This window comes from Cyprinodon tularosa, unplaced genomic scaffold, assembly GCF_016077235.1.
Source record: "Cyprinodon tularosa strain WSP-4 unplaced genomic scaffold, ASM1607723v1 ctg552, whole genome shotgun sequence".
In the NCBI taxonomy this organism is placed as follows: Eukaryota; Metazoa; Chordata; class Actinopteri; order Cyprinodontiformes; family Cyprinodontidae; genus Cyprinodon; species Cyprinodon tularosa.
Window position 1 is genome coordinate 596,330 of NW_024039288.1, and position 144,179 is coordinate 740,508.

The following is a 144,179-nucleotide window of genomic DNA, read 5'->3' on the forward strand; positions in this document are numbered from 1 at the left end:
GGCAGCCATTTTTTCCCCCTAAACTTCCATGACAATAAGTAGCAAAAATGGAAAATAAAACATGCCTACAGCTCATAAATAATCTAAATATCTTTATACTTTTGTAGTTCGGAAATCTTTTTAGTGATACGAGGGAGTATTTGGGCCAGGCTAGAGATTTCTTAAATTTTTTAATTTGGGAATAAAGTTGAAACATTATGAGAATTCATGGCTTTGAACGTAGCTACAACTTTATTCTCGTAAAGTTACGAATTCTCGTAATTTTATGACTATTCTCGTAACTTTATTACATTATTCTCGTAATTTTACGACTTTGCTCTCCTAATTTTATGACTTTATTTTCCTAATTTTATGACTTTATTCTCGTAATTTTATGACTTTATTCTCGTATTTTAACGAATTTATCCTCGTGATTTTATGACTTTATTCTAGTAATTTTACGACTTTATTCTCGTAATTTTATGACTTTATTCCCGTAATTTAACAAATTTATTCTCGTAATTTTATGACTTTATTCTAGTAATTTTACGACTTTATTCTCGTAATTTTATGACTTTATTCTCGTAATTTTATGACTTTATTCTAGTAATTTTACGACTTTATTCTTGTAATTTTATGACTATTCTGTTGCAACTTTACTCTCGTAATTTTCTGATTTTATTCTCGTAATTTTTCGACTTTATTCTCGCAATTTTATGACTTTATTCTCCTAATTTTATGACTTTATTCTCGTATTTAATCGACGTTATTCTCGTAATTTTATGACTTTATTCTCATAATTTTACAACTTCATTTTCGCAATTTTATGACTTTATTCTCGTAATTTTATGACTTTATTCTCATAATTTAATGACTTGATTCTCGTAATTTTATGACTTTATTCTCGTAATTTAACAACGTTATTCTCGTAATTTTATGACTTTATTCTCATAATTTTACAACTTCATTTTCGCAATTTTATGACTTTATTCTCGTAATTTTATTACTGTATTCTCGTAATTTAACGACTTTATTCTCGCAATTTTATGACTTTATTCTCGTAATTTTAAGACTTTATTCTCGTAACTTTATGACTTTATTCTCATAATTTTACAACTTCATTTTCGCAATTTTATGACTTTATTCTCGTAATTTTATTACTGTATTCTCGTAATTTTATGACTTTATTCTTGTAATTTAACGACGTTATTCTTGTAATTTTATGACTTTATTCTCATAATTTTACAACTTCATTTTCGCAATTTTATGACTTTATTCTCGTAATTTTATATCTGTATTCTCGTAATTTAACGACTTTATTCTCGTAATTTTATGACTTTATTATCGTAATTTTAAGACTTTATTCTCGTAATTTTATGACTATTCTCGTTGCGATTTTATTCTCGTAATTTTATGACTTTATTCTCGTAATTTTATGACTTTATTCTCGTAATGTTACGACTTTATTCTCAAAATACATGTAGAAGAAAGAAAATATCTATTCTGGCCGTATTACTCTGTTGTAGGGAAAAATGTGCTTCTTGTAAGTTGTCATTAAATACAACTTGTTTCTCGTAATTTTATGACTTTAGTCTCGTAATTTTAGGACTTTATTCTCCTATTTTTATGACCATTCTCGTTGTGAGTTATTTGCGTAATATTACGACTTTACTCTCGCAATTGTAAGACTTTATGCTCATCGTTTTTACACAAATATTAATAAAGAAAGTGGGTGCTAGCTACATGCTAACATGTAGCTGCATGTTAGTAAGTAGCTTTATGTTAGCATGTAGCTAGAATGAAAGTGATAGATAGCTGACATATTTAGACTGGGTAAGTTGGAAGAATTTAACTGATTTGTTTGTTAATTTAAGATCTCTTTATTGGTTTGGTAACTATTACAGTTGGTGATTGAGCTTTGAGAGTTTTTTCCCACCAGGTTAATGACGGTTTCATTTACAATAATTCAAACAGGAAACGTTTATTTTATTTTTTATTGGGTAAAAATGACCTCTACGTCTTTCTAACCGTAGAAAATGAGTTTCTAAGTATTATTGAAGAGTCTCCCTCCCTCTCTCCCCCCTCCATCCCCAGCTGATCGTCATATCTCCTCATTATCTCCCAGACTCGGAGGCAAACAGCCGCCGCCTCCTCCACCGCCACACCGGCTGCTCCTCCTCCCCTCTGGCCGCTGCAGGGCACCGCAGGGCGGGGAACGATCGGTGGAAGAGGACGGGGCGACAGCTGCTGTGAGCGAAAACAATCCCCTCTGCTGTCCTCGCTGATCCCTGACATCGCTGAGAGGATCTCTGCTCCAGTCTGAGCCGCAGGACAGCAGCATGAACCGCAGCAGAGGAGGACAAGCAGGAGGAGGAGAAGGAGGAGGAGGCTTCCTCACCATGTTTTTCTCCCTCTGTTTAATTTGGACCCAGCTGCTCATCCCAGGTAAGCAGACAGACCACAAACACACACAGATGTTAGGATCCGCCACCTTTAAAGCATTAAACATGCTGCTGTAAGGTGTAAAATAAAAACATTCACATGTTTATCAAGCTTAGCTGGAATCTGCAGGATTCCCTCATCCACATGGTGTGATGGTGCTTTTTTGATTGCCAATACATGGCTGTCATTAAAAATCCCAAATGTGACATTTGTTAATAAAAGCAACGTAATGTTTGTAGAGTCCAAAGCTAAAACATTTAATTAGTCTTAATGCACCGCAGGTCCTATCTTTAAGAGAAAGGGATGAAGTATTTTTAGCTTGGAGAGATATTTGAGTGAGCTGCAGAAGATGCCAGCATTCCCACTGCGTCTTCAGGGGCTGATCAGTGATGCAGTTCCTGTGTGAACGCCTTAAAACTGAATTTAGGTCAATAGACCTTCACTCTGAATCCACCGAAAACCAAGGGAGCAGCTGATTTGAGGAAAACCTCAGAGATGTTGCTGTCTGCATTAATGCAGATCCAGAATAAATGAATCAAAATGCTGTTTCTTTATAAAATTAGAGGAGCTTCCTCAGCTTTAACGGCGTGGTGCTCTTTATGAAAAAGCATTATACATTTTTTTTTGGAAGGAAAGAAATTGTAAACCTTGTTTTAAAGACATAAATGGTTTAAATACAGACTGAATAGAACATAAAAACTGTTTCTCACCTTAGTCCAAAATGGCTAAAATCTGGGTAAAATTTATGCAAACAAATCCAATTAAATTCTATAGCACTAATTATTTCTATAGCACTAATTCACAACACAGGTCATCTCAAGGCACTTTACAGTTCAACCAGATCATACAGTCAGATTGATTCAAAGTTTTCCAAGGAAAACCAGTGATTGCATCGACTCATTGACTCGAAGGCAATCCCTCACACTAAGCATGCTTGTAGCGACAGTGGACAGGAAAAACTCCCTTTTCACAGGAAGAAACCTTCAGTGGAACCACGCTCAGTGTGAGCGGCCATCTGCTGAGGCCAAATGGGGTTCAAGGAGACAGAAAAAGAAATACAGAAAGAAGCAAAGATACAAAAGGCAATTGTCAACAGGCTCCACCAGATATAAAATTTTTAAGACCACCAGAACCAACACCAAATAGGGGATTATATCACAGCAATGACTCCTTGGACAGATTTTAAAACCCTAAAAATGGTCGATTAAAGCACTGAATGCTACAGAGTGCACAGCTTTCATATAAATAATTTGGGAAATCTTGAAACCTGGAGGTATAAAACTGCACATAACCTTTTCAGCAAACCTTTAAATACATCCCAGTTCATAAAAACAAAACAAGGAAAAAAAAAACAGCTAAAGGAAACGCTTTGGTTGCAGGGCCCATTTAAGAATATATATATATATATATATATATATATATATATATATATATATATATACAATTAATGTTTTTCGAAGTATTTGGAGAGCTCTGTTTCAAGGAATGGTTAAGGTATGGAGCAGGGGTGCTCAAGTCCAGTGCTCAAGAGCTACCATGCTGTAACTTGTAGGCTACGTTCACACTGCAGGCCTTGATGCTCAATTCCAATTTCTTTTGTGAAATCCGATTTTTTTTATTTTTTATTATTATATTTTTTTTGCGTTGCCTTTCACATTTCTAAATATATGCGACGTGTATGTGATCTCCAGTGTGAACTGCAGTCATACAACGCAAGTGTCCTGCATGGCGCAGTAGAGGACACAGTGACCTCACAGGCCAGTGTGCTCTGTGTTTACGGAAGTAAACATGGATAGTGGTGCCAGAGCAAATCTAGCGATCTTTCCAAACCATAAAAACACAATCTTTTCAAGATGGTTAAACATAAATACTGCTCTCCGCATCATCGTCTGCCATGGTTGTTGTTTTTCTTGCCGCTTCTTCATAGAAAGACCCAGAATAGTGTCGGGTATTAATGGCGTTCAGGTCGGATGAATGCGACCTGGCCGTTCAGACACAGGTCGCATTTGAAAAGATCAGATTCATATTGGATTCAGGACCGCATAGCCAAGTGGTCTGGGTCGCATTGGAAAAAATCACATCTGTGTTCAGACAGCCATAAAAATATCAGATCCAGGTCGCATATGGGCCAAAAGATCGGATTTAGGTCACTTCAGGCTGCAGTGTGAATGTAGCCTAAGTGTTGGGGCCGGTATGATTTAAGGAGGGCCGGCCCTTGCATGCTGAAATTAGGACCAGACACAGGTCACATGCAACGCGTTATTATCCAAGTCATCTTGAAAACATTCCTCTTCCAAATGTTGGCTACATATTACGTGTTACGCAAATCCTCCCTCTTCAAGTTGGCAATCCGACAATGAACCCGTCCGTGGAGGATTAGGAATCGGAATAACTGATTTTTATTCACTTTTACCCGATGTATTACACATCCAACTGCCATGCACGTGGACATTGTCAGCTTAATTATAGCTCTGGTGAATTTCAATGGTGAAGACCTCTGGTCACAGATTACCAGTCTGAGCCTGCAACGCTTCTATTATCCAAGTCATCTTGAAAACATTCTTTTTCCAAATGTTGGCTACATATTAGAAGATCAGATCCAGATCGCTTGGCTATATAGTCCTGGATCCGATACGAATCGGATCTTTTCAAATGCGAACTCTGTCTGAACGGCCAGGTCGCATTCATCCGACCTGAAACTGACATAAGTCACTATTCTGCGCCTTGCTACACAGAAGTGGCAAGAAAAACAAACACCATGGCGGATCATGATGCGGAGAACAGTTTTTTTTTTTTTTTTTTTTTTACTATCTTGAAAAGATTGAGGTTTTAAGGTTTGGAAAGATCGCTAGATGCACTCCAGCACTACATCCATATTTACTTCCGTAAACATGAGGAACGCTGGTTTGTGGCGTCATTGCGTACTCTACTGCGCATGCGGGACACAAAAGCTGTATGAATGCAGTTTACGCAGGAGATCACATACAAGTCGCATATATTTGGAAATGTGGACAGCAACGCAAAAAAATCTGAATTGAGCATTAAGGCCTGCAGTGTGAACGTAGCCTTAGATGCATCTCTCCTCTAACACACCTGAATCGAAAGGCTGAGCAGAGGTATGGCAATGAGCCACTTATTTGTTTCAGGTGTGTTAAAAATGAGGAGCATCAAAAAGTTGTAGGATAGTTGCTCTTGAGGACCGGACTTGAGCACCTCTGGTATAGAGCTGGGAATCCTGAGGTTCTGTGTTTGACCTCCACTCCCACAGTCTGCCACTCTGGGTCCCTGAGCAAAGAGCCTTGACTCCACGCTGCTCACTGGGTGCCTCACAATGGAAGCCCACTGCTCCCCAAGGGGATGGGTTAAATGCAGAGAGTTAATTTCATTGCTATTTACTTTTGACAGTATAATGACAATAAAAGCTGGGGGAGAAAAAAAAGTTTTATCTGTTTGTTAGTGGAATATTTACAGGTAAGGGGGGAATTCACACCTGCAGATTTCTGCCCCAATCTCCTCCTCCCAAGAGCCCCAGATTACCGGGGCATAATCCTGTTAACAGGGATTTGATTTCAAGTCAAATCATAAACGGGAATGTTTGTAATTAGATCCACGCTTTGAATTTGAACTTTAATCGAAGAAGCTTGATAATGAGTTCACATTTCTTAAGATGAAATAAAGGATAACTCCCCTCCAAATCGCACTTCCACTCCTTTATCTTATTTTTTCCTTTTCCCATATACTATCACCATTTTTTCTACAAAAATGAACAGATTTGTACACCATCTGAGACAAATGTCAGATCTGAACTAAGGATGAACTGGAAACCTTACTTTGGAAAAGAGTTTTAATGGTAGAAAGTTTTTTTCTTTTTAATGGTGAGAACATCATATTCTCCAAGCTGCAAAAATATCACGACTTTTAACTATAGTGCAGCTTTTATATTATATTGTTGCAAATATATTATTATTAAAATTATGGAATGAAAAAGAAATGCTTTACATGAAAATGTGGAACATATATAGGTTTCACAAAGATGCCTTTTTTAACTTTACATTTCTAAACAAACATTCTGAATATATAAAGAAAAATCTTCATTATGCATTTTAACGAATTGCAAAACATAAACCTGTATCTATCTCTATATAAACAGACAGTTTCCATTAACAGTAAGTAGGTTTTCCTTTGGGTTCAGATCCTGACGACCATTAATCTTTGTCGATTCCATTACCAAATTAGTTGACGACTCTTTAAATAATTGATTAATCAGTTAATCGTTTCAGCTTTTCCTTTTCTTTAGATGTACTGAGTTTAGTGTAACACAATTCTTTAAGTAAAACAACAGGTTTACTTTTGCTATATATTTGCACTTTTTATTTTTAATCTGTATCGGCTGATATGTACGGGAAAAGGCTTATATCAGTGGATCTTTATTACTGAGGTTAGTGTTGAAGTATTACTGACATGTTTTAAGCTGTTAGAATAACAGAGTTATCCTGGAGGTCAATGTTTAAGGTGGATCAGTGTTTTATTTCCTAACTCCTGCAGTAAAGCCCTCCTGTCTGCTGTTCTGTCAGATGAGGCATTTCTTGCAAGAAATAAGGTTGAAATGTATTTAACGTCGTCAGATGGAGAGATATGGCTCTGACTGAGGCAACCTCAGCACAGATATTTATACCTTACAAAATCCCAACACACACCCCCCTCAGGAGAACCAACCCACCCCCTGCATAAAGAACTTTCTCACACTTGAACATTGAAGCAAAACAGCTTCAGTTCATTAAAGGTACACTATGCAACCGGTGTTGATTTTCCAGCGAGGCTCCCCCCAGAGGGCGAAAGTAAAATTGCACTGTCGTAAATATGCACAGCTGTTCTCCTGGTTTCTCCGTCAAGCCAGGCGCGGTTGTTTTGAGCTTAGCAGACAGGCGAACGCAATGAATGACTAATGCTGCGTTCACACCGGACGTAGCTGGCGCGACAGAAGCAGCGAGTTTACATGCAAAGTCAATGGTTGACGCGCGTCAAGGCGCAGCAAAAGGTCCCGCAGCGCGTTTTGAGCAGCAGGCGCAGCACGTCTGAGCAGCTGAAGCAGCGCATCAGGCGCGTTTAAGCATCTGACGCAGGGAGAGAGACACAGCGCTGATGATCACTCCTCTTAAACAGTTTATTGACGCCTAAATTAACTTAAAATGCAGAAATCTGCCGGCAGAATATGCAGTTTGGATTATTTAGATGAAAAACACCTACCAGCTGCCGCGGTGAACCGCGAGGAGGCGACCCGGCCAGAGGCTGCTGATGAAGGGATTCCTACTGTCGGCGCACCGTTGGTATATGGGGTCTGGCAGCTCCGACAGAAAAAATATTGGAAGGCAGGATGATAATCTGAATGAACTGACTGCACTGATTACGTTTTCAGGTGTATTTTCTCACTTAAAAACATATTAAAACTACTTTATTCCCACTGATCACAGCAAATATAGCTGCAAGGCAGAGAAAGGATAGTGAAGCTCCGCCCAACGCGCGTCAGACACACTTTTGCACCGCGCAGCCAGAGCAGCAAAGCCGCTTCAGCCGCGCGTCAGAACTAACTGGTACAAGCAGCAAAAAGGAAGCAGCAGACGTGATTTTGCTGCTTTTGCTGCGTCCGCTGTGAACGTAGCATAACTGCACAAAGATCGCCACTGTGCTAGCAACGAGAATGCTTTTAACTGGGGGGTGTAGCAGTTCTCGCCGTAAAGCAAGACCGACTCTCGCAAGACTTCTGAGCCTGTGGGTGCGGGTCGGTGCTCTTGCAATTGCAAGTGCAGTATTTCCCCCACAGACCACCAGGGCGGCAGAGAATACCTTTGTTCAACCTGAAATGACTCATTTAATCATCCAAAACGTTATGGAACACATTAATTAACTGAAAAATGTTGCATAGTGTGCCTTTAAGGCCGTTCCCTGTTAGGTTAATATATTGTTTGGTTATCTAACATAACCCCAGTTCTTAGAATAATATGAGCGAGGTGTCTCGCTATGGGATGCAGCCTCCTGCAGCCCTGATAGAAGCATCTATCTCAATCTGCCAATCCTGATTGGCCGGTGGAAGTGCCCGTCATACGCCACGCCCCGTAGCTCCGACTACTAAAGCGTGTGCGGATCACGGCACTCCAATTCAACAAGCAAACCTCTTCTCGCCGCCCTGCAAGAAGGGTCGTCTGGCGAGACACCTCGCTCATATTATTCTAAGAACTGGGGTTATGTTAGATAACCAAACGTTCTTTTTCATAATATTCACTCGGTGTCTCGCTATGGGATATGGTAGCTCCCGTATTGCCAGACAGCTTATCGAACAAGAACCGGCCGATGGGGAAGGTCCACAAGGTCAGTTATGACTCTAGGACCGCACTGGCCACGCACGGTCCAGACACGTCAAGCATGTAGAACCGGACAAAAGTCAGAGGCGAAGACCAATTCGCAGCTGAACAAATGTCCTGAACGGACACTCCCCGAAATAAAGCCCAGGACGCAGCCATCCCGCGGGTAGAGTGTGCACGCAGACCCGCCGGGGGCTGCAGACCCCTGCTTCCATACGCAAAAGCTATAGCCTCCACCACCCAGTGGGCGAGGCGTTGCTTTGTGATCGGCTGCCCCTTACGGGGCTCCGCCCAGGAGACAAAGAGCTGATCACTCATCCTGAAGCTCTGCGTCCTGTCCATATAAGAGCGCACGGCTCGAACAGGGCACAGCGTGTGCGCTCGCCGTTCACCTGGGGAGGCGGCGAACGCCGCTAGCTCGATCGGTGAACAAGAACCCACCACTTTAGGAACAAAGGCCGGGTTGGGTTTCAGAACCATACGCGTGTATTCCGGGTCGAACCGGGTACATGCGGGGTTCACAGAGAGCGCATGAATGTCGCTGACTCGTTTCGCAGAGGCCAGGGCCAGTAACAGCACTGTCTTGAGAGACAGATGTTTAAGACTGGACCCCAACAATGGTTCAAATGGGGGTCCCTTAAGTCCCTCCAGAACCACCGACAAATCCCACGGAGGCAGCAAAGGTCTGGAGACGGAGAGGAGCCTGCGGGCGCCCTTCATAAACCGACAAACCAAAGGGTGTTGGCTCGCCGTTTTGTCTCCAAATCCTATATGGCATGCTGCTATAGCTGCCAGATAAACCTTAACCGTGGAAAAAGCTTTTCCTTTATCAATCAGTTCCTGTAAAAACGACAGAATCGCTGGTACAGAACACTGAAAAGGAACGTAGTCCCGTTCAAGACACCACCGCTCAAACAGTCCCCACTTGGAGCCATATAGGTTCCTAGTGGAGGGAGCCCTGGCGTTTTGGATAGTATTAATTACACTCTGAGGGAGCCCGGCAGTGGTTAAACTAAGCCACTCACGGGCCAGGCCCACAGCTGCAGTCGCTCCGGGTGTGGGTGGAACACTGTCCTCGCACCCTGCGAGAGCAGGTCCCTGCGCAGCGGCTGCTCCCAAGGCTGGGCGCACAGCAACTGGAATATCTCCGCCAGCCAGTGTTGCGCTGGCCAGTGCGGAGCTATTAGGATCAGTCTGTGATTGAATGCCCTCACTCTGGCGAGAGTGGGGGGTATCAGGGCCAGCGGTGGAAACGCGTATAGCAGCTCGTGCGGCCAGGCGTGCGCTAGTGCCTCTACGCCCAGAGGGGCATTCAGAGTGCTCAGAGAGAAGAACAGCTCGCATCGAGCGTTTTCCCTGGACGCGAACAGATCTATCTGAGCGCGCCCGTAGCGCGCCCATATCTGCTCCACGACCTGTGGGTGCAGCGTCCATTCCCCGTACACTGGCGCGCCTCTGGACAGCAGGTCCGCACCCGTGTTTAAGTCTCCCGGGACGTGCGTCGCTCTCAGGGAGAGAAAGTGGGCACTGCTCCAGAGAATCAGGTCGCGCGCCAGATTGTGCAACATGCGGGAGCGCAGGCCCCCTTGGCGGTTGATATACGCCACTGTTGTCGTGTTGTCCGTCCTCACCAGGACATGGTGACCCGAGAGGAATGGGAGGAAGTGTCTCAGAGAAAGAAACACCGCCGAAAGTTCGAGAAAGTTTATGTGAAGGCGCTGGAGAGCCTGGCTCCAGCGACCCCTCACAGACCTGCCCTCGTGAATGCCGCCCCAGCCTGATAGGCTGGCATCCGTGGTTACCACTTTCCTGGACGAGACGGTGCCCATAGGCACCCCTTGGGTCAGGAAGGACGGGGCTCGCCAACAGCGCAGAGCTGTTATACAGTCCGCTGTGACCGTTATCCGCCGTGCGCCATGACGCACGGGGTCCATTCGGAGCGAAGCGACCCAGCGCTGAAAGTTCCGCATGTGAAGGCGGCCGAGGCGAATCACGAGGATGGCTGAGGCCATCAGACCCAGCAACCGAAGGCACAGTCTGAACTGGACAGACCTGTGCAGACGGAATTGTGCAAGGCACGCTCTGAAAGCCGTCACTCTTTCCACTGACAGGCGGGCTGTGAACGGAACAGAGCGCAGGGATAATCCCAGAAAGCATATCTCCTGCGTTGGAGATAGGTGGCTTTTTTCCATATTTATCACAAAACCCAAATCCATCAGGTGTTTTGTGACAATGTGTGTGTGAACCCTGGCTTCCTGTTCTGACTGCGCTAACAGGAGCCAGTCGTCTAAATACGTGGCCAGACGTATCCCCCGGCGTCTGAGCGGGGCTACCACGGCCTCTGTATGAAAACCCTCGGACTGAGAGACAGACCGAATGGTAGAACACGGTATTCGTAACACACCCCTTGAAAGGCAAATCGGAGATATTGTCTGTGAGGGGGATAAATGGGAATGTGGAAATACGCGTCTTTCAGATCCACGGACGAAAACCAATCGTTCGGTCTTACTAGACGCAGCAGTGCTGCATGTGTCAGCATCCTGAACTTGTATTTCCGCAGGAATTTGTTCAGGGCTCTTAAGTCCAGAATAGGGCGGATTCCTCTCCCCCCCCGTTTGGGGACGAGGAAGTATCTGGAATAAAACCCTGACAGACTCTGTTCGGGAGATACGACAGAAACTGCTCGTTTGTCTATCAGAGAGAGAATTTCCTCCCGTAAAACTCGAGCTGATTCTCCCTGTGCATGTGAGTGTATTACACCGGAGAAGCGGGGAGGGACAGTGGCGAATTGAAGCCTGTATCCCCGGGAAATTGTGCGCAACACCCACGGTGGAGCTGCTGCTGCTCTCCAGCTTTCCCATCTGAGAGAAAGCGGGGGAACATATTGCGGCTCCTGCCCCGCGCCCCCCTGTGGTGGAACCGAGAAATGATTCTCGGGCATCACCGGAGGCACGGTGGGGCGCTCTGCTCTGCTCCGCGGGGACGGCGGTGCCCGTCCCGGGAGCAGAGCTGCAGGGGGCTGAGCGGCCACCCTGCTTATGGAGAGAGCATCGTCTGTTTTGGCTTTTTTTATTATCTGCACCCTCGGCTCGTGGCCTGGCTGTGACAGATTTATTTTTATTTTGACACCATTTTTTCTTTGAACAAGGGTGTGTGACTGTGCTTGTGGACATTCCGCTCGGGGCGCAACCGCGCAGACCTCCGGGGCGATGTCCTTCTCCTCGCGGACCGGCTCTGGGATGGGCAACGGTGGCGTGGGGTGCGCACAAACAAGCCAAAACGGTGGGCCTGCGCAACGGGGAACAGCAGGCTGCACCAACTGAGGAACTGGCGGCGTTCAGGCCGCCCTCTTTTTCTTCCTCGCCTGTGGGACCGAGCTCGCGGCGGCTGTGGGCGGCGGCGGCGTAGCGGTCGTGGAGGCAGGTTTCCCCTGCCAGCCGGCTCCGCGCTCCTTCCTCATTGGAGGGGGCGGACCTGGCGGTGGTGGCCGTCTTGGTATCTTAAAACGCGGCGGCTGGGAGGCTGCATGCGCAAAGGTTTTGCGTTGCACCGGAGGTGAAGGCGCAGGGGCTTTCCGAGGGAGACAAAGTTTGAGGGCCTCGTTGTCCTTTTTCTTTGCCTCACATCTTTGCTGCATTGTGGCCAATGCAGAGCCGAAGATGCCTTCAGGGACGATCGGCATATCCAGGATGTCATCCCGCTCCCTGTCGGTCAGGTTAGCGAGACTGAGCCATCGCGCTCGCTCCTGGACGACGAGGGTTGCCATCACCTTCCCTGTGGCCTGGACCGCGACACGTTGGATACGGAGAGACAGGTCCGCGATGACCGCCATCTCCTCCCATGCATCCGGGTCTTGCTCCTCAGCAGACGCGCCAAACAACTCCGCTTGGTAGGCAGTGAGGATGGAGAGGGCGCTGAGGGCTCTGGCCGAGAGGGCTGCTGCTTTGTATGCCTTTTCGGTAAGCGCAGACTGAAACCGTTCGGGCTTAGCTGGCAGCGTCGGGCGCCTGGGGGAAGCTGCAGACAGCTGGCTCACGCTGCCTGGGCAGAGGTGCGCAGCTACCGGGACTTCCACCGGAGGCATGGAGAGGAGGCCGTGGCCGTCCATCGCCTCGCAGTCGAGGGATGCTGCGCCCGAAATAGGGCTCCTGTTGCTGTATGGGCAGCTAGTCCATGTTTTGGAGAGCTCCGTCAGCAACTCGGGGAAGACAGGGAGAAGCTGCTTCACCGCATTTCGTGCCAGGGGAAGCCGTTTGCCTTCGTAGCGGGACCGGGTGGGCTCCGCTATTGCGACCGGCCAGGGAATCTCCAGCTTCTCTGCCGCGCGTTTGCACACGTCGAGCAGGTCCACATGGAGGGAGGGAGCCAGTCGTAGTCAGTCTCCGGAGCTTCCCCAGCTGTGTCCACGTCCTCCTCCGCGGCTGCACCTGGTGCGGCGGTGGGGAGGAATGGGTCACAGTCCGAGACGCTAACCTGGCGGGCTAGCCTGCGTCTGAGGCTCTTAACCGTGAACACTTTGCAGTGTCCACAGGAGCCGGGAATTTCTAGGGCCAACCTGGCGTGGTCGACTCCCAGACAGGTACTGCACACCAGGTGGGTGTCCTTCCCTGAAATTTTATTCCCGCAGCCACAAAGACGGTAGTCTCCCCTGGCGTGGGGGTTTTGGACGGCCGCCATTTCCCGACGAGCTGGAGTGCTGGTAGGGAAAGGAACCGTAGCTAGCTGGCGTGCTAGCGTGGCGGGGTCGAGGAAGTAGCTGGTGTGCTAAATGCTCGTCCGACTCGAGCGTCCGTGGAGGGGAGCCGAGAGGGATTCCGCCGTGAAGAGAGACAAAAAGGATACCGGTCCGGTCTGGAGTGAGCGGACAGGGCAGAAGCCAGAGCACAGTGCTAGCGTCCGGCGACGGAAACTAGCAAGGTCCGTCTGTGGGCAGTTAAGCTAGCGAAGGCTCCGACGTGAGATAAGCTCTCAGGTGAGAAGAGGTTTTGAATTGGAGTGCCGTGATCCGCACACGCTTTAGTAGTCGGAGCTACAGGGCGTGGCGTATGACGGGCACTTCCACCGGCCAATCAGGATTGGCAGATTGAGATAGATGCTTCTATCAGGGCTGCAGGAGGCTGCATCCCATAGCGAGACACCGAGTGAATATTATGAAAAAGAACTTTCTGTTTTTTGAAGTGTATAGTGATCTCACCTCAGTTTTTTTTGTACATGACTAAAGGGATTTAAAGTCTATTTTTCAAACAAAACTAAAGGAATAAATGCAACTCTGATGTCTTGCGCATGCGTATTGACTATGGGTATGCTGGCCTGAAGAAGTACGCTCCTCTGACAGAACACCGGCTCTCATCGTGTCCGTCCAGAAGGAGAATAAGGCTGCCATGTTTTTACCATGTGGAACCGTCTCAGTGTTTATCTCATGTGGTGTTTTTCCCTGTCGGTGGTGGTGTGGGGGGGGGGGGGGGGGGTTGATTAGATGGAGAACATTTGATTAGTCTGTCGTGGTCAGCAGGTCGCTCTCAGGCAGAAACTGGGAGCCAAATTATGGTTCTTGTGATTGATGATTCAGCTGTGAGGCAGCAGCTGTGAGGCTGATTACGTTAGAGGAGCAGACTGAGCTTCTAGCGTTTTCTACTCTGAACACTCTAAGCTTCACTTCTAAGCATCAAACTACAGGAGCAGTCTGATTTTTCTTGGTATTTCTTTAGATTTGTGTGTTTATTACAGCTGTGTGACGGTAACACAAGCTTAAATCAGATTATCTCCTCATAAGCTTCCCTTCATCCAAAACATTTAGAGAATCTTAAATGAAGGAAGTGTTCCTCGCTCAGTGTTTGTGTTTACGAACGGATCAAATAAGGGAGTTGGTTCCAGCTCTGATTTTTCCTGTAATTTGCTTCCAGCTTTAACAGAGGCATGATGCTCCCGGTCCAATCAGAGCTCAGCTCAGCATCCTGCATAGCAACCAGGACGCTGTCGTTAGGGAGAAAGCTGAGTCAGGTCCACAGCATCTCTGCGGAATCCTGTTGTTGTTAAACAGAGATTTCAGATGAGAATAATGACAGAAGCACTGATAAATCTTTGTTTTCACAGATCTGATCATTTTTGCTGTCTTTAGTCTGTCATCATCTTTAAACAGTGTGGGGAATACTCTGTAAGGTCATTTTTTTTTATTTCCAGCTAGTAAATCATTTGATTTTTGTGACCTTAAACCAGGTTTAAAATGAATGACACACAGTGTAAAATAGAGAAGAGAAGACATCAGATTAGGATTAACAATCCAGTGTCCTGCAGCCAGAATTTCAGCCAAGTCCTCAGTACCCATCCTCATCGACTTATTAGCTGTTTTTGACTCTTCCTGTAACACAATGTAAGGCTTTACAGGGAAAGGTCCTCCAAGGCTTAGTCTTGGGGCCTCTTTCCTTTTCCATATCTGCTCCGTCACCTCACTGGATCAGATCAAAAACCTCTACTTTACTGACGATGTGCAGATTTATCCGTCATTTCCACCTGACCACGTGGCCTTAAGGGCTGGTTATCCTGCTGCAGCAGTGTGTCGCTGTGAGCTTGATGCAGATATTTTTGATTTATGCCCAATATTGAAGCGTGGTCCGTCATGTTTTTGGACTGTGGGAGGAAGCCGGAGTACCTGGAGAGAACCCACGCATGCAAAGGGAGAACCCCTCCCATGTGCGGAGAACATGCAAACTCCATGCAGAAAGACCCCGGGCCGGGAATCTAACCTGGAACCTACTTGTTGCAGAGCTACCCACTGCTCCACTGAGCAGCCTTAATGGAGAATAGTGTTCACCAAAAGAAAAACAGAACCAAGCAGCATCAAGCCAGATGTTCTTATATTTTCTGAATGGATGAATGAAAATGATTCTGGGTTTTGGTTGCTTCTACTCCTGAAAATCCTGAAATCTCAAGTTGTAGTTACAAATGTCATGTGTCATTTGTTCTGGTTTCACTGGTTTGTCAAGATTAGAAGGACATAATCCGCATGGTTCAGATTCTGTTTAAAAGATTTGGAGGATCTTTATTCTGGTGTATCTGAAGCTGACTGGCAGTTTTTCTCACTCGGGTTAAATAAAGACTATGAATGAATTATTCAGAGTCCATGTTTGTCACGGTTGGTTTGATTTAGTTTCAGGGGTTTTCTCCGTGCTGCCCACTGAGCTCTGAGTTGGGACAGATGGGATCTGTCCATTTCTGCTGTCTCAGCATCTCTGGGAGCTCTGCTGAGCGTGATGTGTTCGAGGTCGACGTGTTTAAAACACCAACTGAAAGTGGGTGAACACTGTAGGTAGCCAGCAGTTTTAAAGGCAAATCTTTCTCCTGTCTTTATTGTCTGGGCAAGGATGATAGTTACTGGTAATCCTGTTCTGACGAGGTTTACAGAAAACGTCTCCTGATCTATAATAATCCTATGGATTATTGTTCCGTCTTAAACTTCTTACTTTGATTTTCTGTGTTTCAGATTCCTAGAGATCATGGCTGAGTTTTGAGGGGCGCTGGTGGTCTTTCCAAAACAGTTAAAAAACAACCCACTGGACTTTGTTTCCAAGTTTGAAGACATTTTGCTTCAAATCCAAGAAGCGTTGAATTAAAAAATCTTCCTGGATGGAAAACTTAAAGTCTTTGGAAACAAGCGGGAACTTGCAGTTTCCGCTCTCCATAGCGTTCCTTGACAGTGTCGTTGCTTAGTCACCAATTTAGTGCTACTTGGTCCCAATGGAATTTCCCATTGGGAACCTACTAGCACTAAGTTGCTAACTGGTTAGCAAGATGCTTCCAACAAACGGGCCACAACCAAATAGGCTTGCAAACCTTCCGCCACAACAATCCCGCCCCCTTGATAATCAACCAATCACATTCACTTTATTCTTTTGTGTAAAGTCGGGCACCACTCGGGAGAAAAGATTAGAATGGCCAATTCCCTACAATTTTAGGGGCAAAAAGTCAATAGTTTGGATTTGAACCTGTTTCGGTTATGTGAAGGACTACGCCCCATGTGGCCATAAATGGGAGGCACGCTTTATTGCTGTGCCTTTGCTGCTTCCTGACCCGAACTAACTACTAAATACACTAAATACAGGGAGCTGGAGTGGCCAAAATCACCTCTTAGCTCTACCCTCATCAAAAGAAAATGAACTTCTTGTTCCGAGATTTTTATCACCCAGCTAACGGGAGTCCTGTGGAATCAGTCGGTCTGAGTATTATACCTTCAGTCCAGCAGGTGGCAGTACTAAGAAAACAGAGAAGGTTTCCCTTTACTTCCACTGCCAGCTAAAAGTAAATCCCTAAGCTTTAAAAGTTTAACATTGAGATAATTTTTGTATCAACCTGCATCTTTTTTTTCATTCTTTATTATTTTCTAATCATTCTAAGCAGAAATTAATTTATTAGTTTTATTCCTCTTTTATTTTGTTTGTTTGTTAAACTTATTTCTGTGTTATTCCTAATATTTTGCTAGATTTCAGCGTTCCCTTTGCTGATTAGAAATGCAGTCAGTTCGATTCCTGCTTTGAAGGTTCAGAAATAACTGAACAAATCCTCCTTTTCTTTCAGAGTATTTGGCCGGAGGCTCCTTCCCTACTCCTCAGCCGGGTCGCCTCGCTCCATCTCTGTACCCCCATAGAGAGCAGAACGAGCTGCCAGAGTCCCGCTCCCACCTCCATCGCCACCATCAGCGCCACCAGCACCACCACCGTCACCCCGAGCGGCCCGCGTCTCGACGTCAGCCGGAGCTGGGCGCCCGGCGAAGCCTGGACCTGCTGGAACAGCTGCATCAGGATGTGGAACCGGATCACTTTGGCTGGCAGGTTGTACCCGGTGAAAACGTGATCACCATGGTGAGTCATCTGATGGTTTAACGCTAACATCGTAGGTGGAGTTGAGCTTCGCTTTGAGGACGACATATTTGCTTAAAAGTGACTTTAGTTCTGCAGGATTTCTAGTTTCCACTGGTTTTATCCTCCTTCTCATGGGTTTGCTGGTTTCAGTGCGCCACTTTGCACAGGTCAGAGGTCAGAAAGCAGGCGGGGAATGATTGATCAGATGCTGCAGACTTCTGTGTGGAAAGCTGCAGGATGGATTCTGCACTCTCTGTTGCTATGGCAACGTTAATCATAAGAGTTGGCGTGTGAGAGAGAGAGACAGACCCACTTCCCTCCACAATGGGTGGTTGTGTAACTCTTAGATAAACAGCAGTGACCTTCAGAGACAGACAAAGACACGGGGGACGTGTCGGGGAGACAGAGACGCAGGGAGACAGGTGCTCCGTCCCCAGGCTCCCTTTACATTCATCCAGCTTTAAACAAACTGTCGGCGTCCCAGTTATCCAACGCTGATTCAGTCCGACTGCAGCTCTGATGCTTCCAGAAGGTTTTGGGTTGAAAAAAATCAGTTCTGGCAAAAAGAAGCTGATTAAGTAACTGATATTTTTATTTTTCACTAAAATGTTTGTGTGAAAACATTCCAAAAAATAGGATGCACCATATATATATATTTCAAACATAGCATATTTTGAAAAAAAAATCATCCCACCCTGTTATTGAAAGATCCTTCTGTTATTATTAGTCCATCGATAAGATCAATAAACTTTTGATCCATTCATTAGTCATTAACTTTCATCCTTATCACAAACCAACCCTTTAAACCCTGTCATCTCTTGGTTACTAACAAGCATTAAAGATGTGCTGCATAACCTTTGACCCCAGTATTAGCTTAATTTTAGATGTATTAAAGTCGTAGGGGTACGGCTTGCTCTACAGTTGCATTTCCAAATTCTCCTGATTGGTGCCCGACTTTACACGGGTGATTTAAGTGAATGTGATTGGTCGTTTCTAAAGGGGGCGGGATTGTTGTGGCACTAAATTGGTGACTTATACAGGTGCTGGTCATAAAATTAGAATATCATGAAAAAGTAGATTGATTTCAGTAATTCCATTTAAAAAGTGAAACTTGTATATTATATTCATACATTACATACAAACTCATATATTTCAGATGTTTATTTTGTTTAATTTTGATGATTACAAATGACAACAAATGAAAATCTCAAATTCATCATATCAGAAAATTAGAATATTGTGAAAAGGTTCAAAATTGATGGCCCCTGGTGCCACACTCTAATCAGCTAATTAACTCAAACCACCTGCAAAAGCCTTTAAATGGTCTTTCAGTCTAGTTCTATAGGCTACACAATCATGGGGAAGACTGCTGACTTGACAGTTGTCCAAAAGACGACCATCGACACCTTGCACAAGGAGGGCAAGACACAAAAGGTCATCGCTAAAGAGGCTGGCTGTTCACAGAGCTCAGTGTCCAAGCACATTAATAGAGAGGCGAAGGGAAGGAAAAGATGTGGTCGAAAAAAGTGTACAAGCAAGAGAGATAACCGCACCCTGGAGAGGATTGTGAAACAAAACCCCTTCAAAAATGTGGGGGAGATTCACAAAGAGTGGACTGCAGCTGGAGTGAGTGCTTCAAGAACCACCACACACAGACGTATGAAAGACATGGGTTTCTGCTGTCGCATTCCTTGTGTCAAGCCACTCTTGAACCACAGACAGCGTCAGAAGCGTCTTGCCTGGGCTAAAGAGAAACAGGACTGGACTGCTGGTGAGTGGTCCAAAGTCATGTTCTCTGATGAAAGTAAATTTTGCATTTCCTTTGGAAATCAAGGTCCCAGAGTCTGGAGGAAAAGAAGAGAGGCACTTCATCCACGTTGCTTGAAGTCCAGTGTAAAGTTTCCACAGTCAGTGATGGTTTGGGGTGCCATGTCATCTGCTGGTGTTGGTCCATTGTGTTTTCTGAGGTCCAGGGTCAACGCAGCCACATACCAGGAAGTTTTAGAGCACTTCATGCTTCCTGCAGCTGACCAACTTTTTGGAGATGCAGATTTCATTTTCCAACAGGACTTGGCACCTGCACACAGTGCCAAAGCTACCAGTACCTGGTTGAAGGACCATGGTATCCCTGTTCTTAATTGGCCAGCAAACTCTCCTGACCTTAACCCCATAGAAAATCTATGGGGTATTGTGAAGAAGAAGATGCAATACACCAGACCCAACAATTCAGAAGAGCTAAAAGCCACTATTAGAGCAACCTGGGCTATCATAACACCTGAGCAGTGCCACAGACTGATCGACTCCATGCCACGCCGCATTGCTGCAGTAATACAGGCCAAAGGAGGCCCAACTAAATACTGAGTGCTGTACATGCTCATACTTTTCATGTTCATACTTTTCAGTTGGCCAACATTTCTATAAATCCTTTGTTTTTATTGGTCTTCAGTAATATTCTAATTTTCTGATATGATGAATTTGAGATTTTCATTTGTTGTCATTTGTAATCATCAAAATTAAACAAAATAAACATCTGAAATATATGAGTTTGTATGTAATGTATGAATATAATATACAAGTTTCACTTTTTAAATGGAATTACTGAAATCAATCTACTTTTTCATGATATTCTAATTTTATGACCAGCACCTGTAATCAACACCGTCAAGGAACGCTATGGACAGCGGACACATGCAAGAGGAGGAGAGGTTAGTGTCAGAGTTTGTGGATGAGTATCCCCCTTCATAAATTTTTTTATTTCGTGCTCAACAAGATTTTAGGTTGTTGTTTCTGTTTTGGTATCAGTTTCTGGTCCATATGAGACATCACTTGCATTCTGGATTGGGGTCCGCCTATCGGTGACCCCTCCATCAGACTGTTAGAGAAGCAATGCCTCTAAAGGAGGCGGAACAGAAGCAGGATTGCAGGAGAAACAGGTTTTAGACGGATGGTTTTCTGCTGGCATTTAGAAAATGTTTCCTTCTTCTTTTACATGAGGGCATAAATGCGCTTCGTTGTGCATTAACCGTAAACAGATTTATTCACCTAAGAATAACTGAAAAATATCACAATTTTATATGTGACACTGCACTGCCAACAGTCTCACAATCTGCAGCCCAAACATTTAGAGGCGTCATGGCCACAGATGCATCGTGGGAGTGGCGACAATCTGCAGAAACCTGCTGTGGAATCTCAAAGACAGATGGGAAGCAAGGCGTCTGCAGGATCTACACTCGGTTATCAAAAATAAAAGCTGCTTTTTTTTATTGCAGCTGTGAGGAGAGGGACTTCATGTGTGCGGTCACATGACCTGTCCCCGTAGGCTGGGTCTCCTGTTCTCTAATGCACCGAGACGCTTGTGACTGGAAGGAGCCTGCCAGCATTCACGCTGAGAGAAAGCGTGAAACGCGGTCATCAGGTCATCCCTCATTCATCTCTTGGAGAGAACAAACTAGTTGTTATTAAAGATGTTTGGACTCATTGAGAGACCAGACCCCACATCCCATCTCTAACGTGGAATGATGTGATGTAACCAAGCGTCAGTGGTTGTGTAAGCCCCGGATGGTAACCAGTTGCCTCCCATTGCTGCATTATATCACATGCCTTGAAGACACCATGTGACCTTTACTCCTCTGTCTGCTCCTCACAGCGTGTGTGGTTCTGGTGGATGCTCAGTCGTCGAGGCGACGCAGCAGTAGACTGATGTTGAAGCTTCTTTTTAGAGAATCTGATGCCGTTTCTGGCTTGATGATTTAAGTACTCCCAGTAATCCCTCTCATTTTCCCATCCTTTCATAAATTTAAACTCCATCAAGTTGAAAAGATTCGCTCTGCTGATGTGTTTTTAACCCTCAGTGTGCTCCACATTCTTACACATACAGCAAGCAGGCTTTTGCAGAGTGAAAACTGATTTTTACCTGGTTAAAAAACAACTTTTATTCTTAAAGTGGATAAAATTCTCATACCTGGACATTTGTTTTTCAAATGCTTAGAGGATGAGCTTAAAAATTGGCATCAGGTTGCATAAGCTAGCATATGTAGCTGCTTTTTATGGCATGAACTTTGTTCCATTATTTTTGCAAAGAACACATTTTGTAAAACGAAATATGGAAAAAATGCAATCCAGAAAGAAAATGTTTTTTTTTTAAATCAAAAAAGGGTGGAACTTTGCTGGTTTCTCAGATTTTATTTTACTTTTTAAAAAGTGTTTTTTTTTTAACTTTTGTCTTTAGAAATTAGTTTTACACTTTTTAAATTTTCAGTATTTGTGGGACACCATTAACCCTTTAAGGGGCACTCAATGAAAATCCAAATTTCAAGCCAATACTGTTATTAGGATCCAGGATCCAAGACCTTATTACCTTTGTAACATTCAAAAAATATGGATATTTTGATGGCAAAAATTGAATGTCAATGTAATAACAAGAAACGTCAACTTGCAAGTTCTCCCACTTAGAAATATGGAGTTAATTGATGAAGGCTTCTTTAAATAAAAACATTAATGCAGTTTCCAGATTCCTTCCATTACAATATGCACCAAAATGTGTCAACATTCTGCTAATGTTGACCAAACTGTGGTGTTTCCATTCTTTAAGAAATAAAAGGAAATTGACTCATGGATAAGTTTAACTCACTAACTGGTTGAAATCAAGCCGAACCATCATCCTTCATTTAGTCAGTATTAACATCTTGTTGTTCATGATTTGTCTGATTTGACGATGGAAAAAAAGTGATTTAATTTGGTCAATTACTCCGCCTAAAAAACTCTTCTTAGAACAATGTTAATTTATTTTAAAAACAACATTTTACCATTAAGCTAATTTTATTTACGCAGTTTGGGGATCAATGGAAGCGCCGCTAGTGACTTTGCAATAATCCCTGCTGTATGAGCTTCACTGTTCAAAACAATCTGATCTGCCTCCAGCGACTGAGGGGGGCGAAGGACCAAAATAATAATGTGGAGAAATCTGAATTAGAGCTAAAAATAAAACAGCAATCACAAATGATAACAGAATTACTGTCAAATTCCCTTCGATCTGAATGTAAATATTACTAAATGAAGGAGAACAGAGAGACATAGATGTAGTAAACTTTCTAACGGACGCCAACAGATGCAGAGGATGCAGTCTGACCTGCAGCAGATGACCTGTCGAGCTCCAGCTCGTCTCAGTAGCCTGCAGGTGTCGATTTCAGATGCACGATCCTGCTTCTGTTACCATGGCGATGTAACAAAACCTTAGAAAACATCCAGACCTGTTCATCCTCGCATGAAAACCACATTGGTTTACTCTAAGGAGTTTTTTTGTTTTTTTTTTCTGATGTTTTAAAGGAAAGGTTTGGTCATATTCAGAATTCAAACTCCTGAAAGTACTTTAAATATGAAATTATTTCATACTGTTCAATAAATGATAAATTATTTTAATTAAGAGTAATTTTCATTTGAATGTGTTTTACTGGAGACATCCATGTTTGTCAGAGAACACTACTGTCTGTCATAACAGGTTTTAGAGATCTGACCCACACGCAGAGAACCACTCAGAGACCAAAGGTAAAAGTTTAACAGGTTTATTGAATGTAGAAAAACACTGAAGAGGAAGCTGGAACTCAGCGGACTGGTGAACCGGAACCAGAAAGTCTGAAAGGGAGTTCACAGTGATCAGTTCATGGACTGTAGAAAAAATGACTGAGGCCTGGGGGCTTTTGGGGGGCTCTTTGTTAATCCTTGAATCCAGAGAAGAGGGAACTCGTTGGAGAGCAGACAGGTAGACACACATTGGACCCAGAGGAGTACAGGAGTGGGCTGTCACTTGGTTTTCCAGATGAGAACTTGAACGGATCGTGTGATGATTTTCCCCTGCTCAGTATGAACTCAGTTAATCCTTCCAGGGGGAGAAGGTCCAGGCTATCCAGTTACACTTGAAGGCTTCCTGCTGAAGACAAAAAACAAGTTCAGACTCAGAGAAACAATGCTAAGGTTTAGACTCTGCCAGTTTTGGGTACTCTAGCCAAGAGATTAGCAAACACTCTGGCGTCGAGGTAGTGACAGCCCGCTGCTCAAGTACTCCTCCGTTAATAACCCAACGAGCTGCGTGTGTGCAGGGAGGCCCAACGAGGAACAGGGCACCACCTGGTGGTGGATAGAGGAAAACATAAAAACAACCCACACAAACTGGAATCCTAACACTGCCACCTACCAGTTTGTGACGTCACAGTGTGGTATCAGCTGTTGATCAAGTCCCAGTGCTGTATCTTGTGTTTGTCGCAACGCGCTATTATCCAAGTCATCTTGAAAACATTCTTCTTCCAAATGTTGGCTACATATTACGGGTTTTTTCTCTGGCCAGAAGTTTGATGGCAAATCCTCCCTCTTCAAGTTGGCAATCCAACGACGAACCCGTCCGTGGAGGATCATGATTTAGAAAGGTGAAATAACTCTTTTTTTTTACTTTTACCCAATGTATTCCAACATCCAGCTGCCATGCACGTGGGCATTGTCAGTTTCACTATAGCTCTGGTGAATTTCAATGGTGAAGTCCTCTTGAAATCTTCAATAATTGTTGTTGATTGCAGATGTGTCTAGTAGTTCCCATTGATTTTGCTTATAAAGTGGGTAGAATGGCGCTAGGCTTACCGCACCGTGACGTCACTGCTGGAAGATGGCAGGAGGGAGGTGTTACTATATTTGGGCAAAAATGGCCGCTCCCAGACTCAGTGATCACGAAGAAAATTGTTTTTATTTTTTTACTGATTAACCCTTTTTAGTAAGGTTAGTTTTAAATTAGGTATAGATAATGATCCATTAATAATTATTCCTTGCTGACTTCTCCTTTAAAAAGAACATGGTTTCCCTTTAAAAACCCTCCAATTATTGCTAGTTTTTGCATAAACCATTTCCTGTTTGATCCCAGTTTGCTTCTAATGGCCATGAAAGACTCATCAGTTAAAGAGCTGCTCCGTTCTGCCCTGGAGGCTTTAAATGAATCGGATGCTGCATCGATCAAATGAGGACTAATTGCTGCGCCTCTAATCAGTGGTTGCGTCGGTGTTTTTGAATTGATTCAACCCGATTCAGGAACCCCCCCCTTCCTCTTCTGTGATTGATCCGGCTTGACCCCCCCACCCCCCTGCACTCTCCCCATTGACCCAGGCTGCTGGATAATTAGAGCCTATAACGCCTGCAATGTGTGTGGGTTGGACAGAAATAGTACCTGATCCCGACAGGAAGCACAGAGGGATAATGGCATTACCCCGACGACGGCCAATCAGGTGGAGAGGTGAGCTCTAAGCCAATCAGAGATCAGGGAATGAGTAGATCAGGAACTGGAGCGAAAAGTCCCTGGACTGTGACTGACAGGCAGGCGACTCGCCTTCTTTCATTCAGAGAACAGCCTGAAGAAGTCGACCATGTCCCCCCGCCTGCCTGGTAAGGCTCTTCCCTTTACTTCTCCGCCTCAGATCGTTTTTATCTGAACCACTGTCCTTATTTTACTGCTTGTTAAACAGTTTAAAGTTGGTGTCGATGGGATTGCGCAGGTTAACTTCTCACACATGTTTGTAGATTATGGCTGCTGTTGATCTTAATGAGACCAAAGCAACTAAATCCAGGCCAACTTGAAGGATTTTATTTGGTCAGCCTTAAAACTTCCAGTCATGCAGCTTAGCTGCTGTTGAGTTGTTTTAATTTTCTTTTAGGTTTATATGTAAAAGATCTAAAAACAGATTTTATTTCTTTCCTTCGATTTAAATAACCCTTCATCATTAGCGATCTTGTTGAAGTGTTGGTTTTCTAAGATGGGTGTGATTATATTTCACCACAGAGAGAAACAGGAGTTTTTTAAAGGGAGAAACCAGGCGCTGACCCATAATGACATCAGCTCTGTGAGCCGAGCCGGACCCACTGCAGGTTTAGATCCTCATATTGAATTAAGTGGCAGCAAAACATGTTGTTGTTTTAGCTGTCAGCAAACAGCCGCCCACTCCTCACACACGCAGGGACACACAGGGATGGTGAAGCCGCCGCCGCAGGGCTTCAGGCTGGTGGACAGAAAGCTGCAGAGGTCAGATTTCCTTTTGGTTTTCTTCTAATCTTGTTTTAAGAAACTATTAGATATTCCAGGAGTCTGTCCTGCCGTTCATTCAGTTAGAGGAGGAGATGGACTTCAGCTGAAGTGAAGGAGGAGAGGATCTGCTTATGGAGCTCAAAGCAAAGCATCACTTTTGGATCATTTATCAGAACTGAAGATGCTCTAATAAATGAGCATATCAGTGTTTGGACGACCGGAGAAGCAGTAACTGTAGGATGACCGTTTCCAGCAGTCATGAACTTTTCATGCTAACATCTAGGGATGTAGGGAAAGAAAATCATTTGGTGATATATTGTGATTTTCGGCTGTCTGATATGATACTGGTCTTTCAGTTCCTGATATTGGGAAATAAAGTTTTTTTTTAGCTAAAACAATGAGGGAGAATGGGCAGATAGAGCTGTGGAGCTCTTTGCTGTGCGGCGCAGCACCATATCTGTAGTTGAGGCGGTCACTGTGGAAGATGTGGACTGACTCAAACCCCAAACAACATGGATACCAAAATAACTAAATGATCATCTATTGCACATGTACAGCACTTGTTTTTTATCTATACATTTAATTTGATAGCTGGAAAAATATCGCAAGTGATATTGCAATATTATGAAAATATCGTATTGTGACCCAAGTTTCGTGACCCGTATGGCAACGCCCATGCCAATAGTCCCCCCTAGTAACATCTCATTTAGCCAGTTGGACAAAGTCTGAGGGCAGCAGAGTCTCTGAGAGGCTAAAAGACGTTAGCCAAAATGCTGAAGGTCAAAGCCTGAAGGAGGAACAGAAAAGAGCGAGAAGACAGAAGCAAAGGAGCAGCTATGGAAATAAAACGCTCTCACCTTCCAGCGAAGCGTTTTCGTTTTCGTCGCCTGAAGGAATCGTGTAGATCCAGATGGGTGTTGGATTTATCCCAGAAATAGTTTTAGACTTTTGTTACACACAACCCTGCGCCAGAAGGTAATCTGGATTTTGATGACCGATTTATCTAGTAACAGCCTCCGGATTGAAATATTAGCCCGATAATTGATCTCCCGACAACAGTAACGATTCAGAGTTTTCAATGTTTGGACCTGAGTGGATGTTGAAGGAACCAGAACTTCAACATGAAATTAACACAAGCAGTAGGAGGAGGAAACTTGGAAGGTTAAATTTACTGGTAAGTTTGGTTTCTTTGGGTGATTATTTAGCCTTAAGCAGCCCCAAATACAATAATAACCATGAGGTGGGGTTCAATATCTATAAACCAGGATGGTTTGGGGGAATGAATAGCAGAAGAAAGTAAAGAAAGCCAGTGGGTTTAATCTGAATACACAAAGAGTTTTTTTGGCTATTGGTAAATAGTTTTAATAAATATTTAATTCCCTGATGGGTTTTCTCTAGTATTTCTATCACATACACTTAAAGTCGTAGGTAAATCATATTTAAATCTGTATTTTTTTCGTTATCTTCTGCAGGCCAGTTAGTTATACGTCAGCCTGAACACCTAAATTCAGCCAATCATATATCAGCGTTCATCTGTCAATCAAATTTTTTCAGTCATAGCATCTTGATTCATATGTCGCAGCTAATATACGCAACGGTTAAAATAGGAATCATTTCCTTTCCCATTGAGTTCCGTCCCAGTGTTCACGGGGATGGACGTCTGTGTCTTCAGCAGGCGTAGAGCTAACAGAACTGGCAGCGTTGCGAGGCAAGGGCTCAAACATGTACGGCTGGAAGCCTTCTACACCAAACCAAGCTTCTGCCGCCCTGGCGTCCTCTTCCACAACATCTTCATCCCCGCTTTCCTCCTCTAAATAAAAAATGGATGACAGAGGAAACTCATTCATGACCTCCGATACTAAACTCTCCTCCTCTTGCATGTTTCCTCTGTCCATAGCGTTTCTTGACAGTGTCGTTTCTAAGTCACCAATTTAGTGCTACTTGGTCCCAATGGAATTTCCCATTGGGAACCTACTAGCACTAAGTTGCTAACTGGTTAGCAAGATGCTTAGAAGAAACTGACTGCAATCAAACTTGCTTGTAAACCTTCAACTATTTGTATTCTCATAAAGATTTCTCCCTATGTGTGTATTACCAGGACTTTACTACGTTATTCTAGGAGAAATGAGGAAAAAAAACATTTCTTCCAGTTTCTTCAACTTGACGGGAAGAAACTGGTGTCCAGCGGAGGAAACTCAACCCTGCCTAAAGTTAAAATTATTGCTCAATTTATTTCTTTAAACAACCAGTTGTTAGGAGTTTAGCTAAAAAGACGATAATCCATGGAATATTTCATTGTCTTAATTAGTGTTGCTCCGATACCATTATCGGACGGGGCCCCGATACTGCCCTAAAATGGTAATATCAGTATCGGCGAGTACCAACAAATAGAGCACCGATACCATTTAGTGAGCCAAAAGTTTATTCAACTATTGTCACCCACTCCTGTTAGGCAATAAAAAGTTCTACTGGATTCACTTTGTATTAGATTTTTTCCTGCTTCACAAAGGTAGACAGCGGCTTGACAAAACCATGATGGCAATAATTTTACATTATTATGGTATCGGTATCGGCCGATACTGCACAGCCAGGTATCGGGTATCGGTATCGGCCCCAAAAAATGGCATCGGCGCAACACTAGTCTTAATGTCAATAAAGTTTTTTTCATCTACTTTGAAGAAGTGAATAAATGGTGATGAGGCATTTATTGTTGCATATTTAAATAAATGAAGGAAAGACGAGGAAGAAATAATCATAACATAAAGAAAGTCTGTATCTTTGAAGGGAGCAGGGCAAAAAATATGACTGGCAAGAATTTAATCCCAGATCAATTTAAATACTTTACGTCCTGCTTCCTTTAACTTTGCATTTTAATGGTGCTTTTAGAAAAAATTGATAAATCTTTTTCCACATTTCTTCACCCCAGAACGTTTCAATGTATGCAAATGTTGCAGCTGATCAAGGCTGCTGAATGCATGCATGTATCGATCAACACGATATCAGAACAAAACGCTGAAATCGGGTAAAGATGTCGGCCGGCCGATGTATCGTCCTTCTCTACTGAGAACGTTGTAGACTGAGCTGCTGTCTGAATGTGGCAGCAGTCGGACGTCTCTGACCTCCAGTTCCTCTGCAGACCCTCTTCCTGCTCTGACTCTGTGTTTTTCTCCCTGCTCCAGTACCTGGCTGTCGGTGTGAGGAGGCTGAACATCAGTCACCTTCTGTGGTTTCGGGACGGTGTGGCGGCGGCGCTCGGTGTTTCTCCCCAACACGTTCACATCAACAAGCTGAATGTAAGTCGCCCCCCCCCCCCTCTCTCCTCTTTTTAAGCCACTCGTTTGACTGATTTCCTGATGCAAATTTCCAGGCAAGAAACGGCATCGAGCTCTTCGTGTCCTCTGAGAGGCGGGACATCTTTGAGCTCCGCCCTGCTAAGGAGGTTGTCCAATCACTGAACCGCAGCGTTCTGCACCACCATCTGGCCGACTTCGGCATCATAGAGGTCAAACCAGAGGTAAAAAATAAAAATAAAAAAGTACTTTGAACCGTCTTTTGGGGAATGTTTAATCCGAAAATCAGCTGATTTTATAACACAGCAGAACAGGAAGTCCGGCTGATTTCTGGTTACATTTCCTCTCAGTGCTGCAGAAACATCCCAGACTCCTCGCCTTCATCTCCAAAGAAGAACGTCCTGCAGGACGAGCAGAGGGATCACGTATGGAGCAGAGACGGCCTCTACAACGTTATCCTCCTCTTCACCTTCTTCCTCATCATCATCACCTGCTTGATGGTAAACCACAGCGTTGCTCCCAGTCACTGCTGATAGTCGATGTTTATAAGGGAAAGAATCCGACTTTTACTCAGAAAACTCATCAGAGTCTCTAACTATAGGTCATTAAATATCAGCAAAAGTCCTTTTTGATGATCTCTAAATGGAATAAGGTCTCTGAATAAAGACTGACACTCAGATTTATTATTCTAACTATTTAGTGGTCCTATGTTAGTCTATTTTACATGGAAATGAGTGTTTGATTAATGAAAGTCTTAATCATCCTGGAAGCAAAATGGACCCAGACAAAAGTCATAGGTCAGAAGGATACAGGAAAGTCTATGAGAACCGATCCCACATGTTGTCCGACTACCTAAAGAAGAACTGGATCCGTTTCTTTAAAAGCTGTGACCTGAAGAATCTGCCCAACCTCCCAGCAGCCGGTTCTGTCCGGATGAAATGGAGTTACAGCCTTCTGCATCCCAATGAGATTAGGCCACAAAGCGATTTATAAATATAAACCAGAGTCATAGCTGATAACTATGACAATAATAAGGAATAAAATAAAGAAATCTTGAAATAATGTCTGTTTATCTAACATATAAAAATAGGTTTTTGAAAAAAAGTTGATTAAAAAAATTTACTAATAATAATTCGATTGAAAAAAATCCCAATCAGATTGTCTTTCTCATCAAATAATACACCTCAATAAAATACATTCAGTCTTTGTAGCTTCAGAGATCAATTTATAATAAAATCACAATAAATTCTCCATGCATTTACAGTTTTGCCCACATGAGGGCGCTGCTGCTCTCTGAGAAACCTCAGAAACTTTGAGGTTTGGGCTCCTTCCTCTAAAACCCTCAAGACTTCAGATGAACCAATGAAAAATTTAATGGTATAAGTTAAAAAAGTGTTATGCTTTGATGTATAAGCATTTAAATGAAATATCTGTGAAAAGGAGAAAAGATTATGTTGAATTTATGCTTTTGTGTGTTTGATGAATTTACAATAACCTTTTTTTCCCTGGAGGATTTAAGTTTTTTGAAAAAAAAATCTGAGGCCAAACATTAAACTTAGTTTTACCCAAAGAGTGACAATAAAGGAGGATTATTCATTCTCATGTTCTTAAAGGGAAACTTAGCCTTGATAGACTTTTTTATTTTTTATTTTATATTCAGCTTTACTTTAGTTGAATTTAGAGGAAGTAAGACTTTGATTAAAAGAATAAAAACTTTGTGTTTGTATGTTTTTAATATTCTGTTTTATCTAATAAGCTTTTCTTTGTTTGATTAGGCTGAAAAAATATTAAATGGTAAATGTATAATTAAATAATACATTATTTGATTTATATCAAATATTTATAATTGATTATTAATGTCTCAACATGGAGGAAGTTTTAAGGTTTCAAAAATCTTTTATACTTTTTTTTATCTCTGTACACATTTTTTTAAAAGAGCATTTTGTTTTTATTATTTTAAAGTGGTTTCGTAAAAAGCAGGACTTAAAGTCTTATTTTTCTAACACCTAAAGCTTTTGATGCGCTGATTCCATAGAAGAAAGAACCTTTGATTAGTTGTGTGAAGATCAATCGGCCACCGATCAAAATAGGCCGTTTATCATGAAATTGTTTCTGATTGCTGATCGATTTCTTTTTAATCTTGTGCATCTCTAATGCTACATTCAGACCGCAAGCAGCAAGAGCAGCAAAAACATGCGTGCTGCTTTATTTTTGATTATTGTACAAGTTTAGTTCTGATGCGCGGCTGCAGCATTTTTGCTGCGTGGTGGAAAAACTGGGTCTGATGTGCGTTGGATGGAGCTACCCTATCCTTTCTTTGCCTGTAACGATGGCAGCTATATTTGCTGTGATCAGCGAGTAAAAACTACTTTCAATGTTTTGAAGTAAGAAAGTCCACATGAAAACCTCATCTATGCAGTCAGTTCATCCAGATTACCATCCTGCCTTCAAATATTATTTTTCTGTGGGAGCCGCTCAGACCCCCACATACCGGCGGTGCGCTGTCACTAGGAATCCCATTCAACAGCAGCCGGTCGCCTCTTCCAGGTTTGCCTCGGCGGCTGGAAGGCGTTTTTCATGTACGTAATCCAAACTGCAGGCACCAGGATAATAAAAGTGACATTTTTTTTCCAGCAGATTTGTGCATTTTAAGTTAATTTAGGCGTTAATAAACTGTTTCAGTGGAGTGATCACAGTGATCTGTATCATCAGTAATGTGTCTGTCTCCCTGCCAGAGAAGCTTCTCTGATTGGTTGATGTGGCGAATCGAGCAGCAAAAGTTCAATTTTTCCAACTGCAGCAGGATGCGTTTGCAGCGTGTTCTGTGCGGGATGTTTTACTTCGCCTTAATTTGCATCAACCATTGACTTTGCATGTAAACTAGCTGCTCCTGCTGCCTCTGCTGCTTGCAGTCTGAGCGTAGCATTACTGGGCAGCGTGCAGAGGCGCCGTGTGCAGCTGATCTTAGAGATGCACAGCTCTGATACTCTGATTGGATATCTGCTCCGATATTGACCAGTTAGCTGGACTGGATATTGGATGAATGATTCCAATCCAGCTTTCCCATCCCACTGATATCATAAACGGCTTTACAGTTAGTGATGTAGGGACTTCCTTTTTAAGATGATCATGTCATCGTAGAGCAGCTAGTGATGATTTATATCTGTGCTAATTTATCTTTTTTTTTTTTAAATGTTTGTCAGGTATAGTTCCTTTCCAATCCAATCCACTTTATTTATATAGCACGGTTTAAATAAACACAAGGTTTCCAAAGTGCTGCACAAAAAGATAAAATAACTAAAATAAATAAAAGTAATAAAATAAAATAAAATAAAAGCACTGCCCGCACAGGATAAAAATATACATGTGTATACATAAAATCAACATGTGTATACATAAAATCAACATGTGTACATAAAATCAACACTCTACATGGTGTTAAAAGCCAAAGAAAAGAGGTGGGTTTTAAGAAGAGTTTTAAAATGAGACAGAGAGGTGGCCTGTCTAATGTGCAGCGGCAATCCATTCCAGAGTTCTGGAGCTGCAACAGAAAACGCTCGATCCCCTCTGAGCTTAAGCCTTGCTTTAGGCACTGTCAGGAGCAGCTGATCAGCTGACCTGAGAGATCGGCTGGGAGTGTAGGGATGCAGAAGCTCAGTAAAATGAATCCTAAAATGGATGGGCAGCCAGTGGAGTGAAGCTAAAACAGGTGAAATGTGCTCGTACTTGCGTGTGCCAGTTAAAAGACGTGCAGCAGCATTTTGAACAAGTTGAAGACGAGCAATTGAGGACCCAGCAATCCCCACATAAAGTGCATTACAGTAATCCAGCCGAGTGGTCACAAAGGCGTGGATTACTGTCTCAAAGTGCTGTCTCTGAAGGACTGGTTTGATCTTTGCCAGCTGCCTTAGCTGGAAAAAGCTAGATTTCATTACAGCTTTTATCTGGCTGTCAAATTTAAGGTCTGAGTCCACTTTTACCCCGAGGTTTCTTACAATTGGTTTACTGTATTGCGATAGAGAACCGAGATCAACTAGGGAGGGGGTCACAGATGTGCCACCAAAGACCATGACTTCTGTCTTTTCTTCATTAAAATTCAGAAAATTTAAAGACATCCAAGCTTTAAGGTCATGTAAACACCTTAACAGTGGTTCAACAGAGTAGCAATCAGCCTTTTTGAGGGGGACATAAATCTGGCTGTCATCAGCATAACAGTGAAAGGAAATGCCATGTTTCCTGAGAATGGAGCCAAGTGGGAGTAGATAGAGAGAAAATAAAAGAGGGCCAAGCACGGAGCCCTGTGGGACCCCACATGAGAGAGGAGCAGTGGAGGACACAGAGTCATCAAGGCTGACACAGAAAGTCCGATGTGACAGGTAGGACATGAACCATTCCAGTGCTAAGCCCCTGATGCCCACCCACTGCTCCAAACGAGCAATCAGGATTTCATGGTCCACTGTATCAAATGCTGCAGTCAAATCTAAAAGTACAAGGACAACACAGTGTCCAGAGTCAGTAGCTAAAAAGATGTCATTAAAAACTCTTAAAAGCGCTGATTCTGTGCTGTGCAATGTTTTAAAACCAGATTGGAAAATCTCAAGAACATAGTATAGTTCCTTTACTCACATGGCAAGGAATACGGTTAATTCATTCAACGGTAGAATCTGATCGGTATCGGATATCAGCCGATATATATCGGTAGTGGATTGGATTTGAAAAAAATGGCTCTGAGAGTGATGGGATGTTTGCATCTTTTTAAAGGAAAAATAATTCGGACATTAAACATGGAAAAATAAATCAACACAATTTATAATATATGACATTTAGAAACAAACTATTGATGGAATATGATGACATATAAAGGCTCACTGCAGAGAGAAAAAAGAAAAACAGATCAGGCAGCAGGTAAAGCTAATGGCCGACAGTCACCCAGATTACCATGATGGCCAGAAAAAAGAAATGAAAGAAATAATTGAATTGTTTGGGTAGATGAATAACTGCTCTTTTGGAATTTATATATCAAAACTTTTGAGGTCATTTATTTGTGAAAAAAGCTTGTCCTCTTCTTCCCTGTGTTCTGCAGTATTACTCCACTCTGTCAGAACCAAGCGATCAGAGGCAGGAAGAGCGTCTTAGTAACTTTTTGTTTAATTGGAGCCTGTATTTAACTTAAAGTTTTTTCTTTGACTTTATTTAAAACGGGCAACGTTTTGGTCTTTATTTAACTCTATTAATCATTGTTTCACTCTTCTAAATTTATTAAATGCTAGAAATGTATCGACCCATTTATTTTTCCAATCCGATACCGATCGGCCGTATCGGCCGATATCCGATACCGATCCGGTTCAACTATTGAATAAATAAACCATAAATCCTGGATTTAGCTCTGACATAAAAAAATAATACATCTACACAGATATTAATGTTCTTTATATTATTTACTAACAAATAAACAGCAAAAAGAAATAACTTCCATGTAAAGTGCTTTGGATTGGATATCATGTTTAGACATTGGATCCAGGTATCGGATCGGTACGTCTCTACTAAATGTTGTTTTGCTATCAGAAGGATTTTCATTCGTCCTTTTTACTAAATACTTCTGTGGGTTTTTAGTGTTGTGCCAATACTTTTTTGTTAGGCCCCGATACCCGGCTGTGCAGTATCAGCCGATACCATCTGTTATGGCTTTGTCAAGCTGCTGCCTACCTTTGTGAAGCAGGAGAGAGACTAATAATTTTTATTGCCTACCAGGAATGGGTGACAATAGTTGAATAAACGTTTGGATCTCAAAATGGTATCTATGCCCTATTTGTTGGTACTCGCTGATACCGATGCCACCATTTTTATGCCATATCGGGGTCCCTACCGATACTGGTATCGGTGCAACACTAGTTTTTAAGTAGTCTTGTTTAAATCAGGTGATTTTATTAATTTGATTTTGCCAGCTCACAGATCCAGTCGTTTTCGTTCTCTTTCCTTCAGGTTTTGTATCGAATGAAGCAGAAGGTTCCGGTCACTGAGAAGCATCTTAAAGCTCCGCCCCCAGACCACCACGTGAGCCTGAGGATCCCCCCTGAGCCCGCCAAGAGGTCAAAGGGCACCAAGGTGAGAGACCACTGAGCATTTGGTTCCCTCGCTGCTGGATCGTGTTTCCAGAACTTTGACCTCTGATCTCTTCCTCCAGGCTGCGACGTCAGAAAGCATGGTCCAATCTGAGCTCCCGCCAGCTGTAGCCACGCCCACTCACCAGCAGCAGCCAGTGGTCGCCTGCCGCCGCCTCGCTCCTCCTGTCACCCCTCTGCCGAGGTGAAATGACCGGAAACTTCAAAGTGCAACGTTTTTAATAACATGGGATTTTTCCTTATTTTTTTAAAGAATCAGAGATGATCACCAAGCTCTTTCCTGCTCCTTAAGCCCCAATCATCACTCTTCCTCCACCATGTTTATTAGTTAGTTTCTGCTGCCTTATGCTGGTGAAGATTCTCATTCATTGAGGTCATACTCATTCCATCCAGGAAGCTTTTTCAATTCAAAAGACATTTAGAATTTCAAAAGCTTCCTGGATGAGAAGCAAAACGTCTTCAAACTTGGAAACAAAGTAGATTGTTTTTTAACTTTTTTGGAATTTCTGCTGCCTTGTTTCTCTTTTTTTATTTCTATCTCCCAGAAACAATGGCAATCTTTATTTAATTACCAAACTCAGTATGTCATCATGGGCAAATGCGGCGTGCTCACAGGACGCGGCGTACCACAGGGTGGTTGAGGTCATCCTTGTTGTTAAACGGGGAGCTCTAAGGCCGCCCCTTTTACATAATCCTGAATACGAGCCCAGTGGGATCAGCCAGAGGTTCCCTTCATGTCTAAAACATTCGCCTCTCCTTCCCCAAACAGGCCCAACTTCAGCTCACCTCACATGTAGACCAGTATTATCCAATTTAGATGACGCTGAGCTCCAATGATCAATCAGAGACTTTAACACACACTTATTCCCGAAGCTTCTCTGGTTTTACGTCAAACATGGATGAAACCTGTGAGGCAGAAGAACATGATCCATCCTTTAGGTTGGAGACATTAGTTTCCTGTGCAGCTGAACTCTGCCCCTTTACTCAGACACCCCTGAATAAAACTCAGTCTGTATCAAACTGATTCGACTCTAAAAGCAGCCGTTCTGTTTCTGAGCTTAGAAGTTTTCTTTGGTGAACATTGGAGAAGAAGCAGCATCATGAAGGCCAAGAAGTAGAGTCCATTAAGAGGTTCTAGTTCAAATTAATCAGACCTACTAACACACTGACCTGTGTGACCTGATCTACCTAAACTTCTAGACTAAGTATCGGCTAAGAAGGTAGCTCTGGAGGAGCTGCAGAGATCCATAACTCAGCTGGAAGAATCTGCTGACAATCATCCTGATCTAAAATAATAACTGATGTTTGATCAGACAAGCTTTTTTCTTCTAATAAAGTTTTAATGCAAGTTTTACTGAAGAAAACCTTATAATGAAAATAGATTTCCCATCTCACTGCCTTCCTCAACCTCTTAGCCAAAGTGCTCTGTTTAAAAAAGCATTCCCCTCATGATGTCATAAGGGGGAAGAAGCTGTCCAGAGTGGCCCATTGGTCAAGCTAAAGCCTTCGTCTAATGTATTATTCCACGCTCCCAGGCTGTCTTTACGAACTCTGACTGGTTGTCATGGTTGCGGGTTGTGGGGGTGTGGCCTTTGGGAGGACGGGGCGTGGGAAGCCAAAATGGCTCGTCCAGAGGAGAGCTGAATGAGAAGCTTTTTGGTGAGAGGAATTGTTCTGCCTGAATGGCAAAACATGCTCTGGGGCATCATTAAGATTTTTTTTTTTTTGTAATCTATAATTATATGAGACCTTTAAGTATTTGGTAATTTTCTTTAGTTTGCAGAACAGAAGCTGAATATGCGTTTATATGGAATATGCTGTTTTTTCATATGTCAGTAAACTCATTCACTGACTGACGGACAACATTCTGTGCTTTTCTTGTAGCCCCGCCCCCGTGCCTCTAATTAACGCTGACAGCCACTCCCACCCAAGCAGCGCTCCCCCGGTGACGCCCGCTAACGATCTAAAGCCCTGCCCCTCCCCCTTCAGGATGAAACCTGCTGCAGGCCTGCAAGAAAGGTGAGAACACAGGAAGTGTTTACGGCTAATTAGGGAGTGGAAACCGACACGTTTATTCAGATTTAATCCTCCCCCAGATTTCTATTTATCTTCACATGTGACATAATTATTTAACAAAAAATAAGATTTCTAATCGACAGAAGTGGACAAACAAAGTAAAAATATTTCTAAATCCAATTTTCTTTAACATATTTTTCATCCTGAGGGTGAATGAAAACTTAAGGAGAAAAAAAGTGTTCTAAAGAAAAACCAAAAGGTTGATTCAAAGATCTACTATTCATAAAGAGGACATTCTCTGCAGCTAAATCTGGTTGAATTAGTTTTTTGTTCATGTTTTTCAATTAAATTAAATTCAGTTTGTTTCTATAGCTCCAATTCACAACACGTCATCTCAAGGCACTTTACAGTTCACCAGATCATCCAGTCAAATTGATTCAAAGTTTTCTATCGAAGGAAAACCAGTTGATTGCATCGACTCATTGACTCAAATGCAATTCCTCATTAAGCATGCTTGTAGCAACAGTGGAGAGGAAAAACTCCCTTTTTACAGGAATAAACCTCCAGCTGAACCAGGCTCAGTGTGAGCGGCCATCTCCCGAGGCCGACTGGGGTTCAAGGAGACAGAGCAGAGATACAAAAAGCAACTGTATAAGGCGGCCCCGTCCAGGAAACACAGCCAGGCAGACGAGCTCCGGGCCAACTCCCATGTCAGAGGATGAAGAGAGCACATCCAGTCGGTCACAGTCAGAGACACAGGACTGCACTAAAAAACAGGCTGATCTCCAACATCTATAAACAAAGGTGTTGATGGCAGCAGCACAGCTGATATTTCTCTCCAGGATGGAGTCACAGCCAAACAGGAACAGACCAGATGAAGCTACTAAGAGAAAAAGCAGAGAGAGCAGAATGTTAGAGATTTAACACATTTTGCTATTTCAGAGAATAGAGATAGAATGAATCAGAATAATGAAAAAGGGGTTCCTATGTCCTCCAGCAGTCTAAGCCTATAGCAGCATAACTATAGAGATAGTTCAGGATATGTAAAAAATGTTATTATTCATCCAGTAAAGTCAGCTTCATTTATCATGTTTGAATCTATTTAATAATTGACATTGTTAGAAATGATGCCGTAAATTAGCTGGATTTTTTCCCATAGTTTTTTTAAAGCAAACCCTGAATCATGCTGAGCGTGTTTAGAGTGCAGTGAACTCTGACCTTTGATTGTTAAAGCCGCCAGGTTTGGGCAACAGGGGTCACATAACGATTCTTTGCTAAGCAAAACATTTTTATGGTAATTTTGATCATATTTAGTGCTTATTTTCATAAAAAAATACAGGCTTCCTCTGTTCCAGAGGTGGGTTTTTCCCTGGCTTGGTTCTCTGATAACAAGAGCGCATGAGCAGAACGCGTCATCTCCGTCTGGCTGCACATCGCGATTCACACTCCATTCCAGTAGTTGGTGGTAATGCCCCTGCGGAAGTTGCTTGCCAACCAACACAAAACAGAAGAACAACAACTATAAACAACAATCGAAATCTTCTCCACCCAGAATAGACGATCATTTGTCTGATCCACGTTCCAAAAGCCGACTTTCTCAAGTAAATCCACGAAAGGTTGCCATCTTCGCTTGAACTTCCGCAAACACTGAAGTATAGCAATAATAATCAAGCATAACTTTCTGAATGTGACGGGCGCCGTCATTTTGATTTGCTTGATTCCCTCCTTCTTCGTCTTCCTCTTCTTGTGTTTTATGGCGGTTGGCAAACAACTTTTGGTGCATTACCGCCACCAACTGCTTGATTTCCTCCTTTAATACTGGCAGTAATACCGCAGAGCGTCACTAGGAGGCGAGGAGTCGAGGAACCGAGATAGCGTGATGTGTAAACGGTCGTCAGAACCAAGCTCGGCCTGGTTAACTGATCCGAGCTCGGACCGGTCTCGGCATGGATCGGTTTTTCAAGGGTAGTGTAAATGGGGTAAAAGATTTAGAGCTTGATTGCTGCTTTCTACCTGGATTAGCTGAAGCTGTATGCTAACTTTGAAACACTCTTCCTATCGTCCAAAAAAAAAACTGACTAAAATTTCATTTTTATTACATTGATCTGTTCTCTGCATTTATCCAGAGCTGGAGACATGGGATGTACAGCTGGGTGTCGTCTGCATCTCTATAGTAACTAGAGATGTCCCGATCCAGGTTTTTGCACTTCCGATCCGATACCGATATTGTTTTTGGACTTCCGATCCGATATCGATACTGGCCGATACAAGCCTATCCGAGCATGTATTTAAGTTTAAGTTAAAGTATTTAGCCTTAGTTGTAAGACTCATGATGAAAAGGGTTTTAGTACTCTTGATAACATCTAGCCAGCTAAATTAGGTGAGATAAAACACAATGATTGGTAACAACAAACTTACCTGTTTATTAAGAGATAAACACAAACTGGACAAAATTATGAATAGCAATCTGAAATTGCACAGTGAACAGTAAAACCGTAAACAGTTAAAGGTGCAAGTATTACTGTAAGTTTTAATAAAAATGCAAAACAGGGAAACACTGGCGCCAAATAGTGGAATGGATCGTTTCAATCGGCGAAACTGGAAAATACGGACCGGATTTTTTTTTTAAAAACTGGATCGGCAGTCTGGATCGGCATTTTACATGCTTTGCCGATCCGCATTTTTTTGCCAATATCGGCGTCCCGATCCGATATGTGGATCGGATCGGGACAAGCCTAATAGTAACTGATATTGTTCATTAAGATCTGAGTTAGTAGAAGCATGGAGATACTGAATAGGAGGGGCCCTAAGATGGAGCCTTGAGGAACACCACATGTGGATTTTTTATTTTTATTTTCTTCTGGTTTCTTATATAAACAGGGGCTGATCTGAAATCACTTTACCAGGAATGTTTGGGATGTTATAAAAGAACATGTTTAATATTAAGAACTGTTAGAATATTGATTACTTTGCATCTTAACCAGGAAACGGGCCTAAAATATTAATCCCTGAACCTGTTTCCGTTCGCCCATAGCTCTGAGCGTCTTTCTATTCCCTGTCCCTGTCACTGTCTGAACTTTGTAAACATCATTCAGTCATCTTTTTCCTTCCAGTCTTTTACAAGGTTATACACATTAGGCCATGTTTTAATCCATACATATACACAATAAAAATGTTCTACTGAGCTCAAAATTTGGAAATTTAATATAAAAATATAGAGCGACAAAATGGATGTTTCAATTTAAGAACTGATGGATATCTGACTCTAAGAGGAGAAAACGGTGTGAAGAAGATAACTTGCTTAAACATCTCCTGCTAAAAGAGGAGAAGCTGCTTCAGGAACCGCAGGGCTGCGGCTCCTCTGCCTGGTTTCTGCTTCTGTCTGACTGCCGTTCATTTTTCATCGTAGCGGTTTAACAGACAGCAGAGGAAACGCAGACGCTCGCCTCTTCAGGGGTTACTGTGAGTCAGTCACGTAGCTTCGGTTTCAGGTGTTGTTTGTTCATGGGATGGTTTTTAAAGGGAGGGGTCTCCTTGGATTTATTTCCTCCATGTTGAGTCTCATTAACCCCGACGTTCCTGAGGTCTTCCTTAAACCTCAGTTTGAAGCTGAATTCAGGGACTTTTTTACAAGCTGAGCTCAAGACTCACGTTTCTTATCTCAGGAAAACACTGGGAAATGAAGAGCGGATCTAATTAGAGCCAGAAGTCTGATTTTGTTTAGAGCAGCCATCCTTTGAATGTATGCTCTATGATGATGTTTGTTTAAATCCTCTGAAGATTTTTATGATTTAAAATTCACTGAGCGAAGCTTTGGGCACCATCACCTCAGACATCCTTCATCAGAGGCTGATCTGGTTCACAGTGAAGCTTAGTGCAGATCCCACACATCCTGGTCGGACCGTTCAGACTTCAGGGACGCGCTTCAGAGAAACAAACCAACCGTCTCTTCCCGCAGGCTGATGGGAACCATGAAACCCTCACAGCCAGGATAATCAGCTACTCTAAAACACTTAATATATGCATTATTAATAAAACAATTAGCCGCTTGCAGATGTTTACAAACCACTATTATCTATTTTATCTTGTCCTTTTTATACCTTCTATCATTTTCTACATATTCATATATTAGTTAGTTATAATTAAAGGAATGAAAAACAAAACTGTTAAAAAGTCAAATCTCCATTTCATTTTTAGACTTAAGACAGATTTTATTTGTCACTTTGTTTACACAAGTATAAAACAAAAATACATTTCGTTTGGAAACAGCTCACTGGACAATTTCATCTTTTAAAAGATTTATTTATTTATTTTTCTGCATTAAAGGTGATTCTGGCTGTTTTAGTATTTTTATCTAATAAATAAAATAGTTGCTTGAATTTTTCCTGACTTAATGTAACATTAACATTCATGTTAGTAAAGATTATAGTAAAAAAAATAAAAAAATTTTCAGATGTTTGTTAAGCAGGAGAGTTTTTAAAATCTGTAAAAATCTTTTTCAATAATTCTGTTTCTTTTGGTTAAAAAATTTTTGATAAAAAAAAAAAATTAAAGCAGAATCTTTTTTTTGGTCAATGAAGTTTTTAAATCGGTTGTATTTCTTCAAGAAATTGAAAAGGCTTCTATAGAACTACACATTCTAGAAGTTTTTTAATCCGTCATCTCGGACAGCTTCAGTTTCCTCGGCTTTAATGATCTCTTCCTCTCACATGCCATTAACAATACGAGGCGTGGTGGTTAAATCGGACGCTGGTCTTATGTAAGCCTGATTGTTTGAACACCTTGGTACGGCTGAAGGACTGTTCTTGTTGATGTTGGACTCCAGCAGAGCTTTCCTTTAACGCTCCAGCTCCATAAATGGGCGCCGGTCCAATTAGGTCCGTTAAATAACATCTGATTATGCTGAAAAAAATGTTAATCTGACAGTCGGAACCATTTCTGTTTGTCTGGAGGTTTTCTGCGCCCCTCATGGTGAAACCAGCTCCAGTCAGAAGCATCAGAAGCTGGTTCCTTCTGCTGCGTCTTTAGCAGCTCTTTAAAACAGGGCTGCAGTTCATTTCCTGCACTTTATGGGGGAGAAAAAAGAAAATATCTCCTCTGAGGAGCAACAGGTCCACCATTCTGAGGGTTGGAGGCCATTTTGTTGTGGTTACATGATTGAGGACGGGTGGGGGGTTGGGGGGGCGCACATCATGTTTCTTAAGGTAACAAAGGGAAGGAAGATTTGAGCCTCAGCAGTGAGAACAGGATGTTTTTCTGGGTGTCTGTTGTCCACTCTGGATGCCAGCCAATCAGCAATCAAACAAATTGGAAGCAACGGCATCCTGAAGGGGAAACGGGCCGACACGTAGCCCCTCTCTCACATTAAAGCAGCTTAACTGATCTTTACTTGACGGTGAGAGAAAATGCTGAGGATCAAACTCAGCCGGGTCATCGGTGAGGAAATCAGCCCCAACAGCAGCAGATCTAAAAAGAAAACTTTGGACCCCTTACTAACGTGTCCTGGCGATCGGGTGTACCGAGCCCACAAACCGTCCTGAATGAGCGAATCTACAAGAACAGATAAAACCAGAGGCGCCTCAATCTAATCATCAGATTTAAATCTTAGTGATTCTTTCATCTTCCATCTGCAAAAAGCATCAAAGTTTCATTTAAACAACCTCCTCCCTGATCTATTGATCAATTAGGTTTCCAAACATGTTTATTCATAGATTTAATAATTTCCTTTCCTTTCTTATTTACTTTTTTGGCTGCAGACACCAGCTTAAATCATTCACCTGGTTGGTGGAGATCCCAGGAATCTCCTGTCTTGGTGAAATTCCCAGATGAACAGTTTTAAGAGTAAAAGCAGCGATTTCTGCACAGCTTCTGCCAAACATTTCTGAGGACACAGTTATAAATACTCCGCTCAAGCGGTCCGTTAACATGGAGCAAAATGGACATGATCCAAATAAAAAAAGATCTTGTTGCTGATACTGAGCATCTTCTCCAAAATGTCGACATTTTCCTTCTAAGTTCTGAAGAGTTTGAACAAAAAAACTTAACCCTTCAATAAAAAGCAGGAAGGAAGAGAAAGTCTTTCCACTCCTGACAGAAACCTGTGTCCTCTCCCATCCTTCCTGTGCAGACGGGGCTCTAACGTGTCTCTGGTGCTGGACATGTCGGCCCTCGGCTCGGTGGAGCCCCTCAATGTCGCTGTGGTGACCCCCAGAGAGGCAGCCGCCAGAGAGTACCTGCTGTCAGCCGGACGGCCGCTGACAAGGCAGCAGCTCCGAGACGTCGTCAGCAACACGCACAAGCTGCATGTAGAGTTCGCTGTAAGTCCATTTAAAGGGTTAAGATTCACAGTGACCACAGTACAAAACAGGGAAGATCAGTTTGGATGCACGGTCATTCCAAAAAAGTTAAAAAACAATCCACTGTACTTTGTTTCCAAGTTTGAAGTCGTGTCGCTTCCCATCCAGGAAGCTTTTTTCAATTCAAAATGTCTGAAATAGTGTTGAATTCAAGATTTTATACAGTAGCTCAGATTTGAAAACATGCAAATTAACCCGGATGAACGGGTCCGTCCCTTGGAATGGGGGTCGTTTGGCTTCTTTTGTTAGCCTGTAATAGCCCATACCTGTCTATGTCTCTCAAAGGGATAACAGTAAAGGGAATTGTATTCAGCCAGGCCAACAATTCCCTTTAACAACACTGTTGCAGTAGCCCAACACCGTTTTGTTGGGCTACTGTATAAAGCCTCAAACTCAACGCTGTTCCTGGCATTTTGAATTGAGAAAGCTTCCTGGATGGGAAGCGCAACGTCTTCAACCTTGGAAATAAAGTCTAGAGGATTGTTTTTTAACTTTTTAACACGGATCAAGGCATTTCTTTTTTTTACAGCTTTTACAAATATGCATCATTATCCCGAGATAAACATAAAAAGAAATTACTTCCGCTTAAGCCACCTAGATTCAGATAAATATTTACTTTTATCTCTTAAACTTGGGTCCAAATAAAAGCTTTAAGTCTTGAAATATGTTTTGCAGATAAACCTGCAGTGGGCTGAGGAATATGATCCATTTTTCAGTGTTCAGTCAGCATCATGTTCTTAATCTCTACAGACATTTAGAAATCTGAAAATGGAATGAGTGAGTTGTTCAGGTTCAGGAATATTTCCAGCATGTGGGTTCAGGTTTAGTTTAGAGCCTGGAAGCTGTTCAGGCTTCAGTTTCAACATAGAGGCCTTTTCTCAATTCACAAGAGCACGATTACAGACTCTTGTCCTCGCCAAGTATGTTCTTGAGAAGAACACAGGAAAGTGTGGGAGAACGGGAGAACACAGCATAAATATGGATCAATTGGAACAGAAGTGTACTTGTGACGTCCCACATGCTCAGCTCGTCTGGCGTCGCATTTCACCTCCTGTTACTAATAGTCTCTAGATAATAATATATTTGTAATCCCTAAAGTTATCTCTGCCATTAGGTTCAGATTGGCTGCATCCAGAATTCAGTCTGACGCTGGTTTATCTATCTCATAAAGAGAATTGATCAAAAAATTAAGCAAAAGAAATCTGGAAATCCTGAAGGAGTATTGACTAAGACCAAAGATAATAAATAACTTGTAACTTCCTCTAACATTTGGACTAATTCACTAAATGCAGGAACAGATTTTTCTCACAAACTTCCCTTCAGATGCACATATTTAGCAGGAAAAGCTCAAAACAAACTTGATCCAACCTTTTTTTCCTACCCGATCATATCAGCTGTTAAGTCAAAGAAATGAGGCAGAGACTGACTCATTAAAAACCTGATCTAGATCCACCTGAACCGCTCTTCTCTTCATTAACCTAGTTGCTAACTTTCCGTGATGTCTGCCTAGCTGGAGGAGAACGTGTTTTATCACTAACTTCTGTCTTCCATTTCATCTCAGGAAATACCGATGAATTTTATTGATCCCAAGGAGCTGGATATTCCAAACCACGGCACTAAGAACAGATACAAGACCATCCTGCCCAGTAAGTAGTCTGTGTTGCTAGGAAGTAGCAACATTTCCAAAACAGCCATCATCCCTCGTTTCCTGTTGAACCAGGAAGATGTTTTATACATTCAATGTTAAAGGCCAACATTCCTAAGTACGGGGAATATTTCAGCATCCCTCCTCCTCATCAACACGCTGCTATTCTCTGAGCACAGTCTGTTCTCAGTTAGGGGCTTATTCTCATTAAGACATTGCATAACAAACAGTTTTTGTATTGTGAACTTGTGTTTTGGAAGGGAGGGGGCGGGGTTATCAAAAACAGAACTGTTCCTTCCTGCAGCCAATCAAGAGTGGGAATGTTCACCAAGAGCTGCTGTCAATCAAACGGCTTCCTTTGTTCCAGTTTCTGTTTTCTTTGCAGAGGGTTCATTGTGTTCTGCAGGAATGTGTTCGCTCTGAACTGTGAGGTGATTGAAACCTAAAACATGAGTCTAACAGCTCTGCTGATCTCAGTACAGCTGATGTTTTCGTGATTTGTCAGCTAATCGATCCCGATCTTTATCCGCGTCAGGAGCTCAGGGTCCCAAGGAGGGATTTCCCAATCAGATGCGAATCAGTGGAGGTTAAACCTTCATTAATTATGTGAAAACATGACTCTCTCTTTCTGAAAGAAAGCAAGCGGTTCCTCTAGTTTTGAATCCAGTTTTTTTTATGGCGTCCCTCAGGGCTCCATTGCAGGCCCTGACCTGTTTTTGCCATAAACGCATCTTTGGGATCCAAATTTCAACAGATTTCCCAGTAGTTTTTTTTTCTTTACATCTTCAAACCTATAAGGATGAAAAATTATTGTTCCCTGCAGCTTTGCAACAGCAAGTGATCAAGTTTTTCTGTTTAGATCCCAGGTTTCCTTATCATCTGGTCTCTGTGATTAAGAAATACATCCATTTTCCAGATCGTATCCCCTTAGATTTACCTGTTTTATCCTACAGTAGTAGCATTCAAAATTTCCCCACTTTCCTTGATGGGTCCTTGACTGTTCCCTACAATTCCTTTTTAAATATCAATCTTTCAGACCCTGGAATTCAGTGAAAGGGTGGAGTCGGGGTAAAAAAATATGTTGGGTTCATGGGGGAGTTTTTGCTGGGTGTTGCAGGGAAGTGGGCTGCCATTCTGCTGGCGTTTGAATGCTACTGTAAGCACCAAAAAGACATGAGGTTTAAGGAAATCCTTCTCTTCTTCTGTCTTAGATCCTCATTCCAGAGTTATCTTGAAGTCAAAGATCTGCAATGACCCGCTGGGCTCCTACATCAATGCTAACTACATACGGGTGGGTAACAACTTTCAGACAGCTGAATGTTCTCTTTGCTTTTAGCTGCGTTTACTGCTCGTCTCTCTGCCAGCTGTCTGCTCTTCCAGCCTCCCGCTCACAGAGCTAATGGCGCTAATCGGACCGGTGCCGTCATGTTCTGGTACGGGTAGGGAGCGATGGAGCGGTGTCATTTCCTCAAACCTTCTACAGACGAGCATGATTAATTTCCAGCTTTTTTTTTTTCACTTCCCATTAAGAGTTTATAATTGGTTTTCCACATCTGTCTGCTTTGCTCTGACTCTCTTTTCTAAATGACATTTTCTTTTTTTAAACCGTTAAAAAAGCTGCACTATTAAATATGTCTTACTTGGTTTAGAGATTTTAAGGGAGGGCAGGAAATTGCCTGGTTTTCTCTTTAAAGTATGTTTATCATTTAACCAATCAACCCTGGCTTCTTTAAAATATGTAAAACCTTTGATTTTATTTTGCCTGTGCAAAGTTTCAGTCATCCGGATCAAGGCAAACAGAACCTCGCTGTCTGTAGTGTGATCTGCTAGAATTGATGTAAACTCCTTTAATCAGTACAAGAAACTTCCTCCAATTAAGCCTGTTTTATTCTTTAATTTACAAAGAGCAAAAAAATAAGGCAGCGGTCCCCAACCACCGGGCCGCTGACTGGTCCTTTGGTCATTTGGTACCGCGCCGCACAGAAAAAAGTATATTTAAATGTATATATATAATTTATCGACGATCAGAGTCTGAGTGAAGTTTTATTTTGAAAAATATAAAAAATTGCGGTATTCTCTCCCAATTACATCAGTCGGTGCATCTGTGCCTCTTGACACATGTTAATTCAGTTCAAGATGCATCCTATCTATAACATCCTATCTTTGTGAAGCGGGATTTTCTGAGGTTACAGACTGGACTTCAGAAGCACACTTCATGTGTAATTTTCTCCGATTACGCCTAGATGGGACCGGCTTGTTTTATTTTTATGCTGTTTGTTTTTGATTTTATGCCAGTCTTATCATGTTACTGGATCGTATCCCCCCGCCCGGCCGGTCCGTGAAAATATTGTCTGTCATTTAGCGGTCCATGGTGCAAAAAAGGTTGGGGACCGCTGGGCTAAGGGATGCTTTGAGACTAGAAGAACTCTCACAGTAAACTAATTCCGCATTGCACAAGACGCAAATAGCTTTAGTGTTGTTGAGGTTTCCATTAGGAAACTTCTTATAAATACATTTTCACTAAAGCAAACCCGGCAGCTTTATAGCTGCATCCAAGTTAGCAGGTGACGTTCAACATGGTAGGCCTACACAGGTTGGAAGACCTGGAAGCAGGTTTGTTCTCGCCTGCAAATATCCATCTGCGCCAGACTCGGGCATGACTTTCTGAAGGACTGGTGTGGACGTACCCCCAATAATGGTGGGGGTACGTCCACACCAATAATTTCTTTCCCCTTTTGCCTCATGTACTGTAGCCAGAGGTAATGGAGTTGGGTGCAGCTATCTGTGTTCAGAGCGTTTCGAGTCCGTGTTTTTTTTTTCTCTATTATATTGCAAGAAGCTTGAGAAAACATTTTTTAAATGTTGTGTTCTTCTTTACAAGTTAAAACAAGCTTGGCTTCTCAGAGGACCATGACTCCTAGTTACAGGTTAAAATTTTCTTATTGTACAGACAGAACCAGACTGCAGAGCTTCTACATATCTTGAAATTTAGTTTCTGGCATCATTATATTAGTAAAGAGGTTCATAAATCTTTTAAACAGAGAGCAGAGAGAAGTAGAGAGAGCTGCAGATTTAAAGGGGAAACAGATTTACTGGGATATGCAACATGCAATATATCTCCAGGTTTAACAGAAAGTTTACAAGGTAAACATTGTATGCTATCTTTAATATGCAGCATATCTGTATTTATTCTGGATGGATGGAATTAAAATTGTACTTCTAGGGATGCATGATATATTGATTTTGGCATCAGAATCGGCTGTTGTCCTTTATTTTTCTATGTTTTTGGGCCCTATATATATAATGCAATAAAATGCATCTCTCTAACATCTTTAATTATAAATATTAGTGTAATATGGTTCTTTTGTGTTCTCAATAATAGGAAAGTATTCAATAAATATATGCTTGAGCTCATTTTTGGAAAATACAAAAACTTAATGTTCCGGTGGAGTAACTGTAGGTCCATCAGCCTCTACCCTATGAGTTTCCATCAACTTTCATCACAAAGTTACAGCCTTGGTGCCAGATATTAATCTGCGCTAAAATATCAAGGTGAAAATCATCACAGCTTACGTAGTGTAGACCCAGCTCCCAGAGGGGTTTTCTATTCTATTATAAATAATAGGAGCAAAATTTCATATTGTTTTCACTTCAGTCAAAGAAAAAAGTACAATGCTGTAAAATTACTCCTGAAAGTAATTTTATTTTTTCCAAAGGTTACTCTGCATTTCACCCATTTTAAGCAGGCTCTAAGGAGTATAGACACGTTACGTTTTTGCGGCAAAATTTCACTCTTAAAACATTATTTAAAATGATTTGGAAGTATAACTCTCGTCATTTCTTTCATAATTCATGCGCTACGATCAGGTCATGTCACTGACTGGATCCTTATTTACATGCAGAGACAGACGGACGAGTTATAATGGCTGCCGCTGCTGCTAACAAGCTAAAAACAAACGATCTGCCCATAAAAGCCGAGCGCAGCCGAAAGGGCCTTCTTGGATCGAGACTACCGAAGCCATCTGATTGGCGCTAAAAAGGTCTGATTTCGATAGCGAGACCAGAGAAGCCCCCTGATTTGACGAGCCAATCCGGCAGTTTGATTGGTTCATATCGAGACAGGGCACTCTGATTGGTTGTCATATTGAAACTTTGAGACTGAGAACAACGGTACTTTGAGAAGAGATTAACAGCTATATATTTTTTTAATCGCCCAGTAAGAGTCTGGCGTTGACGTAACACGTAAACGGCAATAACGGCACACCACTAATTAAAAATAACTTTTTACCACCTTATCACAACACATATAGCAAAGCTGCTCACTGCAGTTGAACACAGGAGCAGCAGAAGCTTTAGACGCATCTGGACACACTTTACTGGATGTAATCTGTGATGCTCCTGAGGCACGTCTGACCTTTGTGTTCAAGCATCAAAACTGAAGAAGCCGACGCTTCTTTGCTGCTGAAATCACGTTCGGTGTGAACTTAGCATTAGCTCACAGTTAGAGTCCACTTCATAAAAGCAAATAGTCTGACAGTATGTGGGAGCGACATACCCTGTTTGTTAATAATAGTTTTATATCTCTGTTTATTGGAAATCATTAGTGTTTCCCATCTTTTAATAATCTTTTTTTTATTTCAGGGTTTTTATTAAAAGTCATAAAATTATTATTTTTTAAATCAAGGCCTTAATTGGCATTAAAATTCATTAAATTTGATAACTGTGGCATTAAAATGCTTCGGAGAAGAAGCTTGTGGCGGAGAAAAGGCTAGAGAATTTGGAAAACGAGGAACTCGGGAGAGTCATGGGTACTTGTTGATGGCATTAAACTTAATTTGAAGAGCATTAAAAGAGGATTAAAAAGCATTAAATAACAGTTACACATTCATGTATAAACCCTGTATTTAGTAACCAAATGGGTTTCTGTTTTGTTATCTGCTGTTTGTTTTTTCAGTCATTATTTAATACAGCTTGCAGAATAACAAGTTAAAATAGATGTACCATCTTTTTATTTCAGCAGACATAGCCTTATTAATACAAAAGAAATCAACTAATGGTTAGTTGATCATGAAGATCAATCAGAGTTAGAATAATCTATTAATCAATAACTTGCATCCCAAGTATTATAGATCCTTTGTAGTATTTTAGTATGGAAGATAAACTGTCTCATTGGAATCTGCCTTTTTTTTAACACCAAATTTTAAACACTGAATTTTTTTAGCACCTAAATTTTTTTTTAGCACCACTGAATTTATTACAAATTGAAATTGGATTACACTGAATTTTTAATTGGTAGAAATTCAGCTGCAAAAAATGTGCCTGCAAATGTGTTGACCTTTTGGTGTACTCAAGCAGAAGCAATCTACACTCGATGCAAGCGAGCAGCTTCTAGCCAATGAAATTAGCTCATTCGCTCATTTTTCTTGTTAATTACATATGATTACACAACTTCAGGTAGCTACAGCCATTAGAGTTTTTCATCTAATCAGACTTGGTGAAATAACTGAGCCGAACACAGCTAGTGCCACAGCCCTGTCTGCCAAGGCTCTTGGTTTGATCTGGAACACACTGCCGGCTGCAAACTTTTTTTCCCTGACCAAATGAGCTAATTTCATTGGCTTAAAGCTGCTCTACCGCATGAAGACTGCATTGGCTTGAGTTCATCAGAAGGTCAACATAGTCGAACTTTTTGCAGCTGAATTTTTTCTTTTTTTTTGCAGGGAATCTTTTGCAGCTGAATTTTCAACAGATAAAAATTCAGTGCAAGGAATGCAGTGTGTAAAATAATTAAGTGTTTAAAATTCAATGTACAAAAAAGGCAGATTCCAATGAGACTGTTTTTCTTCCATATTTTACAGAACATTTGCTTGTTTTTTTGACAATGAAGTGTTTTTTTCCACTTTCCCCTTGTGCTTGCTGTGGGGGTTGGGGGTCCTTTAGAAGAAATTTGTTATCACTAATTGGACATTTTATTTTTCTTCCAAAGAGTTATTAAATAGAATAAACTTTAAATCATGGATTTAATTGATTTCACAAAGCCTTGGTATTTATTCTTCAATGTCCCGGAAGACATCTGCGGTGACCCGTTGCTTTAAGCAGCGCAAACACTGTACCTGCCGCACAGTTTAAGAACATACTTCGTGAGCTGTGAACTTTTAAACCCTGCAGTTTCATCGTACAATGTGAGCTGCAGCTGCGAGCAAAAATAAAAAAAAATCGTACAGCGTACGGCATTAGAAATAAAGTGCATTGAATTAAATGACAGACGTAGATCAGCAAAGAGAACAAACATCTGAATATTTGCATCAAGCTGAAAGTGATGCAGTTTCTACCCTTAAAAGGCTTTAAGGTGGTTTGTTGTGTCTGAGCTTCTCTGGGCGTCTGCTCTGCTGTTCCTCATCAGTTCAGGAAAATGAAAAGAAGAAAACATGAAGGAATCTGTCATTACAGCTCGTCTGGAATGTCTGCAGCTTTTCTTTGTTCTTCTAGATTCCTGCTGCTGAAACGCTGTGAAAGTGAACTCCTGCTGAAGTCTGTAATGTTGCTCTCAGACTCTCACACAATGGACCGCCTTCCTGTCAGGAAGCTCTGCAGAAGCAGACGGGAACTCTTTGTCCTACTGTACTTAATATGTCTGAGCATGATTGAGATTTTTCCGAGTAGTTTAAAATGGTCCTGAGGGAGGGAACATCACCACACTGTGCTTTTTATATTCACCTGAATAAATGTTCAGAAAAAAAAAGAGTAACACAGCTGTGGCTCTCCTCAGGGTTACCTAGGCGACAGCAGGGCCTTCATCGCCACTCAGGGTCCCATGGTGAACACGGTGAATGACTTCTGGCAGATGGCGTGGCAGGAGGAGTCGCCCGTCATCGTCATGATCACCAAACTGAAGGAGAAGAACGAGGTAACCGGAGGAGGTGTTCGGGTTCTTGGTCTCCACAGGCCGACTGTAGCTCCTGATGGGAGCTGAAGCAGTTTATGGATGCCGGTGTTCTGTCAGACGAGCATACCCTGTCAGACCAGCATACCCATAGTCAATACCCATTGACTTCTTTAGTTTATCTCTTTAGTTTTGTACGAAAAATAAACTTTAAACTACCTCAATGGGCGTTTATCCCTTTAGTCATGCACAAAAAACTGTTTAATTACTTACTTTTTGTTGTTTTCTGAAGGCGATCAGACCTTAAATAGTTTTTTTTTTGTACATGACTAAAGGGATTATATAATTTTTCAAACGAAACTAAATGGATAAATGCAAATCTGATGTCTTGCGCATGCGTATTGATTATGGGTATGCTGATCTGACGGAACACCGGACCCCGAGACATAAAGGAAAAGAGCCATTTTGGCTTTGGCGCTGCTCTGATTCCTTAAAAACAAAAACTTTGCTGAGTGTAAAATCCTCTGAAAGTGATCAAACCTGGATTAGAAATAAGTGGCATAATAGGAAGGATACGAGATTAACACTAAACGAGATGTTCATCATGTTAAAACAGACATCCCCACAATCGGTCATCGAGTGCCGCTGTCCTGCAGGTATTAGAGGTTTCTCTGCTTTAGCACAGCTGATTCTGATCATTACAGGTATTCAGCTATCAATGTAAATCAGCTGGAGCAGGGAAACGTCTAAATCCTGCAGGACAGCGGCCCTCGAGGACCGACTTTGGTGATGCCTTTGTCTAACGATGATGTTCATCAACATCCATAAAAACATTAACATCATCAATGTTTAATAAATATAGAGATCTGTCAACATTAAAATCTGTCAAGCTTCTGCAGATCTGTGTTACTGAGAGCGCCGTGTGTCTGCAGAAGTGTGTCCTGTACTGGCCGGAGAAGCGGGGCATCTACGGGAAGGTGGAGGTGCTGGTGAACGGCGTCAGAGAGTGCGAACACTACACGACCCGAAACTTGTCTCTGAAGGTTCGCTCTCCGTCCTCCTGCAGCCTGCTGATTTAAAAACGGCTTCAGGTTTCGAGCTGACCTCTCTGTGTGTCTGAGCAGTGTGGGAATCAAACCCGCGTTCTGCAGCATTACTGGTACACGTCGTGGCCCGACCACAAAACCCCGGACTCGGCGCTGCCGCTGCTGCAGCTCATGGGAGACGTGGAGGCCGACAGACGTGCCGCCGACTCCGTGGGACCAGTTATAGTCCACTGCAGGTACTGAATCACCGTTTGTTTCCCCCAAACAGTCCAATGTGTTAAAACGCTTCACAGCCTTGTTCTTGCGCTCGCAGTGCTGGGATTGGCCGGACGGGATGCTTCATCGCCACGACGATAGGCTGCCGGCAGCTGCTGGTGGAGGGGGTGGTGGACGTGCTGAGCATCACCTGCCAGCTCCGAGCAGACAGGTAAAAACCCATTAACCCTTTCCTTTCTTATTTATTTTGCCCGTTTGTCTTATCTGCTATTTTTTCTTTATTTTGCTGTTTTTAAAGGAAATATTTATCTTCTTTTTGGATCTCCACTTTAACACAAAACATTTACACAACTGTCTTTATTCACAGTGCAAAAAATGTAGAAATAGAGTAAAACCCTCTAGGTTATCGACACAAACTAAAAGAAAAATATACAAGCTCGTCTTATTTAATAAGATAAGTTTAAAATCTGTAACAGGAGTTCTATTTCATACCTACTGACCGCCAGAGGGCGGTGCTGAAAGCACTGAATGTTCCCTTCGGGCATGCGCAGTTCGAGTAATTATACCAACAGAGTCACACCTGTTACACCGGATGACCACTCAGAAGCTATATAGCCTGGTGTCATCCTTTGCTCTGCTCCTTTTTTCTTCTCGCAAGCGGTTCGCTAACTTCCCCGTTGTCTGAAGCCCCTGTCTCTTGACCGGAGTTGTGGTTATTCTCCGCCCTCCCAGGGCTGCAACGGGTCGATTCTGAAGATTACGGTAAGTGAGTTGTTTGCTGGTGATGGTAGCGTCCGCGCCCCCTCTCCCGGCTTTAGCTTTTTACCTACAGCTTCGTGCTGTTTTGTTTCGAACTGGTGACGGCAGCATTTTCGCCCCTACTCCCAGTGTGAATAACTTCACTGCCGAAGTTATATACGGCTAACGTAGTTAGCTTCTTTAGTTTGTTGGTGTTATACCTGGTGACGGCAGCGGTTTTCGCCCCCTCTCCCAGTATATTCCCTACTTTTGCATCCTTTTTTTCACCGGTCTGCGCTGCTATAATTACTGACGGCCGCGGTTTTCGCCCCCCTCTTCCAACCAAGTGTGGTCTACTTCGTTTGCCGAAGTTGGAGACGACTAACGTTGTTAGCCTTTTTTGGTTTGTTTGCAGCCTTCTTCATCGGTCTGCTTAGTTATAAATGGTGACGGCAGCGTTTTCGCCCCCTCTCCCAATATCAACCTTTTTTGCAGCCTTTTTCGTTGGTCTGCTCTCTTAATTGGTAACGGCAGCGTTTATCGCTCCTACTCCCAACTTAAGTTGCGATACAGCTTTTTTTTTTTTTTTTTTTTTGTTTATTGCTTTTATACCTGGTGACGGTAGCGGTTCTCGCCCCCTCTCCCAGTATCGGCCGCCTTGTGTCCGCAGCCTCTCTTGTTTTATCCGCTATAATTGGTGAAGGCAGCGTTGTTCGCTCCTACTCCCAACTTAAGTTTCCATACAGCTAACGTTGTTAGCTTTTTTGGTTTATTGGTTTTATACCTGGTGACGGTAGCGGTTCTCGCCCCCTCTCCCAGTATCGGCTGCCTTGTGCTCGCAGCCTCTTTCGTTTCTCTGCTGTAATTGGTGACGGCTGCGTTTGCGCCCCCTCTCCCGATTTTTGATAACTTTCTGTTCTTTAAGCCTTGTCGGCCTTCGACATGGATGGCTCTCACAGCTGCATAGATTGTGGGGCTGCCCTGCAGGCAGAGGATGGCCACGACCTGTGCCCTACCTGCCTTGGACATGAGCACCTTTTGGAGGCGCTGTCTGAGAACCCCTGTATGAACTGCAGCTTTATGCCCCATGCAGTGAGGGTGGCCCGGTTGGCCCAGTTGTGCCCCCAGGAGGGCTCGGACCTTCCGCCCTCTGGGCAGGTGGTTCCCCCCAAGCGTTCTAAGCGCCGTGGTGGGACCACAGCATCTGTGCCTCTCCCCCGGAGGAAGCGGGCCAAACCTGACCAGGGCCTGTCCACAAGGGTGGAGCAGTTGTCAGCAGAGCTGGCAGAGATGAAGTCCTTGTTGCAGACACGGCAATCTGATCCCTCGCTCCCAGTGGTTGGGCTCTCTTCCCCACCAATGCCCGAGCTGGTTGTAGAGGATGACGTTATCTCTCTGGCTGCTTCCGCTTCTCATTTTAGAGATGAGGAGGAGGCAGGGTCCTCTCAAGCCTCTGAGGCTGGTTCATTTTCATCTCAGAGTGCGGTTGGAGAGGCCGGTGACGGTTCCATGCGGGAGGTCATGTCTATGGCCCTGAAGCAGCTGCAGCTGGAACTCCCACAAGGAGAGGCATCCAGCTCCGGCAGTGCTTTTTTCAGACGTGGAAGGGCTCCTACTCCTTTTTCTGTACCTCCATCAGAGGAGTACTTGAAGGAGTTACACGCCTGTTGGCGGGAACCGAGAGCGCTGTCGCGTCTCTCCTCAGATGGTCGTGTATTAGCTGCCATGCATGAGTCGTTGAAGGCCGGCCTCGACCGTATGCCAGCAATTGAACCAGCTGTTGCTTCACTGATTGTGTCACCAGATGAAGCCCTGCGTCCTGATGTCCGGTGCCCGCGGACTCAATGTCCGGTTACAGATGACCTCCTCTGTAAGGCGTACAATGCAGGAGCGCGTGCTGGCCGCCTTGGCAATTCTCTGGCGCACCTCATGTTTGCCCTGTCTGCATCTGTTCAGGACACTGGTGGTGCAAGTGCGTCGGTTGGTTATAGTGACGCAGCGCTGCAGGCCTTCGCGCTGATGACCAGAGAGCTTGGACGGGTCATGTCTTTCCTTGTCCAAGCTCGTAGACAGGTCTAGTTGGCACAGTCTCCTCTGACTGAAGCATGCCGTAGGACCCTCAGGGGTGTCCCGGTTGTACCAGGGGAGCTGTTTGGATCAGCTGCCTTGGAGGCGCTGGAACGGACTGCTCAGGCACGCCAGACTAGCCAGCAGCTTTCCGGCCTTCGCAGGAGCATACCTGCCTTTCCCCAGCGTTCGGGCCGCCCTGCCACTACCCCCAGCGTTCAGCCACGACCTCAGACTGGTGGCAGACCTGTTGGTTCCTATCCCCATGATGTGCGGCAGAGACCGAGGAGGGACTTTCGTGAGCCAGTCTGCCGCCCTGTTAGACAGACCCGGGCCTCAATCCTGGACGCCCTCCCCCCAGAGCCCCCAGGGGCCGTGGGGATAGAAGATGATGCCACCGGGCCAGCCGTCGGACATTTTTCCCATCAGCAGCTGAATTTCTGGGCTGCTCATGCCGTAGATCCATGGGTGGTTGCCACCTTAACCAATGGCTACAGGCTCCAGTTCCGACGGCGGCCCCCCCTCTCACACCGGGTCAAGATGACTGTCATCACAGACCCGGTGAAATCTCAGGCACTAGACCAGGAGCTTTCCGCCCTCCTGGGCAAGGGGGCAATCGAGTCTGTAGATCCTCTGCGGCAACCCAGAGGCTACTACTCCACATACTTCCTTGTGGCCAAGAAGACCGGCGGTTTTCGCCCTATTTTAGATCTAAGGGGACTGAATCGGTACCTGAAGGTCCTTCCCTTCCACATGCTCACCATAACAGAGGTCCTTCAGACCATTGTGGCGGGAGATTGGTTTACATCAGTAGATCTGACAGACGCCTACTTTCACGTGCCTATTGCGGCAGAACATCGCCGTTTTCTCAGGTTTGCCTATCGGGGGCGCCATTGGCAATTCCGGGTGCTCCCATTCGGGCTCTCCCTTTCCCCGAGGGTGTTTACTCGATGCGTGAAAGCAGCCCTCTCTCCTCTACAGGCCTCCGGAGTCAGGATTCTGCCATACCTGGACGATTGGCTTCTTTGTGCTCCCTCTCAGGTAGCTGCCTCTCGGGATACGTCCCAGCTTCTACTTCATGTGTCACTGTTAGGCCTCAAAGTCAACTTGGCAAAGAGTTGTCTTGTTCCATCTCAGACAACCACCTTTCTTGGGATGCATCTGGACTCTGCTACCATGATGGCCCGTCCATCTGTTCACAGGGTGGACGACATACTCCAGCTTGTCCGTCGATTCAGACTGGGCAGGGAGTTTCCCTACATCATCTTCCTGCGAATGCTGGGCAAACTGACATCAGTCACTCGTGTCGTGCCCTTAGGGCTGTTCCTTCTGCGTCCTTGCAGCGATGGCTCAACAGCTTTCGCCTAGACGCCAGGCTGCACAGGCATCGCAGGCTAATGGTGACCAGGAGCTGCCCCCATGCCCTAGCTCCTTGGCGAGACGGGGCCATTTTGTCCAGTGGTGTTCCAATGGGGCTAGTAGTGTGTCGAAGGGAGGTGGTCACCCCGGATGCCAGACTCATGGGCTGGGGTGCCGTGTGGCAACACAGAGCTGTTCGGGGTCTCTGGGACCCAAGGGAGTGCACCGAACACATAAATGTGCTGGAGCTGCGGGCTGTGCACATGGCCCTCAGGTGCCTTCTGCCCCACCTAGAGGGAAGGCACGTGCTGATTCGGACAGATAACACCTCTGTTGTTTATCATATAAACCACCAAGGTGGCACCAGGTCAGCACATCTCTTGAAGGTGTCGAGGGATCTCCTGGAATGGGCGTTTCCCCGTCTGTGTACCCTGCGCGCAGCGTATCTGCCAGGACGGCAGAACCAGGTTGCGGACTCTCTATCCCGCCAGGCACCTGCTCCGGGAGAGTGGTCTCTTCACTGCGACGTAGTGCGCATAATCTGGAACCTCTTTGGGCAGGCAGAGGTAGATCTGTTCGCCACAGAGGAGTTGACCCATTGCCCCCTATGGTATTCCCTAACCGGGATGGCGGGCGCACTGGGCCAGGATGCACTGGCTCATCCATGGCCGCAGGTTCTCCTGTATGCCTTTCCACCCCTCTCACTGATTTGGCCGACTCTACGGAGGGTTCTCGAGCAGGGCCACAGAGTGTTGCTGGTAGCTCCGTTCTGGCCAGCGCGGCCGTGGTTCCCGCTGCTTTGGAGTCTGTGTCACGGTACTCCATGGCGTCTTCCAGCAAGGAGGGATCTGCTGTCTCAGTTGGGGGGACAGATATGGCACCCCAACCCTCAACGTCTCCAGCTGTGGGCATGGCCCCTGGGAGGCTGACTGGGTGTTCAGACACCGTGAGACACCGTGTTGTCTCCTTTTCACCGTAACCAGCCATTGCGGCTGGCTCGGTTTCAGCCTCAATCTGGTACAACTGAGAATGAGTCTGAGTTGTTGTGCCCAGTAAGAGCGTTGGAGGCATAAATTGCAGCCACCGCCAATCTGAGACGCTCGGACCAGCTTTTCCTATTCTATGGGGGTCCAAGGTTAGGCTGCCCTCTTTCTAAACAGCGTCTGTCCCATTGGATTATGAGTGTCATCTGCCACGCCTACGCTGCAGGTCACTGCTCCCTGCCAGTCGGTGTGAGAGCACATTCCACCAGGAGCGTCACCGCTTCCTGGGTTCCGCTGGAAGCTATATGTGCTGCTGCTTCATGGGCTTCCCCAACCACCTTCACCAGGTTCTACAGTGTCAATGTGGCTGCCCCTCATCCCCTGGGTCAGGTCCTTTTACAAGGTTCTGCTGGGCCTCCTCTGTGAGGTATGTGCTCAGGATTCCTTGTGACATCGTTGGCATTAGTCCTTCAGTGCTTTCAGCACCGCCCTCTGGCGGTCAGTAGGGATGAAATAGAACGAAAGTTACGTATGTAACTACGGTTCTATGAATCCCGGATGACCGCCAGAGCTTCTCTGTCACTCAGAATCCTTGCTTTGCGAGAAGATTCTGTAGGAGCAGAGCAAAGGATGACACCAGGCTATATAGGTTCTGAGTGGTCATCTGGTGTCACAGGTGTGACTCTGTTGGTATAATTACTCGAACTGCGCATGCCCGAAGGGAACATTCAGTGCTTTCAGCACCGCCCTCTGGCGGTCATCCGGGATTCATAGAACCGTAGTTACATACGTAACTTTCGTTTTAAATTCAATAAGAGGAAAACTCAGATTTGTTTCTCTGTCTTATGCTACGTTCACACCTAAAGCAGCAGAAGCAGCTAGTTTACATGCAAAGGCGATGGTTGATGCACATCTTGGCACCGGAAAAGGTCCTGCAGCGCGTTATAAGCAGCAGGAGCAGCGCGATCTTCTGAGAATCGGAAGCGCTGCGAAAGTAGCAGCAGCTGGAGTTGGAAAAATTGAACTTATGCTGCTCTATGCGCCCCATAAACCAATCAGAGAAGCTGATCTGGGAGTTGGCAGAGAGACAGACACACCACTGCTGATGCAGAGCGCTATGATCACTGCTCTGAAACGGTTTATTAATGCCTAAATTAACTTAAAATGCCGAAATCTGCCAGCAAAATATGTTTGATTTTATTATTCTGTTGCCTTCAGTTTGGATTACGTACGTGAAAAACTATAATAACTACTTCCAGCTGCCGCGAACAGTAGTGGAAAAACCACAAAGTGGTGACCTTGCCAGAGGCTGCTGTTGAACAGGATTCCCAGTGACAGAGCACCGCCGGTGTATGGGGTCTGAGCAGCTCTGACAGACATGATAATTGAAGGCAGGATGGTAATCTGGATGAACTGAGCTTTCAGGTCGACTTTCTCACATAAAAACGTTAAAACTACTTTTTTACTTTTTATCTCACAGCAAATATAGCTGCCATTGTTACAGGCAAAGAAAGGCTAGGATAGGGCATCAGGCCCACTTTTCCATCGAGCAGCCAGAACAACAAAGATGCTTCAGCCGCGCATCTGAACTAAACATGTACAGCATCAAAAATGAAGCAGCACATGCGTTTTTGCTGCTCCTGCTGCTAGCGGTCTGAACATAGTATTAGACTGTCGCTCTATTGTGGTGATCAGTAGTCTGTAGTGTTTTCAGGCTGTTTGTGAGAGATTAGTCTAAGCTCTGCTTTTTATCTGGTCTCTTGCATCTCTAAACCTTTATATTTTAAACCACCTTAAGCATCTTAGGATAACATTATTAGCATGGTTAGCATCCCTAACAGCAGTCTGTGTAATTCCCTGTAGACTCATAAGTAGCTAATGGAATCTTCTGCATTCAGCTACAGCTTCCACACTGAAGGTGGTTGCTGTCAGAGTGACTCATGGACACACAGCAGGATGCTGCGTTCACTGATCTGAGAACAAAATAGTTTTTAAGGGACTGAGAAATACAACCTTTAGTTTGTTGCGTTGAAAGTAATTTTTGTTCATAGGATTTTTTAAAATCTCTTTGTTTCCCTGATTTTTTTCTTTAATTCCTTCACCTGTTTGTACATTATTTAATAAGTCAGTAAATATCTGAATTACCATTAAACTTAACCCAGCATCAGCCAGATGGATAGTATGTAGAATTCAAATTGAACTAAAAGTGTCCATCTGGGAGGGACATTTAGTACAATTCTCTGATCTGATTGGGTAAATCAAGTGGCAGCTGTGCTGTATCACATTCCTGAGTTTTTTTTTTTTTCACAACTAGTGGAGTTAACTGATAAAGGAGGAACCAGTAACCATCTTCCCATCGGCAAAGACAAAAATCGAATTCCTTTTGATCGTTTAAAAAAAAAAAAAAGGCTGTTTTACCTAAAACTGGCGCAGCCATGTTTGTTTTGCTTCAGCTCTCCGTCTCTGGTTGATGTGTTGATTTCAGATAAATCACTGCATTTTATTGGTCCGAAACATTTCTGTATCAAAATGAAACACATCTGCTGGCATCCGGAAAGTAAAATGTATTATCAGGAATTTGTGAATTCAGAAATCTGGTGACAGTTCATCTTTTTTGCAAGGTGACATTAAAGTAGGAAATGTAAAATGAAATGACAGGGTTTCTGCGGGTCATCATTTTATATATATATATATATATATATATATATATATATATATATATGAGAGAGAGTCATGGATACTTGTTGATAGCATTACAAGAGCATTATAATAGTTAATCATTCCTGTATAAACCCTGAATAAATAAATGTACCATTGAAAAATCCAAATTTCTCTTGATTTATGACAATAAATAATCTTTAATTGTTTAATTTGCATATACATTTCATTATTTCACTGTATGTATTTTATGCTGGAGTCATTAAAAATGCTCTACTGTCAAACTCAGTGGGCGGAGCTAGAGCTGCTTCCACTGAAACGCTGACATCTGATTGGTTGTTTTTCCATGAGAAAGAAAACCCCTTGCTGGTTTTCCTTTTTAGAGTGAGAGATTTGTTATTATTTAATCGTGTATTTAAAGGTGTAATTGAAATACTTAATAATACATTTATTTATTTCAGTATAAATTTATGTCATGCTATATTTACTTATCTAATGTTGTCCCCCTTAACCCTTCTTAGGAATCTTCTATTTTTTGTGATTTTTAGTATAAAGTCATTTAATTCAATTTATTTTAATTTTAAGATTAAGCTGGGTGTTTAATTCTTCCCCATTTTGCCCCAATAACTGATGTTACCTGGTCTCTCTGGTTCAGAGGAGGTATGATTCAAACAGGGGAGCAGTACGAGTTCGTCCATCACGCTCTGAGTCTGTATGAGGCCCAGCTGTCAGCAGAAACTGGCCAGTGAGACCCCCCCCCGCCCTGCCGTGGGACCCCGAGTGTTTACAGAAACATCTGATGAGCGTTGGTTCTCTCTCTGGGTGAGACTCCTGGACGTTAGTGGATGACAAACTGTGGAAGCTGTGTGCAGAGAAAAAGGAGAAGGTAAATTTCAGCTTCTGGGATGTACCCGTTCTTCTTCTTCTTCTTCACCGGATGTTTAGTTGCCGATCAGTGACACTCCATGGACGTCTGTCACCCGGCGGACCTTGGGAAGGTTGACATTGTTTTCTAACCCTGTGTGACACGTGTCTCTGTGTCCCATAGGATTTTCAATTCTTTTGTAACGTGTGATGTTCTTATCAGCAATCTTGGAAAACGACTGTTAACTGATTGCACCTTTAGCTTTAGCTGCTCTAGAAGTATTTAATGGTCCGCCGTGTGTGTGACCCCGACCAGCAGCATTTCCCTGGAATCTCATCCCTTAGATTTTCCTAATATAAGTCTGGAAAACGTCACGTTTAACAAGTGGTTTATTTTAAGAAGTGATTTCAATGTTCCAAATATGAAGCTTCATTTAAAGTCAGACATTTTGGCTGCTCTACGTTAATAACTCTGTTTTTATTTTACTATGCGTTTTTTTTTTTTTTTTTAAATACAATATGGAAGTAAAATGATAATCAAGAATTTGACGGATCAGAAAATGTCCAATCAGGTCCAGAGTTTTATGATAAACTGCCAGACAATCCAAATGTCCTGCTTGAAACCATTTAAAGATACCTTTCAGTTTAAAGTTTTCCTCTTAATATGATGGTTTAAAACTTAAAAATGCAACTAAAATGCCTAAAAAGTCTCAGTTTAAGCACTGAATTTATTCTTTAATCACATTTTCTTTTTAAAAAAACTGACAAAAAAATAGTTTGGCACCTAATGGAGGATAAACTGCACACATGTAAAGGTTTGAGAAACAATGTCAGATCAGAGTGTAGCACCATTTCTGTCTTTTTAAAAAAAAAAAATAATTAAACCACTAAAATAGGAGCCAGGCCTCGACTTCCAGCGAGTATCAGGCGGGTCGCAGTCAACTGATGGTCAATGTTGGGAGAATGGCCAACCAAGCTAGCCGATCGCGAAGGAGGGTAAATCTGCAGACTAAGAGGAGAGTTAAAAGTTAAGACATTGGTCAGTTTGTTCCATCTGTACTCGTTTTTGTGTGTAAATTTTTCTTTTTGCATTTTTTTATGGCCTTGGTGATTTTGTATTATAAAAGGAAAGTCATCATCAACTTTATTTGTAGAGAGCTTTAAAACAATTGAACATAGCTAAAAATTATAAAACACAATAAAATACAACATAAAGATATATTACTGTACAGGTGCTGGTCATAAAATTAGAATATCATGAAAAAGTAGATTGATTTCAGTAATTCCATTTAAAAAGTGAAACTTGTATATTATATTCATACATTACATACAAACTCATATATTTCAGATGTTTATTTTGTTTAATTTTGATGATTACAAATGACAACAAATGAAAATCTCAAATTCATGATATCAGAAAATTAGAATATTGTGAAAAGGTTCAAAATTGATGGCCCCTGGTGCCACACTCTAATCAGCTAATTAACTCAAACCACCTGCAAAAGCCTTTAAATGGTCTTTCAGTCTAGTTCTATAGGCTACACAATCATGGGGAAGACTGCTGACTTGACAGTTGTCCAAAAGACGACCATCGACACCTTGCACAAGGAGGGCAAGACACAAAAGGTCATCGCTAAAGAGGCTGGCTGTTCACAGAGCTCAGTGTCCAAGCACATTAATAGAGAGGCGAAGGGAAGGAAAAGATGTGGTCGAAAAAAGTGTACAAGCAAGAGAGATAACCGCACCCTGGAGAGGATTGTGAAACAAAACCCATTCAAAAATGTGGGGGAGATTCACAAAGAGTGGACTGCAGCTGGAGTGAGTGCTTCAAGAACCACCACACACAGACATTTGAAAGACATGGGTTTCTGCTGTCGCATTCCTTGTGTCAAGCCACTCTTGAACCACAGACAGCGTCAGAAGCGTCTTGCCTGGGCTAAAGAGAAACAGGACTGGACTGCTGGTGAGTGGTCCAAAGTCATGTTCTCTGATGAAAGTAAATTTTGCATTTCCTTTGGAAATCAAGGTCCCAGAGTCTGGAGGAAAAGAAGAGAGGCACTTCATCCACGTTGCTTGAAGTCCAGTGTAAAGTTTCCACAGTCAGTGATGGTTTGGGGTGCCATGTCATCTGCTGGTGTTGGTCCATTGTGTTTTCTGAGGTCCAGGGTCAACGCAGCCACATACCAGGAAGTTTTAGAGCACTTCATGCTTCCTGCAGCTGACCAACTTTTTGGAGATGCAGATTTCATTTTCCAACAGGACTTGGCACCTGCACACAGTGCCAAAGCTACCAGTACCTGGTTGAAGGACCATGGTATCCCTGTTCTTAATTGGCCAGCAAACTCTCCTGACCTTAACCCCATAGAAAATCTATGGGGTATTGTGAAGAAGAAGATGCAATACACCAGACCCAACAATTCAGAAGAGCTAAAAGCCACTATTAGAGCAACCTGGGCTATCATAACACCTGAGCAGTGCCACAGACTGATCGACTCCATGCCACGCCGCATTGCTGCAGTAATACAGGCCAAAGGAGGCCCAACTAAATACTGAGTGCTGTACATGCTCATACTTTTCATGTTCATACTTTTCAGTTGGCCAACATTTCTATAAATCCTTTGGTTTTATTGGTCTTCAGTAATATTCTAATTTTCTGATATGATTAATTTGAGATTTTCATTTGTTGTCATTTGTAATCATCAAAATTAAACAAAATAAACATCTGAAATATATGAGTTTGTATGTAATGTATGAATATAATATACAAGTTTCACTTTTTAAATGGAATTACTGAAATCAATCTACTTTTTCATGATATTCTAATTTTATGACCAGCACCTGTATATGTCAATAACAATGTGTTTAAGCTAAATAAACATCATAACGACTAAGTCCTGCCTACGGAAGCCGAGAGCGGTCTTGTCACTCGGATACTTTTTCACGGTGGTTTTTTCGGAGAAAACGAGCTGATTTTCTTATTATCTAAAGATAATAAAGCTCTTTTCTCGTGATAACGAGATGATTGGTTTGTGTTAAAACTGCTTACATCCTGCAATAACACGACAAAGAGAAAGTAATAATTAGTATAAGTCATGGCAGCCTATGTGTAATTCCGTAAATAATCCTGTCTTTAACTTTTAGGTAACAAGACAAGGTTGTTGGTTTTATGAGTCATAAGCAATTAGACCTATGCCTTCAGCGCCTTTGCGTCGGGTGTTTTCTGAACAACCGACACTCCTTACAGATGAAAGGAGTGAAAAGGTTTTAGATGGACAGTTGTAGCGTACTTAAATGGCGTTCTCTCCAACCCATCCTCTGAGTCTGCTGCTCATTATTCTGACTGTCAGGCACTGCTCCTTAGAACTTTCATCTTTTCCATTTATCTCCATCAGTGGTTTAAGTGTAGACCAAATGATAAAACTAGACAATTTCTCCTGGGTGCTAAACTCTTTTTCTGTCAGTGAGTCTATAATCCAGTTTATCTGCTGGTTCTTAGCTCCTGAATGGGGCTTTATTTAGCCATACAATAAATGTTTAAAGCTTCGGCTTCACTGCTAACTGTAGTAAAGAAAAGCAATTAGTTGATTTTAGCTTTAGTTGCTCTTGTTGTGTGCTTTAATATTGCTGTAGATGAAGGCCTGTTCTGGTGCAATATTCTCTGAAGACTGATTTACTGCAAAGTAATATCTGCATAGTATTTACTGTTTGACTCTGCAGTTAATGCAGCACTCATGTGACGGACCAATCTGAGAGCTGGAGCTGATAATAAAGGGAAGGAGATACAGGAAATTAAACGTCTGATCCCATTGGCTTAGCTAAACCTAACAGCCAATCAGAACAGACTGGGCTTCCTGTAGTTTCTGTTTTTTTACAGATACTCTTAAAAACTAAAGAGTTTTAGAAAGAATGAGAATGTAAAGCAGAATCTATAGTTTCTTTATCAAATATTTAAAAAATATAAGGACGATAAATTATTGAATAATAACCGCTTAAGTTTATTTTTTCAGCTGATTTATAATAAAATGACAAACTTTTATCCTTAAATAGTCTCCAAGTTTATTCTAAGGGAACAGCAGAATGATTATATTATATCTTTTACCCAGTAATGTCAAAAAACAAACCAAAAAATGTAACTTAAAGAACAATTGTAAACATTTATACTTTAATCAACTGATAATGATGTAATTCTTTAAAATGTTACTCAAATAAGATAAAGCCCAGTTTTGTCAATTTAAACCAAAATAAGAAAGCTAATCAAATATATAATGTTTGTGCCTCTTTGGCCAGATGCTGGCAGCGTTATTAACATAAAAAATACTGTAAGGGAAAAGTGATATAGGCAAAATATGTTCAGAGATTAGAAAAAAAACCCTCCTAGGACAGATTTTTTACACCCATTATGTTTCTTTGAAGCAGTGATGATAATCCCGCCGCTGTCTACCAAAAATGTGATTGAATTTAACAATGGTGCGGACTGTCATCGTGCTTTTAATGTGATACATTATTTTACTGCATCAACGTAAAATGTTTATTTTTCTACAGTTTGCTTATTTTTACTATTATTACTATTTTTTGCTTTTCAATGATTATTAAGGTTATTTAGAACTGAATGCAGTTAGAAGAGCCCTACAGATTATGACCAGGAGCAGGAATTTAAATCAAGAAGACAATCCACCAAAGTATCCCAGAATATAAGCATATAAGCCCGTTCTGTCAATGTGAGGAGGGAAATAAAAAACTCATGAAAACTAAAAGAATTGAAAAAAAAAATTTTTTTTCAATGTTTTTTTAGACATAATTCAATCTGTCAAAAACACTGAAAGAATTGTATTGAATTGTGCGTTTTAGAGCAGAATGTGATATAAAACTAAAGTAGTTGTTTTCTGTACGAGTTTCTGTGTCCAGTTTAGATCTTAGATTTGTAATGTAATGCCAGTAATGAAGAACATGAGCTACTTGCGTCTGATGGGCTTTCTGTGTGGACGGGACCACCGTGTACAGTACATGTACATATAAGTGCTATTAAACTTGTGTGTGGAGTTGAACTTCAATCCATAGACCACAAACACAAGGATCTTGCTGCTAAAACTGGGATTATTGGGACCGAAATTGGACGGACTTCAAAGGCGAAAATGTTTTAAAGACTTTTTCTATGTACAGATATATTTTTATTTACTTCTTCCATTGTTGTACTTTCATGGGAGTTAAGACTTTGGACGTATTCATTATACAAAATCCAACCTGCCTCCTGGGACCGCCATCACTCACTTTTGTCACTTGGAGCTCATTTGCGAATTGGATGGGAAGTCGGATTGTGGCGTAATCGGTGACTGAAGTGAAAGTGAGTTCCTCTCAGCGCCCCCTGCAGGAGCCGGTACAACAACACACACTGCCTCTGACGTAGTATTGTCTGTTTAGATGTGGTACATGTTATGTACTTTGTTAAGGTTGTTGACCAAGATTTAAAGGGACCCTAAATGGCTTTCGATGGAAGGTAGTATCGGTGATGTGATCAATTGGATACAGCCTCTGAAGGAATGAAAAACTTAAAAAAAATATATTACTACCTGTTAAATTCATGCGAGAAATTGGGCAGAGTTTTCAGTTTATCCATTTTCCTCTTTTATTTGATACATATTTAACATTAGAAAGGAAAAAAGGAAGTCTTTGATCCAAACCTGAGCTTACAGGCAGGTTTGAACATGTTTTAAAATCCATTTTACTGACCAGACTCAGTCCACAGCTTAGTGCTGAAAGAAATGAAAATCAAACAAATATCAGTTTTTACATTATGGTTAAAAATTAACAAACATTCTACTAGTAAAATTAGTCTTCGACCTGCTGGTTTTTCTCTTTATATGCTGATGACGTTAACCAAAATCTGAAACCTTAGGGGCATTGTTTGGCCTTAGCAACACTTAATCCTAAACTGTTCAGTGGAAAAGCTGCTTTCGTCTTAAGCTACAAAAAGAAACGTTTAGCTTCTCCATATACAAATAGGTTATTTTCAAAAAAAAAAATATCCTAGTTATTAATCGGATGCTTAATTATGGAGACTTTTAAAGATTTACGGGAATACATTCTTCATCCAGCCGTTTCTGGTTGTCAGCAAATTTTCCCCTTACGCTAAACATATCCTGAAATTTAATTAATTGAAAGTAATGTTCATTTAATGAATCTATATGGCAAAAGCCACTTGCTTTGTTTAAAACCTCACCTCATGCCCAGCTTAGTAACCTTTTTCTTACATGGGTCGAGGTTGCATGACGGGCAAGTGGACTTCAACCCTCCAGGACTACTTTAGGCTCTTCAGAAGTCTTAATTATTTTATCTCTTAAATGAATCCCTTAATAATTCATATAACATGCAGTTTTTGGTATATTGGTGTTAGATCATATTAGATAAGTTTGCTCTTTAAGGCACTGCCTTTTCATCACCTCTTCTATCCCTGCATGTAGCCGTTCTGTGCTTAGGTTCTAGCTAAAGTGATTTTATGCTGTGATTAAACGAAAATGCCCATAATGCAAAGAAGCAAACTTATCGGACACACAGCGGCTTAATGTCTGGAAATACAAGACTAATCAGAGGACATTTACTGATTCGTAAAGGTGTTTTAACTGTTAAATATGTAAAAGAGATTAAGCAATTCTTCTAAAATTGCAACAAAAGAATTGTAACTAATTTGCTATGTATACTGTAAAACATAAATGTAAAAAATCAACTCAGATTGTTGGTTATGTCTATTTTGTATAGTCTTCGCCCTTTAAGGCTATCGCTAGTGGCTTTATCCCTTTGCAAGTGAGAAAGATAAACCCACTAGCGATAGCCTTAAAGAGCAAAGCCCTTACAAAATAGGACTGAAGTTTAAGCTTTTCAGACCTGTGGAACCAGAATAGCGAACTTCTCTGAATATGGGCTGTTTTTTAAGCTGTAATGTTTGACAAACCCTTTACAGAAAAAAAAATAAATATAATAGCTAAAATGTTTAAAGCTTGGCCTTAAAATTTAACCATTAGTCATTGGAGATGATGTTGGAGCCGTGACAAATCTACGTAGATCTGGCATTATTGTTTGAATTAAGCTTTTGAATTAAAATTCACTAAAAACAAACAAAGAGAAGAGAAAGAAACACTAAATTCAACCTAGAAACAGGCTTGGACATTTTAAAAATCCTCAGCTTTGAGCCAGTTTATACCAGTTTATACTAATTTATACCAGTTTGAGCTAGCTCATTTTAGCTTGATTGGCTGAAAGAATAACACATTTCATCAAATATAAATCTATAATTGTTCCCATATACTGTATTCCATGGTTACTTTGAGATTAACTTCAGCTTCAAAACCACTCTGTGAAGTTTGTTATTTTGGGGACATTTTTAAAGAATTACATAACTTTTCTTGTTAAGCTAGTTATTGGCTACAGATAACGCAGCTAGCTAAAAATGACGTGGGCTAATCCTGTCTAAAAGCAGCTTAGAACAAGCGAACACATTTAAATTCAGTTTAAATGAATTAATTTAGCCTTCCAGTTGTGCTGTAACTTTATAGATCCTGTACTTGTGGCACTGTTTAAAAAGAAACAGAATCTGTGATGCGTTTCTTTGTTAGTCTGTAATTTTGGAAATGAACATTTGATTTATAGGAATCTGAAACATTAGGGTCCCTTTAAACTGTTTTCGGCACTACAGATCATCAGTCTGAGTACACTCGATGTTGATTAGTGCACTTTGGTCTTATATATACATATGATACATGACTTGTAATGTACTACAAGCTAACTTGAATGTTGTTAATGGTCCAGAACATTAGCCACTGAGTAGTGCTGTAACCTTATCTACTCTACCCTCATATATATTCTTACCTGTAATCTGTGCAATAAATACCCTGAAGATAAAAACTGTGGTTTATTCACATCTACACTACAAAATTATTTTTTCTCCAAATAGAAAACATTATTTTATTGTATATTCCTTCTGGTTTAGCTGCTCAATTATAAGAGAGAATAACAGAAGCATTAATAGCTTAAAAATAATTTGATGTAATACAAAATAAAAGCAACAGTAAAAAATGAGTAGAAAAAACATAACAGAGGATGAATATTTTGCATTGTATCCAACATTTTTGCTTTAAAAAGATCAAAATTATTTTTGCCGACAATTTCTTCTCAAATTCTTGAACCGGGGTCACAGGAAGGCCACAAATAACCCCAAACTGACCATACTCTACTCCCCTTTCCTCAGTATTTCATCGGTGCGGCATCTTGTGTAATATTTTAATATCTTAGTAGGTTGGTATAAGTGAGGTGGTAAAATGTCTGCCTAGCTTTCACTTCTGTGTTTCCTGGAAACAAACATTTTACTTCATGGTAAAAATAATAAAGGGAAAAGCTAAGGGCAGCAGGAAGGAAGGAAAGAGGTGTGGATGACTAAATGTAGCTCAAACCAGCTGAAACAAAAAGAGTTTGACCTTTAACCCGCAACACTGGTTAACAAAAGACTGGACTCCAACACTATGTGGCCAAATGAAGTGTCTGATCGCAGCCAACACATTTATGACTCACTGAGCCGTAACAATGAGGACCCCGTTGATATATTTAAAAGATGAAAAGGGTTGAAAGTTTCTGTAATGAAACAATCTCAGGATAATGTTCATAGGAAACCAGCTGAATAACACGAAATGAGATGACTTTTACTTGACTTGTTGAACCAAAATGGCAGCTTCAGGTTCACATTCCTGATGTTTAAAAGCCTCTGAGAAACACTGATCCGTCCTCCTACATCTGTTAGCTGAAAACCAGGCTGGTACGAAGATCATTTATTAGAATAACAGGAATCAAAATGTTTTTAGGTGTTTTACTCACAGCTGTAAGCTACGCTGCTGTTAAGAAAAGAATAAAAAAATTATATTGAAATAAAATAAGGATGTCATTTTTAAATGTCTTTTTTTTTTCTACATGGTGTTTTTTTTTTATTTATATTTATGATTCTAAGCTAGAATTAACATCTTCCTTTTCTACACTGAAAGATGCATTTTTTGGGGGGGATTAGGATTTCTGAAAGCTGTTCTAGCTAACCTCTAACCACCTCATTCATGAATCCACAGATAGTGGAAAACATTAACCATATAAACTGAGACAGGCTTGTTGCTTGTATATTTTATAACCAACAATAAGAATGTAATTGAGATGAAGTGGTCCAACACACAGTTATGGGAAAAAAGTCAGCAAGCTGTTTAATGATACAGTCTTTTCTCTATTTAATATATATATTTAATATTTAATTAATAAAAGAACTGTAAAGTCCTAAGAAAAGGGAATTTTACAGCTGAGGGAAAGTTAGTCCACCTCCTGATGGGTAGCCAGAGTTTGAACTCCATTGGTTAAAAGAAGCTCCGTTAGAAGCTTTTTGCCTCCATCTGCTGTCTCCATCTTTAAAGTTACCCAATAGGTCCTCAGCAAGATCAAGATCTGGACTTTGACTGGGCCAGAGGTCACCTGCTGGCTAATCCGGACACAACCTGATTTAAAACATTTAAAAATTATGCCATGTTGTCTGATGGCAGTGTCTAACTTCGCTTCTCCTGTTAATACGGTAAAGCCCTCCGGAGCGTCCGGCACCAGGCTGCACGTGATCCAAATGATCCAGTGAGCTGCTGTCAGTCTGGGTTGCTGCTGCTGCTACTTTTAGACACAGCAGGCAAACCTGTGGCAAGCCGAGCGATGGGAAAGAAGGAGAAGATGATGAGAAAAAGAGAGCAGAGAAAGTGTGGACTGCTGGAAGAACTGCAGTGAACTGGTGAAAGAAAAGTGAAATGGTGCTCTAAGATGATCCTGCACATTTAGAGGATGTTTGACTCAACCTGCTGCTGTGAAGCAGGATTCTCCACCATGAATAGAATCAAAAATAAATATGGATCCAGGCTCAAAATGAGCACCTTGATATGTGCTTTAGAATGGCTTTGTCTCCATTAAACCCAGGTTTAAAGCCTTGCAGGGCAGAATAAAGCCCACTGCCAACATTAAGACAGAAAAATTAACAAACGGTCAGTTCAGGCGTTTTATAAAATATATGAATCAGGAAATTGTCCATATACCAAACTGAATGATTGTTGTTCTCTACTTCAAAAAACACTTAAGATTTTACAATGGAAAAATTTTCTATTTTCTTTTATATTTTATTTTCTAAAAAGTCAATGTATAACTTGGATGCATAAACACCTCATTTTAATTCAGTGTTAAATTATTTTAAAGCAACAGATTATAATAAAAAATGTCCCCGGACCTTTACTGGTTGATGATTTTCTTTATTCGGTCCCCGCTGATTTTTACTTGGTTACCTCTGGACTAGGCCGTTCCATTACAGAATTTCCTGCCTTTTCTTCGTGGTTTCATCGTTTTTTGGTTAAATTCAAACTGCAGGTTTCAGTTCTAACATTTGCTTTATATTGTTTACACTTTGTCTCACATTTTCCGTTGAAGGTTACCTGGCCAGGACCTGCTGCAGCACAAATAAAAATAATTAATAAAACACCATGATGCTCCCTCTTCCGAGCTCCACAGTGAGAATGAAACTCTGTATTTGTTTTATAGGATTTAGGCTCAGCCGTCTGAAAGATCAGGATTTTTTCTCTGTTCTCTCAAATGTTCATGTTTCAGTTTTTTCTTGGAGAGAAAATGTTTCATCCTTGGTTTGCTCTCATTGATCAGTCCCGATCGCTCAGACATTAACGTCTGTCAGCATCTTGCTTCCAGCTTTCATGGTAAACCTCTTAAAGCCAAACCTGAACAAGTTGACATCATTTTTAAACATCCTTCACTTTTGAACTATTTTCTATTAAATTAAATATCTGATTTCATAATGTTTAAGTTCTCTTTAAATCTCTGAAACTGAATGTCTGATGTTTAATCTTCATTAAAGTGACACTAAACTGTAGACACTTTAAGAGGCAACAAATATAGATTGTCCTACAGTAATTTAGTATTTTGATCTATGAAAGGAGTGAAGTGATGGAGGTAAAGTTAGAAAAGCTGTTTCTCTATTTCTATATCCTTCCTCTGTGGTCGGTGCAGCGAGATGTGCAGCTCTGCTGGCTGCAGGGCCTATTTATAGTCTCCGTCTCTGCTGGGTTTGTAGTTGTTCTTTTGCAGCGACTCTGGGCTTTCAGGTTGATTGAGGAAGTCCGTAAGAGAGTTGGAACGTCGACACCTCGGACCAACAGACAGACAGGAAGAGAGAGACATACAGCTGGTGAGACAGGGTCCAGAGAGGAAAAGGTCCAGTCTAAGGAGGGCTGAGTGCAGGATGGACATGAGAGGAGACGACAAAACTTTCCTGGACACGATTAACACAAAATAAGGGATTAAATTGTTTCACAGGACACAGGAGGACCCTTTTTGTTTCTACACGGACTCCAACAGAGACGCCAGAAGGAAGGGATCTGCTTCTGAAACGTATCGGAGCTCAGGATTATGGTGGTGCATGCTCCGACTGAGGATCTGAAGGACGAGCAAAATGCTGAAATGTAAAGTTAGACGTTTCTGCTGCTGCCTGAGGTTCACCTCACTGCTGCTTCTGCTCCAGGTCAGTCTGCTGAATCCAGATCAGGCTTATTTAGGGAAAACATGTTTTATATATTGAAAGCTAATGCATGCGAGGTGGGAAACCTCTCAAGATGATTTTATGCTTTTTTTCCCTTTACTCTTGCGATTTAGTAAATAAAAGATGAAGACACTGCTTTTGTTCATAAAAAAAAAATAAAACAATTCCAGCTTGATTCCTCATTTTCATTTCAGCTAAAGGAGCTTAGATTTGTAAAAGTGAGTGAATTACGATTGTGGCCCCAAAGCTGATTGAAGCAGAGGGACCTCTAAGAAAAGGAGATCTTCTCTTTTTCTCAAAGAAAGACCGCAGACATTTCTGCAGAGAAAAAGATGCAAAGGGAAAAATAAAACCAGCAGACTTTAACCTAAAATATGTTTTATCTGAATATTTTCAACAAGGTTTTAAGAAAGAAACCATTTCATTCTTAAAGGAAGTTTTATAACATCTGAAAAATCCAAAAGAATCCAGAATTTAGAACAAAAATATGTTTAGTTTCGCTCCACCTTCCTCTGTTACTGTGGAGCTGGGAAAAAAAAAAAAGAGAAGTAGATAGAAACCGTCTCTGCGCGTCTCTGAGTTTATATTAATGTCCAGTTTTCTGTTGGTAGTTCACCAAACATGATGATGTCTCTTTTTCTATTCATCTAAATGTTTTTCTCCTTTAGAACCTCACGATGCTAGCTTCTGTTACAGTTCTTCTCATTAATCCCTCATTTCAGCACCTTCTCTGTTCTTCTTCTCTGGATCCTTTTCCTCCTGAGGCTCCAAACTGGTTTAAACCAATTAAATACACATCCACCCTTGACGCGTCCAACGTCTGAAAGTCTGAAAGGAGCTCATCTCTGGGCGAACCTGAGGCATGTTCCTCCTACGATAATCTAAGATCCACCAGAATAAGGATTATTCTGAGAAGGTAGTCTGATGAGAACTGAAGTTTAACTCATTACTAACAGAGGTCTAGCACGAAGGTGGAGGCATTATGCTTTGGGCTACTTTCCAGCTCAGGGTACAGTGTAGCTTAACTTGATTTAGAAACCGATCCTCAATTCAATTGAGTTTATATCTATAGTGCCAGTTCAACACATGTCATCTCAAGGCAATCTGCAGATACAAATAAACTAGATCATAGTCGGATTGATTAAAAGTTTTCTATCTAAGGAAAAGATGAGCGGCCATCTGCTGAGGCTGACTGGGGTTCAAGGAGACAGAAGCAGAGATACAAAAGGAAACTGTCAACCAGCTCCTCAGGCGGCCCCCTTCCAGGAAACACACAGCCAGGCAGACGAGCTCTGAGCCAGCTCCCATGTCAGTGGATGAAGAGAGCACATCCAGCCAGTCACACTCAGAGAAACAGGACTACACTGGAAAACAGGCCGATCTCCAACATCTATAAACAAAGGTGTTGATGGCAGCAGCACAGCTGATATTTCTCTCCAGGATGGAGTCACAACCAAACAGGAAGAGACCAGATGAAGCTACTATGAGAAAAAGCAGAGAGAGCAGAACGTTAGAGATTGAACTAACAAATTCTTCAGAGTGGGAGAATAGAGATAGAATTAAACAGAATAATAAAATGGGGGTCCCCATGTCTTCCAGCAGTCTAAGCCTATAGCAGCATAACTATAGAGATAGCTCAGGATAACCTGAGCCACTCTAACTATAAGCTTTATCAAAAAGGAAAGTTTTATGCCTAGCCTTAAAGTAGACAGGGTGTCTGCCTCACGGATGGTAGTAACCAGAAGATTGGACCAGAACATTGAAGGTGTGAAGAACAGGTCCTAAATCATGGCTATAGATAAAGCACGGTGTCTGAGCAGCATAACGTCGTCATGACAGCAGATACATAAGGACATTTTTATACTTACTGAACTGCAGACCCTCCTTCATTTGATGTGATTTTTAAATGTATTGATGTTTAACGATGAAACCAACATTGGAGAAAGTGGAAAACAAACAATCTGGACCCAGATCAACATTAACCGCAGAGTAATGACGGACGAGGCGCTAAAAGCTGATCTCTGGGTGTGCATTTTCCTCCTGATTTAAGCAGATTATCTCCTCTCCTGTTTACCTGAAACAGAGCCACCTTAAATGGCGTCAACAGAAATGATAAATCCTCAGTTTTTAATTTTTTTTAGAATCTTTTGGACTTTATTTTGCAGTATTGAATCTGATTTATTTTCCCACAGCCATCAGCATGGCTGCTGTTTGATTTTCCCCTGGATCACTTCCTTCTTTTCCCGTCTCTGTCCTGACTGCTCCGCTGTCTCTTCTGAACCCCCTGAACTTTTCTGTTCGCTGCTCTTCCCAGTTTTTCGGCTGTTATCGCCGAGAAGCACAGCTTCTAACCAAAAGCGAGAGTTGGTCTTTAAATAGCTGCAGCTGATGATCTGTCAGACGGGCTGCCTGATGCTGCTGCAGCATCTCTGCAAAGAAAATGGAGCAATTTGTCCTGCTTTATACGTCAGGTTTGTTTTACTTTAGGAAACATCAGCTCACAGATTATTCCCTCAAATAGAAGTAGAGATTTTTTATCTTCGCAGATGCAACTTTGGACAAATATTTTCAAAGTTTCAAGCGTTTTGTCTCAGAAATATAAAGGGCTGATTGTTTCATGGGAAGAAAGAAAGGAGACAAAATAACGGCAGGGACTCCACAGGCTGTGCTCTGCAGGATTTCTGACGTTCTAAAGAGGAAAGGGGAAATAAGAAAGGGGAAAACTCAAATAATAAATAATGAGGAGTAAAAAGTTTTTAAAAATCACATCATAAAAATAAATTAGTGTCTGAAAAAACCAGACCAGAAACTCTTAATGTCATTTTCTAACAGTTAAAAGCTCAAATTGTTTCTTCCTCTCATTCTTTCATTTAGGGCTGCAACTAACGATTATTTTTCTTATCGATGTCTATAATTTTTTCTATTTATCGATTAATAATCACACATTAAAAGGTTCCTTAAAGACATTTTTTTCTTAAATTAAACCGGGGGGAAACTAAAACTTTTCCACTTGAGGAGTTCTGGATAGAGCATAGTGGGTTGCTCTGTCGGCTAAATGCGTGTTTTAGAGTCTCTAAATTCCAGTTATCAAATAATCCATTACTAAATTTGTTGACAATTATTGCAATAATCGATTAATCACAACTAATCTGATTGTTGCAGCCCTACTTATATTACTGAGGCAGAACATTATAACCACCTGATAACAGTGGGTTTGTCCTCGATGCGTCGCACTAAAACACCTGACAGCCAGACGTGAACAGCAGCTTAGTCCTGTATCCTGGATCCTCCATCACTCCCCTGCAGATCATCAATCCACTTTCCTAATATTCATCTAAAGTGAGACTTGATAGTAATAGTAAGTATAGAAAAACAAAAGTAAGGATGAAGGAATAAAGATTTGGAAACTGAAATATCTCTAAATAAATCTAAAATAAATGAATACAAAATATCAGTGTGATTAGAAAATAAAAATATCAAAATATCCATAATAAAAAAGGCAAATTCCTCTTAGTTCTGAGTACTTTCTAGAGGAAAACAGAATAAAGTATTTTAAACTTACGGCCCAAAAAACATGAGACCAGTATTGGACTCAATGATTGAGACTTAAGTCTTAGCAACAGTTTTTGGCTCCTGTGATGACAGGAAGTGGTGATCTGAGCTACAGACAGTTTCACTGTTAAAGGATGAGCGCTGATGGTGGATTATTATTGGATGGTAAATGTGTTGTGGAGGATTTTTCATGATTTTTTAAAAAGTCCTCTCCACTTAAAAAAAAAATAAAAAATGCACATGCACAACCCTGTACCCGCTCACTAGAGGGAACGCCTATTAAATGTGTGCGAGAGCATGGACGAGGAGAAATGGGCTCGTGCGCTCTGTTTAAAAGTTGCTGTTCCCATACCTCATCCAAGCTTACTGTGTCCGAATGACCGTCCTAACTCCTTCAATCACTACATAATCGACTTTGTAGTGAACTCTTTTTACTCCGTTGGTCACGTAACTACTCCTCCACCGCGCAGTGCCTGCGCCATCTTTGTTATTAGTCGCTGCTGTCACTATCCGCTATGACAGCAAATCCCATAATGCTTTGTGAGGACAGTGCAAAGCATTCTGGGATATATCTGCCTCTTCTGAGACCTTTCTTTTCTTCTCATACACTTCGTAGACATTTTTTCTCTTACGACATATACGCCTGAAAGTTCACATGTGCAGAAAAAGATGGCTAACGGGATGTGTACGTAGGACGTCCTTGCGTAAACATATCACCAGAATGATTGACAATTAGGAGGGCCACTTATTGAGATGATCCACCCGGAAATAAAAGATCGTTCTCTATACCTTTAAGAGCTTGTTAGCGTTAGCATCATAGGGTTAAGGTTAGGGCACATTGATGTGCCTCAAAATAAGCGCCGCATTAAAGGAGTTTAGAACATTAAATGTAACACAGCTAGCTTTCTAAGCTAGCTGTAACATTAAACAGACACTTTCTGCTGTGAATATAAAAATAAACTTCCTGTTTATTTTTTTAAAAAATATACTTACTGGGTTGTCTCTTTTTGTAATTACTACTTTGTTTGAAAATGTCTGCTACTTTGAATCGAGAACAAATTTTTTAAATACAGGTTTATGAAATGGTTTCTAATTTTATTAAAAACATCTCAGAGTGAGAAGAAAACCTGAAACCAGATTTAGAAGAACGCAGAATAAAGCCGGGAACAAAAAGATGGTAACTTCTAAACACATTGATTAAAAATGAAACTTAATCAGTGATTTTATTCTAAATTTGAATTTAGAAGATGAATAAATAGCCCATCAAAAGATTGATGATAATGATTATGTAATAACTTGAGCCAAAGGAGAAGTGAACCTAAGGCAATGTAAAGGTAGAGCCGAGCCAGATGTTGGGGTGAGAATTGGAACGTGAGCTGAAGAGACGGACTTGTGAACATCTATAGACTGAAAACAAAATGTTAAATTGCTTATTTACTTGCCGTATTCACAATTAGGCCCCACTTCCCCGCTATGGTCATAAAGTTTCGCCTGGTCATCTTCACATATTTGGAGAGGAAACATGCGTCCTTCAGCTTCTCTGAGCCTCCTGAAAGTTTCTCTGAACAATAACATCAAAGCTCTTCTTCAGCCTCGGACTTGTTTGTCCGACTTGGACACCTGTCCCCCCCCCCCCCCCCCGCAGACTTCAAAGCTGGCTGTAAAAGTTTGCTTTTTCCTGCTTCCTACACTTTTCCTGCATTAGCATCTCTGTAGGGATTTCACCATTTTCTCTTTTTAAATTTTTGTTTTTTTCTCTGTTGATTTATTTTTCTCCCAGCTCCTAAAGGCAGCTTGGAAATCACAACGTTACAAAACAGCTGCTGCTGGTTCCTTAAATCCACCGTAATTTGGAATGATACGGTTTTCTTGTACAGGAAATAAATATTTTTAACTCATCCAAATTTACAGACTCCAAACAATATTTACGTTGGGGTTTCTGCTAGATATGAAATATTTTAGATGTTATAATTGTTCTTTTTGTACTTTTTGGTTGTATTAGCTCTAAGTTGGCCCTAACGTCTCTTTTTGGGTTTTAACTTTCATTTGTTTTCTTTTCTTTGTTGTCTGACATTAGGTCCAACTCATGGTCCATCATTTAGGATTTTAGAAATTGTTTTAATTTAGTTAGTTTCGGGGTTTTTTATGACTTTCTCCTTCTTTTTCAACCTCCAGAATCGTCTCTAAATATTTGGTGTCATGAGTTTAAAGGATTCGATTAAATGGGGGAAAATCTGTAGCTGTATTCAAAGGCAACTCCTCATTCTCTTTGCTTCCATATTAAACCACAGAAAAGTCCAGCTTCTCTAATTCAGGAAAAAATGGACCCAAATTTGCTTGTAAATGCCATGATCCAACTCCTCCTTTTTACAGTTGAGGTATATTGAAAAGTTTAAGCTCCTCTTGTTCCAGGTTCACGCTCACACCTGGACCTTTATATTTCAGTACAGAACACTCCACGCGGTTTTGAACTGGTGAAAATAAATGTTTAGTTTATAGCTCCTGTTTTAGCATTCCTCTAATATCTTCCATTTAAGTTTCAAATCCTTTTTAAAGTTCTCCTATTTGCTTTTAATTGTGAAAAAGGGCTAACTTGGCCACTTCCTGTTTATCAGAGCTACTTTATATATGGACGCCATGGGATTCATAGGATTTAATGTTTTGTACAGCACTTTGATCAGCTTGGATGTTGTTTGTAACGAAAGCTCTAAAGATAAAATGTTATAGTATGGTCATCAAAGGTCTGAGGAAGAGAATGGTGGACCTCCACATGTCTGCTCCACTCTTGGGTGCTGATGGAGCTGGTTTCTCTTCAGTTGGGTTGAACGTCCAGCCATCAGAAGTTCAGGAAGGAGAAAGGTTCTGTGCTTCAGAGATGAACAGGTTCTGTTTGAGATGTGCCAATACACCACAGAACCACCGTTAAAGAGCTTGTGAAGACACAGTCCAAGCTGATTTGGAAGGATCCTCCTCAACTTGAATGCCGCTCAGAAAGGAAGAAGCCATGACTCCCAAAGCAACATAAACACTTGGATTTCTGTTAAGACAATTTCAAGGACAAAGTCCAAGATTTTGGAGACATGTCCCATGGTCTGATGAGTCTAAAAGTCCCCATAATGCCCATTGTTTTGTTTGGCGGGAAAACGTGGGGGAAGTCTTCTAGACTGAGAGTACCAACCTGTCTGTGAGGTACGAGGGTGGCAGTGTTATGATGTGGGGGTATTTTCCTGCTGAAAGAAGATCATTTAAAGCAGACACAACCAAGAAGTAAAACCTTGGGCACCAATGGACCTTCCAAACTGGACAGTGTCCCCTGAGGATTGGTGTCTGAAAGACACCCAGAGAGGAATAGTGGGTTCAGATTAAAGGGAATCAGAGCTGTCTAGTTACTGAATTCAGTTCTTCCAAATACTGAAGAAATGGATGTAAACCTCTGAATTAAAATGAATTATTTCATTATTTTTGCAAATGGAGGTTGACAAAGATCCCAAATCTAGGAAAGTTTAGTTTGGATTAATTTAATATCAGAAAACAGAAGGTTATGGACAGAAATCATGGTCCTTAAATCATCTTCTGGAGTTAAAACCATGTTTGTTTAATTCCAGAGGTTTCTTCTGTTTAGATTTCTAAAGCTTCCTGTTTCAGCAGGAGGTTAGATAACTGGGTGTGTAAATGCTTTTACATCTGCTGATGCCATTCAGGTTCTATTTCAGTTATCAAGTACAGAAGCTGATTTAATAAAGTCATCCTAAATGGAGCTGCTCTGTTTCTGTCAGGTTGTGAGCAGCGCAGCTCCCACAGAGGATCCTGCAGCATCCGTTCCCTGCAGCCTCTCCGTGTCTGGATCAGAATCTGCTCTGAACTCCGTTTCTGTAACGGTGAGCACGCCCGGACACAACTGCTCCTTCTCTGTGACGTCGCCTGAGGTCGGGGCGGATGTCTCGGAGTGCAGAAGGATCCCTGAATGGGAACTTTGGAGGAACAAGACCGTAGAGGAGCGGGAGGAGGTGAGAGGAGCGACTGCTGCGCCGACCGCGCAGCTGCTGCTTCTCGGTGGCGAGGAAGGAGGGAACAGCAGCAGGGCGGAGGTTTTCACCTGCCGGCTGGATCACCTGGACCCTGGAACCGCCTATCAGCTGCAGGTTCAGTCGCAGACGGACAATGAGTCGGCGAATGTAACGATGCACACCAGTAAGTTCTCCTCAGATTCTGATCCCAGATCATTTCAGAAGAAGGCTCCTCTCTGACTTTACATTTAGTACAAATCTGAAAAAAAAGAAAATCTCTACATGTCTTCTGATCATTCAATGGTTCCCTTATTTTAGAGATTTTACTTTTTAATTGTTTTAATCTCTTCCTTTATGTCCTTCATAGATTAGCAGCAGCTTTTATTTTCAGGAAGTTTTTATTTTTTTGTGCATCTTTATAAATGTATGTCTCCATCTGCCTCCTTTTAAACACTTTAATATTGGGCATCAACACGTTTTTCCATATTTATTTTAAATGAAATAAATTATTAAGTTCAATCTGATGCCACTTTGACTCATATTTAAAAAATAAGAAACATCCCATGTAAGAAAATAAGCAGTAGATAAAAATATCTACAATCAAACAAGCAGATCTTTAAGGATTTTAACTTTTATGTATTGAACATAAAATAATGAGAAAGTGAATTATTTTGGTACATTGAATTGAGCCAAATGAAAAGGGACACAGATTGTTCTGCTGTGTTTAAATTTCAAATAAGTTTGGAAACCCAAAAATGACATTCTGGATAAATTAAAAGTCATAGAGAAATCATAGTTAAATACCAAATCATTCTGGCTTAAACATGTATATAAATTTACTCTTTATTAGACGATATTGTCCCAAAATGGGGAAATCCCCTCCCTGCATTTAACCCATCCACTATAGGAGCAGTGGGCTGACATTGTGTGGCACCCGGGGAACATTCGGGGGTTAAGGGTCTTGCTCAGGGACCCAGAGTGCAGGCTGTGGGGATCAAACAGAGTATGTGAGACCTTCTCAGGGCACAAGCACACTGCTCTAACCACTAGGCCAACACTCTGAGATCGAAGGGTTGAATTTGAAGATCAGCCTCTTAGGAGACGCTGGGAGCAAACGTCACCTTTATCTGGCTGCTTCATGTTCAGCTCTGTTGTTTCCATCTCCTCTGACCTCAGGCTGTTTAAAGTGACCCCCCCTCCCTGCCCATGAAGCTTCCCCTCTCTGCCTCTCTCTGATTAGCTACAGGAACCGCAGCCCTGCTGAGGCCGAGCGATAGAGCTGCGGCGGTGCTCGTTAAAAGTGCGCGCGCGCCTCGTCATTGGCGGGCAGCCAGAACAGAAGTCGGACCCTCGGTGTGTATTTCCATGGTGGGCAGAGCTCCTGGTTGGGCCGTTTCCTGCCTCCATTGTTTCTTTGTTCTGTGGGAAAGGGCGTGAGGCTGTGTGTGTGTTGCGTTCAAAGGAAACGGGGCGTTGCTGCACCCAGCAGCAGTCCCAGCGGTAACCTTCGCCGCGGTGCCTCTGTCCTGTCCGAGCGGCCTTATCTCTGGAGGCTGACCTTTTAAGAACTTTTGTTTTAGTTTTATAAACTCTTTAAGCGATGAATGCTGGAGTGTTAGCACCCATGTTGACTGATAGAGTTGTTAAGGACGTTAATGGTGGAGATTTCCTCTCAGATACCATAATATGAAAACATTAATCCTCCCTCCCAGAAAAAAACAAAACTATTCAGCTCCAGGAGAATGACTGTTCAATTTTCAAGTTTTAAAACTGAGTTGCACCTAAACAGTAAACATTCAAACTGTTTCACGGATTCACAACATCTGTTGTGAATAAATGTTTTTATTGAATTAAAACTCATCCATCCTGCTGTATCTTATCGGCCCAAAAGGATGAAAATCTTAATCTGTCTCCAGATTTCCTTTCAGTTGCCAAAGAATCTTCCAGAGGGACTCATCCAGGCAGGGGCGGATTTAGGAAAATTGGGGCCCTTGGCAAAGACGGCTAGGGGGCCCTCTGAATTGAGAAGACAATAAGAACAGACCCACTTTACAGATACAGAAATGTTAAGAATAGACATACATTATTTGTTCCACGTTTTGTCCCTCTCTTCTTGTTTTCCTCCAGTCCTTCTTTTCACTGAAGACAAGCCATGATGTGCTTCTCTGTTCTTTATTTTTCATTTGTATGAAATAACAGCTGCATGAATCATGACAGCAGACAAGATAGAGGAGAGCAGGAGGCGAGGTTACCAATCTACTTGCTCTGGAGAGCAGAGTTCGCTGCTTTTAGATGTTGTCACCAAAGTCTCCAGAAAAAAGTCACTAGATTTGATGGTAGGCGCTAGGGATGCACGATATTGGGATTTTGGCCGATATCCGATATGCCGATATTTTAAAACTCAGGTAACCGATACCGATACCGATGTTAAAGCTGGACAAAAATAAGTAGTCATTGAAAATAGCAGTCTTGTTATCCATTTCTGACACTTTGAAAAATAATATACTCAAATATATTTTCATATGCTGATATCAAATAGATTTTTAAAAACGTGGTATTGATCTATTTTACTTTCAAAATCTCGTGATCATCGTTCTGTTACAAACTCTCGTGATATTTTGCAAATTCTTGTGAGATTTTGTTAGTAAAATAGATCGATACCGCGTCAATATATCAACATACAAAAATGGGGCAAAATTTGGTGAATTTTCGGGGGATTTCATAGCATAACGATGACATATAGCAATATTTCATTAGTAAAAGAGATTGATATGGTGTTTTTAAATGGCAATATATCAGCATATGAAGATATTGTGATATTTTAATGTATCAATATTTTTTCCCTCGTCTTTAGAAGTTTTTAAGTCTGTAAAAAAGAAGTTTTTGAGGAAGAAAAGAAATGTTATTTTTTTTTTTAGACTTTAGAAACTCAGAAGCTGATCAAATATCGGGTTAAATATCGGTGGGGTAGCCGATGTCCGATATTCAGTTTTAAGGCCGATACAGGCCGATACCGATAGGGGGGCGATTATATCGTGCATCCTTAGTAGGCGCTTTAAAAAAATAAAAGTGCAAGAGATGTCCGAAAAGTTGCAAAATATAGTGACAAACGTGCTACTGTACGTTAGCAACACTCCGAGTCACATTGTTTGTTTTCAAATGGTTTGCTGCTCTCTGTTTGGACCTTTCTGAGCATGTGCAGCAAATGGACTGATCCAATGTGGTGGACACTAAAGGGGGGGAGCTGAGACACAATTAATATTATAAGCATTTTAGCGAAAGGATTTTTATCAAAATACAATAGATGTATTAACTATACATGTAAACATAGTTTTATTGGGCCATCACGAACTTAGGCCCCTAGGCAACTGCTTGTATTGCCTAATGGTAAAGCCCCCCTGCTTTCAGGATGATTTCTGATTGGATGAACCTCCTAATCAGGCTGTTTTAAAGAGTCCAGATTCCCTGCCCCTCATCTTGGACGCGTGTGTACACCGAAGACAGACGCACATCGAGCAAAGTTTATGCCAGATTGGCTTTGCTCTAATTGCTGTGATGAGAATTAAAAAGTAGTTTCAAGACGTTTTTAAATGACAAGGTTCTCCATAAAACTTAATCCCTGCAGTGGGTTAATCAGCATTAAGATCACACCTTTAGATAGTCGATAGTTTCATATTTGCCGACTCTTTAGCAAAGACGGTCACTAGATGATGTCATCACAAAAGCGGCATATTTGGTTATGCTTTGATAAAGCTGTAGGATGGAGACACATCAACATCTATAAGAGAAAAAGACAGAAAAATAAACTAGATATGTTTAAAACCAAAATAAGATTTATTATTAATTATTATGTTATCAAATTCACCCTAAATATGGTGTGAGCTGTAGCTGCGTGAAACGACTGTAAATATCGCACAGTGTATGCCTGGCTTTACTGGCACTAATAACTTACCTCAAAAAGGCAGATCAGTCTGGGTTTTCCTGTTGCTGTTCGCGCCTCTAGTTGAGTATTTATTATTTTATTAAGGGTGTATAAAACTGCTCGTACCAGAATCCAAAAAAGGAGAAATTCTCACTTCTAAATTTTGACATTTTAAGGTATTAATTGTAAACTGTTTTGCCACTGTTAACAAAATAAGTTAGTGGAATGATCAGTGCACTATTACTTGTAAACCCTGTGGTGATTTTTTATTTTTTTTAAAGCTTATTGTTTCTTCGGTTTTGATGGTTTAATGCCAGCAGCTCATTAGGAGCAGCCATGTCGGTTTGGATGCTGCCCGTCTCCCTCCCAGCTCCCAGATCAGCTTCTCTCGACTGGTTGACGCGTCGCTTTGAGCTGCAGAAGCTCCAATTTCCTGACTTCAGCGTCTGATTTAAAGACAGTTGAGGGGAGCCAGACGCTGAAAACGCTTTAAGACGCATTGCAGCCAATGGTCAAATCCCTCCACGGGACCTCTCAACGCTAGAGATGAACCGATCCAGATTTTTTCCAATCCAATAGTGAATCTGTTAATATCTGATACTGGTTGATTCAACTGTTGAATGAATGAACCCTTGTTCTCATTATGTGAATGAAGGTTTTAGCTTTGAAATAAATATTCTTTAAATAAAGATAACAAGTTAACACGCATACAATGTAATTTACATTAGTCACAAATAAGCATCAAAAGAAAGAAATAAGAGTTCCAGGTAAAGATATAATAATAATAATATCTTGATTATGTTTGCTCCTCTTTATGAAATGCGATCAGTTCTACTTGCTCTACTGTCCTTTATATAGCACTCAGTCAAATACTTTGAAAATCAACATTTCCAGCCAATAGTGTTATTGGACAAGACCTTATTACCTTTGTAACATGAAAAAAATATGGATATTTTGATGGCAAAAATTAATGTCAATGTAATAACAAGAAACGCCAACTAGTCCAAATATAAAGAAAAATAACAGAGGTGCTTCTATAAGAAGTTCATGAAACTATAACCTTAGAGACATTAATTCTGATACTGGCACATTTTTTGGTTTATAAACCTAAATATAATTGTTAACTCAGCTTATTAACTTTTTACCTTTACTTTGTAACTTTTCAATTAACTTTTTACCTTTTTTTTCTTGATTTGTTAACTTTTTTTTCAACTTAATTTCCAGTAGGCAATATATCATTCAATGGTTATATATTGCCTTATAAAGAGTTAAGACATTTGGAACCTGAAGATGTTTTATTAAAATTAGAAAATGTTTTGTTATATTGACCTCATAATTGAATACAACAAAATATGCATGTTTAAAATATTGTTTTACTAAATCAATGTGAAATCAGATGGACGTTAAAGAACACAAAACATGGACACAATACTGTCATGTTATTCTATATTTACCCATACTGTATGTCCTCATAAAATTGGGAAAGTTCAGTAAATACAGGTGCTGGTCATAAAATTAGAATATCATGAAAAAGTAGATTGATTTCAGTAATTCCATTTAAAAAGTGAAACTTGTATATTATATTCATACATTATATACAAACTCATATATTTCAGATGTTTATTTTGTTTAATTTTGATGATTACAAATGACAACAAATGAAAATCTCAAATTCATCATATCAGAAAATTAGAATATTACTGAAGACCAATAAAAACAAAGGATTTATAGAAATGTTGGCCAACTGAAAAGTATGAACATGAAAAGTATGAGCATGTACAGCACTCAGTATTTAGTTGGGCCTCCTTTGGCCTGTATTACTGCAGCAATGCGGCGTGGCATGGAGTCGATCAGTCTGTGGCACTGCTCAGGTGTTATGATAGCCCAGGTTGCTCTAATAGTGGCTTTTAGCTCTTCTGAATTGTTGGGTCTGGTGTATTGCATCTTCTTCTTCACAATACCCCATAGATTTTCTATGGGGTTAAGGTCAGGAGAGTTTGCTGGCCAATTAAGAACAGGGATACCATGGTCCTTCAACCAGGTACTGGTAGCTTTGGCACTGTGTGCAGGTGCCAAGTCCTGTTGGAAAAAGAAATCTGCATCTCCAAAAAGTTGGTCAGCTGCAGGAAGCATGAAGTGCTCTAAAACTTCCTGGTATGTGGCTGCGTTGACCCTGGACCTCAGAAAACACAATGGACCAACACCAGCAGATGACATGGCACCCCAAACCATCACTGACTGTGGAAACTTTACACTGGACTTCAAGCAACGTGGATGAAGTGCCTCTCTTCTTTTCCTCCAGACTCTGGGACCTTGATTTCCAAAGGAAATGCAAAATTTACTTTCATCAGAGAACATGACTTTGGACCACTCACCAGCAGTCCAGTCCTGTTTCTCTTTAGCCCAGGCAAGACGCTTCTGACGCTGTCTGTGGTTCAAGAGTGGCTTGACACAAGGAATGCGACAGCAGAAACCCATGTCTTTCATACGTCTGTGTGTGGTGGTTCTTGAAGCACTCACTCCAGCTGCAGTCCACTCTTTGTGAATCTCCCCCACATTTTTGAATGGGTTTTGTTTCACAATCCTCTCCAGGGTGCGGTTATCTCTCTTGCTTGTACACTTTTTTCGACCACATCTTTTCCTTCCCTTCGCCTCTCTATTAATGTGCTTGGACACTGAGCTCTGTGAACAGCCAGCCTCTTTAGCGATGACCTTTTGTGTCTTGCCCTCCTTGTGCAAGGTGTCGATGGTCGTCTTTTGGACAACTGTCAAGTCAGCAGTCTTCCCCATGATTGTGTAGCCTATAGAACTAGACTGAAAGACCATTTAAAGGCTTTTGCAGGTGGTTTGAGTTAATTAGCTGATTAGAGTGTGGCACCAGGGGCCATCAATTTTGAACCTTTTCACAATATTCTAATTTTCTGATATGATGAATTTGAGATTTTCATTTGTTGTCATTTTTAATCATCAAAATTAAAAAAAATAAACATCTGAAATATATGAGTTTGTATGTAATGTATGAATATAATATACAAGTTTCACTTTTTAAATGGAATTACTGAAATCAATCTACTTTTTCATGATATTCTAATTTTATGACCAGCACCTGTATGTAGCCAAAAATTAGATATCAGATATTTATATAGAGACATTAAACCGTTAATGGGGTCAAATTAACCTCCAAGCTAACAGGAGGGTTAAAGTTTGAAGTTTTCTTTTTCTAGGTGAAACCTTTCATTTTAAAAATAACCAATAGTTCAGGATATTTGAGTCTCATGAATGCAAAGTGTCTAAAATCTTATGATTAGTTGTTGAAACTTCAATCCAAGCCAGGGCTGAAAGAATTTATCAGATTAATCTTTTGTTAAAATATCTATCCATCCATCCATTTTCTAGCACGCGAAAGCACGAAGCCGGAGTACCCGGAGAGAACCCACACATGCTCAGGGAGAACATGCAAACTCCATGCAGAAAGACCCTGGGCTGGGAATCGAACCCAGAATCTTCCAGTACTACCCACTGCGCCTCTGAGCAGCCAACCTCAGCTTGATTTCATCTCTAAACAATTGTTTTCCAAAGTAATGGTATACTGACTCTAAAACAGGCCATTTAAAACATTTTTTAGATTAAAAGTCTTTTTAATTTTAATTACGTGTATATTTTTGTGGTCTGGCCATTTAAATAATTTAAAATGCACAGTAAAGTTTTTTTATTTTCAAATATATAACAAATATATGTATATTTATTGGACTTTTGCCAGTGCTCGGAAATCGGCTGATTTTTATATGATCGGTCACAATCAGTGACCGGCTGGACATTAAGAACCTGCACATTTTAAGTGCTGGTCATTGTGCTATTGATGAGTTTGTTTTCTGAGCGGACTCTCATCTTTCTCCTACACCTGGTCCGGAATGGAGGTAAGGGCAGACGGCCTTCTGAGCTCAGACAGGAGCAGCTGGGAATCTGTTTTAGAACAGCGAGAGAGAGAGGTGCCTTAGAGCTAAGGAACCAGAGCGGTAGATTGGAGGAGCCACTGGACAGGCAGCGCACTAGATCTAGCTCTAGGAGAACGGGGAGAGGTTACAGCGGACAGAGGCTAGCTGAGCAGAGAATCCAAGATCAGATTAGGCGGGGTGAGGAGAGAAGGCGACTGATGGTCTGTGGAGGTAGGATGATGAAACAGTCTTTCCAGGGCTAAATGAAAGCTGCTGTTTTAAAAGTCAACTAAAAACCTTTTAAAGTCGTAGGGAAACGGCTGTTCCAATGGTTGCAGTTCCGAATTCTCCCAAGTGGTGCACGACTTTTGATCTGATAAAGAGTACATTTATATACATGTTTAAGCCAGAATGATTTGACATTTAAAGATGATTTCCCTTCGACTTTAAGAGAATTCCTGTTTCATAATTTGTCAACTGTATATTTTCTCTGTCTTTCATTCTTATTTAAAAAGCTCGTCTCCACAGCCTCCTAAAATAAAACAGTGGTTAGTTCATGATACTTTCTCATCTCCTATAATCTTAACACCTAGTAATTGAATGTCGATGTACATGAGACAGCAGGTAAATAATTAATGGATTTGATGTTGTGATCAGCAGATGCTGACTTCTGTGATCAGTGCCCCGTGCATGTCTAATATTTATTTCTATGAAAAGGGGTCACTCCATTCTAAATTATGTTTACATAAACAGCCAGTCTAAGATGAATATCTCTAGTTTTGACAACTATGACATAAAGTGACACATTTGATCATTGAATGAATTATTTTCCTTTAAAACGGAGGAAGGGTTTGCTGAATTTTCTCTCTTAGAAACATCTTGAAATTATTTAAACCGGAGGAAACCAATTAAATTCAGCTGGGTCTGAATAAAGAAAATCATCAACCAGTAAAGGTCAGAAGACTTTTTAAATTATAATCTGCTACTTTAAACAGAATTTAACACTGAAATAAAATGAAGTTTTTAGGCATCTATGTTATACATTGACTTTTTAAATAAAATTTTTTTAAATAGAACACTTTTCCATTTTAAAATCCATGCATTGACTTTTTAAATAATAAAATATAAAAGAAAATCTTAAGTGTTTTTTGAAGTAGAGAACAACAATCGTTCAGTTTGGTTTATAGACCATTTTGTGATTCACATATTTTATAAAACACCTGATCTGACCGTTTGTCATTTTTTTTTCTTTAGTAGGTTGACCCAAACATACTCAAAATGTGCAGGTTCATCTTTAAGCATGTCATTTCATGTCACTCGCTCATTTTGAGCCTGGATCCATATTTATTTTTGATGATGGTCATGGTGGAGAATCCTGCTTCACAGCAGCAGGTTGAGCCAAACATCCTCTAAATGTGCAGGGTCATCTTTGAGCACCATTTCACTTTTCTTTCACCAGTTCACCACAGTTCTTCCAGCAGTCCACACTTTCTCTGCTCTATTTTTCTCATCATCTTCTCCTTTCCCATCGCCCGGCTTGCCACATGTTTGCCTGCTGTGTCTAAAAGTACGGTAGCAGCAGCAGCAACCCAGACTGACAGCAGATCATTGGCAAATTCGTATCACGTGTAGCCTGGTGCCGGACGCTCTGGAGGGCTTTACCGTATTAACAAGAGAAGCGGCACAAGTGAAATTAGACACTGTCGTCCGAAAACATGCGGTAATTTATAAATGTTTTAAATCAGGTTGGGTCCGGATTAGCCAGCAGGTGGGTCCGGATTCAGACCACGGTCTGCTAATCTGTGACCTCTGCTTTAAAAGTGGCCTCTTCTTGATAAACATAGATCAGGTTCTGAGGTTTACTTTCTCACTTAACACCATAAAAATAAAGGTATAAAACCATAATTAGCACCCTCGTCTTGATTGATCACTGCCACTGCTGGTGAAACAAATCACTGCAGCTGGAACCCCCGCCCCCTTTTTGTTTTTTTTAAAAACACACTGAAATTACAGACTTTAGACGACTTAAAAAAAAAAGGGGGGGGGGGGGGTGACTGGGAATTCTTTCAACCAAACACCCTGACTTAAGTTTTATTTTGACTCGGATGAAGAAAATTTGTATCCATCCCTGATCTATACTCTGCTAGACAATCTGCTACAAACTGAAGTAAATAATTTTTTTTTTCTATTGGGGCTTTTTTTATTTGAAAACTGTCTGCAAAGCATTGGAAAAAAAAAAGACCCTGCCTTTGGTTGAAATGTGTCCAAGATGGCAGCAGATATCATGTAAATAAAATGGGTCTAACATTGAACCCTGGGGGACTCCCTGGAGATCATTGATACTCTAAGTCAGGATGTTTCAGTATCGCTTCCATCTTTGAGTCCTGACTGGAGATGATCAGATATCTTATAGTGTATTAAAAAAGATCAGAGCTAAATAGAAGCAATCAATTTCCAAACTTTGAATTAGAATGCTTATTTAATGAGAGCTAAAATCTGTGGATTACTGTAGATCTGTTTTTTTGCAGGCTGGATGCATCCAGTCAAAAGAGAGATGTTAAAAAAAACAAAACAATTCTTTAATTCTTTGATACCGATTGACCTGATACGATATCAGAATAAACCAGACATGTTGTTAATGCTTAACGTGTTCTGCAGAATGTTAGAAAAGGCTTGATCAAGTAATATTATTAAAGTAGGAGTGAGATTGCCTGACCCATTAAATATTAACCAATGAGTCACAGAAACCTTCAGCAGCGTTTCTATCAAAGATCAGGTGCATTCAGGGTTTATGGATGCATATCCCAGGGTTAGACTTCCCTTCACTGATAAATTGAGCACCGCAGGTCAAGGATGTGATGGACTGGTTTTGGCAAAAACATCTCGTAAAAACAGACTTCCTCTGAAAGGTTTTTATCTGTTTGTAAAAGTCCAGGAAGATTTGTGCAGGAAGAGCATCGGTCCTCTCACAGTGTGAGGATGCATGGAGATTAAAAACCCGCCCATGTCCTCGACTCCCTTCAGAGTCTGGCTTTGTTTTCTGTCCCTGAGAAATGACAGGTGTCCACTTCAAAGGTCTGATGATGATGAAATATCTCCAACAAGACCCAGAAACAGAGTTCCTATTCTGTGATTCAGCAATGACGTCTTGATTGGAGCTAAAGCCAACTGCTTTTTACTGCTGAAATACCAGATCTGTGTGTGTGTCGCAAACAGGATTTAATGCATTTACTAGCAGTTTCTGAATGTTTTTTTGTTGCATCAGGGCCCTCAGCGGTGGTCGGCCTGGCGGTGACCTCCAGGACTTACAGAAGCCTGGGCCTTTCCTGGCAGGCCGGCCCAGGGAGGACGCAGCGATTTAGGCTGCAGCTGCGGCAACAAGCACAGGATCAGGACAGTAAGTAGGAGCGCCGCAAATATCAACATTAAGTTAGACTTTGCACAATCTGCGCTCAGGGTTTTTACTGAAAACGATGAGTCACGTAAAAGAGGATGAGAGTCGACTCTGAAGTCTGAAGGTCAGACCAGGAAGTCCTGATGCTGCGACTGAGTTATTCAGGTCATGTGATCGTCTCCATCTTTGGATCTCCAGGTCTGTTAAAGAACGAGACGTTAGGAAGCACGACGACGCAGCACACCCTTAGTGACCTGACACCTGGGCGACTTTACCGTGTTACCATGGTGACAGAGGCCGGCGGGCTTCAGAACAGCCAGACGATCGAGGCTCGGACAGGTAAGGGCAAAGAGCAGAAGGAAAGCTGAAAATGAGGGATAGTAAAAAGGACCAGAGAGCGGGGGAGGAAAGGAAGAAAGATGGAGTAGAAGTGGAAGAGGAGGAAAGTTCTAACACTGCGTTTCCTCACTAGCGCCCTCTACGGTCTCCAACATCACCTCGGAAAACAATGCCACCAGCCTCAGGTTGTCATGGCAGCGGCCCGAAGGCGACATTGACGCTGTCGTCGTCACCTTTTCCTCCAATGACACCTCCTTCTTCCGGGAAACCACTCAGCCTCCAAATGCCACCGAGGTCGCCGCCTACCAGCTCACCCCCGGCTCGGCCTATCGGGTCGAACTGATGTCTGTTAGCGGCGCACTAACCAACCAATCAGAAGGCATCGTGAGGACAGGTGAGGCGATGACACAGTGAGCTTTTCTCCTCTGTACTTTTCTTCTTCATCATCATCTTTCTTTTTGATCTCCAGCTCCTGCGCCGGCCACGCTCCTCAGCCTCTCTCCTTCCCACTCCGGCGGTCTTCTCCTAACCTGGGCGCCCCCCGCTAGTCGCTGGGAGGGCTACAGGGTTTTCCTGTTTGACGGCTCGCAGCAGTTGGTCAGTGCCGGCTTGGACCACGATGCGGTGAACTTCAGCTTTCCAGGGACGGAACTAACACCCGGAAAACAGTACAGAGCCGCGCTGAGAGTGGAGAGTGGAGGACTGACGGCCGAGAGCAGCTGTGACGGATCCACAGGTCATTAACAAACATCATTCATTCAGCAGAAAAACAATGAAGACATTTAAATACATAAAGAATAATAAAGGGAGAAATTAATCTGTAAACAGTAAAAAATTACAAAAATAATGAAAGTAGGTAAGACAGGGTGATGTGTTCTAAAAGGTTGATCTCATTTTTTTTTGCTTTAATTTCTGCCTTTTTTTATGAAAAATGAAATACAATTAACAGAAATAACATGGAAACTTGCTTTTATCTTAATAACCTGAATTCAATATTCAACTAGATAGAAGCTGTTATATAAATAAACTTATAAATAAATATGACACACAAATTGTTTTTAGTGAGTGATGTTGGATAATTAGCTGGTTTATTAATTATGACTCCACACCTAGAACAGGAAGTGACAGGCTGACTGATTACTGGGTAAACTGGAAACTCAAGGAAAATGTTTAAATCCTGATTTTAAATCAAATTAAATCTCAATAAAATGGATTTATTGTCCAGCCTTAACAGTAGGCAAAACAAAATGAACAACAATTAAATCTTTAAATTAAGACTGCATATTTAATTGGCTTCAATCAGTGATTTATATCAACTAATACTCAGAAAAATGTAAAATAGTTCAGTAATATATTCCAAATTCACTGGAATACAATAATTAGATCCTTTGTATAATACAGAGGAAGTTTAAATATGGTTATAACAGCGGGTTAAAGAGACCGTTGAAGTATATATCCATTTATGTATTCATGCTTTTATTTTGAAGTGGGTGGTTTATGCCCTGATTCATTGACACAGCTTTGACCATAGATATATGGATTAAATATGTAAGTAAAACCTGCTGCTCCAGAGTGTTTGAGCTGTTGAACAAATACAGCCTTGATGTATGATTGGGATTAAACAGCGTTTAAGCTGAGTGTGTTTGGCTGTTAGGCAGATTATTTCCACTTTACATGCTACATTGTTCAGGTTAAAACAGTGTTTAGGAAAATTTGCAGTTTAATTCTGCAGTATACATTTTTTTAACAATATACAGCAGCAGATTATTTCTTCCTTTATTTCTGTTTTTTTTTTTTTTAAAGTAGCTGCTCTGTTAATCTGTATCAGATTATTCTCATCCTCCTTCAGTTAGATCTGATATTTCTGCTGGAAGCCCTGCTGTTCATTAATAAGCTAAATCAGTGCTCGAGTTTTTGGACGGTTAATATTTTGGCGTTTGGATGATTTATTCTGACACTAAAATTACCTTTAATGTTTAATAAATGTATTTTATAGATTATTGTAATTTAGAGCTGCCTCATCCAGGACAACTTTTATCTGGTTCTTTTAATTTTAATGCGTCCCTCCGAGTTTAATGAAAAAAAAATAAAATAAATATGACTTAACTGTTTTGGAAATGAGTTTGTATAAAATATTTCTCTGCAGTTCCCGCTCCGGTGGCAGATCTCCACATTCGTCACTATGATGAGACCTCGCTCAGCGCCATGTGGAGCCACGCCCCTTCTGGTTTAAGAGATGGCTACTCCCTCACCATTCGCCATGGTAACCTCAAACCCCCAGAAAGTTTTTTTTTGAGATTGGTTGCCTCTGTAATCCACGCTGTCTTCCAGAAGATGCTGACGTCGGCACGCGAGAGGTGGACTCGAACACCAGGGAGTGCACGTTCAACGTGCTCACGCCAGGACGGCGTTACACCATCACCGTGACAACAAGGAGAGGCAAACTGAACACGTCCGTATCCGTGGAGGGAAGGACAGGTTTGCAAAAGCGATCTTTTTAAACAAAGGCTGTAGTTGTAGATTTTAGATAAACATTGTCATGGTAACGGTGTTTCAGCCCCCATGGCGCTGAGTACGATCAAACTGAGCAACACTGGAGTCAGCAGCCTTCAGGCGCAGTGGGAGAAACCTCCAGGAGACGTGGACTGCTACAACCTGACTCTGCTGCAGAACAGGTGAATAATTGAGGGAGGATCTCTGTCTCATGTCAGGATAGAATTATCTCTGCTAAAGTATTCACACCCCTGGAGCTTACGGACAGGAGTTGGAATGTGTTTTATTGGGAAAATGTTGCTGTTTTTTTTTGTTTTTTTTTTTGCATGGGAGCACACAACAAAAGAATAAAGTACAAACCAGACAATAGTTTCATGCAGCTCTGCAGAAAGTTTCCATCTAACCCAGTCTTACAATCTTATATCTGTTAGATTATTAATCTTCTGAGATTCTGCTCAGAATAACTGTGATAATCTGACAGTGCAGTTGGACCGCTGCACTTGGGAAAGGTTTCTCGTTGTGTGGTATATAGTACATCGTAAAGTGAAAAAGTTGGATCTAAGGTTGTTAGACTTGGTTAGATGGAAACTTTATGCAGAACATTAGAGAACAAACATGGAACCCAGCAGACAGACACGCAGGAAGTTCTGTTTGGTTTGAGGCAGGAATAGGTTCTAATAATTCATTGTTTGCAGCGTTAAACTTGTTTTGCATTGAAAACACTTTGGTTTGGTATCAAACTTAACTCCATTTGCACTCTGCAGTGTTGTTGTTCAGAACCACAGAGTTCCAGCTGGTTCTACTTCTTTGGTTCTGAATGATTTGAAGCCTGGAGCCGTCTACACGCTGCAGGCTGCCACCATCAGCGGGCCGCTGCAGTCCAAACCCACCAGCCTGGAGGCTAAAACAGGTGAGTCCAGGTCCAGTTTTGCTCCATCGACCTGTTTTCTGACGTGTGTACTTAGAAACGTATTGTTCAGGGGAGCTAATGACCAACAAACACACAATCGCTTATGTAACCGTGTTTGATTGTTGGTCAGTCGGGATCTTATTGTGTAGGTACAATATTCCCATCCAGCGTTTTCCCATCGAACACAATCAAAAGTCAAAACAGGAAACCTCAGCGAGCCTTTTGACCAAACAATCAACAGAGCAGGAATGTTCAAACATTAACGTTTCAAAATGTCCCCATATGACCGAAGCCCAGGAAAAAAACGCTACAGAGGAAAATATGAGAGGCTTTACTTTACTTTACAATAAGAAAATAAAACTTTCTGCTTCATATGTTTCTAATTTCTTTACATCCTTTTAATGGATTATTTTAAAAAAAAGTGAATTTTAAAGGTCTTAGCTACAACTTTATTTTATGGAAACAGTTTTTCTGCAGTAATATGCCTAAAGGAGTGCAGAATGAAAGCATAATTTAATAATTAATTAATTAATTAATTAATAAAACATTTAATAATTGTTTAATAATTGTTGACTGGTCCACGGATTCTGCATCAATAGGTTAAAGTCTCAGCTGTTGTCAGGTCCAGCAGCTTCATGATGGAGCTGAGAAATGGATTCATTCTGTTACGTTCTTCAGATTCACGCCAAATAAAAAAAAAAAGAGGCAAAATGAGGAAGAACATGAGGCAAGCTTTTGATGCCGACTTAAGGAGGGGAAGAGGCTCAGAAGCTGCACAGAGGTTACTTCTTTTCTTCTGAACTCTTAAAAAATTTTGGTTTGGTTAGCGTTAGCAGTAGCCAACATGGCAGCCTGGCGAGCATCAGTAAGCCACTTCTTGTCCGCTAAAAGTTAATCTTGTAGCTATCGCTTTTAGATTTAAAGATTCTGGAGTTAATGACCTTTACTCAGTCGTACTGTGTTGTTGTTTTGATTCTCACTCACAAAATATTCCAAGTAAGTCAAAAAATAATAATAAAAATGTAAAAAAAAACATAAATTTTTGTTAACTTTTTTAACTTTTATTTTTATCAACTATATTTGTTTTAGAAATGTTCTGTTTTTTAAGTCAGTCCTGAATCCAGCTGATGCATCAAACCCAAGATAAATGAAGGCATATTAATCCTACATGACTGCATATATAGAACTAAATTATCAAATTAATCTACCACTAATGTCTTAAAATACAATAATCCCTCCTAAACCTTTTTATGTATTTATTTTATTTTACAACCACAGACTTTAATTAATTTTACTAGGATTTTATGGGATTAATTAAACTAAAGTAGCAGATTTTGCCTAAAATTACTCTGGTCCCCTAAATGAAATCCTAGATGCTTTCACTGGTTGTATTTAATGTAGTAATAATAGAAAAGTAATAATAATAAGGTAATAAACAGAGCTGTTCTGTGAAAGCATAAGATTTTAGTTTGCTAAAGGCATCAATGGCAGAAGGTCTGTGGAATAAAAGCTCTGTAAGTTGGACCCACTTACTTATCAGCCTTTTTATAGCAATAATCTAGTCTAAAATGTTATTTATCTATTTTCACATAGAAGCTAAATTTCATGAAGAATACCTTTGGATGGGTATTTGTGTTTCTGTGCTTATTTAGCCAATCTATAGAATTTAGAGCAGGAGCAAATCCATCTGTTAAATCATATTTTTATTTCTCTTTAGTTCTTTACAGAACCTTTTTAAACAGTTGTTTAAAATTGGGATTAACGGGGCTATTATTTTGACATGTAGCTGTGGTGATTTGTGTGCAGGGTCAGAGTTCTCCTAAAGAATGCGATAACATCAGGCGCTGCTTAACACAATATCCGACGTGCCTAAAAAAGAAAGCTTGGAATGTTCCACAAGGACAAAGACCCTCCCAGGACTTTAATCTCTCACACAAGCAGACACACAATGTTGTGACAATAACCGGAAAAAATTGTGGCTGTATAATAAGTTTTCTGAGCAGGAACTCTGTGTGTGTATCCTTGCATAACTAGTGTTGTGGGGACCCTTGATTCCTGTAAGTTTTATGAGGACATTTATCAAACATGGCTATGAATACACATCATCAATTGATTTAAGTTAATGAATTGATCTAAAGTTGATTGATCGTATTGATCAACTAGCAATTAACTTTTAGGGTCAATTTTCTTTAAAAAAAAAGCATTTTCTGTGGAATAAAGAGGGTTTGTCCATAACATGGAGGGCTATATATATTTTTTCCAATGTGCCAAATTTTTTAAAAGTGAATCATTATATTTTACCAATTTATTGTTTGAGCTGAATTAAACACTGACTTAAGAAAAAAAAAATTCTTACACATTGTTAAATTAATTTATAGGATATAACATTAGAAGAACCCATTAGATCACTGAATAAAAAAAAGAGACATTAAGATATTTGCCTGCGTTGGGTTTTATTTAAAACCTGGAAATGCGGTGCAAAGGTGTGAAAGTGGGTTTGTTGGGCTTTTTTTCATGTGGGCTTGCTGTGCAAACCTGAAGAGCAAGTTAAAATTAGCCCGCCCTGCTATCACAATGCAAATATTTGCCTGCCTTGCCATCAGCATGCTACCATTAGCCCACCTTGCTATCACCATGCTACAATTAACCCCGCTTGCTATCATCATGCTACAATTACCCCACCTTGGTATCACCATGCTAACATTACCCCACCTTGCTATCATCATGCTAACATCAGCCCGCCTTGCTATCACCATGCTAACATTTCCCCACCTCGCTATCACCATGCTACAATTACCCCCGCTTGCTATCATCATGCTACAATTACCCCACCTTGGTATCACCATGCTAACTTTACCCCACCTTGCTATCATCATGCTAACATCAGCCCGCCTTGCTATCACCATGCTAACATTTCCCCACCTTGCTATCACCATGCTACAATTACCCCCGCTTGCTATCATCATGCTACAATTACCCCACCTTGGTATCACCATGCTAACTTTACCCCACCTTGCTATCATCATGCTAACATCAGCCCGTCTTGCTATCACCATGCTAACATTACTACACCTTGCTATCATCATGCTAACATTAGCCCGCCTTGCTATCACCATGCTACCATTACCCCACCTTGCTATCACCATGCTACCATTACCCCGCCTTGCTATCACCATGCTACCATTACCCCACCTTGCTATCACCATGCTACCATTACCCCACCTTGCTATCCCCATGCTACCATTACCCCGCCTTGCTATCAGCATGCTACCATTACCCCGCCTTGCTATCAGCATGCTACCATTACCCCACCTTGCTATCCCCATGCTATCATTGCCCCATATTGCTATCACCATGCTACAATTGCCCCGCCTTGCTATCACTATGCTACCATTATCCTGCCTTGCTATCACCATGCTAACAGTAGCCTGTCTTGCTATTACCATGCTAACATTACCCCGCCTTGCTATCACCATGCTAAGATTAGCCTGTCTTGCTATCACCATGCTAACATTAGCCCACGTTGCTATCATCATGCTACCATTATCCTGCCTTGCTATCACCATGCTAATATTACCCCACCTCGCTATGACCATGCTAACACTAGCCCGCCTCGCTATCAGCATGCTAACAGTAGCCCGCCTTGCTATCATCATGCTAATATTATCCTGCCTTGCTATCACCATGCTACAATTGCTGCACCTTGCTATCACCATGCTACCATTACCCCACCTTGCTATCACCATGCTACCATTACCCCACCTTGCTATCGCCATGCTACCATTAGCCCACCTTGCTAAATGTCATGTTATAAAATATATGAAGTTACAATCCCAAAAATACAGAGATGTAAAACAATTTTTTAAAGTTGGTGTATGTTGCTCTGACATACTGTCAGACTATTTGATACTTTTTCTCGACGAAGTCTACGCTAATTGTGATATAGCCTCATGTTTTTAGTGTAATCAACATTCAGTGCTGGGAGACACTTTCTTCTGCTAGCAAAGCTTTTAAACAGGTGGTTTTGGTTGAAGAATGTTAAAACTTTGCTCTAACTCATAAGGTTAATCTGTCACGAACCAGCAGGTAATTTAAATAATTTGCTGGTTGATTTTAAGGAATATATCTAGGCCATATCCTGACTCCATCTGTCTGGAGCTGATGTTTCCACCTTTTTGTTTATTGTTTTGCAGTCCCAGCCGCTGTCTCAGGAGTGGTGGTCGCCAACAGCAACAGGTCAGATGCTCTTTACGTCTCATGGCGTCCTGCAGAGGGCTTGGTGGACAGCTACGTGGTCCGCCTTGAATACGGGAAGCAAACGGTCCAAATGCTGGTGGTGTCCAGCAGCTCACGGCCTGAATGCTCCTTCAGTTCCCTGGAAGCTGGACGCCTCTATTCAGTCATCATAGAAACCAGGAGCAACGGACTGCAGAACACTGCTGTGTTTCAGGCTCGAACACGTAAGAGTTTCCTGGAAGCATCTACTCGTTTGTGGTCGTTTTGTTCTTTACAATCTGTTTTTGTTCCCTGTCTTCTTACAGAACCAGCAGCAGTGGGAAGTCCGAACGCCGTTCATGCCGGAAGAGACAATTATCTCAAAGTCAGTAAACATTTTAGCCTCAAAGTTTCACTCATAAAAGTTCCTTTGGCATTTCTTTCTACTGCCTGATGAGTATTTTTTAATTCGTCTGCTGAACACTTGATTTCATTTCAATGCACCTCCTTCCTGAAAGAAAAACCCTATAGAACCAGTCAACATACATCAAATACATCATACATCCTCTATAACTCCATATTTATATGGATTTATAAATGTTTGGATATTTTCCAAGTTTCCCCTCATCCCTTTAAGTAAACAATTGATGTTTTTGTAGGCAAAATAAAAAAAATATTGACAATTGAAATACTTTTAACATCAGAATATATCTAAACAGCCTGCTGTGTGTCTTATCAGGACTGCACTATTTGTCCTCACATTTAATACACGTCCTGGTCGTTCCCCATGCTCACCTGTCTTCTCCGCCGCTGACGCTGATTCCCGGCCATTTTTATAAATGTCAGTCGCTTTCCATTGTTACGTCTTAGCTACAATGGCAGCTATTGTCTCACCAGCGTTTCTTACAGAATAAACTGATCTTGCCAAATACAAGGCTGCAGCATGCTCACCTTTCTCTTCTGCTTTCAATTCTGCTTTTTGAATATGGGGCGCCGTTTTTAAAGTTCAGCGGTCAAACATTCGTAGAAATATTTATGGTTATTTAGCATGTTTTAAGACATAAATAATGGGTTTATTTTTTTCATAAGTCATTTTTTCACTGTTATTCATTTATTTATAAAAATCTTACTCTGTTAAATAAATATTTAGTTTGAAAATCAAATATTTATTTAACAAACCAAATATTTAATTTGCAAACTAAATATCTAGTTATTTAAACAAATATTTAGCTGGAGACTAAATATTTAGTTTGCAAATTAAATATTTAGTTTGTTAAATAAATACTTAGTTTGGAGCTAAATATTTGTTTAACAAACTAAATATTTAATTTGTTAAATAATTATTTAGCTCCAAGCTAAATATTTCATTTGGTAAAAACATATTTAGCTCCAAACTACATATTTATTTAATCAAGTAAGATTTTTATAAATCAATGAATGACAAAGTAAAAAAATTACTTGGAAAAAATAACCCTCTTATTTTTCTCTTACAACACGCTAAATAACCATAAATATTGCTCTTAATATTTGACTGCCTAACTTTACAAACTTACCTGAAAAGCAAGTCGGCTCCTCTTAGTCTGATGTGATTCTAGAACAGACATGGGCATACTACGGCCCCCGGGCCGTATACGGCCCGTTAGGCTTTTTAATCCGGCCCGCCGAACTTGTCCAAATTACCTTATCTTCACGACTGTAAGGCGCACATAAACGTCTTTTTTTTTTTTTTTCCTCAAAATGTGCGGTGCGCCCTATGTGTGTTGTAACTGCGACTTTTGAGACCACCATGCACCATGCAGAACTCCTCATCTCCTCATTGAGGAGATGATGAAAGCGTGGCTGAGGGAGGTGAATGTAAGGAGACCAGGTGTTTTTTTCCCACTCATCACCATCTCTGGTAATCTGTAACTCCATGCGTGCCCATCTCACAGCTGATGTGAAAAACAAGGTGAAACAAATTAACGCTGTGCTCGCTGTTATTCAACCGCTCGACATCGGTGCGCTTCGGGAGCGCGCCGCCAACGCGCTGCTGCTGCTCGAGATGGAAAAATTGAAGTTTTGCTGCTGGAAGCGCCGCATCAACCAATCAGAGAAGCTGATCTGGGAGCTGACAGCGAGGCAGGTGTATGAGGAGACCAGGTGGTTTTTTCCACGCATCACCATCGCTGTTAATCTGTGACTGAATGAACGCTGTGCTTGCTGTTATCCTGGGAGGTCTGACAAAGGAACTTCAACCGCTCGACATCGGTGTGAAGAGGTCTTGTGAGAAATTCTGTTTCCCCGTGAAAATCTGTTCCCCCTGTGTCGGGAGCGCGCATTGCAGCCAGAGAGGCGGATCTGACCATTCATAAGGCGCTCCTGATCATTTTTCGGTAAAAACAGCTCATATAATCATCTCAACTTTGTAACATCCATTTTAATCGGTTGCTCTTTTTAAGAAATTGTAAAATAAATACATTAACGAGGTCCTCACGCTGTTTTGTGTTTTTTTAAACGCCAAGAGAATCGGTATTTCTCCAACTTTTGTCCCTTCAGCCTGACAGAAATAAACGTCAGTCACCGAACACAACAACACGTAGTGTATTTTTAATTTTTCATTGCTGATATAAGAGGATGGAAACTGGCTGATAGCAGGGCACACAAATTAAGACGTCCTGCGAAGATGAGAGTAGAATTTCTGTTAATCACCTTCTAATGTAAAATATGACAGATTACTGGATTAAGGACATTTATAGTATACCACATCACACATATCAATTTTAGAGAAATTGGAAACAGTTGCTCTTTATTTCCCAAAGATATGGGAGGAGGAGAGGAGATAATGGATGTTTCAGCTTACTGAAATATTCTGTTCCCCCTCCATAACAGGGGAAGAAATTAATTTACCTGCAAGTCTTTAACTGTGCTTATTCCACTCACCACCGAGAACAAATCCTGTGGATTTGGTCATATTTTATTTGCAAAAATTAAAGGGGGGGAACCATATATTTCAGCTGCCTGAAATAATCTGTTCCCCCTCCATAGGGGGCCTCTGGACCGGGTCTCCTCCGCGTTCACCGCAGTGGCTGGCAGGTGTTTTTTCATCTAAATAATCTAAATCTTGCAGCTATATTTGATGTGATCAGTGGGAATAAAGTAGTTTTAATATGTTTTTAAGTGAGAAAGTCCACCTGAAAACTTAATAATTGCAGTCAGTTCATCCAGATTATCATCATGCCTATACTATATCTGTCGGAGGCGCTCAGACCCCCACATACCAGCGGTACACCGACAGTAGGAACCCCTTCAACAGCAGCCTCTAGGCCGGGCAGCCTCCGGGTTCACCTCGGTGGCTGGCAGGCGTTTTTCATCTACATAATTTAAACTGCAGGCACCAGGATACCAGCAATAAAAGCGAACATATTCCGTCGGCAGGTTTCAGGATTTTAAGTTAATTTAGGAGTGATCACAGCGCTCTGTGTCATCAGCAACGTGTCTGTCTCAAGGCCAGCACGTAGGTTTGATTAATACTTTGTAATAAATAAATGAATAAAGCACAATCATACTCAGTTTTGCCCCCGCTGTATTTTTAAATACGCAGTAGAGGTATCTAAAAGTAGTAGAGGACATGTACCTGTATATAAGAAAACCCTATAGTCCGGTGCGCCTTATGTGTGTGTTAAATACAGAAATGGCACACATAACTGAGACTGCGCCTTTTAGTACGGTGCGCCTTATGGTCGTGAAAATTGTCTGTTTTTTTATACATTTCAATCCCCAGGTTTAATTAATGACATTGCTTGTCCAAATGCTCCTGGCCCGGCCCTTCTGTCAAATTTTAGAACCCATTCTGGCCCGCAAGTCAAAAAGTTTGCCCACCCCTGTTCTAGAAGCTGATGACATCTGTTAAACTATTATTTATAAGTTCCAAAATCATCTGAGTCAAACTTGTAGTCTGTGCTTCCTTATGAAAAATAAAGTGCATTAAAAGGAACCTCTGAATATGCTTATTTAAGCTTATTTCTATGTTTCGGCATAAAAAGGTAAACGTTTGAGTGTCTAGCAGCCCGGCAGGTGTGTGAACGCCTCCCTCGTGTCTCCAGGTGTACTGGCACCATGCAGCGGGGGATCTGGATCGCTATGTGGTTCTGATCAGTTACAACCAGACTGTCCTGCAGAACCAGAGCGTCCCCACCGGACACAACGAGTGCGCCTTCTCTTCTCTGACACCGGGGCGACTCTACACCGTCACGGTGGAGACGTGGAGCGGCAGCTATGTCAGCAGCGTCTCCACCCACGGCAGAACCAGTGAGTCAGAACTGGAGGAGAGGAAGCGGCCTGGAGGTGGTTTTAATTTTTTAAACTGGTGGTTTGTTTTTTCTAGTCCCTGCAGCTGTGAGGAATCTGTCAGTTAGTAACGCAGGAACAGCTGCTCTGAACGTTACGTGGAGCGCCGCCCTTGGAGACGTGGACCATTATGAGGTCAGATTTAATCAAAGAAACAATGAATAAGTGTTTCCTTGTCTTTGTCTCATCTTTCTCTCTGCCTGCTCACCTTCAGGTCACCGTGCTCTTTAACGACACCCGGGTCTTCCCTCCAGCCATCCTGGGCAGCGACGTGCATCATCACCAGCTCACCTTTCTCACGCCGGGGCGTCTCTATAAGATCATGGTGTCAACGTTCAGCGGGCTTCTTCAGGTGGCTCAGGTGATGGAAGGACGGACAGGTAGGACTGCAGTGCTGGGTTTTGGTAGAAAAGCGGCGCTGAGGACAGATCTGCTTCAGACTGATTCTATGTTCCAGTTCCCAGCTCTGCCAGGAACCTGCGGATGATTCCCCAGCGCGGCCGGACTGACTCTGTTGGTGGGCTGCTTTTGTTGTGGACGGCGGGACAAGGAGACCTGGACTTTTACAAAGTGTCCCTATCAACAACGGTGAGATTAATTTAATCAAACATTCACAATTTCTAAAAGAATCAGATCTGTAACCCTGACGACGAGGAATATGGCGTCTCTGTAAATCAATTCAGTTTATTTATTCACGCAACACATGTTATCTCAAGGCTCTTTACAATCCAACCAGATCATCCAGTCAAATTGATTCTATCTAAGGAAAACCAGTTGATTGCATTGAGTCAGTGACTCAAAGGCAATCCGTCACACTAAGCATGCTTGTAGCGACAGTGGAGAGGAAAAACTCCCTTTTAACAGGAAGAAACCTCCAGCAGAACCAGGCTCAGTGTCAGCGGCCATCTGCAGAGGCCGACTGGGGTTCAAGGAGACAGAAGCAGAGATACAGAAGGAACTTCTCAACCAGCTCCAAGAAACAGTACAGCCAGTCAGACGAGCTCTGAGCCAGCTCCCATGTCAGAGGATGAAGAGAGCACATCCAGCCAATCACAGTCAGAGAAACAGGACTACACTGGAAAAACAGGCCAAGCTCCAACATCTATAAACAAAGGTGTTGATGGCAGCAGCACAGCTGATATTTCTCTCCAGAATGGAGTCACAGCCAAACAGGAACAGACCAGATGAAGCTACTATGAGAAAATGCAGAGAGAGCAGAACGTTGAACTAACAGATTCTGCAGAATGGGAGAATAGAGATAGATAGAATGAAGCAGAATAATAAAAAAAAGGAAAAGGATCAGACATGCTAAAGTTATGCGAACATGGAGGGAGCATTTTGGAAGCCTGAGGTCGATTCACCATCCTGGATTCGGTGTGAAGCTGCTGCAGACGATGATGATTGGAGGAGCCGTCGTCCTCCGCTGCTGGATCCCTCTGGGTTTGATCTAATCCAGTCAGAGCAGCGTTTCCTATCGAGCACGTCTTCCACAGCAGGATCAGCATGTGTAACTGCTGATTCTTATTTAACCCTTTGTTGGTCTTCTCATTTGCTGAAGTTGCTCTTTTTTTATTTTTTATTTTTTTCTGAATTTTCCTGTCTGAACGTTAATGTTTATCTAAAATAATCCTAATTTCTCTGTTTCAGGGCCGCGTTTCAGCCGACACTCGTGTCGTCCCCAAACACGTTTCGTCCCTCGAGTTTTTAGACTTGAATCCAGGTCAGGCTTACATCGTAACCATCCAATCACAGAGCGGTATTCTGACCAATAGCAGCACAGTCTCCGCCAGAACCGGTAAGCCTGCGTTAGTGCTGCGTTAAAGCTCCGCCTGGGGTCCTCCTCATTTCCTGTCTTCGTCCTGCAGCTCCAGCTGCTGTCACCGCCCTGCAGGCCGATAACGGACACACCACCCACAGCCTGACGGTGAGCTGGGAGCGGCCGGTGGGAATCTACGACGGATTCCGCCTGCAGCTGCTGGATGAGGCCGGAAGTGTTCTGAGAAATGTGTCGGTGGCGGTGGGCCATCGGAGCGAGCAGCTGGAGGGTCTGACGTCAGGGAAGCGCTACCTGGTGAAGGTGGAGACGCTCAGCGGGGGGGTCCCATCGCTGGACGCAGCCACAGCCGAGGGACAAACCCGTGAGTTGCTTATTTTATAGAGAAGGTATTCTTTTTTTATCAGTTGGCCTGAAAGCCTACACCGCCCTCTATAGGCAACAACAGAACAAACACTTCAGCATTTTTGCATTTTCAGGTTTTTAAGCAAATTTCAAACAGTTTTTTTTGTTTTGGTCAAGGAGTTTGTCCTGAGCTTCAGGTGAAGGGAACATGATCTGTGAGACACATTTTAAAAAGAACTCAGTTTGTAAAAAAAAATATAAAAATTTTAATTTGGAAAAAAAAATTAGTTAATGTTTTTTAGAGTTTTATTTCTGCTTTACATTTTTTTTATTTCTATATAAGAATGTCTTCTTTACTTCAGCAATATTGGAACAAAATTCACTCCATATTTTCACCCAAAAGCCAGTGATGTCACAGCCCCTCTGTCCTCCTATTGGCTGAAACAGTTACTATGGGTGGGTATTTTGTTTTTAGTTCAAACCAGAAGAAGCAGATTGTGTGAGCAGACCTGACCAGGTTTGACCTTTGACCTTTAGTGTTTATGAAGGAACATTTGTGTTCGTGTTAAAGTGGACCTGTTCTCCGCTTCAGGTCCTGCTGCCGTCCAAAACCTGACCGCAGTCCTGGTGAACACCACCTCCCTCAGCTTCTCCTGGCGCCCCTCAGATGGACACGTCGACACTTATGACCTGTCGCTTTACAGCATCTCCGAGGCGACGTCCAATCACAGGGCAGCAGGCAGCGGGAAGGAGCATCAGCAGGTGTGACCATGTTCTGGCTCCGTTGAGACGTTTCAAGCCGATCAGGATTTCCGCCGCTATGATGATGTTCTGTATTTAGGTCAGGGATGAGCTGGTGGACCAGAGGAAGGTCGGTCCGTCTGCAGACGGCTGCGTGTTCTCTGGCCTGCAGCCTGGAAGTCTGTACCGCCTACTGGTGGTGAGCCGTAGCAGGGACATGAGCAGCGACTCTTCTGTTCTCTCCAGAACCGGTCGGTCATCCCAAACACAGCGACCAATCAGATCTCATCATTCCGTCTTTATTAACGCGTCTCTTTTCCTCTGCAGTCCCGTCTGCAGTGTCATCTCTGCAGGTTCATAGTTCAGGACGGACCGACAGGCTTACGGTCAGCTGGCTGCATGGGGAGGGAAGCTGGAACAGCTACCAGGTAAATTGGTTCACATCTTTTAAATAATAAAACGCTGAGGCCTGTTTCACAAAGCAGGTTTAACAAACTCAGACTCTCATCCTCAACTCTGAACTGATCTAGCCTAAGGTTTAATCTCCGAGTTTTAGTTTCACCACGGCTGCTGTAAGTAATTTCAATCAACTCGGAGTAGATCCACTCAGAGTCAAACATGTGTAACAAGTATGAAAAGCCATCATCAACAAGTCACCATGACAACAGGAAACAGGAAGTGCCTATTTCACACCGCTGGAACTAAAGATTTTGATGCAGAATTAACAAAAATATCGGAGAAAGTGTTTAAAAGACAGAGCAACAGCACTTCATCTGCAAAGGAGAGGGAGATTACTGCTTGAGTTCATGGGTATTTATATGAACTTCTATGGCAGGCTATTTAGGCATTTATTAAAAGCAGATTACTCTATGTTGTTAGATTTGTAGATCACTAAAACCGGTTTCTTCATGGTCAAAGTCATATTCCTATTAATAATACATTTTCTAAGTTACATTTTTGCATCAGAAACTGAATTGTCAAAAAAACTAACTTATACTAGTAAGAATAAAGTTTTATAGATCTACAAATGTTAGCATGTTTTGACTGAATATACATTTATATCTGAAATGCATTTCTTCTTGGTCAAAATAACAAGTTATGACCGTCAACAATAGGAACATGGAGATTTGACATTCATTTTAAAGAGTTTAAAGAATGTCATTTTATTTGAAATGTTCATTTTGACAAGAAAAACTTTATTTCAGATATCAAAATACATTTTCAGGCAAACTAATATGAAAAAGGCCTGCCATAGATGTTGTAATCACAATAGCAATATTAGTTACATTAGTTTACTGGTTGAATAGTGGATCAATTTATCTATATAAGTGAAATTTGCTATCAGCAGGTGAAGATGAATAAAAAAGTTCTAACAGATAGGACCTGTGCGTCGTCGCGTGGGGTTCCTCCTCAGTTTGATTCGGTCTTCCATTACTGGCTGTGCAGCGGTTTTCTATAATGCTGTTATCATATATTAATGTTCTCTCACCTATATCAAGTTCTATAAAGAAGTCTGTGTAATGATGCTAATGTGAGGATGGATACGGTCTAGATATCTGATTGTTTGGGAGGTGAAACGGCAGCGCTGATAAAGATAAATTTCTGAATATAAAGGACATCCATACTTAGCTTTAAAACCCTCTTCGTATAAATGTTTAATTGTCTTTGAATGAATGTTGATTGTTTTTAAATAAGTTCCTCGTCTAAAGACGAGGAAACGCCTAATGTATCAAATTGACCTAGTTAAGGATTTTCTTTTGATTGATTGCACAAAATTACAACTAAAAAATCTCTCGACTAAACAAGGAAATAGAACATTTTTTCATCCACTATGCTTTCTATATTTGTTTCTTCAACTTTGACCTTTCTCTGGACAGCTGTCAAATCAGTAGAACATATCTGTACAAATTGTTATTGGTCTTATTTTTAATGTAAAACAGATTTTAGGTTTTTAATTATATTTAGTGAATTTCTGAAGCTATTAGATTTATATTCTTGAGATAAGCAGCTGTTCCTCGATAAAAAAACATATAAATTCTCCTCTGAGAAGAAAATACAAACATTAAATAATACATTTTTCACTAAATTCATTTCTGCTGTAGTATTCTATTCTAAACAGTGAAATATAGTTAACTACCACTAGAGGGAGCTCATATGCCACCCACACTAGATGTGTAAAGCATCACAACAGCTCATCCTCATCTGTTTAAATATTTATCTATCTAGAATAAAAGGGTTTTTATTTTGTTTGGTTTTAGAAAGAATAATTTTTTTTGTATATTTAGGTTAAAAAATCCTCATCCTCACCTCAGGTACTTCTGTTCAAAAAGAATACTGCTGAATACAAATATAATATAAGAATATGCCTTTATATTTCAATTAAGATCTTTTTTATTTTCCAATGAAAAGGGCAAAAAATAAAATAAAAATAAAGATTAAAAAATAAACCAAATAACAGTAAAGCTTTTGTGTGTAAACATTAGTGAAAACAATAACAAGCCAGTAAAAAATAGGTCATGATGTGAAGACTGAATATTAAATAAAAAAAATATATAAATAAATAAATAAACAAAATAGAGGAATGTTACAAAAGAAAAATATAAAAATAAATAAATAAAGGTAAAGCAGTCCCAAATCACTTCCATAAACCAGTTGCTTTTTTTTCTTGAGAAAAATAAAAATATTTAACTGGGAGGTTTGAAACCTCTGGGTATCGTAAAACAACATTTGTTAAGTTGATTTCTTTTAAGATTTTATAACTAAAATCCACTTGGTTATTAAATTGTCAGATTAAAGTAGAATCAGCTTAATCTGCTTCTATTGTCATCAGAAAGAATTGGGAAGTTTCTACATGTTAAAACTTTAAATCGTGGAGAAAATCATAAACAAAATGTAGCAAAGATTCACAATTTTAAATGTTTTCGTTGTTTGTTTTGCTGGTTGAAGGTTCTGTTGCACAACTTTTCTGGATCCACTCTGGAAGCTCAGACGCTGGGCTCGGACCATAAGAGTCACACATTCCTCGGACTCATCCCTGGCAGACTGTATCAGGCTGAGGTCATCACACGCAGCGGGGATCGGACCAACAGCGTCTCCAAATTAGGACGAACCTGTAAGTCTGTTTAAAAAATAAAAGTCTAAATACTCTGTAGTTAGAAACTCAGTGCTGTTCTTCTTCCCTTTAGCGCCAGAAGCTCCCACTGACCTGTCCGTCAGACAAGGCCCGACCAATGATTCCTTAGAGCTGCAGTGGTCTGGCCCCGCCTCCGGAGACTATGACAACTTCAGCCTACAGTGGGCGCCAGAGGACCCTCTGTCCATCACAGAGACCCACCTAACCAGACGCATCGTCAGCGGGATGTTTCCAGGACGAAAGTACAACTTCACCGTGACGACAGTCAGTGGGGGCGGAGCCAGAGGCCACCCCACAGCCAGCAGCCAGCCAATCCAGATGAGCGTCAGAACAAGTAGGCGGAACTAATTTCCTAAGACACAAACTGTTCAGTCAATTCTGAGATTGTTATATTTAATATCTTAAATCAAATAATTTAATGTGAAGATAAAATTTTATTTGAAGCCGGTAAATTATAGAATTAATGAAAAATACTAAATAACCAAAATAAATACTGGAAGAAAACTTTTTCCTTAAACTAATTCAATAAATGATAACTTAAAATGTTAGATATTTAGACAAATGTGTAAAAAGCACAAATATTTTATTTGTATTTTTTTTTTCTCTTTAATCATTTTCAATTGATTTTACATATTTTTTGAGGGACGTGGGATTATTTAATCCCAGGGAGGTTATATAAACCTAAAGAATAGTTTAAAAACTAAACATGATTTGAATAAAAAAAAATAAATAATTAGATCTAATGTAGTTATTTAATAGTTGCCAAAATGGAAAAACAAACGTTTACTAGTTCGGCCAGCAGGTGGCAGCAGAGGAAAAGCTGTTCTGGTTGTTTGTCTGTTGAATCCAGTTTTTAATCTAGTTCTGTTTCTAAAGTATTCATAAGTCTGACCCAGTTGCTTCTGTTTACTTCAGTCAGCCTGTTAAAGCAGATTTATGTCACACTTTTCACCGTCAGCTGTCGGGTTTCATCTCTGCTCTGCCCTCATGGTTCAAACACATCCTCTGAGTGTTTCTGACCGGTTTTATCATACTTCCTGTGAAAACGAGTTAGTCTCTCAGATCTCTGACTGCATCACGTCTCCCGCAGGTCCGTCTCCCATCAGGTCCATCCACTGCTTCCCTCTGTCCTCCTCCTCCCTCTCCTGCTCCTGGATGGCTCCGCTCGCCGACTTTGACTCCTATGAGGTCAAATGTCATCAACACGACAACTGGGAGCTGACCAAGGTCCTGAAGCTGGATGGGGGCGTCACCGCGGTAACACTGGATCAGCTGGGCGCCTTCAGGAAGTACGCAGTGACCATCAGAGTGTTGTCGGCCAAAGAGATGAGTCCACCGGTGACCCGGACCATCGTCACCATGATCGACCGTGAGTTCCTCCGTTTAACCTTTAACCCCAAAACATTGTGCTTGTTTTTAAATAAAAGCAGCGTGGAAATGGGTCTGCTCACCTGGGAGAGCAGGGCTGAAATCATCTGTATCGGTTCCAGACTGAAGCAGAGAAAAACCAGCTTCAAAGACACAAAGATTCCCCAAAATAAGCTCAGGCTTTGTTCTCCCCTTAGAAATGCAACTTCTAGACTTTGTTTTTAATCATCAAGCTTAAAGGGTGGAGAAGCAGCCTCTGATCTTTCTTTTAGAACTTAAAGATCAGGTAATTTTAGTTTGATTTAAACTAAGATCATTCTCCACCACTTACCTTGCTGAACTTCTTTGGTTTCGTCTCATTTCTGCCGCCTCTTCTAAGGAACCTGCAGGATCAGTCCGTCTCCAAAACCAGCTCTCGGAGAGATTTAGATCAGTCTGAGGCAAGCAACGAGGGAATTGAATGGGCTTTAATTGATGTAGTTAACTTACGGCTATCTACAGAGGCGTCCCCCTGTGATTTGACCACTGCACCCACTGCAACGCTGTGTGGGAAAGATTTGTTCAGTGGAACAAAACAATAGTTTATGAGGCAGAGGCTCCCGCTTCCTCACCCGCGGTGACGCTACACTGCGCTCAGTGGCTCTGATGGCAGGACAAGGAGCTTTATTAGCTTACTTCTAGAAATAATCCCACGTGGAATCTGTCTCTCCAGATAGCCCAGAAGCCCTGAGGAAAAGAGGGCTCGTTGCTTTCAAAGCTGTACGACAGTGAGGGGTTGACCTGCTGCATCACAGCTTTTCCTTCAGTTGGTTGGTCTCACAGGTGGGACGTCTGGGGGGGCTAGTCTGCGGTAATTTTCCTGAAAAGGGAGCACGGTCCCAATGTTCTATCAGCTCAGCATACCGTGTCACTCCAGCATACCCTTAGTAATACGCATGCATGCATGATCGTTATTAGCGGTTATCAGTCCCATAGAATGGCTTCAGATATTGCCAGTAGGCTCAGTAGGCTGTTATCTTCGAGTGAATCCTAATCCTAAATCTTTAAAGTCGTAGGGAAATCATATTTAAATGTCAAATCTTTCTGGCTTAAACATGTATATAAATATACTCTTTATTGGACTATATTGTCCCAAAAGTAAAAAAAAAGTCTATCGTTAAAAAATAATCCTGTCTTAAAATCGTTTTTTTTTTTGTTATCTTCTGCAGGCCAGTTAGTTATACGTCAGCCTGAACACCTAAATTCAGCCAATCATATATCAACGGTCATCTGTCAATCACATTTTTTTTCGTCATAGCATCTTGATTCATATATTGCAGCTAATATACGCACCGGTTGAAATAAGAATCCTTTCCCATTGAGTTCCGTCCCAGTGTTCACGGGGATGGAAGTCTGTGTCTTCAGCAGGCGTAGAGCTAACAGAACTGGCAGCGTTGCGAGGCAAGGGCTCAAACATGTACGGCTGTAAGCCTTCTACACCAAACCAAGCTTCTGCCGCCCTGGCGTCCTCTTCCATAACATCTTCATCCCCGCTTTCCTCCTCTAAATAAAAAATGTATGATGGAGGAGACTCATCCACGACCTCCGACACTAAACTCTCCTCCTCTTGCATGTTTCCTCTGTCCATAGCGTTCCTTGACAGTGTCGTTTCTAAGTCACCAGTTTAGTGCTACTTGGTCCCAATGGAATTTCCCATTGGGAACCTACTAGCGCTAAGTTGCAAACTGGTTAGCAATATGCCTCAGAGAAACCCGCCACAACCAAACTTGCTTGGGAACCTTCCACCGCAACAATCCCTCCACCTTGATAAACGACCAATCACATTCACTTTATTCACTCGTGTAAAGTCAGGCACCACTTGGGAGAAATCGAAAATGCAACGGTTGGAACAGTTGCTTCCCTACGACTTTAATTGTCTTTGAAAAAGTGCCGATCATTCTTTAATAAGATCCTCGTCAAACGGACAGGCAATGTTTTTTTTTAAAGCTAATGTGTGTAGTGAACCCAGTGAAGGAGTTTTTTTGTTGTTTAATGCACAAAACTACAAAAACACCTGACTAAATTGGGAAATAAAACAGCGTGATTGGCTTTAAGGAGAACGGAAACAGAGGACACTCCATGTAATGTTGTATCACAACCGCCTCATCAGAGCCTCTTTAATGTAGAGTTTTGACTCTAAGCAGGTTTCCAATTCCTACTGATTTAAACAGATTCCTTCATTTTTAAGAGTTCTGACTCCAAAGATCTCAACCAGATTCCCGAAGCTCCACTAAAGCTCGATTGTTTTCAGATCTTATTTTCTGAATTCTAACCCAGCTTCCTGATCAGATCTTCCTGTGAAAAGCCCTTCTTTCATTAATCAACTGATGACATCGTCACATGGATCTGCAGCATCTTTTCTGGGAGCTCTAACTTCCTTAATTGCTTGAGGTCGTTGAACAGCGCCACTGTTCTGCCTCAGTCTACCAGATAACGCTCCGTCTCTGATGAATCGCTTTATTTCTTCAGTTTGACCTTTCAGAGATGAAGTCACTGTGACCCAAACCAACATTTCTTCTCTTTTACAACCTTTTTCCTCTTTCTTTGTTGTTCTTCTTCTTCTCTCTGCCTGCGTTGCATCATAAATCATCCTGACACGAGGACATTGGGGAAAAAAAGACATTAGCAGAAGAAGAGATGACGCTGGAAGCTTTTATCCTCCAGAGGTTCCTTAGAGTCTGCATGGAGGAAATAAACTGATTTACTGTCTGTATTTGTTGAGAAGTTTTTTAAAGTATTGGTTATTTTTAAAGTTTTCAGGTTTCTTTAAATCTCTGCAAAGATGTTTAACCGATGAGCTTCCCCCTCAGGTCCTCCCACTCCGCCTCCCAGCATCCATGTTAGCGAGAAGTCGTCCAAACTGACGTCGTCCTCCATCTTCTTCCGCTTTAACTGCTCCTGGTTCAGCGACGCCAACGGCGCCATCAGATACTTCGCTGTGATCGTGGCCGAGTCGGACGGTAGGAAAAGTCTCCTTAGTTATAGTTTTTAAGGATGACCAGAACATGGCGGCTGCTTCTTCAACTCTGAGGCCATTTAGATCTTTTATTAGAAAAGTAGTTTAACTCCATAAATAAATAAAAAAAACATTTTTAAGCAAAATAATCCAAACATGCTGGCTTGGGGTGAAACCTTTTCAGCTTTTGTCTCATTTGAACCATAAACAACACAAAACCTAACAGGATATTATGAGATAGACCAGGAGTCTGCTTCCTGTGCCATTTTACCCCAAAATAAAACATTTAAAAGCAGAAACTTTACACAATCTCTAGAGATTTTATTTAATAAAGACAAATTTTTTTCTCAAAGGGGATTGATGCCTTTTATGTGTTAGAAGATTTTAAGTAGAGTCGTTTTAAGATCTAAAAACACAGTATTATTACATTTAATGTCACTGTTGTGGAAAGTCAAACATGTTGGTTTATTGTTGTTTTAGACAATAATTCATCAATTCATTCAGTCATAAATTTCATGAATAGTTCAACAGACATTTCCTTTCAGCCCTCGTGAAGAGAAACGGCTTTTAAAGTCTTCTGATTAGCAAACAGTCCGGCTGTTGTTTCTGGCCTTAGAGCGTCCGAAAAGTTGTGGTCCAGTTTGAATACTTTCTGAACACACATGCTCTACTGTGAAGCATGTTGGTGACGGCATGAGGCTGTGGGAAGGCTTTCTTTGCCCCCCCCGCCAACCCGACAGGTGGAGCTAAATAAAATGGTTTGGCCTCATTTATAGAATGGCATAGTCAAAGCCCAGAACTAAAGTCAGCTGTGCTTCAAAGTGCGTCTACAGGAATGTGAGTTTGGGCCTTAAATCAAGGGCAGGCCACACTTTTCAGATTAGTGAAAATAAATCCTTCAACCTTCCTGGTTTTTCCCTGTAACTAAATCCCAGCAGGACAGACGTGGTTAAATCTTCCTGGAATAAAGCTAAAAATTGTTTATCTCAACAGCGAATGAAATTCTGCAGCCAGAACAGCGCCACCCGCTGCCCTCGTACCGCGACTACATCAACAACTCCTCCGTCAGAGCGTACCAGACGGCGTACTTCCCCAGTCGCTGTCCTCAGGACACAGACAGTTCTGCTGGGCAGGTAACGTCTGCCGAACAAAACGGACGCTGTAACTTCTTGTTTTTTGCCATCGATGCGTTCACAGCGCCACCATCAGGAGACTTGAAAATAATCGTTCATCAACTGTTCAGGTGGTGGAGGTGAATCTGGGGGCAGGCGGAGAGCGACTGGGCGGAGTCTGCGACCGTTACCACGACGATGACCTGTACGTAGGGGAAGGTTATGGATGCTTCTGCGACGGGCCGCTGAAACCTAAAACGTCTTACAGGTGAACAGAACTCTGACTGATGAAGCTGCGGCAGGAGGCCGGCTGTTCTGATGCTGTGTGTGTGTGAGCAGGCTGAGCGTGCGAGCTTTCACCAGGCTGTTTGATAAAAACCACAGAGAGGTCGACCAGCCGCTCTTCTCGGACACATACCTGTCCTCACCGCTCAGGACGCACGCAGGTGAGTCACGCTTCACACCATCATCAAACCCCTAAAGCTGCTCGGGCCTCATCCGGCGCTGTGGTTTCTGTCAGAGCCTCTAGGTGGCGTGGTGGAGGGCCTGAGCGCGGGAATGTTCCTGATAGGGATGATGGTGGCCGTCGTCTCCCTGCTGGCGTACCGCCAGAGGCTGCGCAAAGTGTGAGTAGAAAAAAGAGCTGCTTCTCTTTGGTCCCAGTTTTCTCTTTTTAGGTCAAATGATCGGAGAATTTTACTGAATGATTTAAAGACCCGTTTTAGCCGGGCTTACTCTACGATTTTTTTGCCATTTTTGGGCCAATTCTCCAGTCGTGCGAGAATTTTTCAATCGGGTCGACTTTCAGCCTTATTGTGAGTCATGTAGTGTCCAGGGGATAACGAGGGGCGATCAGGAATCGTGAGGTCGGGAGAAAATCAAAGTATCGGGTCGCACAGTGTGAGAACAAACATCGTCAGCTGTGAACTTACACTGTACGACAAAACGACTCCGCAGCGTGCAACCATTGAAAAATTGTACAGTTTATGCCGGGCTTTAGAGAAGCTTTGCAGCAAAGACCTGGTATCTGTGTTGGATCAAGTCCCTGCGAAAAAAAAATGAGAAACTGAGAGAAATATTCAAACCGTTTCTGCTCAGAGTGAATCTGTTGGTTCTTTGTCTGCAGGGCTGTGCAGGAGAACCCGGTGGTGAGGATGAGTATGTGGAAAGAAGTCCCATCTTCAGGGATATATATGGGAGTGAGGAGGTGAGTTAGATTCCAGAAATAGACGGACTCTCCCACGGCCAACATGTGACTGTGGGAAGCATCAGTTTCCAGTAAAGTGTTGGCGCCGTCAGCCCAACAGTTTACTGAGAAACTTAACGTCTGGAAATAAAGTAAAACATGGATGAAATATTTTCATCTCTTTCACCTTTAAAATCACCGAGGCCCAAATGTGGCAGAATCCAAGCATTAATATCAGTGTCTACAGTTGATCTGATCGGTTAGTTTAACTGACCAATCATCTCGACCTAAAATTAAGCTGCAACTCAAGAGACTAAAACGGTCAAGAAAAAACATCAGTTATTTATGAATTGGTCTTTTAGAGCTGGGATTAACATCACCTGAAAACTGAGGACTGTAACAATATTTACAGTAGCAGCCGTTCAAAATGGCAGCAGACTTCCCTCCAACTTCCAGCCGCTTTCCTTCTCATGAACGTGCATATTTTTTTTATCTGACTCCACCCTTTAACTGAATTACAGGGTCTGACCAGGAGATGACGCTTCTCTTTAGACCTTAATGTCCACAAATCATGACAGAAAGAGTATTTTAGTACTAAGATTGATATTTAAAAAGGAATTGTACGAGACCAGCAAAGGAAAAGCCAAAGGCCTATGAAGTTGTGGAGAAACCAAAACCCCTTCAAAAGAAAGTTCACATTTATTTTACGTCCTTAAACAGAGAGAAAACCTCTGATTGGGGCAAGCCCAGCAATCCCAACACACACCCTCCGTTAGGACCATCCCACCCCAGCATAAGGAACTTCCTCACACATGAACATTTGGAGCAAAACAACTTCGGTTCATCAAGGACATAATTTTTCATTCGTAGATAAACACTCTGTTCATGCCGCACTTCTGTTTGCGGCATGAAGGAAGATGAGGAAACTTTAAACACTTATATTTTATCACTCCTTGCCTTCCTTTCACCCCAATTAGGCCAAAGAATCACATGCTTCCTTTGGCCCATCAAAGAAAGTGGGGAAATTTTGAAGGACAACTACTGTATGAGCTGAGGGATTGAATTCAAGTCAATGAGTCGATGCAATCAACTGGTTTTCCTTAGATAGAAAACTTTGAATCAATTTGGACGATCTGGTGAACTGGAAAGTGCCTTGAGATGACATGTGGTGTGAATTTTAGAGGCAAATCTAAAATAAAATTAATCATCAGAGCGATTGTTTAGCTGTGGTTCTATTTTAAGCAGTTGAATTAAAGTTTAACTGAAGTTTTTTGTTTTCTCCGCAGTAATCGGCGAGTCACCAGGTGAGTTTTGTTCTCAAACTGTGGATCTCTGATTAAGCGGAGCTCCTGTTAACGTCTTGGTCTCTCCGTCCTGCGCAGTCCTGTCAAAGCGTGCCACTTCGAGTCCCATCTGAGCAAACTGCAGGCCGACTCCAACTACCTGCTGTCTGAGGAGTTCGAGGTGATTTCCTTTAAATAAACCAACTAATGGCAGGAAGGAAGCTGATGTTATTTAAACAATCAGATTGTCGGATGATTGAAACTTCCTGCTAGCTCGCCTCTGCTCAGCTTTACACATTTAAATTCATTCTGACCTGAGATCAGCTCCATAGAGACAGAAACCTCTGCCTCCCGCTATGAATATAAACATCCATTAATCTGCTGTTTGCTGAAGTAAAGGAAAGAAAGGCAGAGTCAGTGAGGCTCCTCGTCGTTAACGGATGTTAATTTCCCTGCGAGCCGTCCAGAGAACATTACCTTCTTTGGTTTCTGCAGGATCTGAAGGATGTGGGCCGAAACCAGACGATGGACGTCGCCAGACTGCCGGAGAACCGAGGGAAGAACCGTTACAACAACATCCTGCCGTGTAGGTTTCCTTTAATGCTTCATATTTTACCTTCATATTTAATGTATTTAAACTAATGAATGTTTATTTAATATGAGACTTATTAATGGGAACATTTCTAAATGATGTATTGAAGAAGAAACCTCTTTATTTCTAAAAGTTTCCTGTTTGGATTAGCAGAGAACTAATGATGTGTTTTATGATATGAGCAGCCCATCAGTTTTAATGAACTCGTTTGGAGTCGTTCACGTGTTGCAAACGGCTGCATCTCAGGAAAGAAACATCCGAATCACGTTTGTTTCCGTTTCCAGTCGACTCGACCAGAGTGAAGCTGTCCTACCTGGAGGACGACCCCTGCTCAGACTACATCAACGCCAGCTACATACCTGTAAGAACACATACATGAACATATGAACACGCTCCACACGCCGTTAGACACGTCCTGACCCCCCCCTCCTTCTCCACAGGGGAACAACTACCGCAGGGAGTACATCGCCACGCAGGGCCCGCTTCCGGGCACCAAGGACGATTTCTGGAGGATGGTGTGGGAGCACGGTGTGCACAACGTCATCATGGTGACACAGTGTGAGGAGAAGGGACGGGTAAGAACAGTCTGTCCATTATTAACCAACATGCATGTTCTGCTGTCATTACCATCAACACAGGCGGACGCAGTCAGTCAGTTCCTTAACTCTAGAACTACCAAGGCCGCCATTTTGACCTAAGATTTTAAAGGGAAAGAACTTTATTTGCATTAATCATTTGTTCGTCATGTTAAACTGACTTTTCCTGTTTCTATGTTTCCTTCATTTTCACATAGTTTTTTGAATAAAATAAAAACGTAATTAATAAATATGGTTAATTTTACTTCTATCTCCCACAGGCTCTATTAGTTGCATTGTTTATTCTTCCCGCGGTTGATTGACGTTCGGTACGGTTGCCTAAAAACAAACCAGTCTGTAGTCCAACTGTTTTCATCATATCTCTGTCGTGTTGCTGAGCGTTTCTATGTGATGATGATCTACATAGAAACGTACCGTTTCCTGTCTCCAGGTGAAGTGTGACCAGTACTGGCCTGCAGACAAGGAACCGCTCTACTATGGTGACTTGGTCATCCAGGTGCTGTCGGAGTCCGTCCTGCCTGAATGGACCATTAGAGAGTTCCGGATCACCTCGGTACCTGCAGAACGTTCCTGTTTGTAAACATTCAGACTGAACAGAACCTCTGACCCATTTCTGATTTTAAAGGAGAACAGCTCCAGTTACCCCCGCTTGCTGCGACACTTCCACTACACCGTGTGGCCCGATCACGGCGTTCCTGAGAGCACCCAGTCCCTGATCCAGTTCGCCCGGACGGTCCGGGACTACGTGGACCGATCCCCGAGTACTGGAGCCACCGTCGTTCACTGCAGGTGGGACGATCACCGGTCGCCCTCAGACCGGTATTGTTCTGGATGTTAACCGGGTTCTGTGTGTGTCAGTGCTGGAGTCGGGCGCACAGGGACCTTCATCGCCTTGGACCGGGTTCTGCAGCAGCTGGACTCCAAAGGAAGCATCGATCTTTACGGCTGCATCTTCGACCTGCGACTCCATCGGCAGCACATGGTCCAGACTGAGGTACGGAACCAGAACCCTGTCTGATCCAGTCCACCCTGGGCGGGGGAACCAACGGCGCTGTTCATGTTTTTCAGTGTCAGTACGCCTTCCTGCATCAGTGTGTGAGGGACGTCCTGAGAGCCAGGAAGCATCGCAGCGAGCAGGAGAACCCTCTGTACCCCATCTACGAGAACTTCAACCCAGAATACTGCCACCGTGAGTCCGACGGCGCCGAGGCCACCCAGCATCCGCCCTCTGGGGTCCAGTCTGGACGTCCACTAGGGACACGACATGACAGACCTTTAACCAGACTGACAATTAAACAAACTGCTAAAGTTAGAAGCTAGATTTCATATTTTCTAAAGTTTCTCCATCCATCCAGATCTGCTGGTTCTGCTACCAAACCAAAACAGTCATTGGGGGAGGAGGGGGACCTGGACGGGTCAAACCTAGGCCCAGTTTAGAGAGACCATCATGGTTTAGGACTGCAGAACCTTCTGCAGGCGGCGAGAGGTTCTGATCTGATCCAATATTAACCAAAACACAAACAAGAAAATATCTCAGATCTGAGATATAAACTGTTTATGTGACCCTTTGGTGAAAAATAAGGCCTGCTGCCACAACAAAGCATCTAATATGGCATCATTTATATATTTATTCTAATTATAATCTAAGTCTAAAATATGAAATGTTGAAATTAACTTGCTAATGAAGCTAACTGGTCGTTACATTTCTTTCTTCATACAAAGAAAGCTGGAGACGCTCCAGCACTTCCATCTCAGTGGGAAAAATCAGTGACAGTTCTGTGTTTTTCACGGGTTCAGTGACGTCATGTGACGCAGCAATCGTTACCGTTTCTCCTTTCTTCCCTCAGCGCTGTCTCACAGGCACCGCCTCGTCCTGAAAGAGTAAAGATGCTTTGTTTTCACACAGTTAAACGCGCCTGGATTACAAAGCGGGATAAAAATATTATGGAAATGTCGTTTTTAAATCTAAAACTGTTAAAATAATGACCGGATTTCCACACAGCCTGAATCACTCATTCGTCTAAAAAATGCGTCTGCCTCTGATTTAGGGCTGAATCAATTAATCGGATTAATCAATTATTGAAGTAATTGTCAACTAATTTAGTAATTGACTAATCAACTGGAGTGTAGAGACTCTATAACATGCTTTTGCCTGACAGAGCAACCCGCTTAAAACAGTAATTACACCAAAATTGTAAAAAAACAAAAATATGAAACATTCTGCATTTAAGATAAAAAGATTTTTCGTCTGTCAATATGATCTATCCAGAACTCCTCAAGTGGAAAATTTTTAGTTTCACCTGGTTTAATTTGCAAAAAAAAATCTTCTTTGAGGAACTTTTTTCCATCAGATTATTAATCGAAAAAATGATCGACAGATGAATAGATTTGCAAAATAATCATTAATTTAGATATTATTCAGTGTGGATTCAGACAATCGATAAAAAAAAGCCTTAAATTACCTTAAAAGTAAAGTTGATGTATGTTGTATTTCAATGACTTTTCATTCTTGTTTTATTTCATATATAAACGACTCCCACAGTTAAAAAGAAATCCTGCAGCTTTTTCTTCATTATTATGAGTAAAATCACTCGATCATTTCTAACCACCACCATCACAAAAAAAACCCTATGATTTGTGCCGCCATTGTTTCCGGTTAACATTGGAATCGGTTAATAGTTAAAGCTGCAATCATGTAAATGAAAAAGTTGGATCAAGACAGAATGGTACTGATTTTTTTGCTAATTAGGACCTCGTTCCAATTTAAACGTCAGTTTTCCGTTTGGATCCTTTGACTCACGGCAGGAAACTTTATGAATCCAACCTTTCCTGCTCCTGGATTTGATTTCTAAAAATGTTTTCAGCTTCCTAAATGAGGCAGCAGGACCTCTTTAAGTTTATCATCATGTCTCCTCAGATTTTATCTACAACGGACGTTAAGATGATGATGACGACCAGCCAATGAGGAGGGAGGAAACACTTCCGAAGTCTTACATGGAGACGGGGAGAGAGCTGAGGTCCTTCAGGAGGACTCTGGCATTTTCTAACCAATCGATGCCTAAATATTCAGGATCGACGTTCATAGACTTTTGTAGCATACATTTTTATTTTTTCTAACTTTGGTTAAATCACCATGGTAACCGAGCGCATCACCTGTTAGGGATCCCGAATAAATATTTATAGAAATCACCATCATGTCACTTTTTGGAGCCGATAAAATGCCAGAGCCCTGCCCCTCCCCCAGCTGTTGCTGCACACTACTGGTCAGCTGGCTAAAATAAAGCCCGTCCAAACTCAGGATGATCGACAGAGCGGATTCGTCCTAATATTCCAGAACATGTCCGGCCCGAGTGTTGGACTCCTAAAAGCGCCTCTATTTAGGATGCTGTTACCATAGTGATCTTACCAGGTTTTAAAAGTAAAAAAAATGTTTGTATGAAAGATGTCACAGAGCACTTAAGAAGCAAACTGTCCCTCCTCTACCTGAATTCTGCTCATTCTGACCCACATCTTCACCAATTTACTGAGGAAAGAAAGATGTTCTCACTGCCCCATATAAGCTGTTTATTTAAAGCAAACTGTAAATATGGATAATCTGCTGGTTTATTCCTGCTGTTTATCCTCAAGCTGTCTGCTTCAAACTTTAACTTTTCTGCTGTTTAACTGAAGAAATTAAAATCTGGAAGTGTTTTTTTCTGATGTTTTTTGTAGCAAAGCTCATAACGGTTAGAAAATATACATTTAAGTTTTTGTAAACAGGATTTTTAAGGATGTATTTTTAATATAAAAATGTCTGAGAACAAAGCCAACTCTTTCCCTCATCAGAATCATGTAAACCTGATCCTAAAATAATCATTAAAATTCATGGCCTCTCTGGGTTTCTGTCTTTATTTTCCTCCATGATGATGAGACGTCCAGCAGGTCAGAGCGCCCTGATGATCCAAAACCTGCAGAACCTCCAGGAGAAACGAAAACCCGAAGTATTCTGATGTTTAGCTTTTATCACCATCTTCTCAGCTGGTTTATCTGATGATTAACTACTAATTAAACATTTAACTGATGTTTGGATTAAAGGTGTTATTAAAATCCTTATAATTGTTTTTAAAGTTTATCTTTTAAACTGTAGATTCAATCACTTCTGTGATCAAATTAACACAATTCATGCGTTAGATTTTTACATTAGTTTCCACCAGCTAAAGCCTAAAATTCTTCGCTCCTATACAGGAAGTAGATTTTTTTTTTTTTTTTTTTTAGACAACACAAAACATTAAGATTGTTTCAGATACAGATAATTAAAGTTCATAACTCTGTCTGAATTTTTTATGTAAACATCTGATTAAACAGCTGCAGATTCCTGAGCCTCTAATTGGTCCCAGTCTGGGTCAGACGAGACGACTGCTGCCTGGACGGATGTCCAAAAGATTTCCTGGGACACATCGGAACCGATAAATGTTGATTTCAGTTCAACACTTTGACTGTAAGGAAAAATAAACTGCTGAAGTTTTCAGTTTGATCAGCAACTGAGTTCAGAGGATAAACATGGAAGCCGTGATCTCTGACTGCAGCTACATGAAAAAAAGACCAGAAGTTCTACCAGCCCCAGACTTCGGTGTTAAATGTGCAGAACCCAGATGGACCTAGCCTGGGTGCCATTCCGAACTTAGTCCCGCCCACAAAGTTTGAGGTCGGGAAGTTCGGTCTGGCTCTGCTCCATAGTAGCGCGAGTATTATCGCCCACTGTCAGGCGATCCAATCAAATTGTCAGGGCGGACTTTATACGATGATGGACAGATGACCAACAGTCACGTAATCAACCACGTGACCAATGTGCGCTTGGGTGACAACAGTAATGGCTGCTCCTGGAGAGTTGAGGTGAGTAGATTCTGCTATTAGGTCTGTTCTAGAAGATATTGACAGCAAATTAATTTTAAAAGAGGAACAGAGAAACGCGATCAAGTCTCATCTTCTTATTCTAGGCGTGCAACTGTACGCTTTGATTTTTGTTGACAACAACTATGCCTGGCTTAACATACGTCACGCACTCCGTTGCTCTTATTGGTTGTAGATCTATCCAATTGAGTGCAGAGGCATTTTTTTCCTGGTTCGTTCAAAACACGCCCCATAATCACAGCTCTATGGAGCAGCATCAGACTCATATTCTGACTAGAATTGAGTCGGACTACGTCAGGCTAAGATGGACCCGTCCTACATTCTGATTTCTACAGAGAGAAAATGGGAGCAGCGGTTGTTTGCATTAGTGAAACTGAACCTCCAACTTGTGATTTCTATATAGAACTGGGTGACCTGGATAGAGCAGCTGATGGAGGAGCCCTGAGTCCAGATGGGCTTTCCCTCCCAGAGCTCAGAGATCCACTTATCAACACGACACGTTTTATAAAATCAGAAAACCTGAAGATGTTCCAGAATTCTCCTAGAAATAAAGATCAGCAGCAGAACCCTGAAGATCTCACTGATCAGCTCATCTAAAACTCTTCAGGTTGGAAAAACATTTTGTTTAGTAAGATGTAGCAATCCAATCCAACTTTATTTAAAATCTATTTAAAATTTCTCAAAGGACCAAAGTGCTGTACAGTGAAACGACATAACACCATTACACAGACTAAAAGAACCATTTAGTCTTTTATGCAAGCATAAAAGACTAAATTAAAATCATAACTATAAAATCTATAATAAAATTAAGATAAAAGTCTTAAATCAGACTTAAATCAATATCTCACACAGTTTAGAAAGCCAAGGCAAAGACATGAGTTTTTAAGAGGGATTCAAAATCAGACAAAGAAGAACCAGCAGCCCCAGAACAAAAACAGCTTCTTTCTGCAGAACTTTTTACCCAGATTTCTTCTAGACGTCTATAAATTGTCTATGATCCAAGTTAAGACTTGGTTTAGATCGGTTTCCTGAACGTTTGGACCAAAATAAATGGAAAAACTCCTAAATTAATATTTTATTAATGCTAAAAACTAGAAAATCACATTTTAATTTAAATTATTTCATCAGTCTTTTTCACAGAACATGCGGGCAGCTTTTCTTCTGAACGTCTGTTTGTTAGAATGAAACTAAAATGAGGCAAAGCTGGAAGATGATCCGATCATCTTGGAGCGGCAGGAAAGAAAAGCCTTCCTTAAACTACCATCGCTAACATAAGCATTGAATTTTAATTTAACTGGGACTGAAGATGGACCCAAAAAACAAGCACCTCTGTGACTGCCCAAAGAGGAAAAAAACAAAACCTAAACCTGCAGCATCAAGTCTGTTAGCTGCAAGGTTGCCTCTCCTACTGGGCCAGCCTCAGTGGGAAGTGAAAGCAGAACTTGCACTGGTTTAGATCTATGGATTACCCCTGGGTCCAAATCCCATCTATAGAACATGATGCCTCATTGGTTCTGGGTCAGGGGTGAGTCTTCTTAAAGGACAACTCACCCCTTAATCGACCATTAATGCTAATAAACTGGAACAGATGTCTTTAGTGCTGTCCAGGGAACATCTGGTTTAGTGTCCAAAACTTCCTGTTTGGCACCTCCCTCAGGTCAACCAGGATTACTGCGTCTGAATGGCTGGGGTTATGGTTAGCTCCTATTTTTATTTCCCCATTGTTAAGGTTAGCTCCTATTGGCTTAGCTGGTGATGTGACCTCAGTAAGGGAGAGCTGATGTCAGAAGCTCCATTTGGACTCGCTCCATCTCCTCAGTGGGTCTTTTAGGCAGCGACAGTAAATCAAATGATTTTCTTATGATGAAAATCTAAATCAGGTTTCTTTTTCTCAGTGTAAAATTTTATAAAAATATTAAATGCATAAAAACAAAAGAAAAAAAACAAACCAAAAAAACATGTCTGCATTATCTGTCTAGTTTAGTGTTTGACAGGTTGGTGTCCATCTTTTTTTTTATGGACATGGACATTGTGTCTTTCTATTCTATCTCTGTGGCTCAGAGGCAAGTTGTTTTATTAATTTGTTTCAGATATTTATTAACGGACTCTAACAGCACTGAACAGATTCTCTTCAGATCTGTTTGCTCTTCAAGCAGAAATTTCAGACATTTTCTGCTCTGACTTTGGATGTGCTAAAAAAAAACAACAAACCAACGGATCATTAGTAACCATGGAAACAACCTACCGTACCTCAAACAGCTCGGACTCTGTTCCTCTTCCCTCAAGCTCAAACAGTTTCTGTTTCTTAGCCAATTTTTTCCTTCCACAAAACTTTCCATCACCATTTGGACAGGTGAACAATTTCTGCACCTTCTAGCTGATGCAAGCTCCAACAAATACCTTCAGTCGGCTTCTGCCAACTGAAAATAAAACCGTGATCCTAAAAGCTTTCTGAGAGCTGACGTGCTCTGGGGGATAAACGCATCCTTAGCTATAAAAATCACATCCTGTACAACCAGAAATAGTCAAAGGAGCCTTTTCTCTCTAAAATATGGCAGCAAGATATAGGTTTAAAAAGCTGCATTGAAAACAAAACAGTAACAATAAAGGAAAATCCAGGTTCTGGAATGGCCTAGTCAAAGGCCAGTCTTTAACCTGATGAAAGTGTTGTTTGGAGAAGAACGGGGAAAAGCTAAGACCGCTCCATCCTTCCTGTGTTCAGCTCTTCCTGGCAGTAGATTAAAGCTCAGCGACAGGACGCATCCCAGCTGTCAGATTGGGACAGAAACCCTCAGAGCTGACCTTTCTCAGCCCGCAGTGAGACGATGGCCTTTTATATCGCTTCAGGATATACTGACAGGAGAAGAGGCAAAGTGGACCACAGGGGATTCAGCTCCATCAGAGCGGTTCTTCTTCAGGGAGAAAACCTTCAACATGTCAGAAAAATCTGAAAAACTGATGCCTGATCAGAGAGAAACCCTGTGAGATCTACTCATGTAGAACTAAAACAAACAGATCAGTTGTCCCAGCAGGTGGTGATTCATATCACAAGGATTTATAGACGTCTAGAAGAAATCTGGGTAAAAATCCCCCCTGATGGGGTTCTGGGTGCTGCTGCTTCTCCTGAGGTGCAGGTGAGGCGGATCAGGGATCGTCTTTAACCCAGAGTGGGTTAAAAACAGTCAACACCACAGCAGCTGCTGGATGGATCCATCTCCACGCCTCTGGTTTTCTATCATCACACTTTATTCTGTCTGTCTGGGTCCAGCGTGTTCAGCTTGCCTCTGTTTAGTGAAAGCTGGATCCTTCTGCAACATTTCAGATTTGAGACTGAAAAAAATCTGAAAAGTGTGGTCAGCATTTCTTTTCTCTGATGCAGCTAAATAAAACCCACCAAAGAGGTCTGCTAACAGAACCTATATGTGGGTCATTTAACAGGAATATACCTGCAGATATTCTGATTCTGCACATAAAGTTAAAAACTTTATAGATTGGTCAGAATGTAAGGAACCCAGCAGGCGGGTCAGAGTGGAAGTTCTGGTCGAGTTTAAAGGAATGTTAGATCTAAATCTAACCCCAAGCTTTGTTCAGTCCACCAACCAATTCAATTCAGTTTATTTCTATAGCGCCAATATATATAACATGTCATCTGAAGGGACTTTAGATCATTCAGTCCGATTGGTTCAACATTTTCTATCTAAAGAAAAACCCTGAGCAATAGAGAAGATGGACCACCTGCTGACCAACCAGAACATGGAGGTAAACCTGAACCAGAGAAGAGCATCTGCTGGTTGTGGAATCCATTTAGAAAGGAAGTCGATTTACATCCATTATTGTTATTTAATTATTATTTTTTTTTAACTTCTTCTTTGTAAGTGGAATAAAAATAAAGATAAACCAAATCCTTTCCCATCTCACCATTTACTGGCATTATTAAAAAAATAGATATGTCCATCTAATGTGAGGAAAGGAAGGAGATTTAGTAGAATAAAGCACTGAATCACAGTGATGTTTCGGGTCGATCCTGTTGGGACCATTGCTCTTAAAAAAACAAAAACAAAAATCTGAGTCCTGCTGCTTCATGATGCGTACCTTACCGATTCAGATCAATTTACTGTTTTGATTCACATGAATATATATATATATATATATATATATATATATATATATATATAAGGGCTGCAACAACAAATCGATAAAATCAATAAAAATCGACTTTTAAAAGCGTTGGCAACGAATTTCATCATCGATTAGTTGTGTCGCGCGATCGTCGTCATCACTGCCACTTGACTGAAACGCGGGAAGAAAAAAAAATACGGCAGAGCGAGCCAGCGCCGCAGGTGAGCAAAGGCTGTTTTCAAAAGGCAGTAACGTCAACAGTTCTAATGACCGATATCGCAAACGCAAGCTGCGCCTCAATTCGCAGACAGCCTGCGCTTTGTAAAGTGAAAAAAGTCGTAACATGCAACTTTTGTAAAAACAAATTAACATGGCACGGAAGCACCACTGTTATGATGCAGCACCTGAAAAGGAAACACGCTGGAGCCTTCAATGGCAGTGAAGATAGCTGATCAGTTTTGTTTTAAAGTGGGGAAACGTAACGTTAGTTTCTGACCTATCCTAAAAAAATCCTATACACTACTGTTTATGCTCTAAAAACATTCTAAATAACTTCGTTTTGAGTAAATTCTGGATGCTACCCACTCAGGACACTTGGAATACATTGGACGAGCAGTATGGAGGAATATTGACACGTTTTTTGTGGACTTTTATGGACCTTTCTGCCTCGGGCGCCACAGACCTCCATTATTTGAATGTCAGCAAACAGCAAGAAGCCTCCCAGATCTCCAGATGCATTTGAGATATCAAAAAAGTACTCCAGAGTGTTGTTCAGCATGGGGATGAGTAGAAAATGAAGGCTAGTCATGTTTTGGGTGTACTATTCCTTTAACAAAATTATGTGTGGAGTTCCCCGGTCCTCTCACTTTTCATTTTTTCAGGCTTCCACTTGCTAAGATTTTACATAATAATAAAATAAAGTAACAAATATATGCTGCTGACACAATCTGAATTCATTACAACCACTTTTAGCTTGTATTGAAAAGGTTAACAGCTGGATGTGTCAAAATCCACAGAAGAAAAAAAAAACAAACCAAAAAAAGCAGAAGTTCTGGGACCAAATGAGCATTATTTACAAGTCAATGACGACCTTCAATCCACCGAGAAAGGTCAGCCATCTTGGTGCGATCATAGGCGTTTATCAACCACATCAAATGTATTCTAAAGACAAAATACTGCCACCTAAAACATATTTCAAGAAGTTGTCAGCTAACGTTTTAACAGGGCTTAGAATAGTTTACATGTTTATTTTTAACAGATTTAACATCTGTAATTCTGTTTTTACAAAACACTTACAAGTTATTAAAAAAGCTGCAGTAAGAGTCTTTATAAAATTCTGATGTCTTTGCATTGGCTTCTGATCACCCAGAAAGTTACATTTAATCAAAGGTCTGCAAATCACTCACTAGTCAGAGCCCTTTGCTTTGTAAATGTTCAGTTTCATTAAAATATGATTTTATATTGATTTGTCTGGATGACAAAAGATAGCAATATGATTTCCACTCACTTCGCAACTCTGACATGCTTTATCATGTCTTTAAATTATTTACACTGCTATCAACTCACAATACAAAAAAAACATTTACTACGGTATAAAGTCTGCAGCAGTAAAGTGAAAAATTGTAACAAAGTTCAAAGGATGTGAATTTATTAGCAAGGAAGGATAGAGACAGAGGCTGTTTGGTGAAAACAGTGTTTAAATATTAATTCATGACTTGTTATTGTTCTTTACTCAAAACTTTATTTTCTACTAAGTCTATTTCCCATCTGATTAAATAAAAATTTAAAGGTACAGTGTGTAATATTACAGGGATTAACATACATAAAGGCTATATTAAGTCTATAGGTATGTTATTTTTTATCTCCTATGAACTGAAATTCTCAGTCTTTATGTCTGCCTTGCTTTATAACTTGCTATTTATAATTAGAGGAGTGGGTTCCCATTTGTGGAGGCAGACTTCTTTGCGCTACGGTAGCTCAAAGCTGACAAACTAGTGACTGTAGAGATCGCCATTATGCTTGAATGAGACTGCAGAAAGTTAAGGCTGGTTTATATTCAGAAACCAGGTCGTCTGCGTGTGTCACAGATAATGCAAATACGCCTCTTCCACAGACACTCTGCTGCACATCTCCAAAATTGTAGGTGACCGCAGACAGAAGGCCTCTGATTGGTCAATTCTACATCCGCTCTACACTATGCATATTTCCTGTTTGGTACCTTAACAGCTTGTTTTGTTTGTATGACCGCCACTGTGGAAAACGACTCATGAAGCTAGAGTCGTTTTCCAGCTAGAAGAGCGAGGTGCGCAATAATGCTGGGACCCTTTTTCCTCCTGGATCCCCGCTCTTTTTCGCCCTCACTTGTCGTTGTAACACAAAATTGCCCCCACTTCCTCACCGCCTCTGCCGTATCTAGACCTACAGCCAGTTCCTGATTGTCCCCCCGTGTAGTGGCATGGAATAACATAGCACAGATAACGCTTCAATATTGGGCATAAATGAAAAATATATGCGTCAAGCTAACTGCGACACACTGCTGTGGAAGTATAACCAGCCCTTTAGGCCTATATAAAATCCTACACAGACTGATCAAATACTGTTTATAAAATTATCTATGTAAACTAGAGTCATACCGGACATGACCGGCAATTATTGGTTATTAAGAAGATGACCGATTTCAATTTCACCTGGTGCATCCATCTCCTGCCCTTGGTCCATGTTTGTTTTGGTCAGAGACCCCTGAACAGGGGGCCCAATCAGCTGGACAACTGAGGTCAGAGGAGACCACCTTCCTGATCTCAGCAGCAGCAGCGGGGAATCAGTGAGAACATTGGCTGAGAGAACCAGTCAGCTATGCTGCCCTCTGTGGCTAATGAACCACAAATAATGCCATTAAATTATTGCCCACCCCATATATATCAGTTCACAAACATATGTTCATGACTAAACTCATCCCAGAAAATTATTTTCAAAGTCAATCTTTTGCAGGATTCAAACGGTTCAAAAATGGTAAAACAATGGAATGACCGAATCATAAATAAATATTAATACATATTGCTAAAACAACATTTGATGTAGCCTTTAAAATATTTATTTAGGATTTTCATTTTCACAAGAATCTAAATGTCTGGGTTTGTTTGAGGTTTTAAGTACCCAAATGCAGAGACAAGAAGGCAGAGGTGAGTTCTTGAAGATTAAATTTAGTACTCACAGGCAACTGAAAAAGGAATCCAAAAATCCAACAAAAAAGTACAGAAAAAAAAAACAGAACCATGGAGACTTAAGGGAAAACAAGTATGATGAACCAGGAAAAGAAGACTAACCCGCACTAAGGAACCTTACAGGGAGATTAAATATTGGAGACTGAACAAAGACAGGACTAATGAGCTGATTGGGAGCAGGTGTGAACAGAGGATTCTAGAAGGAGCTAGGGAAAAGGAGACCAACACAAGAGGGCAACAGAGGGCAACCAAGAAAAACCTAAGAACTCAAATACATTAAGAAAGCACAACAAAATAGGAATTAAACCAATAAAACTAGAAAAGAAAGAAAACATGGCTCAAAGTGAAACTGAAGAGTCAAAAGAAAACTTAACAGAACCAAAACCATGACACTAAAAAGGGAGAAAAATTTAAGAAAAAACAAACAAAAAAACAATTTTGACTTTTTTATCATGAAGATGATCTGAATTTCTAATATTCTATAAGATAGCGTCTCACTTCAAATGAATCCCAAGAGGTAACCAGAACCTCTGGTACCACAGGAACCTCCATAAACACCAAAGACAAACTGGGTCACAGAATATGTTGAAACACTTGAAACACCAGAGATAACTGGGAAGTTTTCCACTTACTGGTTTTGAGGAAGATGGCCGTCCTGTCCTCCACTCTACTGCAGGTGTAAGGAGAACTGTAGGTAGGAACCTCACACCTTTCTTTATAAAAAGAAGACATTGAGGTTCGGCTGCTAAACTGATTTGAAGCCATGAACCAACATTAACAACATTAACGTCATGATTGAAGGTTTTATATTGGTGTCCTCAATGTGTTTTTTAAAGGTCATAATTATTGAGTTTCTTAATCTGAAAGAAACTCAAGTTTCCAAGTTTCCTTTTAAAGTTTGAATTTTGTTGCACTAGCTCTAACTGGATGCATTGGATAAATCAAACCTTTTTCTTAGTGTAAATTGTGAAAAGCTTTTAGTCCTGATGAATCTCTTCTTCTTTCTTGTTCCTATCCTCTCAGGAAATGTTAATAAATTAAGTTCCACTGGTTCTTTTTCTGAACTGCTGTTATTCATACACTCATTTTGTCACGTCTGGACTACAATTCACTTTCACCATCCTTGGATCATTTAGAGGGTTTAAAATGCTTGTTGTTCTGACCGTCCCTCTACTTTTCCAGCTTCAACTTCAATCTGTTAATTCCAGAGCTAAGGTGGAGTGAGTCATTTTACTTTGTAGTTTTTCTTTGCTCTCCTCTTTGTGATGTGTTAGTCTTTTAAAGACCTTGACATCCTGCTGTACCAGCAGGCGGCCCCCGACTAATTGATCTAATCTCCCAAAAACGCCTTAGAAAAACGTAGGACTTAGAAATTCAAATTAATTTTTATCCAACATAATCACTTTCCTGCAGTTTTAAGCCATTTAAATCCAAATGATCTAAATGCTATGAATGCATTCAGCATTGCAATAATTTTACTAATCATTTCATTTAGTCACCGCATCGGTAGCTGGATTAATTACATAGGGGGTACGGTTACACTTGCAACTTAGTTAATTTATCCAACATGCATTTAGCGAGACAGATGAATCCTACAGCCCCTCCTTATTCCTACAACACAGCAGAGATATCCCATAATTCCTTCAGGGAGAACTGAAAATATAAGTAAAAAAGGCACAATTTTAACGATTGATTTTTATGTGATTATATAAACACTGTTTTTATGAACAACTTAACAGTTAAATAGTTTGAAAAGAATTAAACTTAATTGTCATTAAAATGTCACGTAGAGAGAAATGAAATGAACTCTTTGCGTTTAATCCATCCCCCTGGGGAGCAGCGGGCTGCCATTTTGTGGCACCCGGGGAGCAGTGTGGGGTTCAGGGTCTTGCTCAGGGACCCAGAGTGCAGGCTGTGGGGATAGAACCGGGTACTTGCAACCTTCTCAGAGCACAAGCCCACTGCTGTAACCACTAGGTCAAACACTCCCCCAATGAATGAGAATAAATGATTCATTGAGACTATTCTTGATTTCTAACAGGCATAGGTAGCATTGGGCAAAAGTAATGTTTTAAGCAAGCTTCGCTAGATAGAAGCATTCCTTTGATAGAAAACTTTTAACAAATTTTTATATATATGCTTCTGTCTCCTTGAACCCCAGTCGGCCTCAGCAGATGGCCGCTCACACTGAGCCTGGTTCTGCTGGAGGTTTCCTCCAGTTAAAAGGGAGTTTTTCCTCTCCACTGTCACTACAAGCATGCTTAGTGTGAGGGACTGCCTTGGAGTTAATGAGTCAATGCAATCAACTGGTTTTCCTTAGATAGAAACTTTGAATCAATCTGACTGTATGATCTGGTTGAACTGTAAAGTGCCTTGAGATGACGTGTTGTGAATTGGCGCTATAGAAATAAAGCTAATTGAACTGAGCTAGTTTAAAGATGGTAGTTATGGACAGAGAGTCACACAACGCAGCTGCAAATTCATCTCTAAAGTCCAATGATAATCCGAATTGCTGGATATCCTACATCTCCTCTTCTGTTTCTATGTATTCTATGACAGAAAAAATTTAATTAAGTAAAATAGTTGAATAAGCTAAAAATAAAAAAAAATTTAAAGAAAAATTTGTTGCAACCATCTCCACTCTAAAATAACAAAGTAATGAATAATACCTGAAAAATAAAAAGTGATGTTTTTCTCCTTAGAGCTCCTGATTAACATTTTTCAGTGTAAAGCACCAACCAGTTAAAAAGAACCGCTGCTGGAAACAACTTTTGATTATTCAGATGCTGAGTCAAAATCCTGAGATGCATCGTCCAAACTGAGCCGAGTCACTGCTTTACTTTCAGAGCACACATTTATAGACTTTGAGTTTAATTGGATGAGCTACATTCAGCACGAGGACTCGCTTCAAGGAATAAATATGCTGAGTTTATTACAAACTGTGGCACAAATCAAAGCGAGTGAGTGTTTGATCCCAGCGGAGCTCTGAGTAAGTGGCTTGGCATTAAACACTGCAGTCCAGGGTGAATGAGTGTCAATATGCGAGTCACTGAATATTCAGTGAAAACAAAGAGTGAATGCAGGGACTCAGACATCATGAGCGGCTGTTTGTGTCCTTCCTCTGTCCTGTTGGACGCCATTCATCTCCTTCCATCTGATTTGTGAGTGAAAGGATGGAGATGAAGGTGGTTAGATAAAAGGAAGGACACAGAGCAGATAAGTGGCCCTCAGGGGCCCCAAGTAGAAAAGTCTGGATGCAGCAACTCTGAGCTGCTGTAAACAAAACAAAAAAATTCACTCAGATGAGCTTTTTGTGCAACTTTATGGATTTACGTGGGTTATAGGGACTCATAGTGGTAAACCTACAACGGAGTATTATAACCAGGCTAGAGATGCTTCTTTTTCTTCTATTTCGAGTCGTAACATTACAAGAATAAAGTCACAACGAGAATAGTAATAAAGTAGTTAACAGTATAGTATACAATAAAATAGTCTGCAAAATAAAAAATATGATTCAAGATAACTCAAAAAGTTACTTTAAAGAAAAACAAATAAAGCATTACTCCAAAGCAGGTATCCCCAAACTCGTTCCTCGAGGCCCCCTGTCCTGCAGGTTTTAGAGGTTTCCTTGCTCCAGCACAGCTGATTTTAATTGAAAGCTGATGAACAGGCTTTTGGTCTACTGCAATCATTATAACCAGCTGTGCTGAAGCAGAGAAACCTCTAAAACCTGCAGGACAGGGGGCCTTGAGGACCGAGTTTGGGGATGCCTGCTCCAAAGGAAACCCTCTAGTTGGAAGAACTCAGCAAGGTAATAAATGACATCATCTAACCAATTTAGCAGGAAATACTGGGACGAACAATGATGAGTAAAAAGTAATACCGTGAATATACTTTGAGACAAAATACATAAGTTCAGCCAATAATCCAGAATTAGTAGCTTTAACCTAAACATATAAATAGATGGAAACATAATGCTAACACAAACAAACTTGGGGTAGTAAATGAAGCAAAGTTGCAAACTAATGTTTAAATTTAAGCATTATGAATCAGAAATAAGAATAAGGGAAAAGTGGTGAACACAAACTGAACCACTTTGTCACATGGTGTGAACAAACACACAATAAAATACCCAACAAAAAAAACAAGAAACGGCCACTTTCAGACTGCAGATTTTCCGACAGGTTTTACTAGAAGCCTAAAATCAAAACACATTTCAACAGGAAAAAGGCAGATTTCCAGGTAAGGAGTCCTTTAAAAAGAAGAGAAAAAAACATCTATAAAATACATTCACCTCCGAAAAGCTTTTCTGTTTGCATTCAGCCCAATTGGAGATTTTCAGAGGATGGAGGAAATGTTTATTATTGCACCACAACACCTGGATTCAAGTCCAGATTGGATTAGGCTTTTCCAAACGGAAATAGTTTAAGGCCATTTTCCATTTTTTCTTTATTTGTCGATAAAAGTTATAACCCTTCACAAGCTGATAGACGTTAGTGATCTTAGTTTTTAATGTCTTCAGATGATTATTCCTGTAGCCGACTTCATCTTATCAGACACGTTCTATTTAAATGATATCTTTTAAATGCTCTACCCACAATGCAACAGGTAACAAAACCCTGCAAGTCTCATAACAGTTAACGTGCAGACCGTGACCTAGCAGGTGGATCAACGTTTCCCATGTGACCTGATTGGAGTGTTTTTCCCCCCTAACAGATAAAATTGGTATTTAGTTTTGTTATTCTTAACTGATACTAAAATTTGGCTGATGATCCCAAAAAAAAAAAAAGTGTGAAAATAAAGAAAAGTCAGAGGAGACCTACACTCACCGGCCACTTTATTAGGTACCCCATGCTAGTAACAGGTTGGACCCCCTTTTGCCTTCAGAACTGCCTCAATTCTTCGTGGCATAGATTCAACAAGGTGCTGGAAGCATTCCTCAGGGAGTTTGGTCCATATTGACATGATGGCATCACACAGTTGCCGCAGATTTGTCGGCTGCACATCCATGATGCGAATCTCCCGTTCCACCACATCCCAAAGATGCTCTATTGGATTGAGATCTGGTGACTGTGGAGGCCATTTGAGTACAGGGAACTCATTGTCATGTTCAAGAAACCAGTCTGAGATGATTCCAGCTTTATGACATGGCGCATTATCCTGCTGAAAGTAGCCATCAGAAGTTGGGTACATTGTGGTCATAAAGGGATGGACATGGTCAGCAACAATACTCAGGTAGGCTGTGGCGTTGCAATGATGCTCAATTGGTACCAAGGGGCCCAAAGAGTGCCAAGAAAATATTCCCCACACCATGACACCACCACCACCAGCCTGAACCGTTGATACAAGGCAGGATGGATCCATGCTTTCATGTTGTAGACGCCAAATTCTGACCCTACCATCCGAATGTCGCAGCAGAAATCGAGACTCATCAGACCAGGCAACGTTTTTCCAATCTTCGATTGTCCAATTTCGATGAGCTTGTGCAAATTGTAGCCTCAGTTTCCTGTTCTTAGCTGAAAGGAGTGGCACCCGGTGTGGTCTTCTGCTGCTGTAGCCCATCTGCCTCAAAGTTCGACGTACTGTGCGTTCAGAGATGCTCTTCTGCCCACCTTGGTTGTAACGGGTGGTTATTTGAGTCACTGTTGCCCTTCTATCAGCTCGAACCAGTCTGGCCATTCTCCTCTGACCTCTGGCATCAACAAGGCATTTCCGCCCACAGAACTGCCGCTCACTGGATGTTTTTTCTTTTTCGGACCGTTCTCTGTAAACCCTAGAGATGGTTGTGCGTGAAAATCCCAGTAGATCAGCAGTTTCTGAAATACTCAAACCAGCCCTTCTGGCACCAACAATCATGCCACGTTCAAAGTCACTCAAATCACCTTTCTTCCCCATACTGATGCTCGGTTTGAACTGCTGGAGATTGTCTTGACCATGTCTACATGCCTAAATGCACTGAGTTGCCGCCATGTGATTGGCTGCTTAGAAATTAAGTGTTAACGAGCAGTTGGACAGGTGTACCTAATAAAGTGGCCGGTGAGTGTATATCTTCGCATCTCTTTCCTTTTAAAGGAGATTTATTTAGGAATCTTCTTGTTCTGAGCTGTATATGGACAGGAAATGTGTGAGATGATTGGTTGCAATTAAATCCAACAAGCAGCTTCACCTGCTGATAAAACGGGAAGATTGAATTTAAACATCCATCTCAGAACCGTTTTTCAATCACATTTTATTTCCTTCCACTGATTTCCTTCTAAACATCTTATCTTCTTATAGGATCCAGTTTTTCTTTTCTTTTTTTTGATTCTCAAATGACTAAATTTATCACAACTAAAACTGCCTCTTTTTCTGTGGTATTAAATCTGAATGTTCTACAGCAGAAAACCACCAACCAGACGTTATTTAAGGATCTGTTGGGCTTTTTCCATATTTCTCAAAATGACACGGTTATTTTTTAACAAAAAAAAAAACGCATTTTTTAATTTGTTAAGTAGGTAAACTTATTACCTTTAAGTTTTAAAATCCCAGCTTCAAGCCAATACATAATATAAAGCCCACAGAGTAAAACCTCTAATCTCTGAGGAGCCGCTTGCTGAGAATGAGGGATGTCAGGTTCTTTAAAAAGCAATCCAATCACAAACAGGTGGGCAGACGACAAAGTCAAACTTGTGCATCGCTTAAAATAACAAAAGCTCAGAAAGGACAAAAAGCAACATTTATTCCCCTTTAGTTCATTAAAGAAGTGCTACCCATTATCAGCTCTGGCTAATGGATTCAGCCTATTAGGGCTTGTTGAGATGACCTCAATAAGATAATTGTTGTTAATATTATTATTATTATTAAACTGAACACACCATCCCAACTGATAAACATGGTGTTGGCAGCATCATGGTTTGGGCCTGCTTTTCTTCAGCAGGCAAGATGGTTATAGTTGATGGGAAGATGGATGGAGCCAAAAGCTGGAGCATTCTGCAAGAAAACCTGCTGGAGTCTGAAGAAGACCTGAGACTTTATGTCCCAACGAGACGATGATCCAAAACAGAAAACAAAATCTATAATAGAATGGTTCATAAATAAACACATCCAGGTGTTAGAATGGCCTAGTCAAAGTCCAGACCTGAATCTGTGGAAAGAATGAAAACTACTGTTGGTAAACGCTCTCCATCCAACCTCACTGATCTCCAGCTGTTTGCAGGAACAAAGGGCAAAAATTCAGACTCTTGATGTTCAAAACTGATAGAGACATACTCCAGGAGACCTGCAGCTGTAAATGCAGAAAAAGGTGGAGCTACAAAGTATTAACTGAAGGGGGCTGATTGATTATGCACACCAACATCTCCAGTTTTTCATTTGTTAAAAAAGGTTAAAATATTCAATACATTTTCTTCCACTTCATGACTGTGTCCCACTTGATTCTTCTTCTTCTTCAAAAAAAAGAAATTTTATATCTTTAAGTGTGAAGCCGGAAATGTGGCAAAAGATTGAAAAATTCAAAGGATGTGAATACTTTCCCAAGGCATTGTACATGTAACTGTTTCTTGTTTATAATTTTTTGATTATTTATTTCAGCATCCATATTTTCCTAATATTTAAATATTAACAAGATGCTACTTTCTGCACCCACCCCGCTTTACATATGTTGATGTAACATATCCTTACTTTCTATAACTTTTTAGTTTTGTTAATGCAGAACTTATCAAAGTACAAACAAATAAAGGAAGCAGTATTTTGGTAGTGACTGCAATGTTCCCTTTGCAGATTCTTCAGCTTCTGGGTTAAATCCTTCTTAGTTACCAAAAAACCTGGGTAGAGTAATCTAGAAGTAAAAAAATTTATTTGGTAAACAGGAAATTAAGTACCAACTACCTTTATAAACATAACATCTGATTAAATCAGTAAAAAATGAAAGAAAAACTAATGTGTAAATCTATGTGCAGAGTCTGTTTTCATAAAGGATAAAAAGGAATATATATATATACCGTATATATATATATATATATATATATATATATATATATATATATATATATATATATATATATATATATATATATATATATATATATATATATGTATATGTAATCCAGCTTCTTCTCTTTTGCAGATGAAGCTGGTTTGAGGATATTTTGATCTCACTCTTAACTTTGGTGGAACTGGCAGGAAGTTCGCTTCTCTGGATGAGGAAAAACTGCAGGTCTGAGAATCAGGATGCTTCCCTGTAAAACCCTGTAAAGTCATCTTCATCTTTTCTCTGCAATATTCCCAAACACTCAGAAACAGGATGCCATACCTATTACATATGTGCTGATTCACTCACCTGTTGCCAAGCTCTGCACTGGTGGCAGCACGGTTCTATAGCGCCAACCTCAGGAGCCTGTTGGGTTTCAGCCCATCATCAAAGCTTAGACAGCAGAAGCAAACCGAGCACCAGGTCACAGACATTAAGGGAACTCTGCATGTCTGTCCAGAAGCTTGCTCGACCCTCTTGGTTGTCAAGAAACCTTAACTAAGATGTAAACATTAAATTTTTTAATCACTGGAAAACTGCCGCTGTAATCTTAATGTTCCTTTATTGGAAAAAAACAGACAAGCTGCAAACACAAGAAGAAGATTTTTACTCGGCAGAAACTTTTAATCATGACATCAGATTCGGTTGGCTGCATATCGCAGATTATGCCACTAGAGGGCGCTTTATCTTCAAAATCAGAATAAATGAAATTACTAAAGAAAAAAGTGCAATAGGATTAATAAAGGCTGCTTTGTTTTTTTTTCTGCACAGAGAAACAAAAATACAGATTTAAAAAGAAGCTAGAATGAGACTAATTCACCGATAAAGTTTGTTTTTATTTAAAGATCTGTATCAGGCACAGCAGTCATGTTCATATTGAAACACAAAGCGAAGCGGCTACCTGGGTCACGTGGTACAGTGCTGAGGTTCAGTGAGGACGACAACAAAGAGTACAAACATCCGATCGGAACAAGACGGAGCTGCTCACTCATTTCTAACCACAGAAATACAGACTTTATTTCAATCATCAGCTACTGACTTTACAAAAGGAACAAAGTCAAAATTTAAACAGAGAAACAGTTAAATAAGAATAATTACAGAGATTGGTTGTTTTTGTTGCTACTGCAGTTTATAGCTCAGCATATGGCTTTAAATAGTAAATCTAACTTTATCGATTCAAGATGGAAACATGACAAAAGCTTGTTAAGTTCAATGCTACGGTAAAGCTACATTTTCTGATTTGCAAAGAGCCTTAATGAATTCTGTTGAAGGACTGGTGATTATACTTATAAGAAAATAAGTTTCAAATTATCTACTTACGATATTAACTACTACAAATATTTTATATTTCTTTCTAAAGAAATACATCAGTACTTTCAATTAAACATTTGCCACTTATTTCATGTTGCTAAATACCAACTTATTTAGTCTTGAACAAAAAAACTAAAATAAGTCATTCTCATTTAAGCTGAATAAACACTTTTCAAGTGTATTTCTGCTGATGTGGTGAAAGAAAGGGAATCTATAGCTGCTTATTATGTTGAATCTATAAACTGATTAACAACATTTAAAAACAAGTGCATGTTTTCCCGAAAAACATCAGAAATAAAAAGGTTTCCAAGCCGAAAGGACTGAATAAAATGTCGAATACAGAATCCCTCTCAGACATACGGAGATAAAGATATCAGAATCTGAGAAATTCAAAATCTAAAAATAAAACTAAGATTAGAACAGACAGGGAAGTAAAGGAGATAGGAAGACAGCATGGCACCAGAGTTACAGAGGAAGAGGAGGCACTAACAGTGTTTTCATGAAGCTACATTAGTTTACTTTCAGACATGGTTCATCTTCTTCATTGGATTCAGAAACTTTAGAAACATCTGAAGATTAAAGAAACCCATTTGGCTTTGGGACAAACACTTTTCAATGTTTTAAAAACAATTGCTTTTCCTGCAGCAGTTTGATTCACATGACGTCATGACATGAACAAGTGAGAACATTTTCTGCATAAAATCTGATGATAAACCCATGAGTATTTTTCCTTTATTTTAGGGTTTGTGAGGGTTAATCCTCACCCTATAGGAGGTTCCAGTTTTAAATCTGAGCTACTTCTGTTTTCCAACTGGGTTTTCCACAGGGGCCGACTCAGCTTGGAGTCGCTAAAACTGTGTCATCTAGTAAACGTTTGATCCTCCCTCAGTTTAACAGTTCCTGAGTAACAAAACTTTGCAAATAAAGTGTTTATTTAGACAAATTTGTTTCACCATCTCTGCAAAAAGATGAAGAATAAAACCTGTCTTTATAGACACTGATTTAAGCTTTTCTAATCTTTGAGCGGTGTTTTAAATTCTTGATTTGATGTATAAATTCTAAATTAGCTATAGTAGGTATTTATAAACTATAGCTTAGATCTGCCTCTAGTTATTAGGAACTGTGATCTGATCTATAACTCGAATCAGTATTTAGGTCGGGGCCGCCTTTTACAGTTGCTTTTTGTATCTCTGCTTCTGTCTCCTTGAACCCCAGTCGGCCTCAGCAGATGGCCGCTCAAACTGAGCCTGGTTCTGCTGGAGGTTTCTTCCTGTTAAAAGGGAGTTTTTCCTCTCCACTGTCACTACAAGCATGCTTGGTGTGAGGGATTGCCTTCGAGTCAATGAGTCGATGCAACCAACAGATTTTCCTTAGATGAGGGGGGTGTTCAACGTTTTCCAGTCCAAAGACCCCCAAACTGATAGTGAGATGGAGCAGGGACCCCTAATTATATATATTGTATGAAATTGTGTTATATCAAACTGGTCCTATAGTCACTTTATCATGGGAGTAATGTAATAAAAGTAATTTCTCCCTGGGATTATTAAAGTATTTCTGATTCTGATTCCTGGTTGATGGGACAGGTGTTGTGAATAAAACGGTGCCCATCTTGAAAGAGCTTCTATGTGTCGCTGAATGTGTGCATTGATGACTGAAAGTATGACTGAAATTGTCTGCCTCCATTTATCTGTTTACTACAGTGTTTTGAATTCATGTTAATGTTTATTTAAAAACATTTTAATCAGTGGAAAAAATTGCAGGGGGAATATATAAAAAAAAAGTCTAATCAACCAAAACGTTTGCGACCCCCATGCAGTACCTCTGTAGACCCTCTAGGGGCCACAGACCCCCTGTTGAGACCTCAACCTTAGATAGAAAACTTTAAATCAATCTGACTGGATGATCTGGTGAACCATAAAGTGCCATGAGGTTACATGAGTTGCGAATTGGCGCTATAGAAATAAACTGAATTGAATCTATAAACTTTGGTCAGTGGTAACTCTGATCAGTATACTCTTAACTGCATCTATAAACTCTGATCTTACAGAAATCTCATTATGTATAATATCTGATCTTATTTAAACTGATCATTATTTTCTTTAAAACTTGAACTGATCTAAATTAGATCAGTAAATATAAACTCTCATCATTTTTACTTACAAACTCTGATCTGATCTATCTCTGCTTGGTGTTTATAAACAGTAAAAACAAGGCTCACATGTTTTGTTTTGAGAACTATTTTTAAACAACAGTAGGTGCTATTAAGACCTAATTCTTCATAAATTTCCCGAATGGCCTTTAAAAAATTTAGCCGACAACCAAAGTTGTAAACACAGCTCTGTGTGCATTTAGCTAGATTCGTCACTTAATGATGACATAACCTACGTTATTCCTGAGCTAACATGTTGGCAGATTAAAAATAAAACTTAATGCTTCTACCTTCAGCTTCTTTGCTTTCAAATGTTCTTAATTTGATTAATAACATAATAATAATTTGTGTTTTAAAACCAGTAATTTTCTTAGTGCAGGGAGGATATCTAGGATTAATAACCAGCTGAAATTCCTGATTCCTATGTTATCAGGAAGTTTGGCTCCACTTCGATATTACAGAAACTAACATAAACTAGCTTTGGATCATCATCTGGAACAGCAGCAATCTACAATTTCATCCTCCGGGATCTTTTCTAAATATTTCTATATTTTGGAGGAGCATTTGGCCTAGTAGTTAGAGCAGTGCGCTTGTGCTCTGTCAAGGTTGCAAGTGCCCGGTTCGATCCCCACTGTCTGCACTCTGAGTCCCTGAGCAAGACCCTTAACTCCACACTGCAAGGCCCACTGCTCCCCAAAGGGATGGGTTAAACGCAGAGGAAAATTTCTCCAGT

The 144,179-nt window shown here is 41.2% G+C and overlaps 2 protein-coding genes across 3 annotated transcripts; both read left to right on the forward strand.

The window, feature by feature from the left end:
* Window positions 1–2,104: 2,104 nt before the first annotated feature.
* On the forward strand, window positions 2,105–62,795 carry ptprr (protein tyrosine phosphatase receptor type R). Its single transcript, XM_038305213.1, has 16 exons — window positions 2,105–2,424; window positions 17,352–17,635; window positions 28,871–28,984; window positions 29,059–29,205; window positions 29,332–29,481; window positions 34,964–35,086; window positions 35,166–35,287; window positions 36,988–37,122; window positions 43,247–43,436; window positions 45,037–45,121; window positions 46,332–46,411; window positions 51,890–52,027; window positions 52,936–53,046; window positions 53,128–53,285; window positions 53,363–53,476; window positions 61,726–62,795. Exons 1-16 carry the CDS (start codon window positions 2,319–2,321, stop codon window positions 61,817–61,819), a joined length of 2,151 nt encoding a protein of 716 aa, XP_038161141.1. The 5' UTR covers window positions 2,105–2,318; the 3' UTR covers window positions 61,820–62,795.
* A 10,295-nt stretch (window positions 62,796–73,090) lies between these two features.
* ptprb (protein tyrosine phosphatase receptor type b) lies at window positions 73,091–123,622 on the forward strand. 2 transcript variants are annotated; one of them, XM_038305211.1, is made up of 40 exons: window positions 73,091–73,512; window positions 80,859–81,273; window positions 92,212–92,343; window positions 92,539–92,679; window positions 92,813–93,073; window positions 93,149–93,415; window positions 94,826–94,942; window positions 95,011–95,157; window positions 95,237–95,354; window positions 95,937–96,082; window positions 100,276–100,542; window positions 100,624–100,682; window positions 104,380–104,584; window positions 104,661–104,758; window positions 104,838–105,003; window positions 105,081–105,211; window positions 106,271–106,418; window positions 106,489–106,761; window positions 107,335–107,504; window positions 107,584–107,734; window positions 107,811–107,911; window positions 110,430–110,595; window positions 110,669–110,950; window positions 111,707–111,985; window positions 114,834–114,983; window positions 115,973–116,112; window positions 116,223–116,359; window positions 116,431–116,537; window positions 116,612–116,717; window positions 117,218–117,298; window positions 118,564–118,581; window positions 118,660–118,741; window positions 119,056–119,146; window positions 119,437–119,513; window positions 119,593–119,727; window positions 120,179–120,301; window positions 120,374–120,537; window positions 120,607–120,742; window positions 120,817–120,937; window positions 122,666–123,622. In XM_038305211.1, exons 1-40 carry the CDS (start codon window positions 73,444–73,446, stop codon window positions 122,686–122,688), a joined length of 6,000 nt encoding a protein of 1,999 aa, XP_038161139.1. In that variant the 5' UTR covers window positions 73,091–73,443; the 3' UTR covers window positions 122,689–123,622. The 2 variants fall into 2 exon arrangements, with proteins under 2 accessions (XP_038161139.1, XP_038161140.1); XM_038305212.1 differs by having other exon boundaries at window positions 95,014–95,157.
* The last annotated feature ends 20,557 nt before the right edge of the window (window positions 123,623–144,179 follow it).

Excerpts from the sequence above, each read along its gene's own strand:
- ptprr (XM_038305213.1), top strand. The coding sequence starts at position 2,319 with ATGAACCGCAGCAGAGGAGGACAAGCAGGAGGAGGAGAAGGAGGAGGA. Across the intron at positions 28,985-29,058 it reads TTCACATCAACAAGCTGAAT|GCAAGAAACGGCATCGAGCT; the intron begins GTAAGTCGCCCC and ends GCAAATTTCCAG. Across the intron at positions 46,412-51,889 it reads TCAATGCTAACTACATACGG|GGTTACCTAGGCGACAGCAG; the intron begins GTGGGTAACAAC and ends GGCTCTCCTCAG.
- ptprb (XM_038305211.1), top strand. The coding sequence starts at position 73,444 with ATGCTGAAATGTAAAGTTAGACGTTTCTGCTGCTGCCTGAGGTTCACC. Across the intron at positions 93,074-93,148 it reads AGAAGGCATCGTGAGGACAG|CTCCTGCGCCGGCCACGCTC; the intron begins GTGAGGCGATGA and ends TTTGATCTCCAG. Across the intron at positions 95,355-95,936 it reads CTGACTCTGCTGCAGAACAG|TGTTGTTGTTCAGAACCACA; the intron begins GTGAATAATTGA and ends TGCACTCTGCAG.